Below are 144,179 nucleotides of genomic sequence, written 5' to 3'. Positions count from 1 at the left end.
TCCTCATGATCCTTTGGTCTCAGTATCTGAAGATGACGTGAGGGCTGATTTAAGAGGGAGAATCCAAGGAAAGCATCTGGTCCGGACAGAGTACCTAGCCAAGTACTGAAGAGCTGTGCTGACAAACTGGCTAGTCTATTCACGGATATCTACAACCTCTTGCACTGGCAGTGTGTGGTACCCACCTGCTTCAAGCGGGCTTCAATCATACCAGTGCCCCAGAAGAGCCTGGTAACCTGCCTCAATGACTATCACCCAGTGGCAAGTACATCCACGGGAATGAATTGCTTTGAGAGGCTGGTGTTGAAGCCTCTCAACTCTTGTCTGAGCGGCAACATGGATCTGCTCCAAATTGCCTACTGGAACAACAGGACCACAGCAGATACTATCTCATTGCCTCTTCGCACAACCCCAGAACACCTGGATAGCAAAGATGCAAATACCTACTTCAGGATGCTGTTTGTTGACTGTAGCTCAGTATTTAACACCAGTATTCCTACAGTCCTGATTGAAAAGCTACAGAAACCTGGGCCTCTGTACCTCCCTCTGCAACTGGATTCTCATCTTCCTAACCAGAAGATCACAATCTGAGGGGATTGGAAATAACATCTCCACCTCGCTGCCAATTAACATTAGCACTCCACAGGGATGTATGCTTAGCCCACTGTTCTACTCTCTCTACAAGCATGACAGTGTGGCTAAGCACAACTCAAACAGCATCTATAAGTTTGCTGATGATACAACTATTGTTGGCAGAATTTCAGATGTTGACAAAAGGTCATGCAGGAGTGAGCTATACCAATTAGTTGAATGGTATCGCAGCAACAACCTTGCACTCAACATCAGCAAGACCGAAGAGCTGATTGTGGACTTCAGAAAGGGTAAGATGAGGGAACATGAACCAATCCTCATAGAGGGATCAGAACTGGAGAGAGTGAGCAGTTTCAAGCTCCTGGGTGTCAATATCTCTGTAGGCCTAACCTGGATGTAACATATTAATGCAGCAATAAAGAAGGCAAGACAGTGGACATATGTAATTTGGAGTTTGAGGAGATTTAGTTTGTCAACTAAAACACTCAAAAACATCTATAAAAGTACAGTAGAGAACATTCTGACTGGCTGCATCACTGCCTGGTGGGGATGGCGGGGGGGTGGGGGGGAAGGTGGGGTGGTGGCTACTGCACAAGATGGAAGTAAGTTGCAGAAACTTTTAAAATTATTTAGCGTCATCATGGGCACTAGCCTCTGTAGTATCCAAGACATCTTCAAGCAGCGGTGCCTCTAGAAGGTGATGTCTACCATTAAGGATCCCCACCCAGGACATGCTCTCTTCACACTGCTACCATTGGGAAGGAGGTACAGAAGCTGAAGGCACACAATCAGCAATTCAGGAACAGATTCTTTCCCTCTGTCATTCAATTCCTAAACGGACATTGAACCCATGGACACTACCTCACTACTTCTTTATTTCCGGAATTTTGAACTACTTATTTTAACTTAACTATTTAATAGACATATACTGTATATACTTAATGTAACTCAGTTTTTTTCTCTATATTTATTTATCATGTATTTCATTGTATTGTTGCCGTAAAGTTAACAAATTTTGCAACAAGTACCGGTGACATTCAAACTGATTCTGATTCTGCATACATCAGGATGCTCTTTATTGACTGCAGCTCAGCACTTAATACCATTATCCCCTCAAAACTAATCGGTAAACACCAAGACCTCAATACCCCCTTGTGCAATTGGATGCTGGATTTCTTTATTTGCAGACGTCAGTCAGTTCAGATTGGCAAAAACATCTCCTTCACAATTTCCATCAGCAGAGGTGCACCACGGGGCTGTGTGCTTAGCTCCCTGCTCTACTCACTTGATCTTATGACTATGTGACTACATACAGCTCCAATGCCCATATTCAACTTTGCTGATGACACCACTGTTGTGGGCTGTATCGAAGGTGCTCATGAATCAGCATACAGGAGGGAGATTGAATATTTGGCTGAGTGGTGTCATGACAATGACATCTCACTCAATGTCAGGAAGACTGAGGAACTGATTGTTGACTTCAGGAGGGGAAAGCCAGAGGTCCCTGAACCAGTACTCATCAGAGGATCAGAGTTGGAGATGGTCAGTAACTTCAGATTCCTGGGTATCACTATCTCAGAAGATCTGTCCTGGACACATCATATAAATATAATTGCAAAGAAAACACAACAGCACCTTTACTTCAGGGCTTGACATCTAAAACTTCAACAAACTTCTATAGATGTGCAGTGTAAAGTGCATTGACTGGCTGCATTGTGGCCTGGTATGGGAATACTAATGCCTTTGAGCAGAAAATCCTACACAAAGTCGTGGATTTAGCCCGGGTAACACCCTCCCAATCACTGAGCACATCTATATGAAATGCTACCATAGGAAGGTAGAATCCATCATCAAAGATCCTCACCGCCAAGGCTATGCTCTTTTCTCACTGCTGTTATCAGGTAGAAGGTACAAGTGCCTCAGGACACACAGCACCTGTCACAACCACCGATTTGGCAGCACAGCAGATTCGGCACTTGTGCTTGTGAATGTGTACATGTCTGCTAATTATTATTTCATTGTGATGGTATTTAACTCCATTCATTCCGTCATAGTAATTGTCGAGACTTGGACACAGCTATGCTTGGCTGCCTGCTTGCATTCCGCCTTGCCTGAGAAATTGGACTGTTGAGTCAACTGACTCTGAAGACTAACGATATTTGTTTTATTCTTAGTTGTTCTTTTCAGCTGCAGTGTCGACTTTGTTTTCCATTTGCGAGTTTTAGTTAACGGCCCTGTTTGGCCTAGCATTTATTGTTTTCTTTTCCCTTTACCACTGTTTGCATTAAAGTCTGTGAACTATCGACCTGCTTCAATGATCTCTCACTCCAGACTTGGGCCAAAACCACAGCGGGTGACAGCACCAAGTTCAAGAGTAGTTACTACCCCTCAATCATCAGGCTCTTGAACAAAAGAGGATAGTTACACTCATTTATTGAGATGTTCCCACAACCAATGATCCCATTTTAAGGACTCTTTATCTTGTTATTTCATGCTGTCTTTATTTATTGCTATTTATTTATATTGCATTTGCACAGCTTGTTGTCATCTTTGCTCTACTTTCTCTTTCATAGATCCTGTTACTATTCTATAGATTATATAGTTACTATTCTATAGATTTGCTGAGTATGCCTGCAGGAAAAAGAATCTCAGGGTTGTATGTGGTGACATGTATGTAGTCTGATAATAAATTTTACTTTACTTTGAACAATTGGAAAAATATGAATAGTTGATCCAAATAAAGCTCTCATTAAAAATACATCCCTTAATCGTTATTGGGCTTTTATAACACTGCAGAAGTAATATCAGAGTAAATATCTAAAAAAAAGAGTATTTTAGATATGTTAAGTGTAAGAGGAAGACAAGGGTAGGCATCAGACACAAGAAACTGATGCTGGAGAAGTAGTAATGGGGAACAAAGAAGTAGTGGAGGAACTGAATCGCATTTTGTGTCAGTCTTTATGGTGTAAAAATAACTTGCCAGAAATCCAAGTAAGTCAGGGGCAGAGGTGAGAGTAGTGGCCATTATTATGGATTAGATGATGTGAAAGTTGAAAAGCCTGAAGATGGAAAAGTCATCTGGACAAGAAAGACTATACTTCAGAGTTCTAAAAGAGGTAGCTGAAGAGATTGCAGAAATATTTGTAATCTTTCGAGAATCACTAGAGTCAGGGAGGGTCCCGGAGGACAGGAAGATAATAAATATAACATTCCTGTTTAACAAAGGATGAAGAGTAAGCCTGGCCTCAGTGGTTGGTAAGATATTAGTGCCCATTAGTGAGGGTGAAATTGCAGAATAATTCAAAGTGAATGATCAAATAGGACAAAGTCAGCACAGTTTTGTTAAGTGGCGATTTTGCCTAACAAATCTGTTAGTATTCTTTGAGGAATTAACAAGTAGATTAGACAAAAGAGAATCAGTGGATATTATTTGATTAGATTTTCAGAAGGCCTTTAAAAATCATACCACACATGAGGCTGCTAAACAAAATAGGAGACCATGGTATTACGGGAAAGGTGCTAGCATGGATAGAAGATTGACTGACTGGTAGAATGCAGCAAGTGGAGATAAAGGGGTAATTTTCAGAATGTCTGCCGGTAACCAGTGGAGTTCTACGTGAGCCAGTATTAGGACCACAACTTTTCACTATGAAGGAACTGATGGCAGTCTGACCAAGCTGTAGACAATACAAATATAGGTGGAAGGATGGGTAAAGTGACAAAGGCAGGGAGTCTGCAGCAGGAATTGGGTAGGTTACAAGAATGGGTAAAAAAGTGGTAGATACAAATTAGTGAAATAAAATGTGGTGTTATGCACTTTGGTAGACAGAATAAAAGTGTAGACTATCTTTTAAATGAGGAGAGAATTCAGGAATTGAAGGCGGAGAGAGCTTGGGAATCCTATTCAGGATTCTCTTAAAGTTAACTTGCAGGCTAATTTGGTAGTAAGGAAGGCGAATGCAATGCAACAATTTATTTTGAGAGTACTAGATACACTGCGCAGAGTTTTATAAGGCAATGGTCAGATCAGATTTGAAATACTGTGAGCAGATTTGGGTGGCGTATCTAAGAAAAGATTTTTGGCTTTAGAGAAGTTCCAGAGGAAGTTGACAAAAATGATCCCGGGAATGGAAGGCTTTACATATGGGGAATGTTTGATGTCTCTGGAACTGTAAAGAAATGGAATTCAGAAGGATGAGGGGCGATTTCATTGGAACCGTGGACCGCTGACAGCAGCTTGCTGAAGTCCATTGTCCTGGTCCAGTCTTTCAAGTTATCTCAACCGTAGCCCATCTTCTCCTTCCTCTCCTAAGGATAAGGTCTTTAGTGCTTCTGTTGGCATTTCTGTACTTAGTGTGCATTATGCAGCTGTTGTTTAGGACAGCAATGAAGGTCCTCCATCTCCATCATCATATCAGTAGCTTCCTCGATTTTCACTACTGTCAATCATGCAGGTCCCAGGTGGAGATTCAGGAACACCGTCATACTCAGATGTTGAAGGATTCTTCTTTGCTGTTTCCATAACAATTTTGTTTTACCAGTCAGGGTTGCTAAACCCCTGAACCTGGAGGACCAGTGGACCACTTAGTCTCTCCTCTATCCTTTGACCTGTTCAGCATGGGTAACTCTACCAAGAGGTAAAGCATAAAGCCCTGACTCCAACCAACCCATAGTTCACTGGATTATTGAGGCATGTAAGCCTCCAAACCATGACAAGGTTGTGGTCTTCTTGGAGGAGCATTTCTGTAGCACTAGGTTTTTATGGGATGGGGTTGCTATCCCCATGCCTAGGCACCCTTCTTTTGAAGCCAAGCTTGGGATCATCCATAGCAGAGTGGCAATAGAAATGATTGGTGGATATTTTTACTGACTAAGCCTCAATAAATTGCTGGTGGTCACCATTCTGACCAAAACACATGGTTAAGTGGTAGATGGCTGACAGACTGTTAATTTCAGATGGCAGTAAGTCATTGCCTGGACCTAGGGGAATACTCCCTGGCACCAAGCTCCATGAGTAAATAGCAACATAAAAATTATATATCTTGATGAAAGGTTGTCATCCCCAAAAGAACTTGCTCACTCTTTCCAGAGATACTTCAACATTTTTGGTTTTATTTCAGGATTTCTGCATTTGCAGGATTTTCCTTTGAGAAATTATGATGTCATTGAGCATATACAATACACACACAGGCAGCCAATTGACACAGATCAGACACTATTCCCTCAGCAGGGAAGGGAGGTGTTATGTTTTGTAACTTCAAAACGTTAAACTAGTTCAAAGGAAAAGACAGGGAGTCAGGGAATACAGGTGTAACTTTGTCTTTACTTTAAGTGATGCACGCACATATCACTGGTAACATGAAGACATATTCAATTCCCATATGTATACCTATAACCCATAATTAATGTTTTAACTAAATAGGAAAGCTTAATCATATATATTCAAGATTACTCAAATATAACTGAAATATAAAATACACAACACTCCCTGCTTAGCTATAAACTCCAACTCAATAGAGAATGCATCTCAACAATATACACAGTGTATGATATGATACAACAGTTATATACAAGCATTCACAGTATACTAAATTTTAAATTGTCCCATTCAGACGTAAACATTTAATCGCTGTGGAGGATTTCTTACCCTTACAGGATAACATCTTTCCTGACAAGGGGGATCGCTCTGCTTGGCAGGTGAGACTTGTGGCTGTGAAACAATTTCAGGTTCCAGAGCCTCCTCCGTGGTAGTTGTAGGAGTTGCCTCTAAGACAGCAGGGATCAGTTCTGATAGCGGCAGCCAACCTTCCTCTCTATCTATTGACTCTGCTCTCCTCAACTGATTGAAGTGCCGCCTCCAGATGAGATCAGAAGCAATCTCCACTGTGTAGGAGAGTTGTCCAGTTCTGTCCTTAATCTCTCTGAGTATCCACTCTGTAAGCCCCCACCAGGACTGCTTGTCCAGGAGTGAACCATCAAACCTCCCTGCTTGAGGAGCCTTCAATTTGTCTCAGCTGTTTGTCCTCATATTCCTTCTGAGATCGGATTTGAGAAGATCCAAGCGTGTATGCAAGGGATGAACCAGAAACAGTATAGCAGGTGAGTTGTTGGTTGTGGAGTGTGTTGCGTTATAATATGCAAGAGGAAATTTGCAAGCATCTGCTTCAGTGTTAGTGTAATATATTCTGCCGACACTGCTCACAGAGCATTCTTTAGACTCTGGACAAACGTTTCCACCAAGCCATTTGTAGCTGAGTGGTACGCTGCAGATGTAACATGTCTTATTCATTCATTCATTATTAGGAATGATAGAAACCTATTCCCTCACAAATTGTGCCCATGATAGGTTCGGCAAAATCCACAGGAATCCTCTGCCAGGATGATGCAGGCCATTTCCAGGGTTAGAAAGGCCCTGTTCTTGGCATCTTCTGGACATCTTGGCATTTCATATAGTGCATGGTAAGCTGCTTGTCCTGTTGATCTATCCCAGGCCACCAGACAAAGATTTGAGCCAATGCTTTTATTTTAATCATGCCTAGACGACCACCATTTAGCTCCTCCAACACTTTAGCCCTCAGCTTGGATGGTACCTCAGCTCTCAATCCCCACATAAGGCAACATTCAACAAGGGCAAATTCATTTCAGTGCTGGTGAAAATGGGGAAACTGGAGTTTCTGTTGTAATTCCTGTTATTTGGGTGCCCATGTAGACCTGAGACAGTGAGAGATCTTTTTTGGTTTCTCTTTGGATCATCTCTGTCGCTATAGGGAGACTTTCGACTTGTGTTAGATAGAATATGTCAAGAGGTGTGTCTTTTTAACTAAATTTTTCTGGCACTTCCTTTTCCAAGGGTAAACAGGACAATTCATCAGCATTTCCATGATTGGTTGTTCTCTTAAATTCCATCTTGTAATTGTGTCCTCCAAGAAACAGAGCCTATCTCTGCATTCTTGCTGCTGCTGTGAGCGGAGCAGCCTTCTGTGGATTGAAAATGGGCACTAATGGTTTATAATCAGTAATGAGGATAATCTCTCTGCCATGCAAATACTGGTTGAAATGTTTTACACCCCAAACCAGACTCCAGGCCCCTCTGTCAATCTGTGCATGATGTATGGTATATGTGAGCCCATGCCACAACAGTAACACAATTTGTTTCACCAGGCTGGGCTTTGTTCAGATGCTGCAATTTTGTTCATGCTCACTTCATTCCTGGCTGTTGTAAATCTAGTTAAGAAGAAAAGAAAAGCTTACAAAAGGTTCAGAGAGCTAGGTAATGTTAGAGATCTAGAAGATTATAAGGCTAACAGGAAGAAGCTTAAGAAGGAAATTAGGACAATAGACAATAGGTGCAGGAGTAGGCCATTTGGCCCTTTGAGCCAGCACCGCCATTCACTGTGATCATGGCTGATCATCCACAATCAGACCCCATTCCTGCCTTCTCCCCATATCCCTTGACTCCACTATCTTTAAGAGCTCTATCTAACTCTTTCTTGAAAACATCCAGAGAATTGGCCTCCACTGCCTTCTGAGGCAGAGCATTCCACAGATCCACAGCTCTCTGGGTGAAAAAGTTTTTCCTCAACTCCGTTCTAAATGACCTACCCCTTATTCTTATTCTCTGGTTCTGGACACGCCCAACATCGGGAACATGTTTCCTGCCTCTAGCGTGTCCAATCCCTTAATAATCTTATATGTTTCAGTCAGATCCCCTCTCATCCTTCTAAATTCCAGTGTCTACAAGCCCAGTTGCTCCAATCTTTCAACATATGACAGTCCCGCCATCCTGGGAATTAACCTTGTGAATCTACGCTGCACTCCCTCAATAGCAAGAATGTCTTTCCTCAAATTTGAAGACCAAAACTGCACACAATACTCCAGGTGTGGTCTCACCAGGGCCCTGTACAGCTGCAGAAGGACCTCTTTGCTCCTATACTCAACTCCCCTTGTTATGAAGGCCAACATGCCATTAGCTTGCTTCACTGCCTGCTGTACCTGCAGTGACTGATGAACAAGGACACCTAGATCTCGTTGTACTTCCCCTTTTCCTAACTTGACACCATTCAGATAGTAATCTGCCTACCTGTTCTTTCCACCAAAGTGGATAACCTCACATTTATCCACATTAAACTGCATCTGCCATGCATCTGCCCACTCACCCAACCTGTCCAAGTCACCCTGCATTCTCATAACATCCTCCTCACATTTCACACTGTCACCCAGCTTTATGTCATCTACAAAGATGCTAATGTTACTTTTAATCCTTTCATCTAAATCATTAATGTATATTGTAAATAGCTGCGGTCCCAGCACCGAGCCTTGCGGTACCCCACTAGTCACTGCCTGCCATTCTGAAAAGAACCCGTTAATCCCTCCTCTTTGTTTCCTGTCTGCCAACCAATTTTCTATCCATGTCAGTACCCTGCCCCCAATACCAGGAGAGCCAGAAGGGGCCATGAGAAGGCCTTGGCGGGCAGGATTAAGGAAAACCCCAAGGCATTCTACAAGTATGTGAACAGCAAGAGGATTAGACTTGAAAGGATAGGACCTATCAAGTGTGATAGTGGGAAAGTGTGTATGGAACTGGAGGAAATAGCAGAGGTACTTAATGAATACTTTACTTCCGTATTCACTATGGAAAAGGATCTTGGTGATTGTAGTGATGACTTGCAGTGGACTGAAAAGCTTGAGCATGTAGATATTAAGAAAGAGGATGTGCTGGAGCTTTTGGAAAGCATTAAGCTGGATAAGTCGCCAGGACCAGATGAGATGTACCCCAGGCTACTGTGGGAGGTGAGGGAGGAGATTGCTGAGCCTCTGGCGATGATCTTTGCATCATCAAAGGGGACAGGAGAGGTTCCAGAGGATTGGAGGGTTGAGGGTGTTGTTCCCTTATTCAAGAAAGGGAGTAGAGATAGCCCAGGAAATTATAGAGCAGTGAATCTTACTTCAGTGGTTGGTAAGTTGATGAAGAAGATCCTGAGAAGGAGGATTTATGAACATTTGGAGAGGTATAATATGATTAGTAATAGTCAGCATGGCTTTGTCAAGAGCAGATCGTGCCTTACGAGCCTGATTGAATTTTTTAAGGATGTGGCAAAACACATTGATGAAGGAAGAGCAGTAGATGTGGTGTATATGGATTTCAGCAAGGCATTTGATAAGGTACCCCATGTAAGGCTTATTGAGAAAGTAAGGAGGCATGTGATCCAAGGGGACATTGCTTTGTGGATCCAGAACTGGCTTACCCACAGAAGGCAAAGGGTGTTTGTAGATGCAACACACATCAAAGTTGCTGGTGAACGCAGCAGGCCAGGCAGCATCTCTAGGAAGAGGTACAGTTGACGTTTCAGGCCGAGACCCTTCGTCAGGACTGTACCTCTTCCTAGAGATGCTGCCTGGCCTGCTGTGTTCACCAGCAACTTTGATGTGTGTTGCTTGAATTTCCAGCATCTGCAGAATTCCTGTTGTTAGTGTTTGTAGATGGGTCATTTTCTGCATGGAGGCTTGTGACCAGTGGTGTTCCTCAGGGATCTGTACTGGGAACCTTACTCTTCGTGATTTTTATAAATGACCTGGATGAGGAAGTGGAGGGATGGGTTAGTAAATTTGCTGATCACACAAAGGTTGGAGGTGTTGTGGACAGTGTGGAGTAGTCAGAGGTTACAGCAGGATATTGATAGGATGCCAAACTGGGCTGAGAAGTGGCAGATGGAGTTCAACCCAGGTAAGTGTGAAGTGGTTCATTTTGGTAGGTCAAATATGATGGCAGAATATAGTATTAATGGTAAGACTCTTGGCAGTGTGGAGGATCAGAGGGATCTTGGGGTGTGAGTCCATAGGACGCTCAAAGCAACTGCACAGATTGGCTCTGTGGTTAAGAAGGCATACGGTTTATTGGCCTTCATCAATCATGGAATTGAATTTAGGAGCTGAGAGGTAATGTTGCAGCTATGTAGGACCCTGATCAGACCCCACTTGAGGTACTGTGCTCAGTTCTGGTCGCCTCACTACAGGAAGGATGTGGAAACCATAGAAAGGGTGCAGAGGAGATTTACAAGGATGTTGCCTGGATTGGGGAGCATGCCTTATGAAAACAGGTTGAGTGAACTCGGCCTTTTCTCCTTGGAGTGACGGAGGATGAGAGGTGACCTGATATAGGTGTATAAGATGATGAGAGGCATTGATCGTGTGGATAGTCAGAGGCTTTTTCCCAGGGCTGAAATGGCTGCCACAAGAGGGAACAGGTTTAAGGTGCTTGGGAGTAGGTACAGAGGAGATGTCAGGGATAAATTTTTTTTACGCAGAGGTTGGTGAGTGCATGGAATGGGCTGACAGCAACGGTGGTGGAGGCAGATACAATAGGGTCTTTTAAGAGACTTTTGGATAGGTGCATGGAGCTTAGAAAAATTACTGGGTAATTTCTATGGTAAGGACATGTTCGGTGCAACTTTGTGAGCCGAAGGGCCTGTATTGTGCTGTAGGTTTTCTATGTTTCTATGTATGTATCTTGGGGCCCAGGTACCCACTCCCAGAAAGTGACAGGGTGATAATGAGAACTTGAGGCATACCAGTTTCAATGGTCAAGGCACTGGATATAAAATTCAGCAAGTCATATTGCAGCTGTACAAATATTTGGTTTGGAATATAGTGTGTGTTTCTGTTTGTCCCATTTTGAGAAGGATGTGGACGCTTTAGAGAGAGTGCAGAAGAAGTTCACCATCGATTGGAGGGTATTTGTTATAAGGAGAGGTTGGATACACTTGGATTGCTTTCTCTGAAGTGTCAGAGACTGAGGAGATACTTGATAGAGGTGTATGAAAGCATGAGAAGCATAATTAGGGTAGATAGTCAGAGGCTTTTCCTCAGGGCAGAAATGTCAGATATCAAATGCTGGTGGACATAGCTCGAAGGTGAAAGGCACAAAGTTCAAAGGAGATATGTAGGGTATGGTTTTACATAAAGATCGCTAGATGCCTGGAACACACGACCAAGGATGGTGGTGATAGCTGACGTGACAGTGGTATGTAATAAACATTTAGACAGGCACATGTACATACAGGAAATGGACGGATATGAACCACGTGCTGGCTGATAGGTTTAGTTTCATTCATCACCTTGTACAGCACAGTTACATGTGGTGAAGGCCTGTTCCTTTGTTGTAATGTTCTATGTTCTTTCATGATTTAAGTATGCTTTCACTGGCAAATAAAGTATGACATAATTTATGTAAATAGATCTTGAAAGCAAATTGATTCTTTGTACACTTAGCAGTCCATGATTCCTGTCCAAAATCAGAAGACTTAAGTTGGGAAACTCGTGAGGACTGCATATACTCCACTTAGACAACTTGAGTGGTTATTTTGATAGTTTAAAAAGTATGTTAAAAACTCCCACCTCATGCATGAACCGGTGTAAAATAGGTGAAAATGATCTCAACAAATAATTTTCATTGGAAGTAAAATTTCCTAGAGTATGAAATATGTTGCAATTTGTTATCACCAGTTTTATACCATCAGGCTGAGACAAAATTCCCTCCTATATATGACTACTGAATCACAGATATGATGTGTTAGTGTATATCAGAAATCTGAATGAACAATCTTACACACATTTATTTAAAGGCAACAATAAGTGATTTGAAATTAGCATATGTATGTTTTGTTCTTCAGCTATAAACTTAGTGAAATATTAAGTTCATTAGTAAACATGATGGAACATTAAATGTTAAATACATTGAACTAACACATTGTATTCTTTATAATTGTTGATCATGGGAATATTTTAAAATTGGTTTTCCTAGAAATCTGTAGGTATTACTTGATGATATTTACAGAAAAAATAGACAAGAAGCAAGATGGTAGTTATTGCATGTTGTGCAGCTTTAGGCAGCCTGCTTAGAAATACGTTTTGACTTACTCATTTTTGTGATGTAGACCTCACTATTTATTTTACATCCCTACCCTGTTGGGAAGATGATAGTGAATCACCTCTTGAACAATGACACCCTGGAAGGAACATCCACAATCCTATTAGGTAAAGAAATGAAGAGTTTTGTTCTCCCAGTAATGAAGGAGGGGAAATAAGGTTCTGAGTCAGGACAACATAATTCTTTCTGTGGGGTGGTTGCAGATGTTCCTACGTGCCTGATGCTTACATTTTTCCAAGCAGTGGAAATTTCAGGCTCAGTAGATCCAACAAGGGACAGTTGCTCCAGTGTATTTTGTAAATAGTATAAAAAACAATCATAATTCATTTCTGGCAGTGACTGGATGATAAAGGTGATAAATGGAATCCCAGTCAAGCAGGGTCCATCCTGTATTTTGCCGGCCAGCTAATGGTCAATCATATTACTAGTGTCTCAATTAACATATTGTCTGGCCTACACAGGCAGGCACCTCCCAGTATCCACCTATTCATGCTAACAGGCGTCACCTGCCACTGGGTTCCTATTCATCACTTGCAGTCTATTTAAAGCCAGCTGACTGGAGATCTGATAGGGGTGTATAAGATTATGAGAGGCATATATAGAGTAGACAGACATCTATTTTTTTCAAGGTTGAAATGGCTAATACCAAAGGACATGCATTTAAGGTGAGAAGGGGTAAGTTCAAAGGAGATGTAAGGGGTAAGTTTTTACACAGAGAGTGGTAGGTGCCCAGAATGTATTGCCTGGGCTGGTGGTAGAGGCAAATACATTAGAGACTTTTAAGAGATGTTTAAATAGGAACATGAATGTGAGAGAAATTGAAGAATGTGGACATTATGTAGGCAGAAAGGATTAGTTTAGTGCATTTGATTACTAATTTAATTGGTTTAGCACAACATTGTGTGTTGAAGGGACTGTTCCTGTGTTGTTTTGTTCTTTGTTCTAATAGAAACACATACGTAGCTTGTTTAATTTTCAGTCTTATTTTTAAAAGTGTATGACATAATGAAATTGATAATGACCTAATGACGCAACTTCTTAAATATTTAACACAATAATCTTTTCATATTTTTAGATAGGTATTCCTAGAAACTACAGTTCCTCCTCTAGGTGCTTGTCATTGGAATCCCCCAATTGCCTAAGACTCTCAAACATTATTTCCATTAATTGATTCCATCCTCTTTGAGTGACAAAGTGTCTGCTTTTCTTCATAATTATTAAATCACAAAGTAACCATGGGAATAAGTGGTTTTGAAACTTGTGATTACTGAGATACAATTTTCTTTTAAGTGCAGTAGTTATCATGAGGAGACATGGCCATTTTTTTCATTAAAATTAGATTTTCATATCAATTAAGTGATAATCAATTATCTTCCAGTGCAATGTCAGGAAGTGGAATGACTCACAATGTAATCACTAGTTTTTGTCACTGGACAAACTCTTCACGGAATAATTAAGATTCATGACAAAGTTCAATAAAAATACAATGTGTTGGGATACCCTGCTCCACAGTAACACCCATCTAAAGAATCTTGCTTTGTTTGTAGGAATTATTTTTTCTTCTCCCCAGTCAGATCTTTGCAAACCAAATTAGAAAATTGTGAATTTGGTAACTAATATGAGAAGATCCTTTGACATTTTATGTATTTTAATACAAATTGATTAATCTTGTAGAGCTCCTTGATCACTGGGAATTGATTTCTTGATATTGAATCATGATTTTCAAAAAAACAAACTTTGAAATTCTACAGCTTGTTAAGCAATTGAATTTTATGAAAAGACATTTGCAAGAGCACTTCTAAAAATTATAGCTGGTCCTTTATGTGCATGTCTCTCATACACACTAAAGTCATTGTCAAGCACAGCAATGTCAAATGGATGTTTTGACACAAAATATTTCAACACATAGGAGGCACACTTCTGCTGATCAACTGGCTGTGTGATGAGATCTTTAACGTGGTATCCACCTGCTTCAAGCAGGCTTCAATTATACTGGTGCCTAAGAAGAGCATGGTGACCTGCCACAATGCTTATTGCCTAATAGGATTTAGTTCCACAGTAACAAAGTGTTTTGGGACGTTGCTGATGAAACATATCATTTCCTGTCCGAGAAGTGACTTAGATCCACTGCAATTTGCCTAACAGAGCAACAAATCCACAGCAGTTGCCATCTCATTGGCTCTCCCCTCAACCCTGGAACATCTGGACAGCAAAGATGCACACATCAGAATGCTCTTTATTGACTACAGCTCTGCATTCAATACCATCATCCCCCCAAAAGTAACAAGATCTTGGCCTCAATACCTCCTTATGCAATTGGATACTCAATTTCCTCACACAGACCCCAGTCAGTTCAGATTGGCAATAACATCTCTTCCACGAACTCCCTCAGCACAGGTGCACCACAGGGTGTCTGCTTAACCCCTGCTCTACTCTTTACGACTGTGTCACAGCTCCAATGCCATTTTTATGGATACTAATGACACCACTGTTGTAGATTTAATCAAAGGTGGTGACAAATCAGCATATAGAACATAGAACAGTACAGCACAGTACAGGCCCTTCGGCCCACAATGTTGTGCCTCCCCTCAAACCCTGCCTCCCATATAAGCCCCCACCTTAAATTCCTCCATATACCTGTCAGTATAGTAGTCTCTTAAACTTCACTAGTGTATCTGCCTCCACCACTGACTCAGGCAGTGTATTCCACGCACCAACCACTCTCTGAGTGAAAAACCTTCCTCTAGTATCCCCCTTGAACTTCCCACCCCTTACCTTAAAGCCATGTCCTCTTGTATTGAGCAGTGGTGCCCTGGGGAAGAGGTGCTGGCTATCCACTCTATCTATTCCTCTTATTATCTTGTACACCTCTATCATGTCTCCTCTCATCCTCCTTCTCTCCAAAGAGTAAAGCCCTAGCTCCCTTAATCTCTGATCATAATGCATACTTTCTAAACCAGGCAGCATCCTGGTAAATCTCCTTTGTACCCTTTCCAATGCTTCCACATCCTTCCTATAGTGAGGTGACCAGAACTGGACACAGTACTCCAAGCGTGGCTGAACCAGAGATTTATAGAGCTGCATCATTACATCACGACTCTTAAACTCTATCCCTCGACTTATGAAAGCTAACACCCCATAAGCTTTCTTAACTGTCCTATCCATCTGTGAGGCAACTTTCATGTACCCCAAAATCCCTCTGCTCCTCCACACCACCAAGTATCCTGCCATTTACTTTGTACTCTGCCTTGGAGTTTGTCCTTCCAAAGTGCACCACCTCACACTTCTCCGGGTTGAACTCCATCTGCCACTTCTCAGCCCACTTCTGCATCCTATCAATATCTCTCTGCAATCTTTGACAATCCTCTACACTATCTACAACACCACCAACCTTTATGTCATCTGCAAACTTACCAACCCACCCTTCTACCCCCACATCCAGGTCGTTAATAAAAATCACGAAAAGTAGAGGTCCCAGAACAGATCCTTGTGGGAAACCACTAGTCACAATCCTCCAATCTGAATGTATTCCCTCCACCACCACCCTCTGCCTTCTGCAGGCAAGCCAATTCTGAATCCACCTGGCCAAACTTCCCCGGATCCCATGCCTTCTAACTTTCTGAATAAGCCTACAGTGTGGAACTTTGTCAAATGCCTTACTAAAATCCATATAGATCACATCCACTGCATTACCCTCATCTATATGTCTGGTCCCCTCCTCAAAGAACTCTATCAGGCTTGTTAGACATGATCTGCCCTTCACAAATCCCTGATCAGACCATGATTCTCTAAATGCCTATAGATCCTATCTCTAAGAATCTTTTCCAACAGCTTTCCCACCACAGACGTAAGGCTCACTGGTCTATAATTACCCAGACTATGCCTGCTACCTTTTTTGAACAAGGGGACAACATTCACCTCCCTCCAATCCTCCGGTACCATTCCCGTGGACAACGAGGACATAAAGATCCTAGCCAGAGGCTCAGCAATCTCTTCTCTCGCCTCGTGGAGCAGCCTGGGGAATATTCCATTAGGCCCCAGGGACTTATCTGTCCTAATGTGTTTTAACAACTCCAACACCTCCTCTCCCTTAATATCAACATCAACCTCACTCATATATAGGAGGGAGATTGAAAATCTGGCTGAGTGGTGCCATAACAACAACTTTTTACTCAATGTCAGCAAGACAAAGGGGCTGATTATTGAACTCAGGAGGAGGAAACCAGTGGTCCATCAGCCAGTCCTTCTTGGGATAATCAAAGGCTGAGAGGGTCAGCAACTTTAAATTCCTCAGTGTTACCAGTTCGGAGGACCTGTTCTGGGCCCAGCAGATAAGTGCAATTACAAAGAAAGCATGCCAATCCCTCTACTTCCTTAGGAGCTTGGGAAGATTCGGCATAACATCTAAAACTTTGACAAACTTCTATAGCTGTGTAGAGGAGAGTATATTGACTGGCTGCACCACAGACTGGTATGATAAATCAATGCCCTTGAGCAGAAGATCACACAAAAAGTAGTGGATACAGCCCAGTCCATCACAGGTAAAGACCTTTCAACCATTGAGTACATCTACACAAAGTGCTGGCACAGGAAAGCAGCATCCATTACCCAGGACCTCACCACCCAGGACATGCTCTCTTCTCACTGCTGTCATCAGGAAGAAGGTACAGGACTTTCAGGAGTCATACTACCAAGTTCAGAAACAGTTATCAACCTTCAAGCAACAGACTCTTGAAACAACAGGGATAATTCACTGCCCCATCACTGAAATGTTCACACAACAAATGGACTCACTTTCAAGGACTCTGGTGTTCTTGATATTTATTGCTTACTTATTTGTTATTATAGTTTCTTTCTTTTTGCATTTGCACAGTTTGTTGTCTTCTGCACTCAGGTTGAAGGCCCAAGTTGGGTGGTCTTTCATCGATTCTGGTATGGTTATTATTCTATCGATTTATTGAGTATGGCTGCAAAAAATGAATCTCAGGGATGTATATGGTGACATACATGTACATCACTAACAAACTTACTTTGAACTTTAAACTTTAATGAGCCCTCACACACTGAATAAAATTTTGAGAGAAAGTCTGAGAGATCCTTAAGAATTATTTAAAGGCAGCAGATCTGACCTGATAACACAGATAAAAAAGTGCTGGTGAACGCAGCAGGCCAGGCAGCATCCATAGGAAGAAGCACAGTCGACATTTCGGGCTGAGACCCTTCGTCAGGACTAACTGAAAGAAGAGATAGTAAGAGATTTGAAAGTGGGAGGGGGAGGGGGAGATCCAAAATGATAGGAGAAGACAGGAGGGGGAGGGATGGAGCCAAGAGCTGGACAGGTGATTGGCAAAAGGGGATATGAGAGGATCATAGGACAGGAGGCCTAGGAAGAAAGAAAAGTGGGGGGGGACCCCAGAGGATGGGCAAGGGGTATAGTGAGAGGGACAGAGGGAGAAAAAGGAGAGAGAAGAAAAAAATATTAATAATAATAAATAAATAAAGAACAGATGGGGTACAAAGGGGAGGTGGGGCATTAACAGAAGTTAGAGAAGTCAATATTCGTGCCATCAGGTTGGAGACTACCCAGACGGAATACAAGGTGTTGTTCCTCCAACCTGAGTGTAGCTTCATCTTGACAGTAGAGGAGGCTATGGATAGACATATCAAAATGGGAATGGGACGTGGAATTAAAATGTGTGGCCACTGGGAGATCTTGTTTTCTCTGGCAGACAGAGTGTAGGTGTTCAGTGAAATGGTCTCCCAGCCTGCATCGGGTCTGGCCAATATATAGAAGGCCACACCGGGAGCACCAGACGCAGTATATCACCCCAGCTGACTCACAGGTGAAGTGTCGCCTCACCTGGAAGGACTGTCTGGGGCACTGAATGGTGGCGAGGGAGGAAGTGTAAGGGCATGTGTAGCACTTGTTCCGCTAACAAGGATAAGTGCCGGGAGGAGACCGATGGGAAGGGATGGGGGGGAAGAATGGACAAGGGAGTCGCATAGGGAGCGATCCCTGCGGAAAGCAAAAGGGGGGGGAGGGAAAGATGTGCTTAGTGATGGGATCCTGTTGGAGGTGGCGGAAGTTACGGAGAATAATATGTTGGATCTGGAGGCTGGTGGGGTGGTAGTTGAGGACAAGGGGAACCCTATTCCTAGTGGGGTGGCAGGAGGATGGGGTGAGAGCAGATGTGCGTGAAATGGGAGAGATGCGTGGGAGAGATGCGTTTGAGAGCAGAGTTGATAGTGGAGGAAGGGAAGCCCCTTTCTTTGAAAAAGGAGGACATCTCCTTCGCCCCGGAATGAAAAGCCTCATCCTGAGAGCAGATGCGGCAGAGATGGAGGAATTGCGAGAAGGGGATGGCATTTTTGCAAGAGACAGGGTGAGAAAAGGAATAGTCCAGATAACTGTGAAAGTCAGTAGGCTTATAGTAGACATCAGTAGATAAGCTGTCTCCAGAGATAGAGACAGAAAGATCAAGAAAGGGGAGGGAGTTATCAGAAACAGACCAGGTAAACTTGAGGGCAGGGTGAAAGTTGGAGGCAAAGTTAATGAAGTCAACGAGCTTAGCATGCGTGCAGGAAGCAGCACCAATGCAGTCAGCGATGTAGCGAAGGAAAAGTGGGAGTATAGGCTTGGAACATGGATTGTTCCACAAAGCCAACAAAAAGGCGGGCATAGCTGGGACGCATATGGGTGCCCATGGCTACACCTTTAGTTTGGAGGAAGTGGGAGGAACCAAAGGAGAAATTATTAAGGTCTTCTGCTAGACAGTGCCAGGTATTTGATATCTTCCAGGTGATTTTCTTGGAGTTTGCTTCTTCTGTACCTCATTGTTAATGACCTCAGCGACCCCAAGTAGTTCACCACTCTTGGTCCAATCATTTTTGTGTTTTAGAACAGCACAACTTGAGAGAATTCAACATCTGAACTATTTGCGTTCTCATCAAGGGTCTTAAATATACAATGTTAATTCTGTTTATCTTTCACAGATCTTACCTGATGTCGAATATATGCTATACTTTCTTATTTCATGTCACCTTTTTAACTGACTTCTGATCACCTCTCTCCCTATCTCATGATCATCTCATCATTTGACTTCAATCCAATGGCCCAATCTCTGTCGATATCTGAGTTGAATACGTCTGATGGCTTGAAAACACGGTCCTCTGACCTTAGCCCAAAAGAGCCTCTACCCTTTGCCATCTCATTGCAGAAACAGTGGATGAAAGGACTATTGCACCTCAATACCTTAGAGCTCATGTACCTGACTGGTGCCTACATATCAGCACCTGAATTTTTGGATTTTTTTTTCTACTTCCAACCCTTGAACCTTCCATCTCAAGTGAGTTCCACTTGATAGGACTACGCAAACGTGCAGTTGTGGTTTTTGAACCTATCTTTATTGAGTCTCTCTTCATCTGCCTGATTTAACGAGTTCAGGCTGCCAAACAGTGCTAGGTCACTTCTTTGTAATCAATGAAACAAACACAAGGTTTATGGATACAGGCCTTGTCTAGAAATTTAAAAGCAAGACATTAGTTACATTTTTAGATCTTTTTCCGGTCTTGTTTTTTTGGGCACAATATGATGGAATTTTTTTCCCATTGTAAAACATAGAATTAGACAGAACAATACAGTACAGGCCCTTCAGCCAACGATGTTGTACTTACCTTTTAGACAACTCCAAGATCAATTTAACCCTTCATTCTCCCATAGCCATCTCTTTCATCCATTTGCCTTATCTATTTGTCTATTAAATATACCGAATGTACCTGCCTCTTCCACCACCCTGCCAGTGAGTTCCACAAACTTACCACTCTGTGCAATAACCTTCCTCTGACTTCCCCTCCACCCCCAAACTTACCTCCAAGTTAAAATTTTAATCTTAAAATTCTGCCCTCTCATATTAGCCATTGCCAGGCTGAGTAAAAGGCGACAGCTGTCCACTTGATCAATCCCTCTTATCATCATAGACACTTCTATTAAATTACTTATCATTCTCCTTCACTCCAAAGAGAAAAGCTCTAGCTCAGTCAAACTCGTCTCATTAGACATGCTCTCTAACTCAGACAGGTTCCTGCTAAATCTCCTCTGCATTATCTCTAAATCTTCCACATTCTTCCTACTATGAGGCAACCAGAAATGAACACAATACTCCAAGTGCAGTCTAACCAGAGTTTTATAGAACTGCATCATTAACTTGTGGTCTTGAACTCAATCCCCTTTCTAAAGAAGACCACACAACAAACACCTTCATAGTCACCCCATCAACTTGTGCTGCAATTTTGAGGGATCAATGACCTTCGACTGCAAGATCCCTCTGTTTCTGCACACTACTAAGAATCTATTCATAGAAACATAGAAAACCTACAGCACAATACAGGCCCTTCGGCCCATGAGGCTGTGCCAAACATGTCCCTACCTTAGAAATACCTAGGCTTTACCCACAACTCTCTATTTTCCTAAGCTCCATGTACCCATCCAGGAGTCTCTTAAAAGACCCTATCATTTCCACCTCCACCACTGCCGCCGGCAGCCTATTCCACACACTCACCACTCTCTGAGTAAAAAACTTACCCCTGATATCTCCTCTCTACTTACTTCCAATCCCCTTAAAACTATGCCCTCTCATGCTAGCCATTTCAGCCCTGGGGAAAAGCCTCTGACAATCCACACAATCAATGCCTCTCATTATCTTGTACTCCTCTATCAGGTCACCTCTCATCCTCTGTTGCTCCAAGGAGAAAAGGCTGAGTTCGCTCAACCTTTTCTCATAAGGCATGCTCCCCAATCCAGGCAACATCATTGTAAGTCTCCTCTGCACCCTTTCTATGGTTTCCGTGTCCTGCCTGTAGTGAAGTGACCAGAATTGATCACAGTACTTCAAGTGGGGTCTGACCAAGGTCCTATATAGCTGCAACATTACCTCTTGGCTCTTAAGATCAATCCCACGACTGATGAAGGCCAATGCACCGTATGCCTTCTTAACCACAGAGTCAACCTATGTAGCAGCTTTGAGTGTCCTATGGACTCAGACCCCAAGATCCCTCTGATCCTCCACACTGCCAAGTGTCTTACCATTAATGCTATATTCTGCCATCATACTTGACTACCAAAATGAACCACCTCAAACTTATCTGGGTTGAACTTCATCTGCCATTAACTTTATACTTGGCCTTCAAGTTCAACCTTCCAAAGTGTATCATTTCATATTTCTCTGTCCACCTCTACATCCGATCAATGTTCCATTGAAACCTATGACAACCTTCCAATCTATGCACAACACCACCAATCTTCTTGTCACCTGCAAGCTTAATAACCCACCCTTCCACTTCTTCATCTAAGTCATTTATGAAAATCATAAAGATCAGGGGTCCTAGAACAGCTTCTTGCAGAACACCACTAGTCACAAAGCAGAATACACTCCATCTATTATCCCATTCTGCCTTCTGTGGACAACCCAATTCTAAATCCATAGCAAAGTCTCCTTGCCTCCTGACTTTCTAAATGAGCCTACCAGGGGAAATCTTGTCGAATCTCTTACTAAAATCCATATACATACTGTACACCACATCTCTACCTTCATTAATCTGCTTTGTCATTTCTTCGAAGAATTCAGTCAGGCTTGCACAACCTGCCCCTCACAAAGCCATGCTGATTATCCCTTATCAGATTATCCTCATAAATTCTGTCCCTAAGATCCTCTCTAATAGTTTGTCCAGCACTAATGTAAGATTCAGTGGTCCATAATTTGATATTGTGAAATCAGTACCTTTTTATTAAACAAGCAATAGAAATTGCAGGGTTTTAAAATAGAAAAGCTTAAAATTATAGAGTCATTGAGTCATAAAAAAGTACAGCACAGAATCCGGGCCTTCAGCCCATCTAGTCTGTGCTGAGCTATTTAAACTGCCTACTCTCATCAACCTGCACCAGGGCCATAGCTCTCCATATCCCTAACATCTATGTACCTATCCAAGCTTTGCTTAAACATTGAAATTGAGCTCGCATGCACCACTTGCGCTAGCAGCTTGTTCCACACTCTCGTGACCCTCTGAGTGAAGAAGATACCCCCATATTCCCCTTAGACTTTTCACCTTTTGCCCTTAACCCATGATCTTTAGTTGTAGTCCCACCCAACCTCAGTGGAAAAAGCCTGCTTGCTTTTACCTTATATATACCCCTCATAATTTCGTATACTTCTCTCATATCTCCTCTCAATCTTCTACGTTCCGGTGGAATAAAGTCCTAACCTATTCAGTCTTTCCATATAACTCAGGTCCTCCAGACCCTGCAACATCCTTGTAAATTTTCTCTGTACACTTTCAACCTTATTTGCATCTTTCGTATAGGTAGGTGACAAAACTGCACACAAAGCTACAATTTTGGCCTCGCCAATATTTTATACAACTTCAACATAACAACCCATCTCCTGTACTTAATACTTTGATTTATGAAAGCCAATATGCCAAAAGCTTTCTTTACGACCCTATCAACCTGTGACACCACTTTCAATGGATTATAGACCTGCATTCACAGATATCTTTGTTCTACCACACTCCTCCTAGAAGATGGGATACTGCAGACAAGCAAACTTTATAGCAGTTGAGACATCTAGAACAAGGGGCCATTGATGCAATATTAATGTCTGCATTATTTAGAAATGAGAGGAAAACAACATGTTCAGTTTGAGAAATTCACTTCAAAGGTTTGAAGGGAATCAAACACAAATGCTTTGAGTTTCCAAAAGCTGTAATACTCTAATACTGCAATTTTGCATGTTATGTGAAATCCCCTCCACTTATGCAAAAGTTTCACACAAATCTGGACAGCAAAATGGGAGCATCTCAAATGATATTCTTAACTGTTGTAAATACTCGGGATTAGATGAGATAGGCGGGAAAAGGATAAGGGACAATTTTGACAATCCATTTGACCTTAAGTGGAACTTCTGACCACAACATATTGCATCACTAAGTCTCATCTATTACCACCTCTGTTACAGCTGTTGCATGCCCTCACCTCTTATCCACGTGCTTGCTCTCTAGACTTTGAACACTTATAACCTGTCAGTAAACCACCCCAATACTTCTATCCCTTTCTTTAAGATACTTAGCTGATCAATTTCTTTGACCACCAATCCTAATTTTGAATACATAATATGTGTGAGGAAACTGCAATCCTAATCTGTCTACTCACGAATTGTGGTGAATAATTAAACCATTAATGGTCAAAGGATGCACCATCCGCAGTTCCACCCTCTATGGCAGGTGAACCCGGCACATAACAGGTGTGGTTCGCTGCCTGAGCACTCCAGCAGTCCAGGTTCAATATTCTGGCTGGAAGTTTATTGCTCTATTAATTCCTCACGAAATTAAAATGCAGTTGTGCTCGGTAAGTATAAGTAAATGCAATGGGAATGGTGAAGACTTGTGCTCCAGAAATAGCCTTTAGCTTTTAATCACAAGCCAAGATGTTTCACCATAACTGCAGCACTGATATTTATCTGAATAAATGGAAAATAGCCCATTTAGATCCAGTTCATATAAAGGCAAACAAACCCAAAATTGCCAGCTTGTACTTCTTCCACTCCCCCCACCTTCTCATTCTGGCCTTTGACCCCTTCCCTTCCAGTCCTGTTGAAGGGTCTTGGCCCAAAATGTTGACTGTTTATTCCTCCCCATAGGCACTGCCATACTTGTTGAGTTCCTCCAGCATTTTGTGTGTGTTGCTCAAGATTACCGGCAATTGCCGAATCTCTTGTGTTTATACTCAATCCTGACAATTATCGGTTCATTTAAGTCATCAAAGAAGTTACGCATGCTATGACAAACAATACTAACAAGTAACACCTATCTGTCCATAACTTGTTCCCTGATGTTCCATTTGAGCTTTGTCTTGATCATTGGACTCCATTCCTCAGTATGGGTTAAAACATACACAAATTCCAGAGCTGAGTTGTGAGTAACAGTAGTAGATTTAGCCTAACAAAGCATCATTTGATTGAGCATGGCAACAAGGAACCCTCAGAAGGTTTAGTTCAATAAAATTTATTGAAATCTGAATAAATGGAATCCCATACTTAGCACAAATATTGCCATTGTTGAAGATAATTATCACAATCCCAGGTTCATTGCTGTAGGACATTGGCCAAGGACCAACTATCTTTAAACACTTCCTTCACAAATTCTCCCCAACATTAGCTCAGATGGTAATCTTGGTCAGCATGGACCAGTTGGTCTGAGGGGGTTGCTTCTGTGCTGTTTGACTCTATGACTCTCTTAGATCCAATGTGGAAAATTCCCTGATGATTGAATGGTGTTCATTTCCACGTAGGCTAGGATTAAATTGGGGGATTGCTGGGTGCTGTGGCTTGAAGGGCCAGCAGTACCTACTCCACACTGCACATCAATAAATAAATAAACGTCTTAACCCTCTTATCCCCAGGATCATACTCACAACCCTCTGGACCTTCTCCAATGCAAAACACATCCTTCTTTAGATAAGGGGCCCAAAACTGCTCCTCGTAGTCTAAATGTGGTCTGACCATTCTAGTCTTCTCAAGATGAGTGCCAACATTGCATTTGGCCTCCTTACTCAACCTGCCAGTTAACCCTTAGGGAATTATGCACTAGGGAACAGCGATTACACTCACTTCTGCCTCTGATTCTCTCAAATTTCTGGCATGTAGCTGGTGACCACAGTGAAGATTAACACAGAACACTTAATCAGTTCATCTGCTATTCATTTGTTCCCTACTACAATCTCTCCAGCATCATTTTCCAATTGTTCAATGTCCAGTCTTGTCTCTCTTTTACTCTTCATGTATCTGAAAGATCTTTTGGTATCTCCTGTTATATTATTGGCTGGCTTACCTTCATTTTTTCTCTCCTTATTCCGTTCTTAGCTGCCTTCTATTAGTTTTTAAAAGCTTCCTGGTCCTCTAACTTCCTACTAAATTTTGCTAGATTAAATGCCCTTTCTTTTGCTTTTACCGGTTGTCATTGACTTCCCTAGTCTGCCATGGTTGCCTCATCCTCCATTTAGAATACTTCTTATTTGGGATGTATCTATCCGGCACCTTCCAAGTTGCTCCCAGATACTCCAGCCATTGGTGTTCTGCCATACTCTCCGCTATGATCCCCTTCCAATCAACCTTTGATCAGCTTCTCTCTTCTACCTCTGTAGTTTCCTTTACTCAACTGTAACATTGATACCTCTGTTTTTAGCTTCTCTGTCTCAAAATGCAGGGTGAATTTTATCACAATTTATGATCACTGCCTCCTAAGGGTTCCTTTACATTAAGCTTCTTCATCAAATCTGGCTTATTACGCAACATAAATCCATAATTGTCTTTTCCCTAGTGAACTTGACCAGAAGCTGCTCAAAAAGGTTATCTCATGGGAATTCTACAATTTTCTTCCCTTGAAATCCCAGCCTTATCTTCCCAGTTTGTATGCAGTTTGAAGTCCCCCATGACTACTGTAACAGAGAAATAGCAATTAAAATTGTTGTCACTTAAAATTATCTGTGCAACTGAAGAAACATCCGACAGCAGTTCAGGAAACTAAGAACACCCTTTTGAGCCCACCTTTTAACTTGCTGGCTGTAAGCAAATAATGATGGGCAATCTCATAATGAGTGCATAGTGACTGTTGTAGAGAAATCTAGCACGGCAGGAGTCCATTTGGCTCATTGTGCCTGTACCAGCTCTACATGAGACCAGGCTAACAGATCTCCTTCCTCTGCTATCTCCCCTTAGGCCTGAAAGGTCTTTCCTTTCAGATACATACTTAAAGTGCTACAATTACATCTGCTTTCATTTCCGCTTAGCCATGCATTCCAGATAGCGACACATTGCTCTTGGCAGTTTTTGTTCTCTGGCTCATCATTTTCATTCTCTCTTGACCCCTTTGGCATTAGGAGTAGCTTCTCTCTATTTTTCAATACCTTTCCGGATTTTAAATAGCTCTGCCATTCCCCCTTACAATATTCCATTCCAAGAAAGCCAGTCTAAGCTTCTCCAATCTATTGATATGACTAGAATATTCTCAGTAAACCTCGTCTGCTCCTTCTCCCTAATCTTCACATCTTTCCTAAAGAATGACACTCAGAAATTGATGCAATATTCTAGTTGTAATGATAAACTATTCATTTTACAGAGGTTCAACGGGGTTTTATTGCTTCTGTGCCATGTACCATTATACTTAAAGTCCAGCATCTTACTTAAGTTGCTTTCACAAGCTGCTCTGCCATCTTCAACAAATTATGTGCATTTATCCACAGATCTTTTCTTTTGCATCTCTTAAAGAATTAAGCTTATTACTTTATGTTAGACTGAACTTCCTGTAAAAAGAAATAATTTTCTACAGAAGTGGTTCTATATTTTGCCTGATATTCCACTCATTTAGAATGTAAAATGCACTACAGTGCTTGCATCTAGCATGATATTTTAAACTAAACAGAGCTGATCTGCTGACTCACTTTCCTCATTGGAGGGAGAGTAAAAGAACAGATTCTACCAATTGAACCCAGGGCTCAGATTAGAGAGGGAATATTGCGTTATTAATCTTTGCTTTCAATTTCTTGTTCCACTCCTGTGAACCTCTTGGGTATGGAAAGCTGCAGTCTCACAGAGAACATGGACGTCAGCCAGTTAGAACAGCCAGAAGAGTTTAAAAGGAGACAGCTTTATAGAGCTGGCGTCAGAGGAGCGGGTGACGGAGTAGAGGGAGACGGTGTAGAAGGGCTTTGGCTCAACGTGGCTTAAGCAATAGCAGGTCGGGGCGAGGTAGTTTGCCTGTGTAGAATACGGACAGGAAGTATGTGAGTGAGGCCGGTGTTCTGTGCTCGGCGTCAGATGTGGGAAGTCCCGGAGTCTCCCAGCCTCCCGGACGGCCATATCTGCACCCGGTGTGTCGTGCTGCAGCTCCTAAGGGACCGTGTTAGAGAAATTGAGATACAGCTCAATGACCTTCGTCTGGTCAGGGAGAGTGAGGAGGTGATAGAGAGGAGCTATAGGCAGGTAGTCACACCGGGGCCTCGAGAGACAGATAAGTGAGTAAAGTTCAGGAGAAGGAAGGGCAAAAGACAGATGCTAGAGTGTGTCCCTGTGGCTGTCTCCCTTAACAATAAGTACTCCTGTTTGAGTACTGTTGGGGGGGGGGTGGTGACCTACCTGGGGGAAGCAACAGTGGCCACACCTCTGGCACACAGTCTGGCCCTGTGGCTCAGAAAGGTAGGGAAAGGAAGAGGATGGCAGCAGTGATAGGGGACTCTATAGTTAGGGGTCAGACAGGCGATTCTGTGGACGCAGGAAAGAAACTTGGATGGTAGTTTGCCTCCCTGGTGCCAGGGTCTGGGATGTTTCTGATTGCATTCACGATATCCTGAAGTGGGAAGGACAGCAACCAGAGGTCATGGTACATATTGGTACCAATGACGTAGGTGGGAAAAGGGAGGAGGTCCTAAAAACAGACTACAAGGAGGTTGGAAGGAAGTTCAGAAGCAGGACCTCAAAGGTAGTAATCTCGGAATTACTGCCTGTGCCATGTGACAGTGAGTATAAGAATAGAATGAGGTGGAGAATAAATGTTTGGCAGAGGGATTGGAGCAGGGGACAGGGATTCAGCTTTCTGGATCATTGGGACCTCTTTTCGGGCAGGTGTACAAAAAGGACAGGTAGTACTTGAATCTCTGGGGGACCAATATCCTGGCGGGGAGGTTTGCTAAGGTTATTGGGGAGAGTTTAAACTAGAATTGCTGGGGGTGGGAACAGAACTGAAGAGATGAAGGAAGAGGCGGTTGGCTCACAACTAGAGAAATCTTGTAAACAGTGTGAGAGGGAGGATAGGTAGGTGATAGAGAAGGGACGCGATCAGACCAATGGTTTGAAATATGTCTATTTTAATGCAAGGGGTATTATGAACAAAGCGGATGAGCTTAGTGCGCTGATCAGTACTTGGAGCTATGATGTTGTGGCTGTTATAGAGACTTGGATGGCTCAGGGGCAGGAATGGTTACTTCGAGTGCTAGGCTTTAGTTGTTTCAGAAAGGACAGGAAGGGAGGCAAAAGAGGTGGGGGCATGGCACTGTTGATCAGTGATAGTGTCACGGCTGCAAAAAAGGAGGAAGTCACGGAAGGATTGTCTACGGAGTCTCTGTGAGTGGAAGTTAGGAACAGGAAGGGGTCAATAACTCTACTGGGTGTTTATTATAGACTTCCCAATAGTAACAGGAACATCAAAGAGCAGATCGGGAGACAGATTCTGGAAAGGCGTAATAATAACTGGGTTGTCGTGGTGGGAGATTTTAATTTCCCAAATATTGATTGGCAACTCCCTAGAGCAAGGGGTTTAGATGGGGTGGAGTTTGTTAGGTGTGTTCAGGAAGGTTTCTTGACACAATATGTGGATATGCCTACAAGAGGAGAGGCTGTACTTGATCTGGTATTGGGAAATGAACCTGGTCAGGTGTCAGGTCTCTCAGTGGGAGAGCATTTTGGAGATAGTGATCACAATGCTATCTCCTTTACCATAACATTGGAGAGGGATAAGAACAGACAAGTTAGGAAAGAATTTAATTGGAGTAAGGGGAAATATGAGGCTATCAGGCAGGAACTTGGAAGCATAAATTGGGAACAGATGTTCTCAGGGAAATGTACAGAAGAAATGTGGCAAATGTTCAGGGGATATTTGCATGGAGTTCTGCATAGGTACGTTCCAATGAGTCAGAGAAAGAATAGTAGGGTACAGGAACCATGGTGTACAAAGGCTGTTGTAAATCTAGTCAAGAAGAAAAGAAAAGCTTTCAAAAGGTTCAAAACACTAGGTAATGATAGAGATCTAGAAGATTATAAGGCTAGCAGGAAGGAGCTTAAGGATGAAATTAGGAGAGCCAGTAGGGGCCATGAGAAGGCCTCAACAGACAGGATTAAGGAAAACCCTAAGGCATTCTACAAGTACTCAAAGCTGCTGTGTAGGTTGATTCTGTGGTTAAGAAGGCATACAGTGCATTGGCCTTCATAATCATGGGATTGTGTTTAGGAGTTGAGAGGTAATGTTGCATCTATATAGGACCCTGGTCAGACCCCACTTGGAGTACTGTGCTCATTTCTGGTCAGCTTACTACAGAAAGGATGTGGAAACCATAGAAATGATGCAGAGGAGATTTACAAGGATGTTTCCTGGATTGGGGAGCATGCTTTGTGAGGATAAGTTGAGTGAACTTATCTCCTTGGAGTGACGGAGTATGAGAGGTGACCAGATAGAGGTGTATAATATGATGAGAGGCATGGACCGTGTGGATAGTTAGAAGCTTTTTCCCAGGGTTGAAATGGCTAGCACAAGAGGGCACAGTTTTAAGGTGCTTGGAAGCAGGTACAGAGGAGATGTCAGGGGTAAGGTTTTTACGCAGAATGATGAGTGTGTGGATTGCCAGCAATGGTGGTGGAGGCGGATATGATAGGGTCCTTTAAGAGAGTCCTGGACAGCTACATGGAGCTTAGAAAAATAGAGGGCTATGGGTAACCCTAGATAATTTCTAAGGTAGGGACACGTTTGCACGGCTTTTTGGGCCGAAGGGCCTGTATTGTGCTGCAGATTTTCTATGTTTCTATGTATAGCACAAGAACAGGCCCTTCAGCTGAAAATGCTGTGCCAAAGTAATTAAATTAGTAATCAAATACCCAAATAAACTAATCCCGACACAATGTCCGTATCGTTCCATTTCCTACACATTTATGTGCCTATCTAATAGCCTGTTGAACATCTCTGTTGTATTTCCCTCCACCACTACCTCGGGCAACCCTGGCACCCACACACTTCATGTAAAATAACAACTTCTTCTTTGAACTTACACCTTATATGCATGCCCTCTGATATTAGACATCCTGACCCTAGGAAAAAGATTCTGTCTGTCTACTTCATCTATGTCTCCCATAATCTTACAAACCTCTGTCAGATCTCTGTTCAGCCTCTGCTGCTCCAGAGGAAACAATCCAGGTTTATCCAACTGCTCCTTGTAGTACATGCCCTCCAATCCAGACAGCACCCTGGTAAACCTCTTCTGTAACCTCTTGAAACCCTCCACATCCTTCCTGTAATGGGGCAAACAGAAATACATACAATACTCCAATTCTTGCGCTCAGTTCCTCAACTAATAAAGGTAAACATACCATCTGCTTTTAACCACCCCGTCAACCTTGGTAGCACCCTCAGAGAGTTATGGACATTCCCTCTGGGCATCAAAATACTAAGGGTCTTGCAATTAACAGTGTACTGTTCATTTACATTTGATCTCCCAAAGTGCAACAGTTCATAGTTATCTGGGTTACACTCCATCTACCATTCTCTGCCCATACCTACAACTGATCTGTATCCCACTATCTACTTGGGTAGTCTTCTATAGTGTCCACAGAACAACCAATCTTCATAACATCTGAAAACCTACTAACCTGCCCCTCAATGCTTTCAGCCGGGTCATTTATATATTTATATCAAAGTTCAAAGTGCAGGTCGATGGTAGTAGACGGTTTAAAATGTTTGGCGCAGACTAGATGGGCTGAAGGGCTTGTTTCTTTGCTGTACTCATCTATTCCTCTATGACTTTAAATTCATGATCAAACTATATGTATGTCACCATATACTACCCCGAGATTCATTTTTGTGCAGGCAATCGCCAGAGAAGTACAATAGAATCAATGAAAAAATACACACAACGACTGACAAATGTGAAAAAAGAAGACAAGCCTGGACAAATAATAAAAATATGAGTATGCAAATAAATAATATTGAGAACATGAGTCGCAGAATCCTGGAAGATGAGTCCATAGGATGTGGAGTGAGTTCAGAGTTGAGGTGAGTGAAGTTATATGTGCTGGTTCAGGAGCCTGATGGTTGAAGGGTAATAATAGTTCCTGAACCTTACAAATCATATATGTATTTATATATTATACAACATTGTATTATATATTATGTACAGTATTTATAAATATATATATTTCAAACACCAAAGGTCCTAGTTCAGATTGCTGTAGAAGACCACTACTAACGGACCTCCAGCCGGAAGTCCCATCAACTACTACCCCTTCCTTCTATGAGCAAGCCAATTCTGAATCCAAATGACCAATTCACCATGGATCTCATGCATCTTAACCCTTTGAATCAATTCCCATGAGGGACCTTGTCAAACATTTTACTAAAATCCATGTAGACAATACCTTCTTCGGTCACCTTTGTCATCTCCTCAAAAATCTCAATCAAGTTAGTAAGCCACTTGCCCAACACAAGGCCCAGCATCCGCATCACTCAATAACCTGGGGTATATCCCATTAGGCCCTGGTGATATCCACCTTAATATTCTTTAAGGGAACAAACATTACCCCTTTCTTTATTTTGTAATGCCCTAGCAAATTAGTATGATCCACATGGATCTGTCTATTGGTCACATCCTTCTCTTTGGTAAATACAGATGCAAAGTATTCATTTAGGAACAACAGGAATTCTGCAGATGCTGGAAATTCAAGCAACACACATCAAAATTACTGGTAAACGCAGCAGGTCAGGCAGCATCTCTAGGAGGAGGTACAGTCGACGTTTCAGTGACGAAGGGTCTCGGCCTGAAACGTCGACTGTACCTCCTCCTAGAGATGCTGCCTGGCCTGCTGCGTTCACCAGCAACTTTGATGTGTGTTGCTATTCATTTAGGACCTTGTCTATATTCTCCTTCCTTTATTCTTGGTTTAAACACATGCTCCCTCCTTTATCCTTAGGTGGACCTACCCACTCCCTAGTTATCCTCATGCTTTTGATGTATGTATGGAATGCATTCTCACTGTCGGATGGTTTGGATTCAATCCTGATCTCCAGTGCAACCCCTGTGGAGTTTGACTGTGTGAGTTGCCTACAGGTGTTCAGGGTTTTTTTTCCCACTTTCCAAGCAATTATGGATCAATAGTTTATTGGCTGTTAAATTGCCCTTAGGGTAAGTAGGAGGGTAGTAGAACCTGAGGGAATTGATGTAAATGTGAAGAGAATAAAGTTAGTATTTGATGCTCACAAAGCATGCTGGAAATCTAGAGTAACACACACAAAATGCTGGAGGAAGAGCAGGTCAGGCAGTACCTGAGGAGACCCTTCATCGGGACTGGAAAGGCTGGTTTCTTCTCCCTTTCTTTCCAGTCCTGATGAAGAGTTTTAACCTAAAAGGTCAACTCTTTATTATTTTCCATTGATGCTGCCTAACCTGCCTGCTGAGGTTCTCTACTAGTATTTTATGCGTGGACTTGATGCTCATCGCTGTGGTTAAGTGAAGCCTGTTTCTGTTCTGTAAAACTCCATTATTTTACGTGTGACCGTGACCTAAAGTATACCAACTAGCGACAGACAGCCTCCGGTGCAGAGCCTCACGCTCCCAGAATGCAGATTTTTTAAAAAAACATAATTAGGTGCATTTTCCAGAATTTTAGTGAATTTATTTCTCTGCTTGCTCTTCAGCGACGCTAGCTTTCTATCATGCCTTGATTTCACAACTCTTACCGTTTCAAAATGCACGGCTGGAAGGATAGGGAGATGAAGGCAGGTACGTCGATAAGAAAACAAGACAAGGCAGAAACAAGATAAGCAGAAAGAGAGAACGTATATTAAAGATAATCTTAATTCTAGATAAGATCCTAAACATATCCAATAAATTAATGAGCAATTCGGATTTGCCTATTGATGCGTTAAGACTCGGAAGAATTGGTGGCATTAATATGTACTGATCCCACAGTTCACTTTGATTGGTAGATGTTGACAAGAAATGAAATCTAATAGGTCAGGCACCATCTGTGCAGGGAAAATCGGATCCCTGTAACTCCGTTTCTCTTTCCATGGATGCTAACTGATCTACTGAGTACAGAATTTCGTGTTTTCTTTTAGATTCCCAACTTCCTTGTTTTTGATTTGGATAAGAAAAGACTTACCTGGTCATGGTGAGAGAGGGAAAATGGAAGGCGTATATAATAAACCTGTTGGGCTTTATTGCATGTTTGTGTACATTACAATGTTAACGCCTGGTAGAAGAGCCCTGCGCACAGTGCACGTTTCTGATCAAATAATAAACCATGAAAATCTGCTGTAATACGCTGATGATTAGAATGGTTTTGGTGTTTTGCGGAGAACAGCCGGTGATTTAGGTGAGGCAGCTATTTTGCTTCCCAATACTCCAGTTCCATTCAGCATTAATAACGACCAATGATCAAAAGGCGCTGCCAGGCAACCGGTCGGCAGCACCTTGTCTCTGTATTTTTTGATATGAGATTTCTAAATCCAAACAAATAGCAATTCCTCTGTTGGAGGCGCTGGCCATTGGTCACTGAGAACTTCAATCTGATTAACCCCTAATTAACTGATTTAAAAGAAAAATAAAATGCATCCTTCCCGGCCTCCTGTACAATGCCGCGTTCATTTCCACACTACCGTTTTACGCCAGAATGTGTTTAGAAATAAAATATTGATAAATCATTATTGATTGATCGCCCAGCTGTTGCAATATTGACATATAGCTGAGGCTCGAATAGGTAATGTGTTCACTGGGCAGATACGGAAAGGCTCCTTGGGTATGTACCGTGATGTTGTTCGATTCTGCTGAAGACTAAGGGGAGGTGGGAGGAACAGCTTTCTCTGGATATGGCGAATTCGCAGGCAATAACGCTCTCTCTTGTCCGATTTCTCCATCGACGCATTATTGCCGGACGATCTAGCTTTCCCGTGGTGCCGTCGCCACTCTAAAATATTTTCTTTAAAAAAGGAAAGATACCTTTCGGAAGTGGTACCCCGTGTTCATTGACACAGACGGGTAAACGTAAAGAAAAATCCGTAAGCTTAAGCCAATTCATGTAGTGAGCGCTTTCGCCGAGTAATACAGTGTCGACCAAACCAGAGGTGAGTGCAGAATTAGACTCCTTTTTCCTGAACTATTTTTGGCATCGTTTATTGTATGAACTTCTATTAATTTTTAATATTTAAGAAACTGCTACCAATAATATAGGATCTGCCAGTGATTTTGTATTTCATGGTTTATACAATGTTAGGTCTGACTCGTTATTTGATTTGATATTTGTTTGCTGTTCTATATGGGATTGCAACTCTTATGATGTTAACTTTATAGCATGAATTGTGCGTATATTTTCTTATTAATGGGGAAAAAAAGAGTCATACACAGACTGACACAATAGACAGCAGGTTAGTATATTGGCTAGAGGGTCCCAGGCTAGGCTTTGCGGTATCTTGCAACAGCGGACAGCGGTGGGGGAGGTGGGGGAGGGTTCCATCTCGGCCAACTCAAGAAAGAGAAGTGTGTTATTTGTGTTTCTAGTTATTTTTATTCCGCCAAGGGAACATCCGGTTATTTAAGGTTCATTATTTTTGTCATGGCAAGCGCCTTCGGAGTCCCCCTCATCGTCCATTTTAAGACTGCCAAGTGCTCACCTTCTCTCTGATGCCGTGAACCACTTGCCTCTAATTTCAATTACAAGTCCTCTGTATCTGGTAGTACTGTCATGATTTCTCAGTTTCGATTTGACAAATGAATGAAAGGATGTCATCAAATTAAAAATCCTGCAGTAAAAGGCAGACACCAGGCGCCTGCTCTGTTTTGTGTCATGCTGCGGAGCTCTCGGTAGAAAATGGCAGGGAGGATCCAGTGAAGCAGTTATTTTGATTTTGGGGAGGAAGCAACATAAAACAAAACGTGACAATAGAACGGGATCTCGCCGCACAAACCAAACTGTGCGATAGGTTTCGGCTGTTACCAGGTTCTAAATATAAATAATCACAATTTATTCGATTCTGTCCACAGTTAAGCATCTCCCCTTAGACAGCTGTTTAAATATGAACAGATCGTTTAATAATAAACAAGGCTCTTCGTTTTCAAATACAGTTGGTCTTTGAGATTCAATGCATGTTTGTTTATGCTTGTGTGAAAGTTGATTTCGTCTGACAATAGATCGGGAAGAACTTGATGAAAATTGCTGCTTCAAGTTTCCACATAGCGCCTGAGTTCAAAATATCTGCACTGACATCTCAAAGATGCATTGTACACTGTTGGGAATCTAAGGAGAATTGGGCATAACTTAAGAGAGATGCAATGTGCGGCTTCCAGGAGCATGTCACGGGGAGCCCACTACTGCGAGGATCCCCGAGTGCAGTTGGAGCAATGTGTATTGGGCGCTATGGCATTCACGGTTCATTTGTCATTTTATTCCCTGACTCGATAGCCGGTTTTACAGAGAGCCAGTTAGGTTTGCGGAAACATTCCGTGTTTTAGTTTACAAGCTGTGGCTTGCATTGCCACAACAAGCAAAAAATGTGTGAAGAAGGAAGAAATAAAATCTCGAAATCGGATTTTGGACCATAAGGGGATTTTTACCGTAAAATCCCAGCGTTTTTATCAGTAACCAGCCGCACGCATGCGCAGGCGTTGCCAGTGAGCGGCCCTGGGTGAGGATCCCACTGGAATCGGCTGGGAGGGTGGTGGAGATCGTGTGCGGCTCACCAGATTGATGCTCAGACCGTAAGTACCTCCTGCACTGCCCGCACACACCACACAAACCGGGGATACCACTAAAAGCCGCGCCTTGTATATCTGAAGATTGAGTGTGAGGGGAGGAGAGGGTGGGGACCGCGCGGAATCCTTTTCGACTCTGGGCTCCCCTGGACGCTGCCCAGCCTGGGAGGAGGACGAGGCAACGGGGCAGCATTTCTCTCTCTCTCTCTGTCCATATTACGACGGAGGGGGGCACGGAGACGAAGTCTGTGCCGTTCCCTTGTCTTTGGGGACCCCCTGAGTTCAGGCATCAGTGGGGTGTAGTCTACAGCGTGGGGCTCCCACACTGCATGTGGCACCGCTGAACTTGGTGAAAGATGATCCCCAGTTTTATTGATGCTGATCCTGATGCTTGTTAACGAATGTGTGCTCAACTGGGAATATTGGAGTCACTCAGGCGGGGTTTTTCCTTGTTGCATTGGAGGGAAAGCCCCCTTTTAGAGCATCTGTCCACCAAGTAATATCAATGGTCTCTCCAGCCTTGGGTGGCCAGCAGCAATTTCCCTTTTTAGGGAGAAAAAAACGAGGCGCAGTTTCCTCGGATCTGTGAATTCAAGTGGTTACATCATCTCAACCCTGTCCCCCTCCTCTCCTGCTGCAATATTACAAGTATTCTAAACGCTCTCTTGCATTAGCTACTTTACACTTGCGGAGGGGAAGCGTATCTGTGGGAAACGGGGGAACACTGATATCCCCTGTTCTTCGGTTAGCGCACCTTGCCGAATAGAGCAATTGTATCATTTCGGACGTAGCTTAACTTCTCATTTAATTGTAGTTGCGGCCAATTCGTACAGGGAATCTGCACCCACCGAAAATGTAACTTCAATTGCGGTAAAAATCCCAGCAGTTTATACCGGGGGAGGAGTATTTTGTGATTGCTCATGCGAGCCTTCGTATAGCCCATTCATTATAACATTGTTATGTGTCCAGTGTGCGCATTTAAAGCATTTGATTCGAGTGCTGAAATGGCATGATGTAACGCAGAACAAAACGTTACATGTGGCTCTTGCATTTAGTCCCTCGAAGTAATCTGGAGATTGTGTACAATGCTAAAGTCACACGCCGTGAAACCGGGGCTGAGACATGACGGGCAACTTTCCGAGGATTGGGAGGCCGTTGTCAGGTAGAATTGTAGCCTGTAGTTTAGAAAGGTTATGGTATCTTTTCGGCCACACTAGAATATTGGAAAAGACGAAACAATCCTATTATCATTTCTTCTTTGACATAATTAAAACTAGAACATTGGTAAATTAGCACAACAGACAAAATTAAACAATGAACAAGAGAAAATCCAAGCAACAGACTGAATCCATGTATGTAGGAATGTATAAATGTGCCTTTTCTCCCAAAATTGAAGTTTTCTTTGTACTTTAGCGCCTATACATAAATCGGTTTCCAAATGTGTTGCCACAGTAATCAGTAAGCTAAAACAGTAAGTAGAATCGGTTGAAACATAGAATTGCTTTGACCATCAGAAAGGGTTATGGATTTTGTGGAAGAGATTATTGCACAAGGTAATACCGTGCTGCCTATAATTCCCTCACTCAGGGGTTGGAAAATATTTTCTTTTAATTAACTCTATCGAACGATAAAATAAAATTCATAAGAATTGTAATTTTTAAATTATAATTGAATAACAATTTTACTAATGAACTCATTTTAATCTGGCCCATTTAGTACCTCATTCTAAAGCAGTCAACTATCGCTAAAGTATCAAGGGAAATGGGGATTATGTAATTAATATGCTGTGAATTTTACAATATATTCATGCCCTGTAGGCTACAAGAGCATTCATATAATCATAACCTAATAAATAATGAATTGTACTTCACCCATTTGACATTATATTTATAAATGTAGGTGAAATATATTATTAATTTTAAAGGTGTGACTGATGAAGAAGAACAGCCATCTTCACACCATTTTTTGTTTGCCTGTTTCATTTTCAGAGATCTCTGGCCCATTGATCTTTGTCAGCAGAATACTAAGAGAGTGCATTTTTAGATAACCAGTTTAATGTGTTGGGTTGGGATAATTTTTTTTAATTAAAGAAAATAAGGTAAGATAAAGTTGCTGTTACAGATGGATGTAACAGAAAGGCAGAAAATGCTGGAAAGATGCAACTGGTCAGGCAGCTCCTGTGGGAAAAGGAGCAGAGTTAACATTTCAGGTTGATGAAGTGTCTTTGAACTGAAATGCTAACTACTTTTCCTTTTCTACAGCAGTTGCCATCAAAAGTGTTTCCATCATTTTCTGCTTTTATTTCACATTTTCATCACTTGTGGCTATTTGATTTTCTAGAAAGGCAATTAGTTTGGTAGGTGAAAAATATACATATTATTAGCTACCATGTTACCATGTTTTGAACCACTGTTGACTTTGCCACATATTTAATATCAAATTGGCATTTACAGACTAATCTACCTGCTGCACAGTTAAAAGGACAGTGAAATTACAGTGCAATTGCAATTAAAAAGTCTCGGAGATAAATTATTGACATTCTGCAATATTGATTATAGGCTATAGCAATCTTTAGCCTAATCGGCTAAGTGAGGTGCCTATTCAGCTATGCGCATCTTACACTGTGAGTAAAATTAGGCGATCACTTTCAGCAGTGGTGAGAATAAAAGGACTGACTTGCTGCCTCAGGGAGGAGAAGGTGTCAGCTTTATTGAATATGATAGTGGAAAGCTCTCAACAAATGAAATGTACTGACAGGGTGGTGAAAGAATGTATTAAGTGGGAGGGAAATTGGGGAGAAACTGCAGGGAAAAAACATGAAGGGACTAGTCAAAAGTGGATGGAGGGTTCAAAGTTCTGTGAATGTGAGATAAGATTTGTGAGATATAAAAATGATGAGAGAAATTAAACGATGGCTTGAGGATAGATAAAGGCAAGAAAGTCCGGGGTTTGAAATCAGAGCTGCTGCCAGCAGAAAGACTGGACATGCCACCTTCACAGTTGTTTTTTGGTAGACTTTTAATTACATTGGTAACTGTACTTGGGGAAATCATATCAATGTAGAAAGATAGAAAATAACTGAAGGATTCAGGCTCTTACATAACAGCTTAAACCACCTCCAGGAAAATGGTTTATTTATTTTCCTCACTTCATACTTAATAGATAGAATGTCAGTGCTGGCAGTGTGTTTTGAATTTTCATTATTTCATTATCTAATGGAAGTAATGATGCTCAGTTAAGCTGCAAAGCTTCTGGACACGGATCTCTTTAAGATTTGGAATTGTTTTGCTTCATTCTGTTGTTAGACGGTTACTTTGAACATTGCACCTTATTTGAATGGATTCTTCTGGCAGTCTCAATTAGATCTATCAGCAAATTGAAGAATCTGGTCATTTCCACACAAACAACTATAACACTAATAATTAGTGAGGGAAAAGGTCCCAATGGGTGTACGAGGTTTCGTCGACTTGGAAGAAATGGCGATGGTGAAGCTCTGTGTGGAAAGGTCAGCGATCTGAGAGAACAGTCGCTTTTCACAGATGCTGAGAGCACAGGCAATGGTGCAGGAAAGAGTGTGGAAGAATTTTAACACACAAATTAGTTAGCAATTTTCAAAAGTACTCACGCAGGCATCAGAAAGCAAATCTTGATGACTGAAAACAGCAGGCTCGTCAGAAAATCTTGAAGGCACGCAAAATAGGCAGAATAAATTCTCAAAACATGGATCAGGTAGAAAGAGTTCAGAAGATTGGAAACAAAGTTATTTTTCAAGATAATTATGGTGGCGTGTTCTACTCCAATTATTTGAATATTGAAATATAATTAGTTATCTGAAAAAATTTGAATTTCTCGGTAGATCATTATTCAGATTGTTTTCTAGTAATGTGCTATTCGTGATTTAAGTAAATCTGGTTCATCATTGTTCCCGTATCTTTGTAATAAATTCAGACAGAAAATACATTGCAGTTTCCTTTTATCTGAGTGATGTAAATTGCATGGTGCAGAAATGGATTCTTGTGCCGTAGCTCTTGCTAATGGATTGTGATAAATCCATTTCTTCCATTGAACTATACAGTCATATACACTACAGTACAGAAACAGGATCTGCAACCCATCTAGTCCATGCTGGACTAATAATCTGCTGAGACCCATCGACCTGCAGCCTGACCATAGCCCTCCACAGCTCTCCCATCCATGTACCTATCTAAATTTCTCTTAACTGTTGAAATCCAACCAACAACCATCCCTTCCACACTCTCATCACCCTCTGAGTGAAGAAGTTTCCCCATCATGTTTCCCTTAAGCATTTCACCTTTTACCCTTAACCTATGATCTCTAGTTCTCGTCTCAGCCAACCTCACTGGAGAATGCCTGCTTGCATTTACCCTATCTATACCAAGCTACCTTCAGATGAAATACAGTAAACAGCAAACATAAATGACTGCTGAAAAGAAAATGGACAGTTCAGTCTTTTAGGTTGTTTCCTGTTACCCAGAAGGGGCAATCTTTATGTAAAAAAATTTATGAAGATTGTTATTCAAGTGTAAATTATTATCTAAGCTGTATATTCTTGATTGCTTGACCTTCTATAACGTAAATCCATGTGCCCACTGCACTTACAAAAGTGTTATATTCTACGTAGCATTTTGAAAACCTGGAACCTCATTCATTTTCCCAACAGATTGTTTCAATACATTTGCTTTATCCCCCCACTATTTCAGAATCAGAATCAGGTTTAATATCACTGGCATATGTCATGAATTTTGTTAACTTTGTGGCAGCAGTGCAGTGCAGTACATATTCACAGAGAGAAAAATTGGTGAATTACAGTAAGTATACAGTATATATAAAATATTAAATAGTTAAATAAGTAGTGCGAAGATAGGAATAAAAAAGTAGTGAGGTGGTGTTCATAGGTTCAATGTCCATTCAGAAATCAGATGCAGAGAAGAAGAAACTATTCCTGAATTGCTGAGTGTGTCCCTTCAGGATTATGAACGTCCTTCCTGAGGGTAGCAATGAGAAGAGGGCATGTCCTGGGTGGTGGGGGGTCCTTAATGATGAATGCCGCCTTTCTGAGAAACCGCACCTTAAAGATGCAAACAAGAGAAAATCTGCAGATGCTGGAAATCTAAGCAACACACACAAAAAGCTGGAGGAACTCAACAGGCCAGGCAGCATCTATGGAAAAAAGTACAGTCAAAGTTTCAGGCCAAGACCCTTCGGCAGGTCTGGAGAAAAAAAGATGAGTACATTTTAAAAGTGGGGGAGGGGAGAGGGAAACGCAAGGTGATAGGTGAAACCGGGATGAAGTGAAGAGATGGGAAATTGATTGGTGAAAGAGATACAAGGCTGGAGAAGGGAAAGTCTGATTGATGGGAGAGGACAGAAGGCTATAGAAGAAAGAAAAGTGGGGGGAAGAGCACAAGAGGGAGGCAATGGGGAGGCAGGAGATCAGGATTTCGGCCTGAAACATCGGAAGTACTTTTTTCCATAGATGCTTGAATTTCCAGCATCTGCAGAACTCCTCGTGTTTACGTTTTTATCCCTTTTGCCAATCACCTGTTCAGCTCTTGGCTCCATCCTTCCCCCTCCTGTCTTCTCCTATCATTTTGGATCTCCCCCTCCCCCTCCCACTTTCAAATCTCTTACTAGCTCTTTCTTCAGTTAGTCCTGACGAAGAGTCTCGGCCCGAAACGTGGACTGTACCTCTTCCTAGAGATGCTGCCTGGCCTGCTGTATTCACCAGCAACTTTGTTGTGTGTTGCTTGAATTTCCAGCATCTGCAGAATTGCTCGTGTTTATGTTTTTCCATGGATGCTGCCTGGCCTGCTGAGTTCCTCCAGCATTTTGTGTGTGTTGCTCCTTGAAAATGTCCTGGATTCTATGGCGGCCAGTGCCCATGATGGGGCTGACCAAGTTTACAACTCTTTGCGGCTTCCTTCAGTCCTGTGCAGTATCCCCCACCCTCATGCCAGACAGTGTGCAGCCAGTTAGAAGGCTCTCCAAGGTACATGTGTAGAAATTTGTGGGTGTTTTTGGTAAATACTAAATCTCCTCAAGCTCCAGATAAAATATAGCAGTTTTCTTGCTTTCTTTATAGCTGCATCGATATGCAGCATCTGGTTCAACTATTTTTTTAAAAAATACACAGCCATAATATTGTTATGGATGTCGTAACTTAGTAACTTTCATCTTATGTATCACATTTCTGGCATTCAGCAACTTTTATCCCTCTTCACTACTACTTCTGATTTTCTCTCTCATTCCATTTACCATCTCCTCCGTTACCACTTTCTTTCAGGGGGCACCTCCACCACTCTTATCCCCGTCGTCCCTATCTTCCACATGATCACAAACCTTCACATATAGGGGGAAAAGACCTGCTGAGTGTTTCCAACTTCTACTGTTTTTAAATGTTCAGCCCTATCCAACATCCAACAGCATATTGCCAGGTTAGAAGTTGTAAATAAGCTCAGCAGGTTGACAGGAAAGCATATTTATAAAACAGTGTCCATCATTTGAGATATTTTGTGAGGCGGTAAATGGAAAAATCCTGTTGCTCAAGGAGGAATCATCTCATAGAAATGCCTAGACTTCAATCATTAGGAAATGAAAGAAATCAATAATCTGGAGCAAATAGCTGTAGGAAACACCCTAATTGACAGTCATAAATAAAGGATGAAATACTTGGCAGCTTTGACAGCATCTGTGGAGATAGAAACAGAGCTAATGTTCAGATTGATGAGCAGAAAACCAGGCAGCTGACTTGGATTCTGACTAATTTTACTGGCCATTGTTCAAGAAAGAACGTAGAAATAGGAGCAACAGTAGGCCATCCGGTCCATCGAGCCTGCCCTGCCATTCAATAAGATCATGGCTGATCTGTCCATAAACTCAGCTCCGTCTACCTGTCTTTCCCCCATAACCCGAAGGGTCTCGGCCTGAAACATTGACTATACCTCTTCCTAGAGCTGCTGCCTGGCCTGCTACGTTCACCAGCAACGTTGATGTCTGTTGCTTGAATTTCCAGCGTCTGCAGTATTCCTGTTGTTTGTGTAACTGTTTCTTAAATATATTTAGTGAAGAAGCCTCAACTGCTTCTCTGGGCAGGGAATTCCACAGATTCATCACTCTCTGGGAAAAACTGTTTTTTCTCATCTCTGTCTTAAATCTTCTCCCCTGAACCTTGAGGCAATGTTCCCTAGTTCTAGTCTCACCTACCAATGGAATCAACTTTCCTACTTCTATCTTATCTATCCCTTTCAAAATTTTGTATGTTTCTATAAGATCCCCTCTCATTCTTCTGAACTCCAGAGAGTGTAGTCCCAGGCGACTCAATCGCTCCTCATAGGTTAACCCCTTCATCCCTGGAATCAACCTGGTGAACCTCCTCTGCACTGCCTCCAAAGCCAGTATATCCTTCCTCGAGTATGGAGACCAGAACTGCACACAGTACTCCAGGTGTGGCCTCACCAGTACCCTGTATAGTTGCAGCATGACCTCCCTGGTCTTGAATTCAATCCCTCTAGCAATGAAGGCTAACATTCCGTTTGCCTCCTTAATAATCTGTTGTACCTGCAAGCCAACTTTTTGCAATTCATGCACAAGCACTCGCAAGTGCCTCTGCACGACAGCATGCTGCAATCTTTCACCATTTAAATAATAATCTGCTCTTCTATTATTCCTTCCAAAGTGGATGATCTCGCATTTATCAAAGTTGTATTCCATCTGCCGGACCTTGGCCCACTCACTTAACCTATATATATCCCTCTGCAAACTCTCCACATCCACTGTACAATTTGCTTTTCAACTCATTTTAGTGTCATCAGCAAATTTTGCTACACTACACTCAGTCCCCTCTTCCAAATCATCAATGTAAATGGTAAACAGCTGCGGGCCCAGCACCGACCCCTGCGGCACCCCACTCACCACCGACTGCCAACCGGAGAAACACCCATTTATACCAACCCTCTGCCTTCTATCAGTTAACCAATCCACTATCCATGCCAATACACATCCACCGACTCTCTGCATCCGTATCTTGTAAGTATATTGTGTGGCACCTTATTGAATGGCTTCTGGAAATCCAAGTATACGACATCCACCTGTTCCCGTCTATCCACTGCAACATTTAAATTGATTCCTGGAAGACATGCGACAAAATATTCTTATGAATTTCAAAAAGTTTTCATTGAAATCCACACAATCCTGTTGAAGGGCCTGAAACATCAACTGTTTATTCCTCTCCATGGATGCTGCCTGATCTGCTGAGGTCCTCCAGCATTTTATGTGTGTTACCAACAAAGGTGAGCCATTGAATGACTGGTAGAAAGAAATGAGTCAGAAAACAGTTGCTAGTGGATTCAGATTGAACTGAATCAAGTGAATGAATGGTGTGGCTCCTCATCATTTTTTTCTTAATCCACTTATTTATTTGGGATTTGCTTGATATATTTGCAGATGGTGCAAATCCATAATGAACTTTAATCTCAGAGGTATCTCAGTAATAAATCAAATCATTCATATTTCATCCTTGTAACAATAAGAGTGTGTGGACTCGAAGTTTTCCCATGTCAATGTACATTAAGTATGATTAGTATAATTCTGGATCAAGTCCTCATATGATCATAACATCTTGATAAGGATTTGTAAATAGTGGGTGAGACCCAGTGAATCTGATTAAATTATTTTTTTAAATGAATAGATGAATTTAATTAGGTGCCAAGCAAATGAATTTCTGAAAGGTATTCACTAACATCCCCAAGAACAGATTTTTAACAATGCAGTTAAAGTTAAAGAAACCACAGGTTAATTATTTGCCTCTCTAAAAATTTTTATCAGTTGTAGGATTGAGAAGATACAGATATTAATTGTGAGTTCTCTAAATAACAGGAGGTGATACATTAAGACATACCACAGAGATCTGTTTGGGGATTTCAATCATTCACTGGAGTTATTAACAACTTGGATATCAAAATGAAGAGCTATTGCTTATAAATTTGCTGATAGGTGTCATTGTTAAGGTGTGATTAGATCACTGTTTTCAAGATTTTAAGGGGAACTGATAAGTCAGTCTTCTTATTAGTTGACAAATCTGGAATAAAAGTTTATAACCTACAAATTAGAACCAAGCTTCTCAGGGAAAGAAATTGAAAAAGACATCCACATGAAGGTTGGCAGTTGGATCATTTTAATTTTATAATTGGTAGTTTTCTTTTTATGAAAGATATAATGGGAAGGAAAGGAAGGGATGGTGTACAGATCAGTCATAATCCTATTGAAGGACAAGAATGAGGAGCACTGTATCTAAATTCCTATTGTCCTGGTTAGAAATAATTATGAGGAAAATGGAAAATGAGCTGGCCAGAGTTTACTTATGTATCCAAATAATATGAGCCAGTTATAAATAAAACAAACACAGTGGACTGCATTTCCAGATGATATAATCCAAGTTTTTACAGTGCTCTGCTAAGATCCCAACTCAATTATAGTCAGGTTCTGGATACAGTGGCATGCATAAGGGAACAATAAGATCTTCATGTTGATATAGGAGAGAGTAATATGTCTGACCTGTGAAAAATATGCAGTAAATAGGCTCTCCAGTGTTAAAAGTAGATATTTTGGGAAGAATTTAATAGGGTATGTATTACAGAGCTATGAAATTTTTAAAGAAATTGCTTTTTTAAAAATTGTTTCTGGTTTGGTTAATTGTTGCCTACTTTAAACCAAGAGATTAGTCTATTTTTATACTTTTATACTTTACACCTTATTGTCGCCAAACAATTGATACTGGAGCGTACAATCATCACAGCGATGTTTGATTCTGCTCTTCATGTTCCCTGGAGTACAAATGGATAGTAAATATCAAAAATTTAAATCATAAATCATAAATAGAAAATAGAAAAGGGAAAGTAAGGTAGTGCAAAAAAACTGAGAGGCAGGATACTTGGAGGATATGGCCCAGATCCGTGTCAGGATTTGTTCAGCAGTCTTATCACAGTTGGAAAGAAGCTGTTCCCAAATCTGGCCGTACGAGTCTTGAAGCTCCTGAGCCTTCTCCTGAAGGGAAGAGGGATGAAAAGTGTGTTGGCTGGGTGGGTCATGTCCTTGAAATAATTTTGGTGGATAATGTAATCATGCTTTTTTAATTAATTCTTTATTTGGCATGAGTAGCAGCCATCTAATTGTACATCTTTACATCTTGTACAGTATATCTTTTAATGTACATCTCTGATTATGTTTGTGAAAGAGCTCATGAGCTACCTTTTGGAGTTCTTGTATCACTACTGGTAAATGTGTTCCCTCATGACCAATGGACAAGGAGTTCCAAGATTTAGGTTCAGTGGTGATGAAAGAACAGCAATATATAGTTATTTTGGATTTGTGTGACTTGTTGAGATCTGATGACAGTCTAAAGCATGTCGCTGTCATCCTGATTAATTCGGAAGGTGCTGTCGGGGTAGCATAGATATGTTACTGCTATATATTTTGTAGAATGGTGCACTGTAGCCATGGCATGTTACAAATGGAGTAATAAATGTTGAGTGGTATAAATGGAGTATCAATTAATCAGGCTGCTTTGTCCTGGCTAATGTTCAGTGTCTTGAGTGTTGTTGGGGCAGGCGAGTGGAGAGAATTCTCGTAGAATCATGACGTTGGTTGGATATCGAGCCTTTTAATTTATCTTTTGAGAAGCAATTTAATTTCCTAGCAGAAACAGGAATGCAGTTTTTTATAGTTGCAGGAAGAAGAAAACTTTTCAGTTAGTAATCAGCAGGTTATGGTGGAAGGACAATGACTATATGGTCTAATTCCATTCCTATGTCTTATGGTCTTATTGACTAAGTTTATAATGTGATCCTTAATAAATTATATCGGGGAATGTTATATTTATTTTTGATTAATTCTAAATGGATAGTATTCCTAGTAAACTCCATATTAAAACAAAAGATTGCTCACTGGACCATCATTATCTGTGAATAGGTTTTAGAATTTTGGGCTTTTTTATGTAAATATCTTGAAGGAAAATAAGTGAATTATTGCAACCAAAATATCTTAGAGCAAATTCTCAGCCTCTGGCTTATCTCAGCATGATCATGCATTTTTAATAGGTGATGATCCATTCTGATCACTTATAATAGCATTATTCTCAATATTTGCCAATTCTGTTGAGATCAGAATAGAGTTCAGTAATATTAACTGCCTTCATGAGAAGGGCTTCAGTGTCTATTTTATGTGACACGAACACTTTCTTTTCTTTTTTGTTGCTTTTAGCAGATCATTATCATCTGTCAATATTAAGTTGTATGAGCTAACACATGACTTAAAATTCTGAATGATCATAGTTATCTTCCATAAATAGTTAAAGCTAGAGTCTTGTTTTGCCATAACGAATGTATCAGGCATATGACTTAGAAGTCAGTGCAAGTGAAATAGGCAAACAACAGGAATCCTGCAGATGCTGGAAATTCAAGCAACACACATCAAAGTTGCTGGTGAACACAGCAGGCCAGGCAGCATCTCGGACGAAGGGTCTCGGCCTGAAACGTCGACTGTACCTCTTCCTAGAGATGCTGCCTGGCCTGCTGCATTCACCAGCAACTTTGATGTGTGTTGCAAGTGAAATAGGAATAGTCTTGCCCATCCCTTGATCATTCTGCTGACAGAATCACTCTTAGCTGTCCCCATCATCATCGCTGTTCCAATCCCAGTTTCCAAGTCTGATGTCCTATAATTTACCGGTGCTTTCAGCCTTCGAGCCTTTTGGTCTGCTGATGCCACTCTTCTGCAGTCTCCAAGTCCGTGCTTGCTTGTAACTCTCTCCACTACAACCCCTAATATGTGCCTCCATCCCACCTTCCCTCCTGATTTCAGTGACAATGTCCTTCCTCCCATCCTTATCCCTTTATATTTTCCAACTGATCTCACTGTGACCTCCTGTTCATCTTCCACCATCTCCTCTTGCCAAGCAATAGCATATCAACAATAAAGTCCTGCCAGAGATTCTAGTTCATTCAGATCTCTTCATCCTCAAGCTTTCCTGGTGCCTGTTGTACCAAATGCCACCAATCACATCGTCCCATTCTCTCTCCCCTGAATTTCACTAGGTTACAGAAACATGAAGTAGTGAAGGTGTCAATGGAACAGGTCTCGTCCTGACGAAGGGTCTTGGTCCGAAACATTGACTGTACCTCTTCCTAAAGATGCTGCCTGGCCTGCTGCATTCACCAGCAACTTTGATGTGTGTCAATGGAACTGCTGCTGACTTTCACAGGGTCCTTGGCTTTTACACTTTGGTTCTCCTGATGAAATGTGTTGTGTATGATTATTTCAGTGAGAAGTGCAATCTTTATTGTAATTTGTACTACTCTGATGACACATATTGACAATTATTCAGTCAATTGCATGCTGCAGAATAAGTCCAATATAATTCAGTTTCAGAAAGCAATTTCCTGTGCTGATGCTTTGGTAAAAGTGAATATCAAATACAAACTTAATGGGAAACAAGCAATAAATTATATTGTTGTTTAATAAAGTGGTACAAATATGGAATGCATCAATCCCTCGGCACACCAGAGACTCTTTTTTACTCATTGCCATATCATATTTAGACTTGTTGTTCTGCCAAACTTCATGGCAAAGGCTTTTTATTTGGTATTACTTAATTGTTCTGTGGGAATACTACAGCCCATTATTATCTATATGGAAAAATTCAATAATAATTTACCTGAATGAAGTTACATTCAGCAGCATATGAAATTTTTCCTTCATGTAAAATTACCCTTGGAAGTAAAAAAAAATGTCGCAGTGAGATGATAGTTATACATGAAATCAATTTATCAAGTACAGTTTTATTGCACCTCAAATTCACCTGTGTTCCTGGGAGATCAATTTATTGAAATACAAAACAGAACTTCATGTATGTATATTTATATTCAATTTTGGCTAACATAATTAAATCTTTATCAAGTATTATTTACTGATAATAAATAATTTTCTGACACTATAAAACATACATGCTTGATTAGTATTCTACTTAATTTGTTAAATTTTTAAAATGAAATTAAAATCAACTACTGCTAGACTGAGGAAGTGGATATTTGAAACCTGAAAAATCACAATTTTCGTGCTTTTTAAGAGATAAAAGTAGTTTGAAAAAATACAGGTATTTTGGGTAGTAAATCTGAGGCATAATTCCATGAGTAAATGTCATGACTAGGAAAATTAAGGACTTAATTAAAGACAAATGATCATTGGAAAAATATTCTTAGAAAGGTTGTTAATTTGAATTGTAAGCAAGAGGTTTCAATAGGTACATTTAATATCAGAGAAATGTATACAATATACATCCTGAAATTCTTTTTCTTCGCAAACATCCATGAAAACAGAGGAATGCCCAAAGAATGAATGACAGTTAAATGTTAGAACCCCAAATGCACCCCCCAGCTCTCCCCTCCCTCGTACAAGCAGCAGCAAGGCAATAATCCCCCCTCCCCACCAGCAAAAAAGTATCAATGCCCCCCACTGAGCACTCAAGCGTGCAGCAAAACATCAATAAAGACACAGACTTGCAGTACCCCAAAAACTATTCGTTCACCCGGTAATTTGATATACCACAGGCTCTCTCTTTCTCTCTCCCTAATAAGGTGTTCCCGTTTAGACCATAAGACAAAGGAGCAGAAGTCGACCATTTGGCCAATCGAGTCTGCTCCACCATTTTATCATGAGCTAATCCATTCTCCCATTTAGTCCCGCTCCCCTGCCTTCTCACCGTAACCTTTGATAGCGATAGGGGAGACATAACAAAAAACTCACTGACTTTTGATGTTAAAAGTCTGTTGCGTCGCTCTTTCTGAGCTCTGTGCCCAGAGAGTAGGCCCCAAGGCTCAGGTCTCTGGACACACAGCCCACGGCAGCTAACTCGCTGACCCCGATATTCCATGTTCTCCCAAGACGCCTCAGTCAGGGGCACCGGCCTTGAATCAGCCCGTCTCCAGAGCCATGAAAATCTAGCACCCTGAAGGCGTGTTAGTCTTCCAGGCTGCATCCTTGGGATATCAAAAAGCTGCTGGTTGTGAGGCCCTGCGAGCGGGTCCCATTCCCACAAGGAGCTGAAGTCAGAGTGTAACTCCAGGTCAGGGTCTTCAAAAGAACCTTGAAAAGGGAAAAAAGAGATATCAAAGATAGAAACTGAGCCGTTTCCAGAGATGCAAACAAAGGAGTCACTGTTTAGCACTATCATCACTTCGCTCTGCCCCTCTGATATAAAATAATAAAAGAGGCCTGTTTCCAAATAAGAAGTTTAGATTTTAAAAAAACACTGAAAATCTCTGGTTCAAAGCAAAGCCACTGCTATGCACCCATTGGACAGCAAGGAAATCAACAAGACAATACATTTAGCACACTTCAGTATTGATTGATCTCTGTCTATTTGTGGTCCCACTGGATTTCCAATCATATTTGGGATTGATGACGAGAGATGCCATCAAAAGAAAAGGTTTCACTGGGACAGACAAAGGTGGTGGGACATACTACTCTCCAAATGCAAACGCTCTTAAGGACAGCTGGTACCCGGTATCCTGTGGTTTGACGAGTTCCATTGTAGTTGCTGCATAGTTGATTGAATGGGACAATTGGTAATAATTATGTCAGTTCTTCAGTTTGGAGGAAGAAAACTCCAGGAGAGAAATGCCAGGCATGCTAGGCTGTCTATTAGCTGTTCTGTACCTTCCTAATGGGATCCACAAATCCACATTTGTAAACTGAAATAATATAACCTTGATTGAAAAACAAGTGGAGGCTTTATATATCAAGAAAACTGCAGATGCTTGAAATCCAAAATAACACAGAAAATATTGAAAATTCTTAGCAGGCCCCACCTTAACTACATTTTACAGGAGCACCATTGAGATCTACCTGACAAATTAAATCTCTGTCTGGTATGGGAACAGCTAAGCATTGGACCGGAAGTCTGTGCAAAGGACTTTGAGAATGGCTGAGAGGATCATAGGGGTCTCCCTTACCATCCATCGGGGAAATTTATCAGGAGCGTTGCGTACGCAGGGCCCTTGGCACTATTAAGGACCCTACCCATCCATCCAGCAACCTCTTTGACTTTTTAACATCAGGCAGGAGACTCCGATGCAGGAACAGTCAGGATGGAAAACAATTTCTTTGCTCAGGCCATTAGGCTTCTGACCTCCCTGTCGCATCACATTCAGAATGTCACTGATTAATCTGTACTGTACTTTACCGTATTTAATTTATGCACTTTAGGTTGTTTACTTATGTGTAATCCATCTGTAGATTTCATCCTTACTTTCATAAGTTATTATGTGTTATGTATAATATAGTGCTTTACACCCTGGTTCAGAGAAGCATCTTGTTTGATGGTATACATGTATATAATTAAATGACAATAAACTTCACTTGACTTGTGCTATGTGGGAAGAAAAACAGACTTAATGTTCCAGATTGAAGACCCTTCATCAGCGGAGGTTGTTCTAATCAAAGGTGCTATGACAAAAACTCCTGAATGTGTTTTAGATTTAGTGAAAATCTCAGTACCTATCACATATATTATCATACTGTATACTATATATGATATCAGAGTACCTATCATATTTAGAACATTTCAGAAGCACCCTGGCCCTTTTATATCATGGGTTAAGTGGTGGTGCATGTGAACGATATGTTTAGAGGTCAGTTTTGTCAGATTAACCATATACAGCAGGATTTCACTTTTGGTTACTTCAGACAATGCTATTACCATTTGTCTTCTTGAGATTTGAATGAACAGGGAAGCAGGTGAACAGCTGTGCCATTGTCAGAAAGCTTATCTGCAGCTCCATGCAGTAAAAGTCAGCAGAAAGTTGAAAGTCTCCTTTCAATTGTCTACATTCTAAAGAATATAGTTCTAATATATTCCATCTTTCCATATAACTCAGGTCATCCAGACCCGGCAACATCCTTGTGAATTTTCTCTGTACTCATTCAACCTTAATGGCATCTTTCCTGGAAGGAGGTGACAACAGCTGCACACAATACTCCAAAGCAGGCCCCATCAACGTCATATACAACTTCAACATAACATCCCATCTCCTGTACTCAGTACATTGATTTATGAAGGCCAAAGTGCTAAAAGCTTTCTTTATGACCCTATCTAGCTGTGACGCCACGGTCAACAATTATGGATCTGTGTTCCCAGATCTCTTTGTTCTACCACACTCCTCAGTGCCCTGCTGTACCCTGGTTGGTCCTAATGAAGTGTAAAACCAATACACTTACCCGCATTAAATTTCACCTGCCATTTTTCAGCCCATTTTCCAACTGATGCAGATCCCTCTGCAAGCCATGATAGCATACCTCACTTTCCACTACACCCGCAATCTTGGTGTCATCTGCAAATTTCCTGATCCAGTTTACCACATTATCATCCAGATTATTAATATAGATGACAAACAAGAAAGGACCCAGCACTGATCCCTGCAGCACTCCACTAGTCACAGTCCTCCAGTCAGAGAGGCAACCCTCTACCACAAAACCAATGTCTAATCTAATTTACTACATCATCCTGAGTGCCGAGTGACTGAACCTCCTTGACCAGCCTCCTGTGCAGGACCTTGTCAAAGAGCATACTTAGCATCCATGTCGACAGCAGATATTGCCTTGCCTTCATCAAATTTCCTGGTAACTTCCTTGAAAAACTCTATATGTGGTTAGATATGACCTATCACGCATGACTGTCCTTAATCAGTCACGTCTATCCAAATACTTACATATTCGGTCCTTTTACCTTCCCATAACTTTCCCACAACTGACAACAGACTCACTGGCCCATAATTTACTGGTTTATGTTTAGAGCCTTTTTTAAACAGTGGAACAACAATGACTGTCCTCCAATCCTCTGGTACCTCCCCCTGATGACTGCAATTTTGCCCTATCAACAGCCTCTCCTCACTGCACATTGCCTCTGTTTGTAAACCAGCTACCTCTTCTTCTGCTGTATTATCTGTCTTTTCTACACTACTTCTTTCATTGAAATACACGCAGCTCAGGACACAAGTTGCACCATGCTCAACCTTTTGATTTCTAAATTTGTCTGAGGCCTTACGAACATCTGCCTCCACAACCTCTCCACTGACTATTCTGGCACTCGGGTTCCCACCCCACTGAAACTCTAGTTTAAACCTCACCGTGCAGCATTGACAAACCTTCTTGCTAGGATATTAGTCCCCTTCCAGTTCAGGTACAAACTGTCCTTTCTGTACAGGTCCCATCTTCCCTCAGAGAGAGTCCAATGATACAAAAATCTTATGCCCTTCCTCGTACACCAACTCCTTAGCCATACATTGAACTTTATCATCTTCCTAGTTCTAGCCTCGCCAGTACTTGACATGTGTAGCAATCCTGAGATCACAACCCTGGAGGTCTTTCCCTTTAACTTAGCATCTAAGGGAGCTAGGGCTTTACTCTTTGGAGAGAAGGAGGATGAGAGGGGACATGATAGAGGTGTACAAGATAATAAGAGGAATAGATAGAGTGGATAGCCAGCGCCTCTTCCCCAGGGCACCACTGCTCAGAGCAAGAGGACATGGCTTTAAGGTAAGGGGTGGGAGGTTTAAGGGGGATATTAGAGGAAGGTTTTTTACTCAGAGAGTAGTTGGTGCGTGGAATGCACTGCCTGAGTCAGTGGTGGAGGCAGATACACTATTGAAGTTTAAGAGACTACTAGACAGGTATACGGAGGAATTTAAGGTGGGGGCTTATATGGGAGGCAGGGTTTGAGGGTCAGCAGAACATTGTGGGCCGAAGGTCCTGTACTGTGCTGTACTATTCAATGTTCTATGTTCTAATTCCCTGAACTCCCTGTGCAGAACTTCCTCACTCATCCTACCCGTGTCATTGTTACATATATGGACCATGACTTCTGACTGCTCCTCCTCCCACTTAAAAATGCTGAGGACTCGAACTGAGATACCCTGGACCCTGGCACCATACCATCTAGGAATCTCGTACTCGCCCACAGAGCCTTCTGTCCATCCCCCTAACTAATGAATCCCCTATCATCACAGCGTGCCTCTTCTCCACTCTTCCCTTCTGAGTCTCAGAGGCAGACTGAGTGCCAGACAGCCAACCACTGTGACTCTCCTCTGTTAGGTCATCCCCCTTGACAGTACACTTTCGTTGAGGGGGATGGCCACAGGGGTACTCTGCACTAGCTAGTCCACCCTCTATGAATTCAAATCTCAGTCAATTCAAAACAAATTGTTGGAGAAACACAGGTCAACATGATTTATCAATTATTTTCCCCTTTCAGATGCCACTTGTTGAGTTAATTCAACATTGTTTTTTTCTGTAGACTCTAGCATCTGCAAACTTGTTTCTCAGTCTATTAAAATTAACTTCGTCCCAATTTAGAACAATTATACCTTGTCTATTTCAATGTTTTTCATAACCATGTTAGATCAAACTAAATTATGATTAGAACCAGAGGCACCAACACACTTGACCACTGTTATACTTTCATCAAGAACACTTAATATGACATCCCGCACCCACACTTTGGGAAGTCCAGTCACCTGGCTGTGCTTCAACTCCCGGTGTACAGGCAGAGACTGAAGATTGCAGCAGCAGTGGTGAGGACCCAGAAGATATGGTCAAGGGAGGCAGAGGAGCACCCCCCCCCGCCCTAAGATTGCTTTAAGTCGGTGGACTGGACAATATTCAGGGATTCATCTTAAAATCTGAATGAATTAACCATAGTTGTCATTGACTTCAAGATCTGTGTGGATGAGTATGTGCCTTCAAGAACACACCAGACATAACCAAACCAGAAGCCGTGGATGAACCAGGAGAGTTAAAGTCTGCTGAGGGCTAGATCTGTCGCATTCCAGACTGGTGATCCAGACCTATTCAACAAGTTCAGGTATGACCTACGTAAGGGTATTTTAAGATTGAAAAGATAATTCCGATTGAAGCTAGAGACAGAATCAGGTGCATATTTGCTCTGGCAGGGTTTGCAAGCCATTACTTCCTACAAGGTGAAACCTAACATCATGAATGGCTGTGATGATTCACTCCCAGATGAGCTCAATGCCTTTTATGCAGTTTGAAAGGCAGAACTGTATATAATAGAACTAATATACAGACATCCGTAGCATACTAAATTTTAAATCATCCCATTCAGATCTAAAGATTTAGTTGCTGTGGAGGCTTTCTTACTCTTGTGCAATAATGTATTTCCTGACAAGGAGAATCACTTGGCTTGGCAGGTGGGATTTGTGGCTGTGGAACACTCACAGTATCTGGAGCCGGCTCCATGGTGGTAGGAGTTGACTCTGGGAGTGCAGGAAGTGATTCTGACACCTCTGGACACCTTTCTTCTCTAACAATTGACTCTTCGCTCCTCAACTGAACAACGTGTCATCTGCAGATGATATCAGACGCAACCTTGACTGTGTAGGGACCGAGACTGATACTGAATACTCACCGGGGCTCCTTGAGTCCTCAATATGTCTCAGCTGTTTGTTTTCCTTCTGAGAATGGGTTTGAGAAGATGCAAGCTTGAATGCAAAGGATGACCCAGGAACATCATGGCTGGAAAGTTGTTGGTTGTGGAGTGTGCTGCATTGCAATATGCAAGGAGGAAATTGGTGAGATTCTGATTCAGTGCCAGTGCCGTGTGTTCTGTTGACATTACTCGCAGTGCAGTCTTTAGATTCTGAGCAAACCTTTCCACCAAGCCATCTGTAACTGGGTGGTACGGTGCAGACGTAATATATCTTATTCCATTCATTTTCAGGAGTGACTGAAATTATTTCACAACAAACCGTAGTCCATTGTCACTGACTAAGGCTGCGTCCACACTAGACCGGATAATTTTGAAAACGTCAGTTTTGCATAAAAATGATAGGCGTCCACACCAGGCGTTTTTAAAAATATCTCCGTCCACATTAGAATGGATATTTGGGCAAATTTCCTCCTACTGGGCATGCGCAGGACACACAGAAAACAAGTGAAGAGGAAACGGTATACTTGGTGCGCGTTTGTCCAGTTACAGACTAGAAAAACTTAAAAGGAATTGCTGTTGGCTCTCACACAGGAGGACTTAAACCTTAAAAAAAACAAATGTTGGAGCGTATGGAGGCAACCGACAGGGAGTTCATGGACAGTATGACCCGGCTGACGACGTACATTGAAAAACTGACTAACTCTGTTGCATTAATAAAGCACCTTGTTAAATGTATAAAACATGTCTGCATCAGTGTTATCTTGTATTTCCATACAATGTTACATTAGGCTGTTACACATCTATTGTCAGAGAAGTACTTGCATAAATAGGTAAACCACCTTCATACAAGCAAGGACAGAAAAAAGGGCAAAGTGAGTATACTTATTTATTCAGTAAGCTATGGGTCAAAGTATTTAGTGAGTACATTTCTAACTTCTGGCTTCAGTCTCGTTGCTGTCTGTTCTGAAATTGTTAGGTTGTGTGGGGGGTTGCGTTCAAGAAAACAATGAAATGCCGCGTTGCCGCCATCTGTTCCGGTACGTCATGACAGCGTTTTAAAAAATATCCATTTACCCCATCCACACTGCTCTGCACAATCGGCGTTTTCAAATTTACACACTCTGGAGGGCATTTTAGAAAATCTCTGTTTTCGAGGGAGGAAAGCGCTGTTTCTGTGCAGACAGAGGGTCAAAATAAAGAGAAAAAACTTCGGTTACGGATTTATTTGGTCTAGTGTGAACGTAGCCTAAGTGTTCTTGAACACCAGTGCTTGCAAAGAAGCTTCTCTACACAGCAACCATGTGTGAGGCTGTTGTGGGGGCTATTAGGAACACTTCTGGCCACTTTGTAGCTGCATCCACTACTAACAAGAAATATGTACACATGAATGGTCCGGCAAAATCACATGAATCCTCTGCCAGAGCAATGCAGGCCATTCCCAGGGATGGAGAGGCACTGCTCTTGGCATCTTCTGGATATGTTGGCATCCTAAACAGTGCTTTGCAAACTCTTCGATCTGCTGATCTATCCCACCACCAGACAAACCTTCAAGCCAGCTCTTTCAATTTGGCCATGCTTAGATGACAGGCATGTAGCTCCTTTAACACTTTAGCTCTCAGCTTGGATGGTGTAACATCTCTCAATCCCCATATAAAGCAATTCAAGGGCAAGTTCATCGCGACAGTGGTAAGAATGGGGGAACCGGAATTTCTGCTGCACATTCCAGTCATTTTGAGCTGCCATGTAGACCTACGACAGTATGGGGTCTTTTCTGATTTCCCTTTGGTTCATCTCTGCCACAATAAGGAAACTTTCAATTTGCATTAGGGAGAATACGTCCAGAGGGATGTCCTCTTTTGTAAATGTTTTGGGTACTTTCTATTCCAAGGAAAAATGGAACAATCCATCAGCATTTCCATGATTAGCCGTCCTTGTGAATTCAATCTTGTTATTGTGTCCTTCAAGAAAAAGAGCCATCTCTTCATTCGTGCTGCTGCTGTTAGTGGGGTACCCTTCTATGGATTGAAAATGGACACTAGTGGTTGATAAGGGTAAACTGTCTTCCGTACAAGTACTGGTTGAAATATTTTACACCTCAAACCTGCAACTGTAACGAAAACCAATTTCCCCCAGGATCAATAAAGTATGACTATGACTATAAACCAGACTCGAGGCCCCTCTATCAATCTGTGCATGATTTTTCTCAGCAGCGGCAAGGGAACTTGATGCTAAGGCATTCAATTCCATCACTCATAACGTGACATGAGTGTACCTATACCATAAAGTGAGGCATCGCAGTGAAGCTTCACTGGACAATGTGAATCATAATGTGTGAATACAGTGTCTGCCATCACCATTTCCTTTAGCTTTTTCAAAGCCACCTCACACTGTTCTATCCATTGCCATTTCTTCCCAATCTGTAGTAATGAGTACAAGGGATGGAGCACAGTAGCCAGGTTTGGCAGGACCATGTTATAGTAATTGACAAATCTTAAGAATTACCACAACTGTGACATGTCCTTTGGTCCTGGGGCATCTACCATTGTTCAAATTTTCTCTGCACACTTGTGTCATGCTTGTGCATCAATGGTGTGATACTTCGTTTAAATAATCCATACTCCTTTCATACTCTAAACTCATAATCTTCTAATCTTTTTAAGACTGTTTTGAGATTTTGGAGATGTTCCTTGTCATCCTCACCAGTAACAATGATGTCATTCAGGTAACACTGAGTGCCTGGACAGTCTTTTAGCACCTGGTCCATAACTTTCTGCCAGAGTGCATGTGCAGATGCTACACCAAAAAATGAGCCTATTATAGTGTAAGACCCTTTGTGAGTATTTATGGTGAGAAACACTTTGAACTCTTCTACCACCTCCATTTGTATGTATGCCTCAGCCAAGTCCACTTTGCTGAAGTGCTTTCCTGCAGAAAGGTTTGCAAAGATATCCTCTATCTTGGGCAGAAGGTATTGATCTGTTCAGTATTGGGTTGATGGTTACGTCGAAATCACCACAAATCCTGACAAACCCATTCTTCTTGGCTACTGGAACCATGGGGTGGACTCAAACTTGGACAGAATTCCTTCAGCCTCCATGCGATCCAGCTCACTGGCTAATTTATCACAGATGATATAAGGAAACAAATGGGCTTTGTAAAACTTGATTGTAGCATTTTCATTAAACACTATTTTACCCATGATATGTTTGACTTTTCCAGTGCCATCCTTGAACACTACTGTGGCATCAAACAGTACCTTTCTTAATTTGCTTTCAGTTAACTCTGTTGCAGGGGATGTGGCATGGAAATGGTCTCCAATCAAGTTGTATTTGTCTCAGTCAATCATGACTGCACAATATTAGCCCTCCTGTTTTTACCACATACAAGCCTAATCTGGCTTGTTGGTTGTTGTATTTCATTGTTACAAATGTTATTCCCACAGGAGTTATCTTTTCTTCAATGTAAGTTCTTAGTTGTGTGACCCTCAGGCTCGCCCAGCTTGTGTTCGTCAAGGGGAAAACAGCCTCTGGCCCCGCCAGACTGAGAAATCACTTTTGTGTGGATGCTGTATAATGTACTGCCCAGTTACAAACCCACAATGCAAAATATCAGACAGAACACCATGTACAATTAAATGATTGAACTTTATGAATCTTAATCTGAAACTAGGGTTAGTAATGAAATTTTAAAAAGGGCCCAGTTCAAGGAAAAGTCAAAAGTACACATTGGAGCTCACTCAGTAGTCATTCTTCCATCATCGGTCTCCTCTGAGCATCGCCGACCTTTGGCCCCTCAGATCCCAGTCCACTCCGTCCGGTGGTCTACCAGCTCTCTCCACACGTGTCTTCCCTCTTCATCTCTCCTTGACCAAAGAGCGTGAAAAATATCCTTCCAGATTCACAAGACAGAGCAACAATCTCTGACTGGCTAACATGCGTACCACAGTCCTGTTATCTCCAGCCATAACCCAGACACTGCTGCTACAGAGAAACCCTTACCTCAGCAGTGAACTTTACAGAAAAGTCATTACATTAGCCTTAGCAGTGAAACATTACAAAGAAGCCATTACATTAGCAGTAAATCCTTACAGCGCATTACGATTGGATACCTATAGGCTTCAGTTAAGTAAAATTGAAATACTGTTCAAACTCATTTTGTGGAATAACAAACTGCTGAGCCAGTGTCCAATTCCATTTTAATTAATTTGCTGTTCACTTGTGGTGTAAGCCTAATTGCTTGCCTCTTGTTAGTTTTTAAATTGTAAATCTCAAGGCAAAAGAGTCCTGTGTCACTCTCATCACTACATGATTGTCCATCAACAGCATGTTGATTACTGCTCATCTGTTTTCTGCCATTTTTTGTTAACTCGCCCGTCTCTGTCCCTTACTGAAGAAGTACGTGCTGTGCTGTTTTTTAGTTGCCTGTGCTCACTGTGCTTTTTTTTAACTTGAACATCTCACTACACTTCAACAGTCAGGTAGTCATATTTGTTAGTTTAAAACTTCCTCATTGCTATCGTTATGTTTTGTAACTCCAAAACACAAAACTAATTGAAAGCAAAAACACAGGACTGGGAATGCACGTCAGCATCGGACTCAACATGTGCTGCTTAGCAGTATGCTAATCGTGAAATAAGCAAAGATCTATCACGACAAACTGAAATTTGAAGATAATTGTGAATATTCAGCAGGTTGATTGCAGAAGTTTAAGAAAAGGCATGGCATTCCATTTTTAAGCATTTTCGATGACCATAAGATATATGAGTAGAATTAGGCCATTTGGCCCATTGAGTCTGCTCTGCCATTTCATTATGGCTGATCCAATTTTCCTCTCAGCCCCAATCTCCTTCCTTCTCCTCTTATGTCTTCATGCCCTGACCAATCAAGAATCCATCAGCCTCTGCAGACGTGGCCTCCACAGTTGCCTGTGGCAAAGAATTCCACAGATTCCCCAGATTCCCCACCCTCTGGCTAAAGAAATTCCTCCTCATCTCTGTTCTAAAAGGATACCCCTCTATTCTGAGGCTGTATCCTCTGGTCTTAGACTCCCCCACCATAGGAAACATCCTCTCCACATCCACTCTATCAAGTCCTTTCACCATTCAATAGGTTTCAATGAGGTCACCCCTCATTCTTCTGAATTCTAGTCAAGGCAGGTCCAGAGCCATTAGGTGCTCTTCAGATGACAAGCCATTCAATCCTGGAATCATTTACATGAACATCCTTTGAACCCTTTCCAGATTCAGCATATCCTTTCCAAGATAAGCAGCCCAAACTGCTCAGAAAACTCCAAGTGAGGTCTCACCAGTGCTTTATAAAGTTTCAACATTACATTGTTGCTTTTATATTCTAGTCCTCGTGAAATAAATGCTAACGTTGCATTTGCCTTTCTCAACACAGACTCAACCTGCAAATTTACCTTTAAGGAATCCTGCACAAGGACTCCCAAGTCCCTTTGTGTCTCAGTTTTTTGTATTTTCTCTCCATTTAGAAAATAGTCATCCTTTCATTTCTTAGAATGTAGAACATAGCAAACCTACAGCACAATACAGGCCCTTCGGCTCACAAAGTTGTGCCGAACATGTCCCTGCCTTAGAAATTACTAAGTTTACCTATAGCCCTCTATTTTACTAAGCTCCATGTACCTACCTAAATGTTTCTTAAAAGACCCTATCATATCCGCCTCCACCATCGTTGCCGGCAGCCCATTTCACGCACTCACCATTCTCTGAGTAAAAAACTTACCCCTGACATCTCTGTACCTACTCCCCAGCACGTTAAACCTGTGTCCTCTTGTGGCAACCATTTCAGCCCTGGCAAAAAGCTTCTGACTATCCACATGATCAATGCCTCTCATCATCTTATCTCTTATACGAAAGTGCATGACCATATGCTTCCCAACACTGTATTTCTTTGCCCATTCTTCGTCTGTCTAAATCCAAATCATTGACATTTAAGGTAAAAAGAATCAGTCCCAATACAGACCCCTGTGGAACACCATTAGTCACCGGCAGCCAGTCAGAAAAGGCTCCCTTTATTCCCACTCTTTGTCTCCTGCCAATCAGCCAAAGAAAGCAAAGCTAGAATCTTTCCTGTACAAATATCTAGCACCAGAACAAAGCCACTGCACCCTCTCTACCCAGCTTTCTGTACTTTCGATACAATGTGTGCACTTCGATTTTAAGCTCCCTGCTGTGATTTCTTTCACTATGAAGAAATTTACCTGCATCCAAATGTTCCTTGTTATGAGACTGTGACTCAGTTTGTGAACTCCCCAGGTAAAGGAAACGTTCTTCCTGCATCATACTTGTCAGGCATATCCAAATTTTGTAACTTTCATAAAGATTTCCTCTTACTTTTTTCCTAAACTTTAGCTAATCCTGGCTTGGTCTTCTCAATCACTCTGCATTTGTAAAACCCACTGTCTTGGAATCTTTGTCACATTTCCTTATGGGCAAATGCATTGTTTTTAAGGTAAGGAGACCAAAACTCTACACAATACTGCAAGAGAAGTCTCATTAGGACATTAATTAAATTGCTGTAAAATATCCTTATTCCTCTTTTCAAATCCTCTTGCACAAAAGACAAGCATACCATTTGCTTGGCGAACTCTAGTTATTTGTGTAGATGTACATCTAGGTAACCTTGAACTTCAGCACTGCCCAAATTGATGTCAGTCTCAGGGTTTACTGTACCATGTTCTTACCCACTTACTTAGTCTGTCTACACTTGATATCTTTGTCTCCTTATAATTCTTGCTAAAATGCAAAATAAAGAAACCTGCACTGAAACCCCTTAGTTCTGGCCAAAAGAGCAGATTAAAAGGCAGGAGTGGCTCGCAGCAGCGTAATAGAGGTTTGACCAGCTTTCGGGATTGATTAGTAAGAGCAAATTAAAGGAAGGCAGAGGCAAGCGCAGCAGCCGTCGTCTGGGAGGTCATAGTCAGAATGGTGATCTTAAGGCTTCAGTGAAGAGAGGCTTCAATCAGAGAAAGCAAAGAAAGCAAAGTTTTCAAGTTTTTATTCCTTCTCTTCTTTATACCTGCTCAGCTAGGATGGTAGCTATGTCAGACAGGATAGTGAAATGCTCCTCTTGCAGGATGTGAGAGAGACCTCCAGGGTCCCTGACAACTACAATTGCGAGAGTACATCCAGCTGCAGCTTCTAACAATCCACGTTAAGGAGTTGGAGCTGGAACTGGATGAACTTTGGATCATTTGGCAGGCTGAAGGGGTGATAGATAGGACATATAGAGAGGTAGTTACACCCAAGGTGCAGAACACAGGAAACTGTGACAGTCAGGAAGGGGAAAGGGATTAAGGAGCCAGTACAGAGTACCCCTGTGGCCATCTCCCTCAACAACAGGTGTATCACTTTGGATACTGTCAGTGGGAATGTCCTTACAGAGGAAAGTCTCAGTGGCTGGGTCTCTGGCACTTGAGTTTGGCTCTGTGACTAAGAAGGAAAGGGGGAGAAGAGGCAAGCTGAGGTGATAGGGATTTGTCAGTTAGGAGAAATGGACAGGAGGTTCTGCGGGCAATAATGAGATTCCCAGATGGAATGTTGCCTCCCAGGTGCCAGGTTCCAGGAGAGGCTGTGGAGGCAGATGTTGGTAAGGCCTCAGACAAAGTTAAGAATCAAAAGGTTGAGCATGCCTGCAGTTAGGAAAGAATCACTCTCTTGAATTTTAAAGGTAAATATTCTTGGCTTTGCAATATTTTGGGTGTTGGACCATCTGCTTATTACAACAAATAAAACTTAATCCAAGTTCCAGGCACAAATCTAGAAATCATTGGCTGAATGACATTGGAAAGATTGAGGCTTAGAAAATGCAGAATCCTCTTTGTTCAGCATTAAGTCAGTGCTGTGGGTCATCCTAGTAAAGTTTTCCTGTCCGATAGCAGCTGAAGATAACATTGTTACTTATAGGATAACGTTTCCTAATGAAATGTGGCATTGTATAAGATAGACGCAAACAACAGGAATTCTGCAGATGCTGGAAATTCAAGCAACACACATCAAAGTTGCTGGTGAACGCAGCAGGCCAGGCAGCATCTGTAGGAAGAGGTGCAGTCGACGTTTCAGGCCGAGACCCTTCGTCAGGACTAACTGAAGGAAGAGTGAGTAAGGGATTTGAAAGTTGGAGGGGGAGGGGGAGATCCAAAATGTTAGGAGAAGACAGGAGGGGGAGGGATGGAGCCAAGAGCTGGACAGGTGATTGGCAAAAGGGGATACGAGAGGATCATGGGACAGGAGGTCCGGGAAGAAAGACGGGGGGGGGGGGAAGAAAGACAGGGGGGGGACCCAGAGGATGGGCAAGGGGTATATTCAGAGGGACAGAGGGAGAAAAAGGAGAGTGAGAGAAAGAATGTGTGCATAAAAATAAGTAACAGATGGGGTACGAGGGGGAGGTGGGGCCTTAGCGGAAGTTAGAGAAGTCGATGTTCATGCCATCAGGTTGGAGGCTACCCAGACGGAATGTAAGGTGTTGTTCCTCCAACCTGAGTGTGGCTTCATCTTTACAGTAGAGGAGGCCGTGGATAGACATGTCATAATGGGAATGGGATGTGGAATTAAAATGTGTGGCCACTGGGAGATCCTGCTTTCTCTGGCGGACAGAGCGTAGGTGTTCAGCAAAGCGGTCTCCCAGTCTGCGTCGGGTCTCACCAATATATAAAAGGCCACATCGGGAGCACCGGACGCAGTATATCACCCCAGTCGACTCACAGGTGAAGTGTTGCCTCACCTGGAAGGACTGTTTGGGGCCCTGAATGGTGGTAAGGGAGGAAGTGTAAGGGCATGTGTAGCACTTGTTCCGCTTACGCGGATAAGTGCCAGGAGGGAGATCAGTGGGGAGGGATGGTGGGGATGAATGGACAAGGGAGTTGCGTAGGGAGCGATCCCTGCGGAATGCAGAGAGGTGGGGAGGGAAAGATGTGCTTAGTGGTGGGATCCCGTTGGAGGTGGCGGAAGTTATGGAGAATAATATGTTGGACCCGGAGGCTGGTGGGGTGGTAGGTGAGGACCAGGGGAACCCTATTCCTAGTGGGGTGGCGGGAGGATGGAGTGAGAGCAGATGTACTTGAAATGGGGGAGATGCGTTTAAGAGCAGAGTTGATAGTGGAGGAAGGGAAGCCCCTTTCTTTAAAAAAGGAAGACATCTCCCTCGTCCTAGAATGAAAAGCCTCATCCTGAGAGCAGATGCAGCGGAGACGGAGGAATTGCGAGAAGGGGATGGCGTTTTTGCAAGGGACAGGGTGAGAAGAGGAATAGTCCAGATAGCTGTGAGAGTCAGTAGGCTTATTGTATAAGATAGCATATGTGATCTTTGCAACCAGTCTTAAAGGAAAATACCATACTCAAAGGCCATTTTATTAGGTACCCCCTTTTTGAAATAAGGTGGCCACAGAGTCTCACTTAGATCACATTTCTTCCCCATTCTAATGTTTTGTCTGAGCAACAACTGAACATCTTGACCATGTCTGCATGCTTTTATGCAATGAGTTGTTGCCACATGCTATAATTGACTGAAGAGGAGGTGTATAGGTATACCTAATAAAGTGGTCACAGAGTGTACAAACAATACCGTCCAGCTATTGAAGACTATTGCCACTGATGAATTACTCAGTGGTAAGTAATTGGGGGTTGGGTCATTGAGAGAGTTTATTCCAGTGGGTCAGGAGGATCTGGACAAGATAATGAAGAACAGCCCTCACAAGAGACACATTTTTTGCTCAGGGACTCATTGAGATATATACACAAAAATTTGCTTCTATAATGGGTGTTTAATGAAATTCTCTGTAACACGAGTGCAATTCAGAAAGCATGTTATGTGGGCCTTCTCGCATTCAGTATCGAGTTTAGTGACCTTCCTAATGCAGCAGAAATCAGCACACTGAGATGTGGTAGAGATTAGCAAGAGTGGCCCGAAGTAATTCTGAGGCTAAGAAATTGAGAGTCAAGGTGCACATGAGATTATGCTTGAGTTTAAGGGTGATCACAGATCTCAGTGAGAATAAACAACGAGAAGCTAAAGACAAAATTTAAGCTAAATATTGGGAACATGGAGTCTCGTAATTCATACACATGCCAAATAACTTATAATTTTGGAATTTGCTTTAAACTTTGAACTTTAGTATGAAGAGAATAATTTAGAGATGGTAACTACAGGAAAGAGAATGGAGATTGCTGGGTTTGCTTTGTGAGTTTCAACAGGTTTAAATGTGCATATTAATGAACAAAACAAAGACAGAGTCTTAAGCAGAGAGATCTTAAACCTCTGCATTATGAAATTATTACTGTATTACTTAAGCAAATAAAGGTTGATTTTTAAAATTTCGTGTAGAAATATTGCAAAATTCAGCTGGAGGCACTTGTAAGAGGAAGTATTCCATTAAAGATATACCACAATTCTCCGGTTTATTTTTCCAGTGATGTATGTTGGCCATTTTCATTTTCAACAAGTAACACTAAATGAACCACAGCCATAAATCCAGACTAAATGTTTATTTGGAGTCTTCCCCATAAGCGGCAATTATGAAGAAAGCACGGCAGCACCTCTGCTTCCTGAGGAACTTGTGAAGATATGGCATGACATCTAAAACTTTGACAAACTTCTATAGATGCGTAGCAGAAAGTATATTGACTGGCTGCATCACAGCCTGGTATGGAAACATCAACACCCTTGAATGGAAAATCCTACAAAAAGTAGAGGAAACAACCTAGCCCATCACAGGTAAAGCCCTCCTCCCCATTGAGCACATCTACATGAAGTGTTGTTGCAGGAGAGCAGTATCCATCACCAGAGCACCACCACCACCCAGAACGCGCTCTCTTCTCACTGCTGCCATCAAGAAGAAGGTCCAGAAGCCTCAGGACACCCACCATCAAGCTGTTGAACCAAACGGGATAACTTCATAACTTCACTTGCCTCATCATTGAAATTCTCCCACAACTTATGGACTCACTTTCAAGAATTCTTCATCTTTGATTCTCTATATTATTGCTTATTCATTTATTACTATTATTTCTTCTTTTTATATTTGCATAGTTTGTTATGTTCTGCACACTGATTGAATATCCTAGTTGGTTGCTCTTTCATTGATTCTGATATGGTTACTATTCCATAGATTTATTGAGTATGTCCGCAGGAAAATGAGCCCCAGGGTTGTATATGGTGACATATATGTACTTTGATAATATATTTACTTTAGAAACATAGAAAACCTACAGCACAATACAGGCCCTTCGGCCCACAAAGCTGTGCTGAACATGTCCTTACCTTAGAAATTACCTAGGGTTACCCATAGCCCTCTATTTCTCTGAGCTCCATGTACCTGTCCAGGATCATCACCAGCAGTCCATTCCACACACTCGCCACTCTCTGCATAAAAAAATCAACTTACCCCTGACATCTCCTCTGTACCTACTTCAAATCACCTTAAAACTGTGCCCTCTCATGCTAGCCATTCCAGCCCTGGGAAAAAGCCTTTGACTATCCGCATGATCAATGCCTCTCATCATCTTATAGACCCCTATCAGGTCACCTCTCATCCTCCGTCGCTCCAAGGAGAAAAGGCCGAGTTCACTCAACCTATTCTCATAAGGCTTGCTCCCCAATCCAGGCAACTTCCTTGTAAATCTCCTCTGCACCCTTTCTATAGTTTCCACATCCTTCCTGTAGTGAGGCAACCAGAACTGAGCACAGTACTCCAAGTGGGGTCTGACCAGGGTCCCATATATCTGCAACATTACCTCTCGGCTCTTAAACTCAATCACACGATTGATGAAGGCCAATGCACCGTATGCTTTCTTAACCACAGAGTCAACCTGCGCAGCACTTTGAGTGTCCTGTGGACTTGGACCCCAAGATCCCTCTGATCCTCCATACTGCCAAGAGTCTTAACATTAATGCTATACTCTGCCATCATATTTGACCTACCAAAATGAACCACCTGATACTTATCTGGGTTGAAATCCATTTGCCACTTCTCAGCCCAGTTTTGCATCCTATCAATGTCCCGCTATAACCTCTGACTGCCCTTCACACTATCCACAACACCCCCAACCTTTGTGTCATCAGCAAATTTACAAACCCTTCATTCCACTTCTTCATCCAGGTCATTTATAAAAATCACGAGGAGCAGGGGTCCCAGAACAGATCCCTGAGGCACACCACTGGTGACCAACCTCCATGTCGAATATGACCCATCTACAACCACTCTTTGCCTTTTGTGGGCAAGCCGGTTCTGGATCCACAAAGCAATATCCCCTTGGATCACATGCCTCCTTACTTTCTCAATAAAGCTTGCATGGGGTACCTTGTCAAATGCCTTGCTGAAATCCATATACACTACACTACTTTACTTCGAACTTTCCTGATATCCTTATAGCTCTGCTTCTTTACCAAACCAACTTAAATTTGATACTTAACTTCCCAAATCTGCACTGGAACCAGCTTGGAAACAATTACATAATTGATTGGTTCACCCACCAGAGTTCATTCATCTTTTGATCCACCTCAGGTTTTGTCACCAGCTTCAACAAATTATCTCTTGATCCACAAAACTTTAATATAGTTCCTGTCTCCTACTCCCATCTCCTGGTAAGTGAGTTAAGAACATAATGCACTGATTTCAATTGAAAGTGCATTAATTCTGATTAATATTACATCGATATTTTTTACCCAACTGCTTTTGCTCAATTCTAGAAGCCAAATATAATTTAATTAGGCACAAGAATATTTCAAATCTGTTGCTCTGTACATCAGTAAGAAGTTATCCAAACAATATATTCTCAGGAGTTCAGTGCAACATCATGTGCTGTACTTTTCCATATTCTATATACTCGATAAACAATGTCTCATGTCAGGCATTGTATCCCTGTAAGGTTTGTTTCTTGAAAGTGCCTTTAACTATTTTGACTGACTTCTCAGCTGCTACGTTTGAAGGATATGATGGATAGAATATGTTTGTTACCATTCCATTTCATAAAGTTGGCAAACAGAGTAGATCAAAATTGAAAGCCATTGTAAAAAACAAATTCTTCAAGTCGCTCATGACAAGAACAAAAAGACCTCAACTTATCTATGCATAGTTGTGGTCCACGTGTTTCTCTTCAATCCACTGTCGGTGACTATTGATCAGTAACAGGAAGTTGTAATTCCCTTTATTACAGAGGTCTATATGTACTTGCTAGTAGGCCGTAACCATGAATGCAAGGGAGTTTTTGATGGCTTGTTCCTGTACTGTTAGCAAATATTATATTTGTTACTGATGATTCAAGGTCACTGAACAGACAAGACCAGTAAACAAAAAGCTTCTTATAATTGGTTTCAGGGTCATGTGTTTTTGTAGCAAGGAAGAGCAGTAACTACTTTGACCCCATTTGATACATTTGCTCACATGACACCTCACTCTAAGAATTATACTCTGGTCAAATTCTGTCAGTTTTTTGAACATCTGTAAATAGGCCATTTTCTGCATGAGTCTCTCCGTGTCTTTGATTTCTGACTCAATCACTGGACTGCTATCATCCTGTATTTAATGTGAAATGCATTTTACCTTCCAATATCATATTTCTTGTGCAGAAGCCAAGACAGGATGTTCTTAGTGACATCCTGTGTGGAAGCTTGCACTCAGTTTTGCAAAATTTGCAATGTTGATGTCACCAGGGAAGATATTGGATGGCACGACAGCATAGTGGTTAGCACAACATTGAACAGTATGGGTTTATTTCCTGTCACTGCCTGTAAGGAATTTGTACCTTCTCCTCATGACCATGTGGGTTTCCTCCAGTGTCCGGTTTCCTCCCACATTCCAAAGACATAACAGTTGGTAGGATGATTGGTCAATGTAAATTGTCACATGATTAGGATAGAGTTAAATTGGGGGTTGCTGGATAGTACAGCTTGAAGGACTGGAAGGGCCAATTCTGTGCTGTACACCAATAAATAAATAAATATCACAGACTTGAGACCACTAGTACTTTATAACTCTAAACCTACCACTAGCAGATTTACACTCATAGAGCATTACAGCATGGATACATGTCCTTCCGCCCAATGAGTTCATGCCAACCATGGTGCCCACCCAGCTAGTCCCAATTTCCTGTATTTGGCTCATATCTCCAGGCACCACCCCTGCATGAACCTATTCCAAGTGCTTCTTAAATTATATTATTGTACCTGCCTCAACTACTTGGTCTGAGAGCTCATAATATACAGTATACTCTACTCAGGTTCCTTTTAAACCTTTCCGCTCTCACTCTAAATCTATGCCTCCTAGTTTTGGTGTCTACTACTAAAGATTTATCTAACTAAAAACTGATTCAAAACAGTATTTTAACTTTTTCCTTCTCAATTTGTGCACAGCTGCACTTACACCAATGCAAGTGACTGCCTCTTCCTCTTTGCCTATCATCTGGCCTAGTACTGCACCAGCACCAGCACCAGCACATGCTAATTTTTGAGAGTGATTTTTGGTTTTATCACATTTATAGTAAACAAACGACTTTGGCCACCAGTCTTCAGGTCTGAGTGGATTTAATTTGGAGTGCAGCTCCGAGCAATGAGTTCCTAAAAGCTGTGAATCCCAGACCAGACAATGATGGTTAAAATTCACTTGGGTGTCTGTGGCATGGGTGCAAATCAGGAGGTGTGAGGTTTGTGTGTAGTTTCAAAGAAAACATTGTTGATGCATTGTAAATATGGAATAATCCTTTGGTGTTTAGCACATAAATATCGAGCCCCATGTTGGGCCAGCCAGATTTTTTGACTGAAAACATCTCCATATGATGCCTGCTATACCATGTTTTGTTGAATAAAGAAGCTGCTTTGTATCTACCAGTACTTTCCTCCAGTGACTTCATTCATGCAACAACACTGATGTCCGCTCATGTGTGTTATTGCAATGCTGAAGGAGATCTTCACTTACAAATATTTTTGTGTATTTATCATATCCATTTTGTTAATTGGTTAAGTGACTGGTTTATTAGAAGCCTTGGGTTCTTCAGGCAACTGTCATATTTGACTGTGCTAAACTGAATGGGTTGTTGAGTGTGATGGTATTTACAACAAAGTCAATGGATTGAACTGTTTAAAAATGCAAGAGCTTCTGCAGATGCTGAAAATCTGGAGCAAGACACACAAATTTCTGGAGGAACTCATCTGGTCAGGCAACCTCCATGGAGAGGAATAAGCAGACAACGTTACAGGCTAAGAAGTCCTGAGGAAAGGTCTCTGCCTGAAACATTCACTGTTTATTTTTCTTCATAGACTCTGCCTGATCTGCTAAGTTCCTACAGCATTTCGTGCTGATTGATCTGTTTTTAGCAGTATGATCAGCATTGGTTTTGCAGCCTGGTTCTTTGCTATGGCTCCCTGACTATGGATCCAGTTGTACTGGTGGCTGGTCATGAAGGATGCTCTCTAGCTTTCTTGAATTCCATTTTGTTCAATGCATCGTCCAACAATATTATTGAAATTGCAAGTGTCATAAAACACAGAGAATAGAAGGACTATACTTAAAGATACACTACATCTTCAGTTTAAGGTGTATGTGTGTATGTTGATGTCTGATAGATGTAAGAGTTGCAATGAAGGCATTGTGTGTGACGTGCAGTTCCCTTCATCCTCAACATGGGTGCTTCCCAGGGCTGTGTGCTGAGTCCTTTACTGTACACTGCTCACACATGATTGCACGTCTAAATACCTGAACAATCACATCGTCAAGTTCACTGATGACTTGGTCAGTGCTGCAGCTCATCACCAACAACGATGAGATGGTCTACAGAGAGGAGGAGGAAGAACTCTAGGTCTGGTGCCAGGCAGATTGATTTCAGGAGAACTCACATCACTCACACCATCCTTTACATCAGTGGGAAATGCGAGAAGTTTTAAGCTCCTTGCATGGTGGCATGGTGCGAAGACAATAACCTATCCCTTAACGTCAGCAAGACGAAGGAATTGGTTGTTGACTTCAGAAGGAGTAGTGCACCGCACGACCCAATTTATATCGGTGGTGCGCAAGTGGAACAGGTCAAAAGCTTTAAGTTCCTCTGGGGTCAATATCACAAATGACCTGACTTGGTCCAACCAAGCAGAGTTCACTGCCAAGAAGGCCCATCAGCGCCTTTACTTACTGAGAAAACTAAAGAAATTTAGCTTCTCCTCTAAAACCCTCACTAATTTTTGTAGATGAACCGTAGAAAGCATTCTTCTAGGGTGCATCACAACCTGGTATGGAAGTTGTCCTGTCCAAGACCGAAAGAAGCTTCAGAAGATCGTGAACACGGCTCAGCACATCACACAAACCAATCTTACGTCCGTGGACTCACTTTACACCACACGCTGTCGAAGCTGTGCTGCCAGGATAATCAAGGACACGACCCACCCAGCCAACAGACTTTTCGTCCCTCTTCCCTCCGGGAGAAGGTTCAGAAGCTTGAAGACTCGTATGGCCAGATTTGGGAACAGCTTCTTTCTAACTGTGATAAGACTGCTGAACGGATCCTCACCCAGATCTGGGCCATACCCTCCAAATATCCGGACCTGCCTCTCGGTTATTTTGCACTACCTTACTTCCCATTTTTCTATTTTATGATTTATAATTTAGATTTTTAATATTTACTAATTTTAACTATTTTTATTATCTTTAATATTTAATATTTGTAATCCAGGGAGTGTGAAGCACAGAATCAAATATCGCTGTGATGATTGTACGTTCTGGTACCAATTGTTTGGCGACAATAAATAAAGTAAAGTATAACTCCTGGGTGTGCACATCACACACTTATCTCTTATGGTCCCAGAACACTTCCTTTATAGTTAAGGAAAGCCACCCATGCCTCTACTTTCTGAGGAGGCTGAGAGAGTTGGGCTTTGCACATCAATACTCACATCATTCTACAGAATGTGCAGTACAGAGCATCCTAACAAGCTACATCAGTGCTTGTTTTTGAGACTGCACTGCAACAGACAGGAAAGCTCTGTACCAGGTGGTCAAATTGGGCAACGTATCACTGGCACCTGCTTACCCACCATTAAGGACATATATACAGAAATGTGCTAGAAAAGAGCCAGTAACATCATGAAGGATCCCACACACCCTGCTCGGGGACTGTTTGTCCCACTCCCATCAGGGAGGAGGCTATGTAGCATTCACACCAGGACCACAAGACTCAAAATCAGTTACCTTTTCCAAGCAGTAAGGCTGATCAAAACCTCCACCCATTAATTCAACCTCTATCATTTCCTGTCAGTCACCTTATGTACAGACAACCTAGCATCATTTTATGGACAGACATCAAATTTATATATAAACTATCTTATGTATTTATATTTATTGTAACACACACAAAATACTGGAGGAATTCAGCAGGGCAGGCAGCATCTATGGTAATAAATAGTTTAATTTTCAGGCCAAGACCCTTAATCAGGGATGGATTTTCAGCATCTGCAGAATCTTATGTTTTTATATTTATTATTTTTTTCATGCTTGCAATCTTTATCTTTTGTGTTTTTTGTGTTGTATCAAATCCAGAGTTACAATTATTTCATTCTCCTTTATGCTTGTGCATAGGAAATATCATTAAACAATCTTGAATCTTGAGAACTTACACCTTGATATATCTTGTCAGGTCATGAATTTATTAAGCATTACTTTCAGCTTTAGGGGAATTCATTCCAGAAGGGAACTCCAGTTACTTGCTCTGACCACCTAATGAGTGATCTGGATAGTTTCCTGACATTCCTGATGTGAAAATCATACTGCTTCACAAGGATATTGTGGTTATGATCTTTGAAAGTGGGGAACATCCAGAGTCTCTCTTGTAGCTACTAGTATTGGAAAAAATAACTGGAAAACAACATTTTCAGCAGTGTTTATTTTAGTGGTGTATACCTTTTATGAGCTTAGGTACTTGTGCCAATTAATGCAAATAATCTGACTAATGCATTGATCTGGAATGGTTATTGGCAGAACCTAGAGACTCCAAATGAACCTGTTTATTTTCATGTTATATATCAATGATCTACATGGTGGATTTGGTGGTTTTGTGGTCAAATTTGCAGACGGTACAAAGATAAGTGGAGAGGGAGACAGTGTTGAGTAAACAGGAAGTCTGCAAAGAAATGAGACAGATTTGGAGAATGAACAAAGAAGTAGCAGATGGAATACAATGTAGAAAATTGTAAGATAGGTGGAGGGGCAGGTCGTGCTGTGGAAGGAGGGAGTCTGCTGAATTGTGGAGATGTGTATCATTATGCACTTTGGTAGAAGGAACAAAGGTTTAGACTATTTCTGAATTGGGAGCAAATTCAGAAATCAGAGGTGCAACAGTACTTGTGAGTTGCGGTGCAGGATTCCCTTAAAGGTTTACTTGCAGGCTGAGTCATTAGTAAGGAAAGCGATCACAATGTTAGCATTCATTTCACAAGAACTCTAAATAACCTGTTTATTTTCATGGGTATTATATTCCAAGATGCAGCAGTATAAATAGATTCGCAATAACTATGCCGTCCAAGATTAGTAATGAAAATCAGGAACTATCTGATGTCTTGACAAAGGTTTCCAATTTAGTCTCAATTAGGAAATTAGACTAAAATTGCTTGTGAAGTTATATTGGTTAGATTAGAGATCAAGTTTCAGTAAAATATAATTTGATATCTACAGATGCAACATTATTCACATTCAAGAATGTTTTAGAGACAGAATTGTTTGTTTTCCCATTAAAGAATATTCCTTTTCATATCTGAGAATGACAACCTGATATAGTTTTATTAGTGCATCCGGAAGTGAGTCAATCTCATAAAATAAACACCTTAATGAATATTTTTCCTCCTCTTCTCAGTCACCTAATTTTAAATCACTGAAAATCCTATTTAAAATATCAGTTCTGAATTTATATCTGCAGTCTAGTAAGCATTTTGTAAAAGGTGTATAAAATGCTTGTAAAAGTGTTCAGCCACCAATACTTTGTTCACATTATTGAGTATTACAAGCAGGGATTTTGATCAATTTAACTGAGAATTTTTGTTTCTGAATCACATGCTCCTTTTTTTTCACAGTAGAGCCCAAAAAGTAGGGAAAATTGTAAAGCATGAAAACTAAAAATTCAAAAACTGAAAAGTCAGCAGTTCAAAAATATTCACCCCCTCTCCGCCCCCCCCCCTTTGCTCAGTATTTAGTTGAACCACCTCTTACAGCTATTATAGCCAGCTGTCTTTTTGGATACATCTCCTTGAACTTCGCACAAGGCGACTGAGCAAGATTTGCCCATTCCTCCTTGCAAAATTGCTCAAGCTAATGCCAGGTTAGTTGGGGAGCGGCAGTGGACAGCAATCTTGAGGTCTTGCCAGAGATGTTTGATCAGGTTAAGGCCAGGAATCTGACTGGGCCACCCAAGGGTATCAATTTTCTTCATTTGAAACCATTCCATGATTGCTCTGGCAGTGTGTGTTGGGTCATTGTTCTGCTGAAAGATGACGTTCCTCCCAGTTTAAGCTTTCTGGCAGAGGCTAGCAGATTTTTATCCAGGATCTCTCTGTAGTTAAAAACATTCATCTTCCCATCAATCCTGACCAGGTTTCCAGTCCTTGCTGTGGAGAATCATCCCCATAGCATGATGCTACCTCCACCATACTTTGCAGTAGGGATGGTGTTACTTGGCTGATGTGCACTATTAGATATACGCCACATGCACCACTTAGTGTTGAGGCCAGAAATTCCCACTTCAGTCTCATCTGACCGCAAGACCTTCTTCCACATCTTTACAGCATCTTCTAAGTGATGTTTTGTGAAGTCTTTACTGGCAGGGTATTTTTTTTTAAGCCAGGGCTTCTTCCTTGCCACTCTTTCATATATACCCTTTTTGTGCAAGGCCTTAGAGATTGTGGAGCCATGAAGTTCATCGCTCGTTGTAGCCACTGATTTCTGCAGCTCATTCAGAGTGACTGTTGGTGTCACAGTAGCCTGTCTTTGTAGTACCAATCTTGTTCAGCAACTAAGTTTAGAGGGGCGGCTGGACCTAGGCAGTATGGCTGTGGTTTCCTATTTCACTGGACGGCCAATTTTTTCAGAAGTGTTTCTTCCTCAGATTTTTTGTGGTTTTGGTGTACCGCTTGAAGCTGAAAACAAATGTAATTTCAGACTACTTGTATCTCAAAGGAATTTAGAGAAACAATAAATTAACTTTTATTGTATATAATGCATTTAATTACATAACAGTGCTGATGCTTTGCAATAGTTTAATAAGCTAAGAAAGTTTTGTTGATGATTTTCATTTGTACGCAGTGTCTGAGGCTTCTTGCTTAAGTGTCCAACAATAATCAACCAGCATTTATGGATTTCTGTTGCCCTGAGACCGTTTCTCCATGACTGCAATGTCCTGGTGAAACCTTTCACCATGCTTGTCAGTGACAGCACTAAGATTTGCAGGGAAGAAGTTTAAATGGAATGTAGAAAATGAATCTTTAGTGACATGTTGCACTTCATGGTTATGTATGCTTGAAGCATGTTGTCAACCAGCTGCATGTAGTTTGGTGCTCTGTAGTTGACAAAAAAGTTTTCAGCAACATCCTTGAATGCCTTCCATGTGATTTTCTCCGGTCCCACTAGAAGTTCTGTGAATTGCCTGTCATTGATGACTTGTTTGATTTGTGGACCAACAAAAATGCCTTCCTTAATCTTGGCATCAGTTAATTTGGGAAACGTGGCTCAAATATTGCAAAGTTTCTTGGAATTTTTTTTGCGTGGTAACAGCAGATTCCATCTTGAACCCAGTAATTCTGCTCATAGGCTTACTTAATAAGAGGAGATATGCTCTGTCTTTGAGGTTTAAGTGTATACTTGCCACAAATATAACAGAAAGTATCGTGGCTGTTGCAACATTGGCCAGACATTTTGTTATCACAAATTCTCCTGAAAATACAATTACTTTATGAGTGCACACAATATGCGATGCACGTAGAGCACGTGCATCAACATGATCACAAACCGATATACATGTAAATGCAATGCATAGAACAGTGTGTGTGTGTGTGATGTTTTTATACAACCTGTCCTGCCATGCAGTATCCGCTGTGCCTAAGCATGGCCAGGCATATCTGGACGAGATAGAAAACTGTTCAACTTACATTGTGGGGAACATTGTAATTGATTTGAATTATGAATTGAAATAAAAAATACAGACAATTTCAAATAAATGGTGTGTGATATGGAAATTTTGTGGTGATTTTCATGATCAGCAGCCCAAAATCCATAAGATACAACCAAAGGTATTCAGGAAGCAAAATTTTTGTTGGTCAGTGCTTTTTATTATGGACTGCTTTGAGTTCTGAGGTACTGTTTGTTCAGTGGCTTTGAGATGATACTGTACCCTTCTCCAGATTTGTACACCTCTATGATCATTGCCCAGCCTTGCCGTAAATGCTCTTTTGTCTTCATTTTGATTTAGTCTGTCAAAAATCTACCATACTGTTGGACCTTACAGAGAGAGGGGGTACATATTCAGATAATCCTCCAATTTTCTACATCAATAAATTGGGTGAGTTGGTAAAGTAATTTACAGGATTGTACCTGAGGGAAGTTAGCGTAGTAATTACAAAGGGGACGAATGCTTTTTCAGCCTCACAATTTTGATTTTTAATTTTTAGTAAATTGTTGACAGGTTTAGGAAAGTTTCTTCTGATTTGACATGATGCAATATGTTTTGAAGATTGCTCAAAAAAACCTACTTCAATATATTTTAAATTGAGAAAATAAGACCATAAAATGTGAAAGTAGTTGTGGGGACTGAATACTTTTTCAAAGCACTGTACCATTTGTACCATTTTGCTTTGCAGGATATAAAATGTTTCTAATATTTTTTGTGGTTTTGTCAAAGAAAAAGTTGCTTTTAGAGATTTGGATCCCTAAATCTCTTCATTATTCTCACTCTTCTATACATGTGGTGTATATTTATATTTATTGTTTTTCATCCAAAATTTACTGCCTCACATCTATGGCTTTAAATTGTATAGGCTACTTATTTATTATCTTCCTTTTTTTTTAGTATCTTCTGTGATTTTTGTCAAGGTTGTATTTCTATTACAAACAGGATCAATCAAAATACAAGCCAGCACTGACATCAAGATGCACCTCCTTATGTATCAGAGCTAATAGACTTATCCATAAAGACTACTGGCTGTAATAACTGTGAGAGGTGGTTCAACCAAGTACTGAGAAAAGGGGGATGAATACTTTTGAATTGCTGACTTTTCAGTTTTTTCCATTTTTAGTTTCTCATGCTTTACAATTTTCCATGTTTTTTTTTGGCTCTGCTATGGAAAAAAGAGCATGTGATTCACAAATAAAAGTTCTTAGTTAAATTAATCAAAATCCCTGGTTGTAAAACTCACTTATGTGAACAAAGTGTTTGGGGCTGAATATTTTTACAACACACTGAATGCTGTATTAAACACACAATTTTAGCATAAGAAGTATCGGAAGGTAATGAAACCAAGAAAAAAAACTAAAGCAGCAACCAAAAGCTTGGTGAAGGTGGATTTTAAACTGCAGCTTGAAGTAGGTGCAGGAAATAGATTGATGTCTGTAGGAGATGATACTGTAACTCAGTGGACCTCGGAGATCCTGTGTTCAGACTTTCTTCAAGGAAAGAGATATATCCGATTGCAATTGGATATGCTAGTTCCAGATGTAAACTCCAAAATGAGTACAGGAAGCAGAATTGATCATTATACTGTACATGGTCTTTTTTCGCCACAGACTAATTCTACCAATCAGGATTGTCTATGGAGCACCTTTCTCAAATTTTGCCTCCTCAAAGAATTTGTCTACAGTTTACATCTGCATCATCTTGGCAGCCAAACCATGATTTTAACTAATCCGTAACAGACTCAATCTCAATGCAGATTAGTGTCAGCTAATCAGGGACGTCATTATGCTTACAATTTTCCTCAATTTTTTCTTCCCCGAGTGCTATACCTCACCTAATGAAACTCCCTGTCGGAGCAGAGGAAACTGCAGGAGCTGAAAAGGGAAACATTTCAACCTGTATCACTCCTCTCTATTTAAATTGTGGAAGAGACTTCAATTACATACTGTCATGGTTCTTTCTAGAAATGCTTCAAAACTTAAGTAGTCACTAGTTATTCCAATGGAATTCACTTACCTTCTACTAAATCTCTCTTTGCCCTATCCTGCTAAATTCCACCCTCTGCTCTTTCACACTCTCCATGTCTTATTTTAATAAATCCCTCTCTACCTGAGGCCACTGTTGGTCAGAGTTGACCATGGATATTGTGTCCTAGCTGTCTAGATACACGAGCCTGGGCAGTACGATATGGAGAGCAAGCTGTCGCCCATGTAGCAAGCTCCCCCTCTCCATGCATCTGATGAACCCAAAGGAATGGCAGAGACTAATACAGTTCGGTACTAACAGCATCGCAGGAGTTACCAGGCAACATTGAACTCATTGTAGGACTGCTGTAGGGACTTCAACTTGGGATTGTTCCCTCGGGGTTTACTCCTGAAGCTTTCCCCATGTGTGGGTATAGCTGCAAGGCAGCGGAGGTTTGAGATCAGAGTTGTCCTTCTCCTAGATGAGCCGCCAAACACAGCTGACAAGCCCCATCTGTCTGAAGTGACTGGTTTTAAGGTGCCAGTAACCCACCTTTGCCCCTCCTCCAGTCAGTAAAAACTGTTATGCCGGGCTTAGTAGCTAAGCCACACGTGAAGACTAGGATCTGGACTTGGTTGTCAGGTGCACACCATTGGGAGCATTTAATAGGTAGTGGGAGCTTTTCCCCATTACCACCCCGCACTATAACAACCTTAAGGAAATCCCTCTCTAAGATCATCCATTATCCCCAAAGGATGGCGCCGAGAACTGAATACATTACTCCAGCTGAAAGGGAACCAGTGATTTGTAAAGATTTGACTTGAGATTCTGGAGATGCTGGAAATCTTGAGCAGCACACAATGATTGCTGAAGGAACTCAACAGGTCAGACAGCATCTATAGATGGGAATTAACGTTTTAGGCCGAGACCCTCCATCAGGATAAAGAGACCTGACGAAGGCTGTCAGCTTGAAACGTCTGTTTATTTCTCTCTATAGATGGTGCCTGAGCTGTCGAGTTCCTCCAGCATTTTATGTGTGTTTATAAATGTTTACCATACTTCCTTTGCCCTTTCTGTTTCTATTTAGAAATCTAAGGCCATTGCATACATTTTAGTTAGTCTGTCAGCTTATCCTTTTACCTTCAAAAAATCATATGCAAGAAATCCAGGTGTCCTTGTCGCGTGCCCTATTTGAAATGGTAATTCCTTAGTTTTACTTTCTGAAATTCATTCCTTCACTCTTTTCTATATGAAGTTACTTCAGGTATTTAGCTGATGCACTGGTCTAAGACTGCAGTAGTCTAAAACACTACTTATTTTATTCCCATGTTTTACATCAGCTGTAAATCTTGAATTTAAGTCCTTGGACTTACTTTAGGTGATGACTATCCTGTATTTCAAATGAACAATGGTCCCAATGCTGTGTGTTGGAGGGCACAGTTATATACTGCTGTCTAGAATGAAAAGTCAATTCTCTGTCCCCGTTGAAACTATTCCTTTGCTCCTGCTGGGCTCAGTTTTATCAGTTTGTCATTTGTGTAGCACTTTATAAAATTTTGAGGAAGTAGCAAACCAACTTAATGAAGATAGAGTATAGGATATGGTGTAGCTAGATTTTAGTGAGTTGTCTGATAAGGCTCCCCATTCAGAAGGTCAGGAGACGCAGGATCCAGGGAAACTTGGCTACATGAATTCAGAATTGGCTTGCTTACAGAAGGCAGAGTAATAGTGGACGGGAGCATATTCCGTCTGGAGATCTGTGATTAGTGGTGTTCCACAAGGATCTGTTCTACAACCCCTGCTCTGCGTGACTTAGATGAGGAAATGGGAGGGAAAGTCTGCAGATGGCATAGAGGTTACTGCTGGTGTAGGTAGTGTAGAAAATTCTCATAGGTTACAACAGGACTTTTGCAGAGAAGGGATGAGAAGTGACAGCTGGAATTCAACCCAGAGAAGGGTATACTTTGTAACGTAGAACTTGATGGTAGAGTACAAAGTTAATGGCAGGATTCTCAGCAGTATGGAGGAACACAGGGATCTTGAGTCAAGGTCCATAGATCCCTCAAAGTTGTCACATAAGTTGATAGGATGGTTGAGAAGGCATATAGTGAGCAGGACTTTGTTAGTCGAGGGATTGAGTTCAAGAGCCATGAGGTAATGTTGCAGCTCTATAAAACATTTAGAGTATTGTGTTCCGTTATGGTTGTCTCTTTATAGGAAGGATGTGGAAGCTTTAGTGAGAATTTAGAGGAGGTTTAACAAGATATTAGCTGTAATAGAGACTATGTCTAGTGGAGATTGGTGAGCAAACTAGGGCTTTTCTATTTGGAGTGAAGGAAGATGAAGGGAGACTTAATAGAGCTGTATATTGTGATAAGAGACTTTTTTCTTAGGTGGCAATGGCTAATATGAAAGGACATACTTTAAGGTAGTTGGAGGAAAGTATAGAGGAGGTGTCTGAGGTAGACTTTTTACCCAGTGAGTGGTGGGTTGATGGAATGTCCTTCCAGAGTGGTAGAGGCTGATACTTTGGGACATTTAAGAGACGCTTAGATAGACACATGAGTGGAAGAAAAATAGAGGACTAAGCAGGAGCGAAGGGTTAAATTCATCTTGGAGTAGGTTAAAAGGTCACACAACATCGTGGGCCAAAGAGCCCGTACTATGTTGTACTTTTCTATGTTCTATGTCTTTTGAAAGCCTGTGTAGCTAATGGAAGGTTTTCAACCAGCAAAGTCCAAGCTGGCCTCGTACAACAGTATCAAGCATTTGCAATGTTTTTCTTCTCTTTTGGTGTTCAGTATTTTACCTCCATTCAGTTAAATCACCTTGAATCATGATGCCTTTGGCAGTCATAGATCACACAAATACAGCCTAAGCCTGTGTACAGAAATGCAGCCCGTAACTAAGTGCTTTGCAAAATCAAATTGTCATCAGTAGGTCAAAAGATGCTGCTTGTCTTTATCCCATGGCACTTTACGATTGTTGGAAAAAGCAATCAGCTTATCTCATGGATAAGCTTTGCAGAATCATATTCTGATAATGCTTAATGGTTCTCCATCATATCAAACAATAACAGGAGGCCTGTGTGGGGAGATTTTTATAGTGGAAAAACTGTTGCACTGAGGCCTTAACACCCTCTCAACCTCAGAGCTCCGTGCCCAGTGGTATGAGCAGTAGTCACAGATTGTGACTTCTTTGGTTGCATTGCATGTCTGTGCGCTTTCTGTACCTTGTCATGCTCTTCGCTCTGCACAAAGCATTGCAGAGCCGTCTTCCTCGTCATTGGATCTCACTGTTGATCTCATCCACCCAGTCCGCCAGAGCTAACTTCACATGCTACAGCAGGCATGACCTAGCTCTCTGGGGTATGAGACCCGCCAGCTACCCTCACTTGGTTTAGCCCACCTGTTGAAGTGGTGTAGTTAGGTGTGGCTGCTGTTGCATGCTGCTTGGAGCGACAGGTGAGAACTGAGAGTACGTTTGGACCCAAAGGTGAGTGCGCTGCCCCAGAATGGACACAAGAAGCCCTCCTCACTGGAGGTGCTACCCATCCCTGGAAACCTCATACACCTCTGATAAACCTTATGATAGAAGCAAATATAGTAATTTTTTTCAGATTCTGTGCATGCATATGCACTTCATATTAAAAGCAGTACTTCACCACCCCTTAGCAGTTCTCACACTGTCAATCATTTTCTTGGCTTGTTTCAACGAGATTCTGCAGATGACGCCAATTTTCTCAGCAATCTTGTCTGAGATGCTTGAATAAGACTTCTTCAGGGAAGTGACTCAAAATGAATTGTTCTCGTTTCCCACATGGTTTATCAGACCAACCCTTGGCAGCTCTTACTTAGCCTGTTATTTTATTTCTATTCGATTGCACATTGAAGTGACACACTTGGCTGCTTTTACCTGTGCGGATTTAAATGCCTGTTTAAGTATTTGAAGATGTTTAATGTTCGATAATCCTAACAATGAGTTGGTTAGTCCCAGTAAAAAGATGGCAAAATTCCAAATATTACCCATATTTTACTGTAGCCAGTGATTAACTGGCACCATAGTTTCTTAGATTTCCCTGAGCTTAATATATGTATGAATGTATTTCCTCAAAATACTAATTATTGCAAAAGAAAAACATGATTGTGACATGAAGATAAGAAAATACAGAAAAATACTTCTCTCAGTCCTGGTCTTTCCTGCAGGTTATGTAAACTTTTACTCTATTGACTTCGCAGAATGTTTCCATAAAACTTGTAGATTTTTTAAATAATAGCTTACAAATCTAACATAGCAATCTATAATATTCTGCTTAGACAATTCCCTAGTTTTAACTGCAGCAAAAATTCTTCTGTCAAGCAGATTATTTTATTAACTAATCCTTTCAACCTTTGGTGCCCACTAATCGCATTCTCAAATAGTTCAATGTTTAACAAGCAACACACACAAAATGCTGGTGGAACGCAGCAGGCCAGGCAGCATCTATAGGAAGAGGTACAGTCGACGTTTCAGGCCTGACGAAGGGTCTCGGCCCGAAACGTCGACTTTACCTCTTCCTATAGATGCTACCTGGCCTGCAGCGTTCCACCAGCATTTTGTGTGTGTTGCTTGGATTTCCAGAATCTGCAGATATCCTCGTGTCAATGTTTAACAAGTCAGTTTACTGGCAAGCAATGCCTCCTGCTGATTACTGTATTCTGTGACGTTAAGCATTAGAATAAAATAATTTTCATTAAATAAACATGCCTCATATATAAGAGCCTGAGGCAAAGGTATCCTTCATTAAAAGCTATGGTCTGTAATTATTCTTTACAAAAAATATTTGATTGGAAAACATCTGTAAAACAGCCTTTAAATATTTTGTTTTGAATCTCTTCTGTTTCATAATTGGAATAATGAATAATAATTAGACCTGATCAGGAAAGGTCTTCAAAGACTGAATTGAGTGTACTTCCCTTCTGCATGTATATTAGGGATAATAAATAGATATATGGTCCCTAATGAACTGTCATTCTCTTGCTGCTCATGATGTACACAGAGAACCACTGATGTTTTAATCTTGGTTGTTTTATATTGGATACAAATATCAACAATGTTTGACATCAATATTATTCTTATTCCCCTCCCAAAAAAAATTAAAGAAGAACATCTCTTGCTGAATCACTGTTAGTTGGTGTGTTTGGTGATATTTTATATTAACTTTGCCCATTGGTCATTGATCATTTTACAATGGGATCTTTGACTGTAATATTGGATTAATAATATATTGTATAGATTTATGTGAATCATGTGTGGCATTTAGCCTTATGAAAAACAAAAATAATGTTTTATTTCCCCTAAACGTTCTAATTAGTGAAGCATTTGCCTTTTAACCTTTTTGATAAATGTGTGCAGTTTTTGCTTTGCAATTTAGAAAGAAAATGGGTATATTTTATCCATGAGAGAAAACTGAGAATATCAGCATTTCAGCATTTGAATCTTTGCAAAAGAAGTAAGAGATTATCAAATCAATTCAATCAAATGAAAATGATAGCTGTAAATAATAGATACAAATCAAAATTTCGATGTTGCCATAAGGCAGTCCTGTAGCTTGGTACCAATGGGTAGATACCATCAAAAGTATGATTTGTTTCCTTGTCTTTCGTAGCAGGCTGAAATATTCAAATTAATCAAAATCTCACTTTCAATGTAACCTAATATAACCTGAATTCTGGCAGCTAGTGTTAACTCAAGCTGGAGTCTTTTATTCTTAGAGTATCCAAAACACCTTGACATTATTACCAAAACTAAACTTTAATATTAAATAATTATTGTCTTTCTCCTCCTCAACTAACAGAGTTTTTTTTCCATTAAGGATTTAAGAAATTCTACTTTTAAGAGTCATTTGATTTTAAAGATTAGCTTTATTTGTCACATATACGTTGAAGCATACAGTGAACCGCATCGTTTGCATTTATTTACTGTTTGATTTTTATCACAGAGTGAACTTGAGTTAGGTGTACAGTCCTGAAGGAAGATCCCAGGCTGAAATGCTGATTTTTTTCCATAGCTGCTGCCTGACCTGCTGAGTTCCTCCAGCATTTTGTGTGTGTTGCTTTGTACCTTTTAAGTTCACACAGGTTTATTTATTTTGTCTCAAGGCTTTGCTAATTAACTACAGGACAGGAAAACACGCAAAGTTCAAAGTAAATTTATTGTCAAAGTACATACATGTCACCTTATACAAACCTGAGATTCATTTCTTTGAAGGCATACTCAGTAAATTCAATAACTATAATAGAATGAATAAGAGGCCGCATCAACGGGGCGGACAGCCGGTGTGCAAAAGACAACAAACTGCAAATACAAAAAGGGAGAAAAAAATAAACAATAATAAATAAATAAGCAATAAATATTGAGAATATGAACTGAAGAGTCCTTGAAAGTGAGTCCATAGGTTGAGGGAACAGTTCAGTGATGGGGCAAGTGAAGTTGAGTGAAGTAATCCAATCTGGTTCAACAGCTTGATGGTTGAGTGATATTAAATGTTGCTGAACCTATTGGTGTGACTCCTGAGGTTCCTGTACCTTCTTCCTGATGGCAGCAGTGAAAAGAGCTTCACAGTTTAAGAATTAAAAGATGGAGAGCGGCAGAATGCCTGTTTGAACCTGTTCTGCCTCTCTGTCAGATCATTGCTAAAACCTGACCTATATGGCCCCAGTTCCCTTCATCATCATCATCAGGTGCCATGCCCAGTTTGAGCTTTGACTGCCACGGCCCACACACTCCTGTTTCGGGTCAAGTGGATCAGTTCATTGGTATTCATTTCCAGTTCTCTGGCTGCTGTCCCCATCATCATTTGTCTTTGTCTTCCTCTTGCTTTCTTCCCTTCAATTTTCCCCATAATTACCATGCATTCTAACTCCTTTCCTAATCATATGTCCAATGAAGTTACGTTGCCTTTTCATGATCTCATACATTATTTCTCTTTTTGTGTTTGCTCTGTTCATGACATCCTTGTTAGATATTCGTTTCGTCCATGATCTTCTTTGCATCCTCCTCAAAAACCACATCTCTGTTGCTTCAATTCGTTTCCTCATGTTACTAGATATTGTCCAACATTCTGAGCCATATAACATAACTGGATAAACGTAACATTTCAGTGCTCTGAGGCAGGTTGTCATGCCTAGTTTAGTGTTGGTCAGTATACTCTTCATTCTCGTAAAGATGTCTTTTGCCATCCCCATTCTTCTTTTGATGTCCATGTTGCACCCGCCATCTGATCTCACCCAGCTTCCCAAGTAGCAAAAGTCTGTACTTGTTTTATGTCTTTCCCATTTATTCTCAGCCTGCAGAAAGGATTCTCCTTCTTTTTGGATATCACCATTCATTCTGTCTTTTTGCAATTGATAGATAGACCCATTTTTGCACTTTCTTCAACAACTATGTCAATTAAGTTTTGTAGTTCTTCCTCCGTACTTGCAATTAACACAGTGTCATCTGCATATCTGAAATTATTGATGTTTTCACCGCCAACGTTGTTACCCAAGATGTCTCTTATTTTTTGTAATATTGTTTCACTGTACACATTAAACAAATTTAGGGGAGAAAACACACCCTTGTCTAACGCCTCTCTTGATTTTCATAAACTGACTCACTTCTCCATCTATTCTTACAGCGGCAGTTTGTTCCCAGTGCAGATTTCTGATTAGGCGGAGGTCTTTCGCATCTAGATCTAGAGTTTCCTGTAATATTTCAAATAACTTATTGTGTTTCACTTTAGCAAATTCTTTTGTGTAGTCGATAAAACAAACAAACAAATCTTTTTGCACTTGACTAGCTCGTTCTGATAGTATCCTTAACATCAATATCATGTTTCTTGTACCTTTGTCTTTCACAAACCCACATTGTTCTTTGCCTATTTCAGCTTGTATCTTACTTTTAGCTCTTGTCATCAAAATTCTTAGAAGTATCTTAGTGATATGACTCATTAAACTTATGGTCCTATGTAATTCACATTCTATTGCTTCAGGTTTCTTAGGAAGAGTGATAAATACTGTATTGTTCATCTCTTCTGGTATTATTCCAGGCTCATAAATGTCATTGATTAAATCAGTAAGTTTTTCAATTCCATAATCTTCAAGGGCGATAATTTGTTCTGTTACTAATTCATCAGGACCTGCTGCCTTTCCTTTCTTCATCTTATTTATTGCGTTATGAACATTAGATTTTAAAATACTTGGACCTTCAATGTTCTTCTTAATTTCTGGTTTTTCGCCTTGATCGTCTTCAAATGATTCCTGAATATACTGAATCCATCTGTTCATAATCTCATCTTTTTCCATGATGATGGTACCGTCCTTTGCTTTCAAACATCTGCCTGAAGAACAGGGGAGCTTTTTACCAGTGATATTCTTGAACTGTTGGTGTAACCTTTTTGGATCAGTAATAGGGATTCTTTCTAGTTGCTCACATTCCTGGTTTAACCATTCTTCTTTGGCTTTTTGAAATAATCTTTTAACTTTTTTTAATCTAAGGACTTGTTTTCTATAGCATTTGCTTTCTTCCGTCTCCTTTCTTTCATTAGATTTTTGATTTCATCTGTCATCCATTTATTCTTTGTGCTTTTTTCTTTCTTAGGAATCACTGACTTCACTGATTCTACCAAGGCATCCTTTAGATAGTTAAACTTCATTTCTACATGATTGCTATCATTTTCAACAGATTCTATTTCTAGACTTTGAAATCTATTCCTTACTTCAATTGTAAAGTTTTGTCTTAAGTTTTCTTCTTTAATTAATTGCAAGTAGTCAAGGGATTGTTCAGGTTTTTGCTTCTTTAGTTTTTTAAGTTTTACTTTTACTTGACATATTACTGGGTTATGGTCACTATTACAGTCTGCACCTGGATATGTTTTGCATTGAGTCACTGAGTTTCTAAATCTTTGGTTTATAGTAATAAAGTCAATTTGATTTCTGGTGTTATCACCTGGACTTTTCCAGGTCCATAAGCATCTTGAATGGTTTTTAAAGTAGGTATTCATAATGACCTGATTATTCATCTTGCACCATTCTACCCATTTCTCATCTCTTTCATTTCTTTCCCCAGTCCAAATTTTCCTATGGTATTTCCATCAGCACCTTGTCCTACTTTAGCATTTAGATCTCCCATGACAATAACAATATCTTGAGATTTGCATCCATTCTTTGCTTGTTCAAGCTCTTCATAGAATGTATATCCTCATTTGTTCCATCTGTTCCACCTGTGTAATTGCTAAATCAAATGGTTGTCCCCTGAATCTAACAAGGAGCACTCTTTCTGATATTGCCCAATGTCCTAAAACACATTTTGCCATGTTTTCATCCATAAGAATTCCTACTCCATTAGTATGGGATGCTCCACAAGAATAAACTAGTGTTTTATTTCTAATCTGACATGTTCCAGCACCTATCCAACGAACTTCGCCAATTACCATGATGTTAATCTTGTAGTCTTTCCATTTCAGTTATCACATTGTCCAATCTTCCTGCTTGATATAGGGTTTTACATTCCAAGTGGAAATTATTTTCTTTTGTGTTACTTGAATTTTATGAGCAGTAGCTTTATGACGATCGGGGATCCCCCGCTGACCAGAATCAACCCTACCGAGCGAAGCATCTTCAGAATTGTCTTGAAGATCCTCTTGACGTTGTTGTTGTACAATACATTTTGTGAGTTTGACCATGGTTTTCTTAACAAATAGATTCTAGGAAACTTAGTATCTAGCAACGGTGGTTTGCTAATGCCTTCCATTGGGCGAACTAAAGAAGTTGCCATTTCTCTTCCCAAGTGTTCATCCGCCTGTACTATAGCCATCGACATTTGAGGTCCTAGCTCATCCACCTTCTCCGTCATAAGTTCAGTTACTGAACCTGCCAGATCTGCCGTTGGCCTTCGCTCGTATCCTGAGCAGGAACCCTTGCAGGTGCTACCATTCCGGGTCAGAGCGTCCCTGGGAGCAATGAATGACTAAGGGGTAGCTCTACTTTCCTCAAAGTTTTGAAAGTCCCCAATCAGAGCCTCATCACCGGTTTCAGTTCAGAGTCATACCCAGGACTTCCAGTTCCCTTACCACCCAAAAATATAAAAAGCTCATTCTTAGACCTTGATGGTTGCAAGGCCACTACCCATTGGAGGTGGAGAAGTGCAGTTTCTTAACCTTTACTGAAAAACCTTTCTAGCTAACTTTCTTTCTTAGAATGTGGGTTTCCCCATTTCTGGTGCACTAAACCTGTGTTGCATTTGGTGTTTTGCTCACTTGTTTGGAAGTTGAGGAACAATGTAAGAATGGCCTCTATAGAGACAACAGCCCAGGGCAAATGTCTTTCCAGACTATCTTGCGCATCACTATGACTTTCCAGAGGCCTGAGACCATGAAACTATTACTCATCCAATGTAAAGTATGGTATGTCTGAAAAGGCTGCAGGGTTAATTTGCCACTGTAAATAACCCACATTTTATCGGTGGGAGGGAGAATCTGAAGCAAATTGATGGAGATATTAAGATAAGCATAGGATTGGTGTAAATATGTTCTTGATTAGTTAACATAGACTCAGTGGGCTGTAGAGACTGTTTCTATGCTCTATGATTCCATGACAATGACTTTTTGAGACTAGGCTAGTTATACCTGGGCAGCCCTCTGCCTTTTATAGCATGGACCCCAGTCTACCTTGCCTGGTCATCATCTGCAGAAGTGATGGAGTGTTGCCAGCAAATGGAGGTCCAGGTTCCTAAGTACTGGAGAAAACATCCATTATTAATTATAGCTGAATAGGTGGCCTTTGGAAGTTCCTTGAGCATTCTGAAATCAGTTCTGAAGTTACGAGGAGAAAGTATTTGTATCTGCAAATGTCCCTTTAATTATCAATAAATGTAACAAACTAGTTTGGTGTACAGTTGTACCAGATTGACAGTTGCATCTTTTCAGCCTCAATTTATGTCAGTAAGGGAGGCATTACACAGTCGGTGATGTTCAATCTCCCTCCTGTATGCTGATATGTCACCACCTTTGATTTGAACAACAACAATGGTGTCGTCAGGAATCTTAAATAAGGCATTGGAGCTGGTCTTTGCCTCACAGTCACAGGCATAAACTGAGTAAATCAGGAGGCTTGTGGTGCAACTGTGCTGATGGAGACTGTGGAGGAGATGGTTTTGCCAATCTGAACTGGTTGAGGTCTCCTACTGAGGTAATCAAGAACCTAATTGCACAAGGGGATATTAAGGCGAAGATCTTGATGCTTATCGATGAGTTTTAAGGATTAGTTATTCCTATTGTTCCAATAAAAGTGAATCACCTAAATTTCCCTGCCTTATACTCTTTGCCTGTATACGTATAGTTATTTTGTAAAATTCTATATTTCTTTTTTCCTGTAAGTGCCTGAATCTCAAGGTAGATAGTACCAGTTAGTTTAGAACTAAATAACAAGAGCCAAAGAGATTACAATGCAGAGGAACTCTGTACTGGTGTGCTGCAGATAACTTTGATATGCTGTTTGTCTAAAGCGTGCTCTGTTCACATTTTGCCTCCCCTGCAGCCCATGGGATCGGAGCGGATGGAGATGCGTAAGCGGCAGACGTCGGTGCAGCAGGAGATGCCGGGTTCTGCACAGCCACAGCAGGGTGCTGGGAACCGGGGCTCCAATGCCTGCTGTTTCTGCTGGTGTTGCTGCTGTAGCTGCTCATGGTACGTTTTTCTGTCTAATTTCCCCCAGCTCCGGAGAGTGATGGAAAGTAAATAACACTATATTCCCATTACTATAGGCAGCAGCTGATAGACTCCCACGAAACATCTGCATAAACAAAATAGGCATAATCAGTCCTTTAATCAAAATGCATTTTGCATTTCTTTAGTCTAAGTGGAAAAGAAAAGCAGAATCGAGTTCAGCACAGTCCTGATGGATAACCGCGACAGACAACATTAGAATTGCTCAGGACTCAAAATTCAATAGGCATCATATTTATTTGTTTCCAAAAGCCATGACTCTAATTTTCTGAGCTAATTTTTCCCATTCCACCCAAAGACAGAATTATGGCACTGTCTGTTCTTTTCACGGTGCTGGCCACATGACCAAGTGAACACAAATATTAGAAGGACTGAGGAAGGGCAGAATGCAAACTAGCTCTTCATGATGAAGGCACAGCATTACATACCCAACCCAACACTTCAGTCCCAGCTTTAAATTAATTGACAAAGAAGTAAGGTAAGTCTCCAAGTACAAACTAAAAAATTGTTCAATCAATACTGTGCTCCTCATGCAGACATCTGACTCAGGAACCTTACTACTTTGTAGGGTGGGTCTGATTATAGGTAACCTGATGTGCATGTTGCACTGAAACTTACACCCACCCTGTACAAAAGAAACTTTGAACTTTGCAGAAATGTCAAACTGAATGAGAAAAAAATCACTGTTTACTGTCAGTAAATCACATTTAATAATTAATGATACCATTAGCAAACCTACCACAAAGGGACAGATTTCCTCTAAGTACTCTAGGCCAGAGACTGTCAATCAGCCAGGGCCCTCCTTTCCAAAACAAGAAAGATTTTGCTCACCCCAAAGGCTGACTCTGTCTCTGGGCTTCCCCATTGAAAATGGACATTGGGCTTCACCAATGAGAATGAAAACTGGACTTCCCCAATGAGAATGAACATTGGACTTCCCCAATGAGAATAGACAGTGGGCTTCCCCAAAGAGAATGGGCATTGGGCTTCCCCAGTCAGAACCACAACAAAATAAATGGCTGCCCTCTCCCACTAAATCTACTATCTCAGACAAGATTAATAGAAAGCCAATACATTACATCATAACTGTAATCCCCTCAGCCTCGAGAAAGCTACATACTTTTATGATTTGAGTAGATCCTGAGCTTCCCTCCAAACTAGTATGGTAAGTTATTCTTAAGTGTCCCTACCTCAGGCAAGTCTGTTAATTCCTCATTGACCCTCTCTCCCTTTCTTGGGGAGCAGTCCCACCTTCCCCACAATGTGTAATATTGGTGAAGACACTCAGAATGAGAAAGGCTTAGCTTTTAAAGGAATGCAAAGGATCTTAAACACAAGCTCATTCATCACAAATCCACCGCAGTTTCTTAACCCCTATCCCACCAAATACACCAATTTATCTGTTGGCCAATGATGACAACAACCATGAAGCAGAATATAGATCAAGAACCAACCTGATGCACTATTGTCAGGACGAAGGGTCTTGGCCTGAAACGTCGACTGTACCTCTTCCTAGAGATGCTGCCTGGCCTGCTGCTTTCACCAGCAACTTTGATGTGTGTTGCTAGAATTTCCAGCATCTGCAGAATTCCTGTTGTCTGATGCACTATTTAATTAGATTATGGCTAATTTGATTGACCCTGCGTCTTTATCTAATCCCCGTTACTGCCGATTTCCCTAACAGCCAAAAATCCATCTGAGTTTTGAATATTATTAATAACTCTACATAAGACCATAAGATATAGGAGCAGAAGTAGGCCATTTGGCCCATTGAGTCTGCTCCGCCATTCAATCATAGGCTGATCCAATTCTTCCAGTTATCCCCACTCCCCTGCTTTCACCCCATATCCTTTAATGCCCTGGCTAATCAAGAACCTATCTATCTCTGCCTTAAATACACACAATGACTTGACCTCAACAGCCGCTCGTGGCAACAAATTCCACAGATTTACCGCCCTCTGACTAAAGTAATTTCTCCGCACCTCTGTTCTAAATGGACATCCATCAATCCTGAAGTCGTGTCCTCTTGTCCTAGACTCCAGTACCATGGGAAACTTAATTATATTTAATTTGTTCAGGCCTTTTAACATTCAGAATGTTTCTGTGAGATCACCGCTCATTCTCCTGAACTCCAGGGAATACAGTCCAAGAGCTGTCAGACATTCTTCATACAGTAACCCGCTCATTCCTGGAATCATTCTACTGAATCTTCTCTGAACCCTCTTCAATGTCAGAATATCCTTTCTAAAATAAGGAGCCCAAAACTGCACACAATACTCCAAGTGTGGTCTCACGAGTGCCTTATAGAGCCTCAACATCACATCTCTGCTCTTATATTCTATACCTCTGGAAATGAATGCCAACATTGCATTCGCCTTCTTCACCACTGACTCAACCTGGAGGTTCACCTTTAGGGTATCTTGCACAAGAACTCCCAAGTCCCTTTGCATCTCTACATTTTGAATTTTTTTCCCCATCTAAATAATAGTCTGCCCATTTATTTCTTCCACCAAAGTGCATTACCATACACTTTCCAACATTGCATTTCACCTCTTTGCCCATTCCCCTAAACTAACTAAGTCTCTCTACAGGCTCCCTGTTTCCTGAACACTACCCACTCCTCCACCTATCTTTGTATCATCAGCAAATTTAGCCACAAATCCATTAATCCCATAGTCCAAATCATTGACATACATCGTAAAAAGCAGTGGTCCCAACACCGACCCCTGTGGAACTCCACTGGTAACCGGCAGCCAGTCAGAATAGGATCTCTTTATTCCCACTCTCTGTTTTCTGCCGATCAGCCAATGCTCCACCCATGCTAGTAACTTCCCTGTAATTCCATGGGCTCTTATCTTGCTAAGCAACCTCACATGCAGCACCCTGTCAAAGGTCTTCTGAAAGTACACCACATGCACCGCATCTGCTTTGTCTAACCTGCTTGTAATTTCCTCAAAAAATTGCAGTAGGTTAGTCAGGCAGGATTTTCCTTTCAGTAAACTATGCTGGCTTTGGCCATTTTGTCATGTGCCTCCAGGTGCTCTGTAATCTCATCCCTAACAATTGATTCCAAAAACTTCCCAACCACTGATAGTTTCCTTTCTGCTGCCTCTCACCCTTCTTAAATAGCGGAGTAACATTTGCAATTCTCCAGTCATCCAGTAGAATGCCAGAATCTACTGATTCTTGAAAGGTCATTGTTAATGCCTCTGCAATCTCTCCAAGCTTTCTGGACAGAGGATTTCAAAGATCAATGATTTTTAGATTTAATGTTCTTCCTTATCTCAGTTTTAAATTTCTTATCTCTAACCTGAAACCATACCTCCTATACTAATGCAAAAAAAAATTGCTGGAGGATCTCAGTGGGTCTTCCCCTAAAATGTCAACTGTCCATTTCTAGTAGACAATTGATACAGAGTATGTAAGTATGTGGCAAGAGCATCAGCAGAAACAATAGTGGAAATGAAGGGTCATGACCCAGAAAGTCAGATGTCCGTTGGCTGCTGGGATTATGCATGTGAACGTTGCGTGCTGTCCTCCTTCTCTGCTCCCGCATGTTGAAAAAAAGCTACAGAAACTGAAGCTAGGCAATTAATGCCATTAATAAGAATGATATAGAAAGGAACATAGGGATTAAGAGTCAAACTCTGGGGATTAGCTTCAGTTTTAGCATTACACTTCCTTGTTCTGGATTCAACCAATGGAGACAACATTTTCCTCTGTCAAGTCCCCTAAATAATTTTTAAAACTTTGATTAGTTCACCATGAAGAAACTATTCTGATTTGTCATTCTCAGATCAAAAGGGGTTAACCTCATAATTCCCTGTATTAATCACCATATGCCTTACTGTTGCTGATTCACTCAGTGGAAATCTGTCCATTTGAAACTTCCTGCTCCCATCTACTTGCCATATCTCTACATTTATTTGATTAGGATTTCAAACTAGGAGTAGTCTCTTTTCCCCTTCAAACGTATTCTACCGTTTAGTAAGATCATGGCTGATCTTACAGTCATAGTCATAGTCATACTTTATTGATCTTGAGGAAAATTGGTTTTCATTACAGTTGCACCATAAATAATTAAATAGTAATAAAACCATAAATAATTAGATAGTAATATGTAAATTATGCCAGGAAATAAATCCAGAACCAGCCTATCAGCTCAGGGTGTCTGACCCTCCAAGGGAGGAGTTGTAAAGTTTGATGGCCACAGGCAGGAATGACTTCCTATGACGCTCCGTGTTGCATCTCGGTGGAATGAGTCTCTGGCTGAATGTACTCCTGTGCCCAACCAGTACATTATGTAGTGGATGGGAGACACCTGAGTGTAACCTTAACTCCGAATTCTCATTTATCCATGGTTTCCTTTCTTCCATTTGCTTATCAAGCATCTATCTGTCCTTGCTTTACAAATTTCAAATGCTTTTTTGAGGAAGAGAGTTGACTCTCCGAAACAAAACATTCACTCTTACAGTAAATATATCTGCATTGAAAGGATTTCAGTGGTGATGCCTGGTTTTAAACTCTTTAGGAAGCATCCTTACAAACATCCACTCTTAGGATTCAATCAAGTCTCCTCTAATTCGTGTAAACTTCACCTGGTACAAGCCTTATCTATTCTGCATTTCTCAATAAGATAACGTACCCATGCAAGATATTAGTCTTGTAAGCATTCTCTGAAATAAATTGAACATTTTAAAACGCTTCCTTAAATAAAGACATATTGTTGGACACATTAGTCTAGGTGTGGTCTCATCTGGGTCATTAAAATATATCTTATAAACAGGTTAGGCTGCAGTTCAGCTACTTAGGGGACACCAGTTTTCATTTCCTCCATATCAGAGATGTAATTATTCTTGTGCATCTTTAATTGCTCAATTATTGACTCTTTCACAAGGTTACTTGCTCTGCACTCTCACCTCTCTTACTAATCCTTAACGTAGAGCCAATACTTATTGGCACAGATTTATATGCAATTTTTGTAATCTGTTGCACTAATTTAGATTAGATTAGATTTTCTAATTCCATTATTGGAATAGAATCATAGAGCAATAGTGTACTGCAGCACATAAATAGGCACTTCAGCCCACCTAATCTGTGTCAAACTGTTTTCTGCCTAATCTCATTGACCCATAACTGCATCATAGCCCTCCATACTCTTCCCGTCCATGTGTGTATCCAATTTTCTCTTAAATGTTGGAATCAAACCCACATCCAACACTTCCTCTAGCAACTCGTTCCACAATCTTTGAGGTAGCACCGTTAGCATTTACCATGCCACCAATCGGGTCCAATTCCTGCCACTGCCTGTAAAGTGTTTCTAAGTTCGCCCCATGACTGCATCTGGTTTGCTCCTCTGTTCCAAAGATGTATGGATTAGTCATTTAATTGGTCACAAGGGTGTAATTGTGCTTGTTGGGCATGTTACCATGCTGTAGCAGGGCCAATAAATAAAATAAACACTCGCACCACCCCTCTAAGTGAAGAAGTTCCCCCTCAGGTTTCCATTAAATATCTCCCCTTTCACCCTTAACCTATAAACCCTAGTTCTAGTTTCAACCAACCTCAGTGGAAAAAATCTGCTTGAATTAATTCTATCTATACTCCGCAAAATTTTGTATACATCTGTCAAACCTCCCCTCATTCTTCTATGCTCCAGGGAATAAAATCCATCCCTATAATTCAGGTCCTTAAGTCCTGGCAACATGTGTGAAAATTTTCTCTGTGCTCTTTCAATCTTATTGTTTCTTTCCTGTAGGTAGATGTCCAGAATCTCAAAATCTCCTGTACTTAAATTCATGAAGGCCAACGTGCCGAAAGCTCTCTTTACGACACTATCTACTTGTGATGCCACTTAAATGAATTATTGATCTGAGCTCCAAGATGCCTCTGTTCTGCCATTTCTTCAGTGCCTGACCATTCACTGTGCAAGTCCTATCTTGGTTGGTCCTCCCACAGTGCAACATCTCACACTTGTCTGCATTAATTCCATTTACCATTTTTCAGCCCATTTCCCCTGCTGGTCCAAAAAATGCTGCAAGCTTTGATAGCCTTTCTCGCTGTCCACTGTGCCCCAGTCTTGGTGTCAGCTACAAATTTGCTGACCCAGTGTACCACATTGTCATCCAGATCATTAATATTAATAACAAACAACAACAGAACCAACACTGATCCCTACGTCCTAGGCCTCCATCTACTACCACGTTGACTTCTCCTGTGAAGCCAACTATCAAATGCAATTTACTATCTCATCCTGAATGCCAAATGACTAAACCTCTTGACCAGCCTACCATGTGGCTCTTTGGCAAAAGCCTTGCAAAAGTCCATTTAGACAACATCCGTTGACTTTTCTTCATCAACTTTCCTGGTAACCTTCTTGAAAAAACTTTATAAGATTATTTCAGAATCAGGTTGAATATCACTGACATGTGTCATGAAATTTGTTGTTTTAAAGCAGCAATACATTGCAATGCATAATAATAAAAAAACTATAAATTATAGTAAGTATATATAAAATTTTAAATTAAGTAAGGAGTGCAAAAAGAGAGTAAAAAAAAGAGAGGAAAAAATAGTGAGGTAGTGTGCATGGGTTCATTATCTATTCAGAAATCTGATGGCGGAGGGGAAGAAACTGTTCCTGAAATTTGAGTTTGTGTCTTCAGAGTCCTGTACCTCCTCTTTGATGGTAGCAGTGAGAAGAGAAGATGTCCAGGATGATAGTTAGCTATAACATGCTTTTCAAAAATTCATGCACTTTCTTTGATCAATTGTTTTAGTCCAAATCATTTGGTGCTACCCCCAGGATTGATGTGAAACCAACCGATCAGTATATACCTGATTTTCTTCTCACATCCTTCTTAAATGATAGTGATAGTTCTAACTTCCTAACCAAAAAAAGAAATCCTGCATCTTAGGGGCTTTGAAAAATTAGGATAATTAATGTATTTGTAATATCCCTGCCATCCTGGGATCATGTTTCAGATTTTGAAGTGTTAAATCTCATTATTTTCATCATTTTTCTTACTGCTGTCATTGCATTTTCCCATAAGCACTGTGTAATTAAAATGTATATCAGCTTTGTAAGTTAATTTTGTGAACTTTTCAATAAAAAGCACTCCTGGCAAATGAAAGTAAATTGGCATTTTATCTACTTCACAAAATTATCTCCTTGATTGCAAAATTGGTTGATCAAGGTATCTGAAATGGATACTCACATACTAAGATATGCGGGTGAAATTAGACAATAACGTTTGTATATTTGGCTCCAAAATCACAAAGCAATTCAACATCAACGGTTACACTCGGATTCTATCTACTCACGATCTCTATTGGTCATCATATGAGGTTTATCTGAACTACCCATCAGTCCAACACATGCTGTGTGCTCTGCTATGGTGACTAGATTGTCCCTTTTGATTCTATTTGTAATAAACTGATAATTCTAGTTTAGGTAGATGATCTCCTTTCTGCAGGCAATACAATCTCACTGCAATTGTATTTCCACCAGATAAAGGAATATACCTAATGTATGAGCCAACATTGTTCTTCCAGGCTTCTGAAAGTCCCATGCTGAAGGAAGTCCTGATGTGGAGATTTTGCCCTATCATAATTTCTTTCTCCATGGCTTGGGGTCAAAGTCCCTGTCCAAGGCAAAGCCATTTGGAAACTGGTAGGGAGGACCTCAGCTTGGTTTGCAACACTGTGAAGAAACTGAGTTGGGTTCATACTAGAATTTTAGGCCCAGTAGATACTTTTCATTATTAGCTTTATGAAGTTGGCTGAAGGACAGATAAATCTTGAAAAGATGGAAAAGAGCATTCATGTGCTTGGGTCCAGAGTTCACTTGGAAGGTAAATAACATGGAATAGTTGTGCCATTTTCACATTGTAAGTTCTATGTAATACTGTGCAACTAAAGTTTATAAAATAACATCTATCTCCTGTTCATTTCATTCAGCCTAACTCATTCTGTTGCAAACTAGGAAGGCACACTATTGCTTCATAACAACAACAGCTGCTATCCGCTCATTGCTGTGGTGTAGAGAACTCCCTACATTTTTAATGACAGTGCTTCCCATGAATCTTCTTCACAACCCATGTAACAGGAAATACTGCTGTTCACAAGCTCCTTTTCATGTTTCTGCCTTGGGGTTTACATTGCATTGTGCTTTGCATACATTTATTTTTATTATATAAAACTTATAAGAACTTTTGCACCAACTTAAAATTAGTTTTCTTCACATTGCTTGAATGAATGAATGATTCTTAATTTGAACTCAGAAACTGAATGCGTTCGCCATCCTTGAGTCAATGTGCTTAAGGAGAATGCTAATGAGTGGTAGAGATAAGGTATACTGCAGGGAAAACTCTCGCAGTAAAAAGTCAGGAGGATTACACATATTAGAGGTCAACAAGTCAGTAGGATGACACCTGTTTGAGAAATGGTGGAAGAAATTCAAGAGGAATACGGGAGGCATCGTTTTCACCCAAAGGGTGGTAAGGTGGTAAAAACATCACTAAAAATACCTTTTCTGAGAAAAATTGTGTTAAATTATTGCCACAAACAGTGAAGAAGCAAGCGATGATGAGGCTAGCTCGGGGGATGAATTGATGCAGATGGAGGTCTGATGCTGGTACAGCTGGCCTGGAGATGAGGTTGGATTGGTCTGGGTGCCGAAAGAATTCGGGGCCCAGGCAGACAAGTTCTGATGCTTGTTCAACTGGCCTGGGTGCGAGGTTGGATCACTCTGGGCGCTGAGCTGATTTGAAGAGCTTGAGCACGGCTTCAGGCTGGGTGACGAAATCTGGGCCTGGAGCGAGTCGCTGGGCAGTGTGATCTGGGCCTAGGATCTTTCACAGCAGCGGTGCCTGGACCTAGTGCAAGGTGCCTTTCGCAGAAGTGGTGCCCAGGTCCTCGTGGAGGTACAATGCACTGTTTAGACAAGTTAAACGCTGCCCCAGATCGAAGACAAAAGTTGACTTAGCCCACTCTCTGCGATCTTCACTCCTCTCTCTAGGGCACCGAAGCCTTTTGTTGTTCTGTTGTTGGGTCAATTTAAACGCCAGCCCAGATAGACTGAAAGGATGTGTGTCGGTCGGGATGAATGCTGATTTCACTCGTTCTACTCAATGGCACTGAGGCTATAAGGACTGCCCCGGCTGCTGTGCTCCGTGCCTGCTAATATGGTGAATTGATAAGCGAAGCTTTGGCCCTACTCTGGGCTGCTCCGAGGTTCAGATCTGAGGACACACTTTTGGTTCAGAATGCTGTTGTTTGCTTCAATTGTTTGCATGATTTGTTTTCTTTTTCTTTCTCTTGCACATCAAATGTTGGTCTTTTATTTTTTTTAATTGGGTTCTTTTGGGTTTCTTGCTTTATGGCTACCGGTGAGCAAGCAAATCTCAAGGTTGTATAATACATATATTCTTTGATAATAAAGGCACTTGAACTTGAAGTACTTGGAGTTCACTGCCCAGAAGAGGGGTTAAAGAAGGATACAACGTCTCTAGTTAAGCACTTTAAGTGCTTAGGCACATGAGCCGAGTTCTGGGGAATGTGACTGGTGCAGACTGTTGCCCAGTGGTTGGTGTGAATGTGGTGGGCCATATGGTCAATGGCTATGCTTTACGTCTCTATGACTCCATAACTTTAATCACTTGAACTTCCAGACTCAGAGATTTGCAGATCTTCTTATGACCATTACAATTTTCAATGTAAAAGCATAGAAAAGGCTTGGAACATTAGAAGGTTCTGAACGTAAAGAGGGGTAAAGGTATGAGACGTGAATTAGCTAAGATAGACTGGCAAATGACACTTAAAGGATTGACGGTGCATATGCAATGGCAAGCATTTAAAGGTTGCATGGATGAACTACAACAATTGTTCATCCCAGTTTGGCAAAAGAATAAATCAAGGAAGGTAGTGCACCCGTGGCTGACAAGAGAAATTAGGGATAGTATCAATTCCAAAGAAGCAGCATACAAATTAGCCGGAGAAAGTGGCTCACCTGAGGACTGGGAGAAATTCGGAGTTCAGCAGAGGAGGACAAAGGGCTTAATTAGGAAGGGGAAAAAAGATTATGAGAGAAAACTGGCAGGGAACATAAAAACTGACTGTAAAAGCTTTTATAGGTATGTAAAAAGGAAAAGACTGGTAAAGACAAATGTAGGTCCCCTACAGACAGAAACAGGTGAACTGATTATGGGGAGCAAAGACATGGCAGACCAATTGAATAATTACTTTGGTTCTGTCTTCACTAAGGAGGACATAAATAATCTTCCAGAAATAGTAGGAGACAGAGGGTCCAGTGAGATGGAGGAACTGAGCGAAATACTTGTTAGTAGGGAAGTGGTGTTAGGTAAATTGAAGGGATTGAAGGCAGATAAATCCCCAGGGCCAGATGGTCTGCATCCTAGAGTGCTTAAGGAAGTAGCCCAAGAAATAGTGGATGCATTAGTGATAATTTTTCAAAACTCGTTAGATTCTGGACTAGTTCCTGAGGATTGGAGGGTGGCTAATGTAACCTCACTTTTTAAAAAAGGAGGGAGAGAGAAACCGGGGAATTATAGACCGGTTAGCCTAACGTCGGTGGTGGGGAAACTGCTGGAGTCAGTTATCAAAGATGTGATAACAACACATTTGGAAAGCGGTGAAATCATCGGACAAAGTCAGCATGGATTTGTGAAGGGAAAATCATGTCTGACGAATCTCATTGAATTTTTTGAGGATGTAACTAGTAGAGTGGATAGGGGAGAACCAGTAGATGTGGTATATTTGGATTTTCAAAAGGCTTTTGACAAGGTCCCACACAGGAGATTAGAGTGCAAACTTAAAGCACATGGTATTGGGGGTAAGGTATTGATGTGGATAGAGAATTGGTTAGCAGACATGAAGCAAAGAGTGGGAATAAATGGGACCTTTTCAGAATGGCAGGCGGTGACTAGTGGGGTACCGCAAGACTCAGTGCTGGGACCCCAGTTGTTTACAATATATATTAATGACTTGGATGAGGGAATTAAATGCAGCATCTCCAAGTTTGCGGATGACACGAAGCTGGGTGGCAGTGTTAGCTGTGAGGAGGATGCTAAGAGGATGCAGAGTGACTTGGATAGGTTGGGTGAGTGGGCAAATTCATGGCAGATGCAATTTAATGTGGATAAATGTGAAGTTATCCACTTTGGTAGCAAAAATAGGAAAACAGATTATTATCTGAATGGTGGCCGATTAGGAAAAGGGGAGGTGCAACGAGACCTGGGTGTCATTATACACCAGTCATTGAAAGTGGGCATGCAGGTACAGCAGGCGGTGAAAAAGGCGAATGGTATGCTGGCATTTATAGCGAGAGGATTCGAGTACAGGAGCAGGGAGGTACTACTGCAGTTGTACAAGGCCTTGGTGAGACCACACCTGGAGTATTGTGTGCAGTTTTGGTCCCCTAATCTGAGGAAAGACATCCTTGCCATAGAGTGAGTACAAAGAAGGTTCACCAGATTGATTCCTGGGATGGCAGGACTTTCATATGAAGAAAGACTGGATGAACTGGGCTTGTACTGGTTGGAATTTAGAAGATTGAGGGGGGATCTGATTGAAACGTATAAAATCCTAAAGGGACTGGACAGGCTAGATGCAGGAAGATTGCTCCCGATGTTGGGGAAGTCCAGAACAAGGGGTCACAGTTTGAGGATAAAGGGGAAGCCTTTTAGGACCGAGATTAGGAAAAACTTCTTCACTCAGAGAGTGGTGAATCTGTGGAATTCTCTGCCACAGGAAGCAGTTGAGGCCAGTTCATTGGCTATATTTAAGAGGGAGTTAGATATGGCCCTTGTGGCTACGGGGATCAGGGGGTATGGAGGGAAGGCTGGGGCGGGGTTCTGAGTTGGATGATCAGCCATGATCATAATAAATGGCGGTGCAGGCTCGAAGGGCCAAATGGCCTACTCCTGCACCTATTTTCTATGTTTCTATGTTTCTATGTTTAATGCTTCCTAAAGAAACCTTCCTCCCACATTCCAAAGGTGTACTGGTTAGTAGGTTAATTGTTCATTGTAAATTGTCCTGTGATTAAGCTAGGGGTAAACAGCTGGGTTGCTGGGTGATGTGGCTCATTAGGCCGGAACGGCATGCTCTGTGCTGTATCTCTAAATAAATAACTGCTACTTGTCTTGTGTAGCATGAATGAAAAGTCCTACTGCTTGCTTTTCCAATTTGTAATATTAAATAGAGCGAAAAATCAAACTTGCTCAAAGTCACACGGTTGTAAATGTGCAAGTTATGCTAACTATATTAATAGAAATATATCTTTATGCTTATCTATTTTTAGTGGCTGCAGTCTAAATGTTTTTTGAAAAATCTAAAAATTTTTAATACACCTACTAGAGTGAAAAATCAAGGTTTACCGTTTTGGACTGCAAGGAATAGGTAAATGCAGTTCCATCACAGTAGTGAGAAGGCCTTATTTCTTGTTTTCTACTAGTTCCATAATATTTGTCAGTATTTTGTTGGACATTGTTTTCAGTTAAATACTTTGATTTATATTTTGTTATTACTATTTGAAAATTGATTGTAGAGGGAGATTGCTGCACATAAAGTGAACAGGACATGTCAGGCCTGAAATAAATTTGATGAAGTCTGGAGTAAAAGAAGCAAAACTGAGAGTAAAAGGAAGAAAGGTACTGCACAACATTATAACAAAACAAACGAAGCTTTGCCATAATCTCTAAAGAAACTGGCAGGATTGATAGCTCACTCCCATGTGGGTGTTAAATAGCGAGAATCATCAATAGTTCTGTCTTCTATTTTCTAAAAGATGCCTAAAAGCCACCCAAGGATAAAATACATACCTAAACAAATTCTGTTAAGTTCCGTGCACTGTACTCTGATGAATGGATGCCATATGCAGTTGGAAATTCCAAATATCATATCTTAACAATATTTCAACCAACAAACTATTCTGTGGCAGTAAATTTAGAAGGAATTGTTAAGTTTTTCTATCCAGTTTTTCCATTTCAGCTTGCTCCCTGTATATTGGAATCAAGCCACCATAGTGGGTCGAAGGTTAGTATTACTTAGGAGAAATGTATCTAAGTATAATATCCATAAATTTCATTACTAAATGCTAAACCAAAGAAAATAACTGCAATAAAAAGTGAATATACTCTTGTACACCTTGTGCCTTTAAAGTAATGTATATAAATAGAATAGAATTGTAAATATATTATTATTAAATTTCTGCTAATAATAACAATGCTAGATATATATAGAAATATATTAAAATATATATAGAACTAACAAGATTGGGAAAAGGAACTCAATTTGACTTTTATGACGGAGGATTGGATGTGGATTCTGAAGCTGGTTAACTCTTCTTCGATCTGTGCTAGTCATTCACTGATTCAATTTTGCTTACTTCGATGTACTCGTGTTATTTTTTGAATAATAATAATAATAAAAAGATTTGAAAAGATATATATATATAGAAATATAGAAACATAGAAAACCTACAGCACAATATAGGCCCTTTGGCCCACAAAGTTGTGCCGAACATGTCCCTACCTTAGAAATTACTAGGCTTACCCATAGCCCTCTATTTTTCTAAGCTCCACATACCTATCCAAAAGTCTCTTAAACGACCCTATCGTATCCACCTCCACCACCATTGCCGGCAGCCCATTCCACGCACTCACCACTCTCTGTGTAAAAAACTTACCCCTGACATCTCCTCTGTACCTACTCCCCAGCACCTTAAACCTGTGTCCTCTTGTGGCAACCATTTCAGCCCTGGGAAAAAGCCTCTGACTATCCACACGATCAATGCCTCTCATCATCTTATACACCTCTATCAGGTCACCTCTTATCCTCCTCCGCTCCAAGGAGAAAAGGCCGAGTTCAGTCAACCTGTTTTCATAAGGCATGCTTCCCAAACCAGGCAACATCCTTGTAAATCTCCTCTGCATCCTTTCTATGGCTTCCATATCCTTCCTGTAGTGAGGCGACCAGAACTGAACACAGTACTCCAAGTGGGGTCTGACCAGGGTCCTATATAGCTGCAACATTACCTCTCAGCTCTTAAACTCAGTCCACGATTGATGAAGGCCAATGCACCGTATGCCTTCTTAACCACGGAGTCAACCTGCGCAGCTGTTTTCAGTGTCCTGTGGTCTTGGATCCCAAGATCCCTCTGATCCTCCACACTGCCAAGAGTCTTACCATTAATCCTACAGTGGTATGCAAATGTTTGGGCACCCCTGGACAAAACTTCTGTTACTGTGAATAGCTAAGCAAGTAAAAGATGAACTGATTTCCAAAAGGCATAAAGTTAAAGATGACACATTTCTTTAATATTTTAAGCAAAAAACTTTTTTTTATTTCCATCTTTTACAGTTTCAAAATAAAAAAGGAAAAGAGCCCGAAGCAAAAGTTTGGGCACTCTGCATGGCAGTACTTAGTAACACCCCCTTTGGCAAGTATCACAGCTTGTAAATGCTTTTTGTAGCCAGCTAAAAGTCTTTCAATTCTTGTTTGGGGGATTTTTGCCCATTCGTCCTTGCAAAAGGCTTCACGTTCTGTGAGATTCTTGGCCGTCTTGCATGCACTGCTCTTTTGAGGTCTATCCACAGATTCTCAATGATGTTTAGGTCGGGGGACTGTGAGGGCTGTGGCAAAACCTCCAGCTTGCACCTCTTGAGGTAGTCCATTGTGGATTTTGAGGTGTGCTTCGGATCATTATCCTGTTGTAGAAGCCATCCTTTTTTCATCTTCGGCTTTTTTACAGACAGTGTGATGTTTGCTTCCAGGATTTGCTGGTATTTAATTGAATTCATTCTTCCCTCTACCAGTAAATGTTCCCCGTGTTCATACCTTTGCCCAAAGCATGATTGATCCACCCCTGTGCTTAACAGTTGGAGAGGTGTTCGTTTCATGAAATTCTGCACCTTTTTTCCTCCAAATATACCTTTGCTCATTGCGGCCAAAAAGTTCTATTCAAAAAGTTCAAAGGAACATATCAACAAGCCTGATGCATTTTGGAAACAAGTCCTGTGGACTGATGAAGTTAAAATAGAACTTTTTGGCCACAATGAGCAAAGGTATGTTTGGAGAAAAAAGGGTAAGTAGATGATTGGAAGGGAGGTTTCCACCAGAAATAGCGAAATGTTAATCGGCTGAAGCATCATTTGTGTTCAGTCCACCAACAAAACTTCTCTATCTGCCCAGTGGAAGTTTCTGCCGACAAAGATTTTGAAAGATGGAGAGCATCCCAGGCTAATGCTTGCTGTGTGTTAGCATTCTTCAAGGAAACAGTGTCTGCAACCGTGGCACTACTTGCAGTTCAGCGGGTCTCCTTTCTTCCTGCTACAATAAGTTTTAGCTTCACTTTCACTAGTAAGCACTTACCATACCCTTTTCCCTGTTGATTAGATATGCATTTGGAATATTCATTCCCAAATTACCCGCATATTTCTTCTGGAGATATTAACTGTAACCATTTAACTTAAAATACTTTAAAATGTAATGACAGTAGTATCGGGGGGTAATTCAGAAGGTATAGGATCATTTCATCCCAAAAAAGGAGAAGCATTCTAAGGGAGGATTAGACGTGGTTGACAAAGAAGGCAGGTTAAAAGCAGAAGAGAAGGCATACAATATTGCAAAAATTATCAGGCAGCTAGAGGATTGGGAAGCTTTTAAAATCCGATTGAAGACAATTAGTAAGGTGATAAAAGAGGAAACATTAAAGTAAGAAAGCCAATAGGATAAAAAGGGATACTAAAAGTGTTTTCAGTTATGGAAGATATAAAGAGAGGCAAGGGTGCTGGAAGCAGAATGGTAAGGAACCAAAAACATTGGCTGATAAACTACATGAATATGCTGCATCAGTTTTCACTATTCAAGAGGGACAGGGCAGAAATGAGTGTAATTGTTTTTCTAAGGAGAAGGGGGTTGGAAAACTAAAAGGTCTTCAGGTAGGTAAGTCACCTTGACTGGATGGACTACACCCCAGGGTTCTGATAGTTGAGGCATTGTTTAAAGAATCATTAGAACCTGGAATAGTTCCGGGAGACTGGAAAATGACAAATGTCACTCCGCTCTTTAGGGAGAGAGGGAGGCAAAAGACAGGAAATAATAGGCCAGCTCAATTGACTTCAGTGGTTGGTAAGATATTCGGGTCAACTATTGATGATGGGGTTTTGGGGTACTTGAAGCCATATGATAAATGTATTCCTTAAGAAAAATTTTTTTCTGACAAATCTGTTGGAATTCATTGAGGAATTAATAGGTAGAATAGACTGAGAGTCAGTGGGTGTTTTCTTACATGGATTTTCAGAAGGCCTTTGACAAGATGCCTCACATGAGGCTGCTAAGCAATATAAGAGTCCATGGTTTTACAGGAAAGATACTGGCATGTATAGAAGATTGGCTGACTGGCAGGAGCAAAGAGTGAGAATAAAGGGAACCTTTTCTGATTGGCTGCTGGTGACTAGTGGTGTTCCACAGGGGTTGGTGTTGGAACCGCTTCTTTTCATGTTATACGTCAATCGTTTGGATTACAGAATTGATGGCTTTGGGACCAAGTTTGCAGATGATACAAAAATAGATGGAGGATTGGGTAGTGTTGAGGAAGCAAAGAGTCTGCAGAAGAAGTTAGACAGATTAGAAGAATGAGCAAAGAGCGGCAGATCAAATATAATGTAGGGAAGTATATGGCCATGCACTTTGGTAGATGCAATAACAGTGTAGACTATTTTCTAAATGGGAAGAAAATTCAGAAGTTAGAGGTGCAAGGGGACTTGAGAGATTTCGTACAGAATTCCCTAAAGTTTAATTTGCAGGTTGAATTGGTGGTAAGAAAGGCAATTACAATGTTAGCATTCATTTCAAGAGGATTAGAATATAAAAGCAAGGATGTAATGCTGAGCCTTTACATTCACAAGAATGATCCCAGGAATGCACGAATTAATATGTGAGAAGTGTTTGGTGGCTCAGGGCCTATACTTATTGGAGTTTAGAAGAATCTCATTGAAACCTATCAAATAGTGAAAGGCCTAGATGTGAAGAGCATGTTTCCTATGGTCTAGGACCAGAGGGCACAACCTCAAAATACAAGGACATCCCTTTAGAACAGATATGAGGAAGAACTTCTTTAGCCGAGGGTGGTGAATCTGTGCCACAGACAGCTGTGTGGGTATATGTATAGTGGAGATTGATAGGTTCTTGATTAGTAAGGGCATCAAAGGTTAACAAAAGAAGGCAGGAGAATGGAGTTAAGAGGAATAATAAATCAGCCATGATGAAATGGTGGAGCAGACCCAGTAGGCATGGCCTAATGGTTTTCTGGTCTTTAACAGAGTTCCAGAGAAAACAATCAGATTGCAAAATGTAAACAATACAGTGATGGAATATAGAAGTAATGAGTGAGAAAGTGTTATGTATTGAAAGAATGGAGCAAGCAAATGGATACTCAAACCAAGGGAATTCCTTTGTAATCTTGTGCAGAGGAGAGCAGGAAGGAGGTATGAGAGTTGTCATCCCAATGGTTTATGATTACCTGGGTTGAATATTTACCAAACATCCATGTGACACGCACACCCATATGTTTTCGACATTTTCCTCATAGCAGTTACACATTTAAAGACATAACCAGCTGTGTACTCCACAATTCCTCCTTTGTCAGCATAAATTGAGCTTTTGGATGCAACCACTCACAATTCATCCAGAAGTACAATGTGCAATCTTACTGCATTTCGTAGAAGACGTACTTATCCTCAAGTGACGTGACTGGACACCCGCAGAAGGGTCTGCAACTATTCAATCCTTTCCAAAGTCCATACAGTGCATTCAGACTTCAAGGCTGGGTTTCATTTTCAGTATTTACCTGCTAGTGCACTTGTTCAGTGGGTGCCTCAGTGATGACACTGCTGGTGAAGCTTATTACAGGAGGTACCACTATTTCAATGACTGAGAATGCCTGGTGGTTTGGAAATAACAGGAAGGAGGCCAACACAGGATCTTCAGAGGCACTGTGGCTGTAAGGGCCAATGCCCTTCCCAGACAAATGTGCAGCTTCAATAAATTGAGCCTGATCCCACTGGAAGCCATACAGATTCTATTCTAGCTCTTGGTTCGAAGAGCAAACCATCATACTACTGTTTCTATCAAAACTAAGATTATTTCTAAACTGATGGAGATCAATATTTGACCGTCACATTATATGCAATACCACTAGCACACCAAAACAAAAGATGAATTTCTACATCTGGGGCTTGGGCCTTGAGATGATGAAAACGTGATCACAGTTAAAAAAAAACACAAGAAGCAGGTTGAAACCAGTCAAATCTGTGAAAGTGGAAGGAATCGTCTGTTATAGAAGTAGATAGTGTGGAAGGAGCCAAAGGCAGTTAATGCACTTCTTAGCGGTTAATTATATCAAGACCATAAGGGCAAAGAAGCTGACAATCTAATGAAGATAGCTTCAGCTTTGTGGATATTTAGTTTCTCACTGGTTTTGTATATTGCCAACTACATATTTCAACTCTAAAAATTTAATCAAATTAATTAAAAATCAGAGCTTATTTGTCTTTTAGGTATCTTCCATAGTTACTGAGGTACATCAGTATAAAAAATAATTTGGGTATCCATTGTTGCTAAAGGTAAACAGTAAAATCAAGTAACACTAAAATGGGTAAACATACAAGCTATTGCAATGTGGGCTTTAATCATGTTCTCAGATAATCCACTGAATTTGAACATCGTAAGTAAATTAGGACCATTTTATTCTCATTATCTACTGTCGGTGATCTCTTTCTGGAATTCTCGGGATTCACTCAGGTACAACCTGTCAACAAACTGTGTTGAAACTGTAGGAGCAACTACTGCCATAGCATAAGGCAAGATCCAAAGATTGGGGTTATTACATAATACAGTGGTCTCTGTACAATATGAAAACTGAAAACTCACATACACTCCACAGGGGGAGCCAAAGATTGGATCAGCATTTCCTTAACAGAGTATTATTTAGTTAAGATACCAAGGTTAGTTTAAATGGACGAAGGGTCTCGGCCTGAAATGTCGACTGTACCTCTTCCTAGAGATGCTGCCTGGCCTGCTGCATTCACCAGCAACTTTGATGTGTGTTGCTTAGTTTAAATGGGTTTGTTTTAGATTCTCCCATTGATAATTAACATAGCACTGTGGTGGCATCTTTTCCATTGTGTAACACTGATGAATTTGAATGATGAATCTGTCTCTGTTTCAAATTAATATTGACAATATACTAATTATCTAACCACAATGAATAGCTTGAAATTTAGTGTATTATAAAAATGAATTTAATGATGCTTGATAAATTATAAATTTAATGCAGGATAAAAATTCATATTGACGAAATCCAATATACCTGAGATCTATTTCCCATTATAGTTGATTGATTATTTAATTTCAAAGTTCAAAGTACACTTATTATCAAAGTACGTATACTTTATTCAACCTTGAGATTTGTTTTCGTACAGGCAGCTACAAAACAAAGAAACCCAATAGAACTTATTTAAAAAAGACCGTCAAACACCCAATGTGCAGAAAAAAAAGCATCAAACAACAGAAGTAAGCAAGTAGCATTCAGAACGGAAGTTCACAAAAGTGAATCCACGCTGTGATGGTGGCAGGCCACAGCCCCAGTTTGGTGCAGACATGAGTAAACCTCACAGAGCAATGAGTTGAAGTCCAGTGCAGAGTCGAGTAAAACTAGCGGAGCAGCAATTGAACCAGCCCATCCCTCACCTCCAGCCCGGAAACCTTGACCTTTTTCAATCTGGGCTGGCACTTAAATCCTTCAAACGTCAGGTCATTCCTTGCACTCAGACCCAGGCCTTGCTGCTTTGATGTGCTCTCAGTCTGGTGCCCTGCCACCTCAGTTCAGCCGAATTCTGGATGAAGTTTGTACTTTGTAAAGAGAACATAAAGCAGGCAGTGAATAATGTGAGGAAAGAAAGAACTAATTTACGTAGTGTTTTCTCAAGTTGTCAGATGTTTTAATGGTAATAATCAGCGTGTTTTTGCTTTACTGAATTTTTGTCAGTGTTGAACAAGCAAACAAGGTAGCAAACTTATACACTGCAGGTTTCCAAAAATGGTACTTTAAAGTATGTGAGAAGTTTATCTGTTCATAGAAATCTGATCGAAGATCGAATGTTGGCCACAACACTGGGCAAATTCCCTGTTCTTCATGAAATAATCTTGTAGAATCAAATCACTTCCTGGTTTTATATTAATAGCAGTAGTGTTGTGGAATCTCTTCCAAGCTGGCCGTCTGAGGGCTTGGTCTTCTGTTTCATCTGAAAATCAATGCGTTAAGAAATTCATTCTACATTGAAATATGCAAAAAATGGCATCGTAAAGGAAACTTACGCCAGTTTCTAACTGTGCCAGTGGCATAGGATTTTCCTATAAGGATGTGTCTGATTTAATGACATCAGTCATAGTCATTTCCACATTAATGCAGTATACCAGCTGACACTAACCTGTGCCAGTGGACCTAGGGGATCACTTAATGCAACTCTGCTAGAAGTAATTGTGTAGTTTAGAGTATTATTTAGAAGAATGGCAAGACTAACATGGAAATGAATATCCTGCTCCAGTCTCTCGCCCCAATGATCTTGCTGGTAAACATGGACTCCCATATATGGGCCCAGGGAGTCTTCAGATTGGAGGATATTCCTTGTGGCCAGTACAATGGCTTTAGATGGTAGTCCCAGTGTTGCAAGGAATTGAATCACCTTATACATCAATTTAAGCAACAACAAAGCCATCACCAGCAAATGCAGAACTGCCCTTATACTTTACACCTTGCATTACACCCACTTCATAAACCTAACAATCACTAAGTATTCATATGCCCCCTACGTACATGAGAATGGGTTGAGGGAGCTAGACCTTTCTCTTTGGAGCAAAGGAGGATGAGGGCTGGCTTGATAAAGTTGTACCAGATGATAAGTGGATAGTCAGAGACGTTTTTTTCCCAGGGCAAAAATATGATGGGGCATAACTTTAAGAGGATTGGAGGAAAGTATGGGGGGGCGGGGGGAGGTTACAGTTAAGTTTTTTTTACATAGAGTGGTGGGTGCATGGAACTCTGCCAGGGTTTATGGTAGAGGCAGATGCGCGGACATTTATTAAACTCTTCGACAGGCAAATGGATGATAGAAACATGGAGAGCTATGTAGAAAGGAAGGGTTGATTGTAGAGTAGGTCCTAAGTTTGGCACAATATCGTAGCCTGTACAGTTTTATGTTCTATATACTCATACACTACTTCAACATTCAAGCACCCATCTGACACTTTACATATATCTTCAACTATTCAACTAACAGATACATCACAAAAACAGATTGTAATACACTCTCACTCTTTCCTTTCCCTTGCTAAAGGCGGCACGCAATCTGCTTAAGGAACAAACTGGAGAGGGTCCTTACTGATTAATTTGCTTTGAAGAGAAGATAGTCACCATCATGGGCTAGTGGTCACAGAGCTTATGACTAAAATCAGTGAGGATGTCGACATGCTCAGTTCTAATCCTCTTTGTTTACACCACCACTTCCTTCTCATCCTACACACTCTTCAGCTTCATAAGATTCAGATGGTTTATTGGTGCTCTCTTACCTGCCCCTGAATCATACCACCATGGCATTGTGCCACTCTCAATTTAAAGACTGCCAAGAAGTACAATTCAATCCACCCTTACCTGACAAGTTGCCAGGGACTCAGAAAGACGATGCTATGCTTCTGCATCTGACACTCCCACCCATCCGCTCAGAACTTGGCTTTGTATGGATGAGGGAGTCATTTAGACTCAGGACACGGTAGCACTGAGTCACTATACATGAGTAGCCAATGCCAAAACTGGGGGGAGGGATTACCTTACACACCAGTTAGCTGCAAGGCCAAGTCACACACCAATTCTGCTCCACAGTACTGAAATGATGATATCCATTTGGCCACCTGTTGACAGGATACCTGATGCTTATCCAGGCAGAGTTGCTTGGGGTTCTATCCTTCTTCCTGGAAAGCCTGCATGAAATGGTTAGGAGATTGGAGAGCCCAGTTCCAGGTATACACCAGGATGGCTGTGGACCTTGAAGCCCAATCTTTTCAATATGAAACGGTTGGGCTTAGCTCCATGGAAAAACTTACAACGTTAGTGGTCTGAAGAAGGAAATCTCAGTTTCTATTGTAGCTGTTATTCAGACTATAATGCTACACTGGAATTTCTGACTTCACCACCAAAGTTCAGTCAGTTGTGACTATGCCTCTGGATTTCATTGATGGAAGAAGCTTTGAGGGAGCTGTGGTACTCTTGAGTCTCCACGTCCTGAGGAGATTGAGGTGAGCAAGACTTCCCTGCTCCCACTGTGTTCTAACCAGTTTTTACAGGATCTCCAATGAGAGTGTCCTGATCAGCTACATCACCATCTGGTATGGGAATTGCAAGGCGTCTGCCCTCAAGACCCTACAAAGGATTACGAGGGACTTCTGAGAGGATCACTGGGGCCTCTTTTCCACCCATCTGAGATTTTATCAGGAGCGGTGCACATGCAAGCCCCTTAGCATTATCAAGAAACCCTTCCATCTGTCCCTCAATCTCTTTGAAGCTCTACCATCAGGCTAGGGGTACCGTAGCATTAAAACAAGGATCGTGAGGGTGGGAAATAGCTTCTTCCCCCATGCTGTGAGACTATTGAACTCCCTTCCACCACCCAAGTCTCATCACATATGAAATGCCAGTAGCATTATACTGTTTATTTTTCAACTTGTGCTAAATGTCAATCTTTATTTACTTCTTATTTTATTTGGAGATACAGCACAGAAAAGGCCCTTCTAGCCCTTCGAACCATGCCACCAGCAACTCCTGATTAACCCTGTCCCAATTACAGGACAATTTACAATGAGCAGTTGACCTACTAACTGTGGGAGGAAACTGGAGCACCTGGAGAAATTCCACATATTCCACAGGGAGGGCATACAAACTCCTCACAGAAGATGTCAGAACTGAACTCTGAACTCTGACACCCCAAGCTGTAATGGCATCACACAAACTGTGGCACTTCTGAAATATATTTTATTGTATGTTCATTTATTTGTGGTAATATTACTTTATGTGTTGTATGTGAGTTCTATGTACTGTGTTGTGCACCTTGGTCCAGAGGAACATTGTTTCATTTAAGACCATACAGTGTTTCCAAACTTGCCTCTCTCAATACAAGGGCACTGGTGCTGCTACAATGCCTTTCCTTTCATACCCTTGGCTTTGCCCATCAGTCTGAAAGCCCAGACTACTGGCACCAATCATGAGATGGTGCAGTCTGCAGACTGGCCATTCGGCTTTAAAATTGCTTCTGGTTAAACTTTCATTGATGTCTGCCACCATTTACACTTACTGCTTCACCACCAGGAGATCAGGAGGTGTTCCAGGGCTAAGGGAGCAAAACATCAATGAATGGTGGTCCCTCACTGATGACCCTGCAGCTGACCAAACTGTTGAAGGTGTTTTCAGGCAGCAATACCAAGCAGGGAACATCTTCCTGTAAGTCTCATCAAAAGTGAGCAATCATTCACCAGTTTGTCTGGACCTCCTGAGCAAACAATTCTTATAAATAAAAGAAAATAGTGTGCAGAAGACACACACAAAGGAAGGGTACTAGATGGATTTTGGAGAGATAATGTGTATAAAGTTGATTTGTTTGATCTAACTCATGAAGTTATTGAATCTTTGTGATTGAGAGGACACTCAGCCTCACAGGTACAGGCAGCTCTCTGCAAAGCCATCTAGTCAGTCCCATGCCCCTGCTGTTTCCCAAGAATCCCTCAAAATATTTTTAATCAGTCTTAAAATTCAGTTTCTCTCACTTCTGCTGATTTTAGGTCAGTGCTCTGCTTTCAGATCGGGCTGATATTCACAAATAGTTCCAACACCCCTCCCTGCAACCTGGTTTAGCTTGGGTTAAGCACTTTCTACGTGTATACCCAACACATATGTGCAGGCAAAGAAACATGAGTGGCCACATTTTTAAACAATATCCTATTCTAGAGAAAAAATATTTCCCTCTTATATGATGAAGGGGCTCAGCCCAAAACGTCAACTGTTCGTAGATGCTTCCTGACCTGCTGAGTTCCTCCAGCATTTTACTTCTGTTTTTTTGGACTTCCAGCATCTGCCGAACCTCTTGAGTTCGTAATTTGCCTGTTATGGTTTTTTTTTTCCAGATTGAATCTTACCTACAAGCCACCTGGTAACTGATATTAATGAATAGCTGATTCAGTGCACACAGGCAACTTAGTTTAATTTACAGACAAAAAGGCAAAATATCAAATTTGGTGATTTTTTAAAATGTTTCTACACATTTCTAATGTCAGTGCCCATGTCTTTGTTGAGGTCATGCTGAGTGACAAGGTTTCGATCCTGACTTTCAGTACTGTCAGTGTGGAGTTTGCATGTTGTCCCAATGGCCATGAAGGTTATCCTGGGTGCTGCAGCATTCCAGTGTGCTGGCTGGTAGGTTAGGTGGGTACTTTAGATTACTCCAGCTGTACAATAAGGAGGAGAAATTGAACATCTGAAGGCAATAGGTCAGAGAAAAGAAATGACTCTAAGAACTGGCATATACTTGATAGACCAAATGGCTCTTTCCATGTAATAAGAAAATTTGAAAATAGCTACATCCACTTGATTTGCTGTAGTGATCATTAAAACCTGGAAATTGGAATACATTGTTCATTTTGTATGAGTAGCATATAGAAGCAATTTTGAGCATATTTTAAGTGTTTACACCCATATCCTGTTAAAGTGCCAACTTTTTGGAAATTACATTGGTGGACTTCCTCTCACAATTCACTGTAACCACCGTCATTTCCTCTTTGCCTTTCCTGTACATGATAACACTGCCAATATGTAAATGCTTATTAATTATTTAATGTGAGAAATTGTATCATAAGGAAGTGAGTTTGCCCTTCATAATTAATTGCAAGATCTCTCAGTCCTGAACCATCCCTCTGTTTCCTCAGATGCTGTCTGACTAGCTAAGTTTCTCCAGCAGTATGATTTTTTTTGCTCCAGATTACAGAATCTACAATCTCTTAACACTCAATATCTCCTGTAGTGCTGTACAGTTTTGTATTGCAACAAAGTGTAACTCCCATTTAGCAGCACCAAAGATTGGGTGTGAACCAGTGTCTCTGCATGCATTGAACAGCCTGTGGTTAATGAAGAGCTGTAATGCAAGATTATATTGGATTTGGAGTTGTGTATGTAGAATTAATTTATTTTATAAATTTTATCTTCATAAAGTTCCATGGTCCTCTTACCCCACTGGATCTAATTACTTATTATAGTCTTATAGTCTTATGCTCTCCTTGCTTCACACTCTTTCTGCAGTGTCTTCTGAAATGTCACATTTTGTCTACCCTCCTGTTCTGCAACTCTTAAAGAGCTTGTCCCTGATTGTCTGCTTTTCTTACTTTTCATTCTCTTAATGAGATCTTTGTTTATTGTTCATTACGCCATGAAGCACTCTGCCTGAGTTTCTTTACATGAGCGTTTCCAAGGACATGCTGTCTATCCCTACGCAATGTCGGTGAAGTAGCAAGTGCATAAAAGTTATTTAACTGGGTTAGCAGTGAGGTACTGAACAAAACTGCAGAATAGGTCACAGTGGTTATCTTACTTATGGTTTTCTTCAATCTTGGGTGACAATTGCCTTGAAAAGTCTTAGGAGCAGAAATGCAGATGTATTTGATAGGATGTTGGAAAATTTAACAAATCAGAAAGTAATGGAAAATATAATTTAAATTTGGAATTGAAATATTGTGGAAGTTCAGGATGGAGCAAAAAATATCAGTTCACCAAAATTCAGCTGTAAATTCACCAGAAATGTAAATTAAGCTACAAACACTTGGTGAAACAAATGTAAACTTTGTTAAACTGCCATAGTTATACATATCCAGTACGAATGCCTGTTGAGCAGGACCATGCATAACCAGTGATTGGGTGAGATATCATACGCTCACTCCTCCCTTCAATGATCAAACACATTAAGAATGCCTGTACATGTGTACATTACACATAAATGTAAAGTTCACCTCTATATGCAGTCAGTTTTGATTTCCTGTGCACACCCTGGTCATGTGAATAGTCCAGTTTGTTTCTGTGAGTGAACTGCAGAGTTAAATCAGCAGCTTCAGAAAAGGTTCCTTGAAAACATAAAAGAAGTTAAAAAATGAAGAAAATAAAAAGTAAAACGTTCACTAGTGTCAAATTCCAATTCCTGTCATTGGTTCGCTAAAGCAAACTGCTTTTAGTTCTAAAACTGGACAATTAGCAAGATGCTAAAAATGCTGCTGACCTGTGACCTTGAAAAGGACCCCAGGACAAATCAACCAGCTTTCTGGTTATACACATCTTCAATCTGCCAAGAAAATTTGCAGGTTTATCACTCCACACCGCTATTACTCTATATAACTTGAAATATCACTTGGCTACCATTTATAATAACCAGTGGTTGGTATGCACCTGGAATACTATGTACGTATATTTTTGGATACATCCACATTCCCACTTCTGGCTTCATAGGAAAAATAATTACATACTTACTTTGGTAAAGAGATTATTAATGGAAATCCCACAGCTTAAGAATGCTGTGTATATCAAGTCTGGCTTCCAATAAGATGGCCAATGAGCCAGTAATTGAAGGACACAAACTTAAACCTTGCAACAACAACAATAAAAAAGGAGAGTTTAACTTATAAGGAGGTTGTTGGGAAATGAAATATTTTGCAATTCTATATAATTACAAATTACACCAATTCTTTACAATTCTCTTTAAACAGACAGATAAAGACAGGCTTAACAATAAAATAGAAATGACAAGAGTAGGGTATAATGTAAATATATACATTATATGAAGAAAAGATAACAATAGAGAGTAAATCAGTCACAAAGAATTAAGAAGGTGGGACATAAGAAAAGGTATAATTTGACAAGTAGGGAAGATATATTAATCTACTTCTAATTGTTTTTGCCATGAAAGATAAGCATACATTACAAATTACAAAAAAATGGCTAGTTTAGTACTCTTATGCCTGGTGATAAATGTAACTTAAGGTTTTTCTTGTATCATCTAAGCTGGGTAATATTGACAATAACTGTTAATGATTTTAGTGACCACTGGAGAAAATATTTTGGAGGTTCCTCTCTATCCTTATTTTCAGTAATCAAAAAGATTACTGCTCATCAGTCTAGATTTCTTTTGTGAATAACACACCATTGCCATTTACTTTTGTACCCAGATAAAATGATTTTATTTACTACCTTGCAGTCTTACTGTTAGGAATGAAGATGAAGAACGAGCAAGAAGAATGTCTCAGGAAGCTAGAGGAGAAAGCCTGCCAAACTGTGAAGAAAGGTATGTTATTCCTTAACCGATATACAGTATACCTGCCATTGAAACAATTGCTATTGTTAACATGTTAGCAGTGATTTTGTTGCTGAAGTGGGGAGTTGTAATTGAAAGCAGTGGGTAGGGTTTAACTTAGGTCCTGGTAGAAATCAGGTGGTTGAGACCTGATCAATATATACACTTCTCATCTGAAATTCCTCTCCATTAGTTTTGAGAGATGGTAAACAGAAATACTACCCCATCCTTCTTGTAATGTGAACAAAAAATATAGAAAAATACAGCATCATGAAAAAGTAAAGAGATGATTAGTTTGCTAACTTATTTTCATCAAAAAATTATTTTCGGTCTTTTTTCCCAGCTGGAGTTCTCTGTTATGGTGCAACCCTCCTCCCTTAGTAACACCAAAGTTAATTGAATGTTCCACGGCAACTCTTTTGTTAAACAACTAAGCTCAGAGCAACAGGGATGTCCACTGGATTTGTTTTCGTACTAGCAATTTGTAATTGATCATGTATTTTATTACTTTGCTAATCTTTCTAACCACAGTGAGGCTATTTGTTGCGGACTTTAGAGGAGAGACCATTATAAGAATATCTTTATTGTCATTGTTGTGGAGCAATGAAACACAGTTTAGCAGCTCAACGTTTTGCAGCATGACAAAGAATATATACATAAAATAAACTCTAAAACCTCAGGAGTGCAGTCCAAAATTAATAATATATGGATGGGGGGGGTAGGACTATTGCACACCTGCCATTCCTGGAAGTGTGATGCATTTAGCTGCCGCCATCTTAGGAGAGGGGCAGGAGAAGGGAAGGGAGTGTTATACATTTCACTGCTTGTGGGTAGAAGCTGTTAAGGAGTCTCTTTGTTTTTGTCCTTAATGCTCTGTATCTCTTCCCAGAAGGTAGAGGGGAAAACAGGTGATGTCCAGGATGAGTGGGATTGCATGAGTGGGATTTAAGATTGCATCTTAAACTAGGTGAGGCAGTGGTGTGAACTATGGTCAGTTTTAACTTACAGTGTTGGAGAATAAAAAGGCTCTTCCAACCATCCTTTATCAGCCATTTTCTGTTAACAGCAATCGTTAAAATTGGTCTTAAAGGTAAAGAAAATTTTACACAATGAGGAGTGGGGGTTAGAGGGGATGAGGAATGTTAAGTAGGAGAGGAAGATTAAATAATAGGCAGTTGTTACATAACTTCCAATGTCTACGCTTGCGGAAGCTAAACTGTGATTGGTATCGTAATAAATGATTATTGTCATAAACAGCAAAAAATAATAAGGCATTCATATCAACACACACAGTAAGCCATTCATATTCCATTTTTCTGTATGCATTTGAGTACTGAGGTAAAAAGTCACCTTGCCTTGTTTTCCTTATCATTATGAAAGACCAATCAAAAATGCTTACTGAGCAGAACAGTTACCATCTAATGTCAGACACAAATTAAGTTAATATTCAGTCTGAAATTATGTTGATTTGAAAAATCCCTGATTTTTAATTAGTGAAAGTTTCCAATAAAAGGAGAGAATAAAAATCTTAACTTAAATCATTGGTAAAATATTATCTCAGTAAAATCTCATGTAAACATCTTCTGTTAAAAAATTTCATCTCAGTCAAACCTACTGATTTATTTATATGGATGAACTTATTTACTTTGATAAAATGTATTTACTTTTCACCAACTTCCTCAATAAACCTTGTATTCAGATACACAAGTTTATTTTATTGATGCTGTGGGGAAGCTGCTGTTTCCAGGACATCACTAAATAACCAATACAAATAAGGCATTAGATAAATGGGTTACTGTATTCAGGATATTGAAATTTTGAAATATTTTGATGAGGTAAGTAATCTACATTCCATGTACTGAATAGAAGAGAGAAGGATTCAATTATATTTTTTGCATTCTGTGTTTCAAGAATATTTTTTGGCTTAAATAGCATTCTGCTCATAATGGTCCAGGATAATTAGTGGTTCCTGAACAAAGGTTAATGAAGAGGCGTGTGTGGAAAGTCAACACTACTATATGGAATGACACATAGAGAGATAATTTTCTTTTCCTTTCTAACTTCACTGTCAAATGTACTCTGTGGAACCTAGAAAGAAATCTGTGGAATCCATATCAGGGTATGATTATATTCTGGCCAGTTGGCTTTAATGATGAATGATTGCCTGGAACTTCAATCATGCGGCACTGTTTCTTTTTCAGCACTTGTATATGAAAATAAGTTCGTCTTAAAGTGGCACATTGTTGTGATGGTTTCCGAGTCAATATGGGCCTCTCCCAAGACCTTGCCCGGGCATTTTCTATCATGAGTCATCCTTACATTGATGTGTTTAATGATATTCATGCTCACTGAGAGCCGTGCTGGGAGAAATTAACTTGTGGGATTCCAAAACATACCCACAGAAGAACACTGTCAGCTGAATAATGGTAGCACTGCCTCAGTATAATTTAGTGAGGAATTCCTGAGGAAATTCCAGCCCATGAAAGGGACACTGATTCAGGTGCTTCCTTTAAATTACTTAAGTACCTGCCTCCTCCATAGTACTAACCACCCCCGCCACCCCCTGCCACTCCCCAACAAGCTCAGAAACCTGCTGATCTTTCACAACCATGAATTCTCATTCCTCAAGCCCTAATCATTAAAACTTCTAGAACCGAGTTTCTTAACCCAACCTCCAAATGTCAACTGAAAACCCCTACCAAGATCATAATCCCATACCCAGTAAAGTGAATTTCTTGCTCTCCTCCACACTGAAACTCCGATTAAGTGGTACGAAAGCATCTGCAAAGCAGTTATATCCATGCCCAAATATACTTCCACACTCTTCTTTCTGCCATTTAGTAACACCCCAGCTATGCAATCTCTGTGTAGGTCCAAACTTCTTCCTCCTTTACCAGGGAAAGTAATTTCCTTGCATGCTCTTGCTGCAACCATCATGACACCCAAGAATTATCAGTAAATCTGGGATTATCCTCGGCAGATCTACTCTCCACTTCCTTCATGCTGCACGGTAGGCAATGTCAAAGAGCGTAAAGTCTTATACTTTCAAAGTCAATTTACATAAGCGTTGTGAAATTACCTTCTGCAGTGCTTTTTCATTGCTCTGCTGAATTGAATGAAAAAAAACACAACTAATGATCTGGATGTGCTGTAAGAAAACCCAAGTCTTCCACCCACCATTGTCTGTCCCACCTTCAATCTCTTCTGCACCTGCAAGCAGTCTATCTCTTCCTAATGTCACCGGTTTCCTATTTGCGCTATCTCCCATTCCTCACCAAGTTTCCTGTGCATTTCTAGAGTTTCTAATAAATCAGAAATCTTAGGAAATCTAGTTAGAACATTTCTCACTGGAAACGTAAATTTAGAAAAAAATAGGTTTGGGTCTTTTCAATGTAGCTGTTAACCAATTTGCTAGCACATAGGTAACATTTTAGTTATTTTTCATAATCAATCTACCAAAATATTGGTTTCAATTTTTTTTTATGGTTTCTGTTTTATGTTGCTTCAATTGCTCATGTTTTATCTGTTGAGCACAAAAATAAAATCTCATCCTACACAATCTTTTAAATGTTTTGTCTGAATACTCTAGAATAATGACTGTGAAATTTATTTTTTTTAATGTTCATTAACCTGTCTAGGAGCTTTATTTCATTGATATTGAAGGCATTAACTATTGTTGATTTTTTAATAATTGATCTGAGCACATTGGTTTAGTATTCACCACTGAATACTTGGAGAAAATGAGCTTCCAAGGGATCATTTGCATATCTCTATTTTAATCCTCTGGGGAATCCAAGCAGAAAAATCCTCAGTTGTGTGCATTGGAATGTTTTGCTCCATTAAAGGGATGGTATAAACAAAAGTGATATTCCGAGTGTTAAGAACATGTGCAATATGCTTACTTTGTACCTTCATTAGTGGTTAATTTTAAATTCTCATATAAACACCTGAACTTATGATTTAGACTAAAATGAACAACTAAACTAATTAGCGATATCTCTCTTAGGAATTGGATAGGAGTGAAGATTTCAAGGGAGTTGGGTAGATAGAAACTACTTTCATTAGCTGAGCAGTCTATGTTTGGAGGACAGTCTAAAAATTAGAGCCAGTCCTTTAAAGGAATAAATTAGGAAATACAGCTAGCTGTTAAGGTTTGTAGAAGTTTGAAACTTACTACTCCAAATAAGAATCAATTCCAGGTGAGTCGTTAATATGTTTGATGGATTTTTATTAACCAGTGGTTTTAAAGAAAATGGAGCAAAGACAGATATATGAAGTTAGATCACAAATCATCCACAAATTTATCTAATTGTAAAACCTCAGAACAAAATTTTGCAGGAGAGGCTGACTTTTAAGAAGGAATGACTCCTACCTCAGCTAGATTGCTGCTGTATTCTTCTTTCACTACATCCTTTGTAAACTGAACTGTACCAATACATTCCAGCCTTTGTCCCTTTGTACTACTGCCCATAATCATCCAAATTTCTGATGTTCATGCCCTGACTCACACAGTCCCGTCACCATTAAGATAGTGGCACTGTGTTGATTTGTGATTCGACAATGCCTAGATTTTAAATTTTTCACGTTTTAAAAAATCCTTCCATGACCACATGCTCACCCCTGTGACCTTCTCCAGCTCTACAGTGCCTTAGTATGTTTGTTTTCCTCCATTTCTGCTCATCCCTGAATTTAATTGCTCTGCTATCAGCTGTCAATATTTCAGTTGCCCTGATGTCTGGAATTCCCTCCTTAAATCTTTCCACAACTTTTTCCCAGTTTGACTCTCCTTAAAATCCATCTCCTTGAACAATTTTTTTCAGGTGTCTAACAACTCTTCAGTTTTCATTCTCTCCTCATTGATCATTATTCCTTCAAAACTCAAAAGTCCTAAACTCTGGAATTAGACTGAGCCTTAATAGCACCTTAGTCAACTCAGTGAGAAATTTTGTTTAATAATGCACCAGGAGCAAATTTAAACCTTTTACTATATTACAAGTACTGGAGAAATTGATGTTCTTGGATGATACTAACCACTGAAGTTTGTAATTACATATGTTGTGACAAATTTCACAACCAAGTATAAGGATAAGCAAGGCACTGCATACAGGGATGCCAGTGCAACATTTGTGGACATCGGTTTGATGAATTAAGCAAAGTTCATCTTCTAATACTGAATGAAAACTACTTTGTTAAACAGTAGTGCATTGAGTCTTTATCATGACCTATTTCTTTCCTGGCATAATTATCATCTAATTGTATTTATTTTTCAAACATATCAGCTATTATTTTTGTACCTAATCTGACTTAGAGTATTTATACTCTGTGTTCACTCAAGATATTTCTGTTGAATGCATTTTCTTTCATTTCAATCTATTACATTGATTAAACATCCCTTGATATTTATACAGTGTCTTTAATACAGTAAAAGATCCCAAGGTGCTTCACAGACCATTATCAATCAAACCTAACACCGAGCCACATAGTTATTAGGGCAGATTGTTGGGATCTTCTTATAGGATGAAAGAGAAGCAGAGAGGTTTAGGAATAGAATTCCAGAGTTTAGGACTTGGGTTCTGAAGGCACATCCACCAATGAGAATAGAATTAAACCTGAGACCTGCCAGACCAGCAAAACAGGAAGAATTCTGACATTTCAGCAGGTTCTAAGATAAGAAGAAATTAGTGAATTGGACCCAATTCAGAATATTCCTTCTGTGTGAATTTAATAAACTGCAATTTGGTAAGCTACTTATGAAATCAACTATGTAGATCTAAAACGCAAACACGAGGAGATCTGCAGATGCTGGAAATTCAAGCAACACACACAAAATGCTGGTGGAACGCAGAAGGGTCTTGGCCCGAATTGTTGACTGTGCTTCTTCCTATGGATGCTGTCTGGCCTGCTGCATTCCACCAGCATTTTGTGTGTGTTCTGCATAGATCTAAAAGGTATTTTTCCATGTTTTCATTTAAAATGCTGTCTTTGAATTTCAGGTTGTTTCCTGGAATGTTCATACAAAAGTTTCCTTGAATTAACAATTGCTTCCTTTTTTATGACTTTGCTAATACAGTCCAAAGCCAACACTTGAAGAAGTGCAATCCTGGGGACAGTCTTTTGACAAGTTAATGAAAAGTCCTGCAGGAAGAAATGCATTCCGAGAATTTTTACGAACAGAGTACAGTGAGGAGAATATGTTATTTTGGCTGGCCTGTGAGGACCTTAAGAAAGAAGTCAACAAAAATATTGTGGAAGAGAAAGCAAGGTTAATATATGAGGATTATATATCCATCCTTTCACTTAAAGAGGTGAGTTCATGTTACATTAATCATTTTGGGAGTTTTTAAGTAAAATATACTAACATGGAAACCAAATGCTCATCAGAATACTTTATAAATGCACATAATTACACTAGTGAAATTTAAGAGACTACTAGACGGGTATATGGAGGAATTTAAGGTGGGCGGTTATACAAGAGGCAGGGTTTAAGGGTCAGCTCAACATTGTGGGCCGAAGGGCCTGTACTGTGCTGTACTGTTCTATGTTCTATGTTCTAAATAATCCAAAAATGTACTTTTGTGATTTGGCAGATTAATGATATAATCTAAATGCTGAGAAGAGGTGTAGAAATAATGATGTAATGGTTTAGAAGGGGTAAATATAATTTTCTCCAATTAGTGAATGGCCCCAGGATCATAGAACGTTGATTCAAAATGATGAAGAAGTACACAGGAGAGATGATGAAAGTATTTGTTTTAGACAGAAAATGTTTAACCCCAGGGAGCTCACTGCCTGCCATGCCTTAATAAGTAGCGTTAATAAGTCTTTTGAAAGGAATTAGGAAAACATTTGGAAGAATAATAATCTGGAAAACATTGGGGGAAAAGTACAGGCAGATGCAAATGAATGCAAAAGATGGGCTGCATGTCCTCTTCTTATGTCACAACAATTCAATAGGAAGGAGAAGTAATTCAGTCCATTTGCACTTACTTTAACATGCAGATCTGCTTAAAATGTGCACACATTAGTTTATGCTGATGATCATCTCTGAGTCAGTCAGAGACCACCAGAACACTGGCCTACACATTTTGGGCACAATCAATGGGAGGGCCTACTGTCAGATGGGAATCTGTCACAAACTCTGTAATTTTGTATTTGTACATAAGGGTGAAAGCTGTTCTAATGATTTTTTGGGCATGTGGTTCTTTTTCTTTTATCCAATTTCCTATTTATTTAAAATCACAGCATTTGTTAGTGCCAAAAAGATGACCTCCAGTTTTTGGGCAGATTTTACTTCTTGGAGGGAGTAGGTGCATCACAACTACAAATGCCTGGAAAAATAAATGGTCAGTAAATAGGTTTTAACCGTAGCTGAGAAAATAACTGAACCAAATTCAAACCGGTCAAGCTATATACCTCAACTGAAAAAATATGTGGGTGCGAGGGAGTAAAGATGAGGATTCTTATAATCACCACTTACTATTCCTTTGAAAGCTGTTTCTATATAAAATGTTGCCACAGATTATCTACACAGATTACCCCCTGTCATTGTTTAAAACACATTGCTCCAGAAAACCATCTATCTGAAAAATATTATTTTTAATTCACATGGTTCTAATATATTCAAAAATGTCTATCTATTCTAACAGTCTGAGGAGAAGTAGGTAAATTCCAGTTTTTCAGATAAAATTTGTGTGGTATTGACATATTCAGATATGGTTAAAATAGCTTGGTTACTGTTTTTGACCTAGAGAAAAGATGTGAAAGTACGTCATAGGCTGATTTCCTTCTGTACTTGCACAGCTGTTAAGAAAATACTGAATTGAATTGACTTTATTAGTTACATCCTTTAAATACATGAGGAGTAAAAATCTTTACGTTACGTCTCCTTTCAAATGTGCAATGTGCAATTTTAGGAATTCATAATTAATATTATGTACAACAAGATAGTCAGTGTAACATAGAAATATAGTAGCATCAGCATGAACTAATCAGTCTGATGGCCTGGTGGAAGAATCTGTCCCGGAGCCTGTTGGTCCTGTTATACATACAGTAAAGGAGGGGACTTAGTACACAGCCCTGAGGGGCACCTGTGTTGAGAGTCAGAGGGGCAGAGGTGAGGAACCCACTCTTACCACCTGCCGGCAATTTGATAGGAACTCCAGGATCTAGCTACACTCGACAGGGTGCAGGCTGAGGTCTCTGATCTTCTTGTCAAGTCTGGAGGAAATTATGGTGTTGAATGCTGAGCTGCAGTCCAAGAACAGCATTCTCACATAAGCATCCCTCCTCTCCAGATGTGTAAGGATGGTGTGTAGAACTGTGGCTATTGCATTGTCTGTCGATTGATTGTGTCAGCAGGCAAATTATAGGGGTCCAGTGTGGGTGGTAGCATGCTGCAGATATAGTCCTTGACCAGCCACTCAAAGCATCTGCTTGTTATTGAGACAAGTGCGACAGGATGCCAGTCGTCCAGACATGTTACCTTGGTCTTTTTAGATACAGGGAATAAATCTATTGATCTTTTAAAATAATATTACCAGAAGCAATGACACTACACAAACTAATGCTAAATTATAAAATTAAAAATGCTTCTTTTTATCTATAGATCATGAAGATGTGATCCATAATAAATCCTAGCAAATATGGCTAGCATATGCACAGCTGTACCCACTTAATTAGAAGATTATTCCTATTTCCCATTATATGCAATGTAAGCATAAAATAAAACTAGAATTCCTTAAGTTATATTCAGATGCTTCACAAATCTCCTCTAGAGGGCTCTGGAGGAGATCTAATATATAAAGACTCTCAGCGACAGTAAACACGGACTTACAGTATGAATATTCTATGGGTATCTATAAGCAGTTGTTCATTATTGACTGCAAAATTTGGATCATAACATTTAATATGTAGTAGTGTTATTTGTTATATTCCTAATGGTTTCAATTGCAAAAGAACCACAAGATAGTTTGCAAGCTTAAGGTTTCAGGTTGTTTATTCTTAGTAGTTTAGTAGGAGTGAATGCAAGCACCATATAAGATATAACCAACCTATCTCTATATGGTGTGAAAGCTTTAGTCACAATATATTTAATTCTTCAGTTACTGCTGCAAAAAAAAATCTGTAGTAATATGGTGTAGATGATTAGCCTTCAAAATCTAATTTTCAAGCTTTATCAAAATACTTAATGTGTCTTCTGCTACATTTGCATCAATGATCTATATTGAATTCTTGTGCATTTCCCTGTCCCATGTCTATAATACTTCTCACCTTCTTATGCCTACAGTCACCATGACTCCTAATTCTACTCCCAGTCACAATGTTACTACTACAGTAATTTTCTGTGCATCACTGCTGCCTATCAGAATTCTCGTTTTGACTCCCATTATTGTGGTGGAGTTTGCAACATCATTAAATATGTCCATACACTTTCTGGTCACCTACTTCTCCAATTTAATTTCTATCACAATCCTATTCCTGAAAAATAATCCTATTTTTTCATTCAATTTTTCTTTCTTTCTTGTTGCAGGTTTAGAGCAGAGGTATGCCAGGCAGGATAGTGGAATGCTCCTCTTGCGGAATGTGGGAAGGCAGGGAGACCTCCATTGTCCCTGACGTCTACCCCTGCAAGAAATGCATCCAGCCACAGCTTCTTTCAGACCATGTTAAGGAACTGGAGCTGGACCTGGATGAACTCGAATCATTCAGGAGGCTGAAGGTTAATTAACAGGACATACAGAGAGGTAGCTACTGTACATGTAAGGTGCAGGGCACATGTTAACTAGGTGACTGTCAGGAGGAGAAAAGGGGATGGGCAGCCAGTGCAGAGTATCCCTGTGGCCATGGCCGTTCACCTCAACATCAGGTATACCATTTTGGATACTGTTTTGGGGGTGTGGGTGAGGTGATGAGCTAGAAGAAGAAAGCTCTATTTGATCAGTTCTCTGGCCAGGCACGATAGTGAAATGCTCCTCCTGCACAATGCGAGAAGGGACCGAGTCTGTGACTCAAATGGGGACGAGGGAGAGGAGGAGTGCAATATTGATAGGGGATTCCATGGTTAGAGAAGCAGACAGGAGATTCTGTGGATGTGAAAGAGTCTCCTAGGTGCCAGGGTCAGGAGTGTCTCAGATCAGGCCCATGGCATTCTAAATGGAGAGAGTGAGCGGCTGGAAGTTGCAGTACATATTGGTAAACAAAACAAGTAGGTGAAAAGGGAGGAGGTCCTAAAGAGAGAATATAGGGAGTTAGGTAGAAAGCTAAAAAGCAAGACATCTACGGTAATAATCTCTGGATTACTACCTGTGCCATATGCCAGTGAGAGTATGAATAGGATGATTTGGCAGATGAATACTGTATGTGTTTGAAGATTTAGTGCAGGGGCATTGTTTCAGATCTCTGCGATCGCTTATGGGGAAGGTATGACCTGTACTAAAAGACGGGTTACTCATTGAATCTGATAGGAACCAATATCCTTGCAGGGTGGTTTGCTAGAGTTGTTGGGGAGAGTTTAAACTAATTTGGAGAGAAGGATAGAGCAGTTGCCATACAAGTAGGTGCAGCGTGTAGTGGGACTGTGAGGAAGAACAGGCAGATGATAAGGCAAAGTAGCAGTCAGTGGGTTGAGTTGAAGTATAACACAGGGACAGAATCAAAAAGGGTGCTGAATACAGGACGGAAGGTGTTATATTTGAATGCACATAGTATACGGAATAAGGTAGATTATCTTGTAGTGCAGTTAGAGACTGGCAGGTATGCAGCTGTGTGCATCACTGAATTGTGGCTGAAAAAAGATCATTGTTGGGAACTTAACATCCAAGGATACACACAAGGACAGACAAGTAGGCAGAGAGGGTGAGGTAGCTCTGTTGGTGAAAACAAAACAAAATCATATCCTCAGAAAGAGGTGACATAGAATCGGAATAAGGAGAATTCTTGTGGGTAGATTTAAGAAACTGCAAGGGTAAAAAGGCATGATGGTAGTTATATACAGACTGCTAAGCAACGGCCAGGATGTGGGGTACAAATTAAAATGGGTGATAGGAAAGGTATTGCATGTAAAAAGGGCAATGTTGCAATAATGATAGGGGATTTCAATATGCAGGTACACTGGGAAAATCCTAAGGAAAAGGCCAGTGGAAAGCGGCCAGTGCGTGAGTGGGCCAGTGAAGGAGTGGAGCTTTGAGGCTTTGACTCGAGAGATTCTGGCAGTTTTGGCAGTTGGTCTGTGCAATCAAGTCAATCAAGATTTGAATAGATCAGCAGGAAGCTGTTGATTAGACAATCAAGATTTGAATAGCGCAGACTCAGCAGAAAGCAGTTGATTGGGCAGTCGAGGTCAGGTGACCAAACATTTTGAAAAGCTCAAACAGATAAATAGAGGGATAGCTCAAGCGAAGCGGCCAGTGCGTGAGTGGGCCAGTGAAGGAGTGGAGCTTTGAGGCTTTGACTCGAGAGGCTTCGATGAGAAGAGGCGGAGGACAAGCTAGCTCGCAGTTAGTTTTTACAATGTCTCCTGAGACGGTGATGTGCCTCTCATGTGAGATGTGGCAGTCTTGGGGGAACTCCCCTCTCCTGCAGAGTCACATCTGCCAGAAGTGCATACGGCTGGGCGATCTGGAAGACCGTGTAAGGAATCTGGAGCAGCAGCTGGATGACCTTCCACTCATAGGGGAGAATGAGGCAGTCATAGATGAGAGCTACAGGGAGTTAGTCACACCTAGGCTGTCGGAAGCAGGTCGTTGGGTGACAGTCAGAGGGGGGAAAGCGAAGGTGAGCAGACAGGTAGTGCAGAGCACCCCTGTAGCTATTCCCCCGAATAATAAGTTTACCGTTCTGGATACTGTTGGCGGGGACGGCCGACCAGGTGTGAGCCACGGTGGCAGGGCCTCCGGCGCTGAGTCTGACCCTGTGGTGCAGAAGGGTGGGACGGAGAAGAGGAGAGCTGTCGTCATTGGAGACTCTATAGTCAGGGGAGCAGACAGGAGATTTTGTGGACGTGAGAAGGACACCCGCATGGTTTGTTGCCTTCCAGGTGCCAGGGTCCAGGATGTCTCTGACCGGGTGCATGACGTCCTGGTACGAGAGGGAAAGCAACCAGAAGTCGTGATACATTTTGGTACCAATGACGTAGGCAGGAAGAGGGATGAAGTCCTGAAGTGTGAGTTTCGGGAACTAGGCAGAAGGCTGAAGAACAGGACCTCAAGGGTGGCGTTCTCAGGATTGCTGCCGGTGCTACGTGACAATGATGGTAAGAATTGGAGGAGATGGCAGTTGAATGTGTGGCTGAGGAGTTGGTGCAGAGGGCAGGGTTTTAGATTTTTGGATCATTGGGATCTCTTCTGGGGAAGGTGAGATCTGTACAGATTGGATGGGTTGCACCTGAACTCGAGGGGGAGCAATATCCTTGCAGGTAGGTTTGCTAGCATGGTTCGGGAGAGTTTAAACTAATTTGCGAGGGGGATGGGACGCAGAGTGATAGAGCAGTGAAAGAAGTGAATGGAGTAAAGCCAGATCTAACATACAAAGAGGCTTTGAGGAAAGAGAAGCAGAATAAATTGTGTAAAGACAGTAAGGTAGAAGGGCTGAAATGTGTGTACCTCAATGCAGGAAGCATCAGGAACAAAGGTGATGAACTGAGAGCTTGGATACATACATGGAATTATGATGTAGTGGCCATTACAGAGACTTGGCTGGCACCAGGGCAGGAATGGATTCTCAATATTCCTGGATTTCAGTGCTTTAAAAGGGATAGAGAGGGTGGAAAAAGGGGAGGAGGGGTAGCATTACTGATCAGGGATACTATTACAGCTACAGAAAGGGTGGGTAATGTAGCCGGATCCTCTTTTGAGTCAATATGGGTGGAAGTCAGGAACAGGAAGGGAGCAGTTACACTATTGGGGGTATTCTACAGGCCCCCTGGTAGCCGCAGAGATACAGAGGAGCAGATTGGGAGGCAGATTTTGGAAAGGTGCAAAGATAACAGGGTTGTTATCATGGGTGACTTTAACTTCCCTAATATTGATTGACACCTGATTAGTTCCAAGGGTTTAGATGGGGCAGAGTTTGTTAAGTGTGTCCAGGACGGATTCCTGTCACAGTATGTGGACAGGCCGACCAGGGGGAATGCATACTAGATCTAGTACTAGGTAATGAACCAGGTCAGGTCACAGATCTCTCAGTGGGTGAGCATCTGGGGGACAGTGACCACCGCTCCCTGGCCTTTAGCATTATCATGGAAAAGGATAGAATCAGAGAGGACAGGAAAATTTTTAATTGGGGAAGGGCAAATTATGAGGCTATAAGGCTAGAACTTGCGGGTGTGAATTGGGATGATGTTTTTGCAGGGAAATGTACTATGGACACGTGGTCGATGTTTAGAGATCTCTTGCAGGATGTTAGGGATAACTTTGTCCCGGTGAGGAAGATAAAGTATGGTAGGGTGAAGGAACCATGGGTGACAAGTGAGGTGGAAAATCTAGTCAGGTGGAAGAAGGCAGCATTCATGAGGTTTAGGAAGCAAAGCAAAAGGGGGCAAGAGAAGGCCTTGGCGAATAGGGTAAAGGAAAACCCCAGGCATTCTTCAATTATGTGAAGAAAAAAAGGATGACAGCAGTGAAGGTAGGACCGATTGGAGATAAAGGTGGGAAGATGTGCCTGGAGGCTGTGGAAGTGAGCAAGGTCCTCAACGAATACTTCTCTTCGGTATTCACCAATGAGAAGGAACTTGATGATGGTGAGGGCAATATGAATGAGGTTGATGTTCTGGAGCATGTTGATATTAAGGGAGAGGAGATGTTGGAGTTGTTAAAATACATTAGGACTGATAAGTCCCCGGGACCTGATGGAATATTCCCCAGGCTGCTCCACGAAGCGAGAGATGAGATTGCTGAGCCTCTGGCTAGGACCTTTATGTCCTCGTTGTCCACGGGAATGGTACCGGCGGATTGGAGGGAGGCGAATGTTGTCCCCTTGTTCAAAAAAGGTAGTAAGGATAGTCCGGGTAATTATAGACCAGTGAGCCTTACGTCTGTGGTGGGAAAGCTGTTGGAAAAGATTCTTAGAGATAGGATCTATAGGCATTTAGAGAATCATGGTCTGATCAGGGACAGTCAGCATGGCTTTGTGAAGGGCAGATCATGTCTAACAAGCCTGATAGAGTTCTTTGAGGAGGTGACCAGGCATATAGATGAGGGTAGTGTAGTGGATGTGATCTATATGGATTTTAGTAAGGCATTTGACAAGGTTCCACGTGGTAGGCTTATTCAGAAAGTTAGAAGGCATGGGATCCAGGGAAGTTTGGCCAGGTGGATTCAGAATTGGCTTGCCTGCAGAAGGCAGAGGCTGGTGGTGGAGGGAGTACATTCAGATTGGAAGATTGTGACTAGTGGTGTCCCTCAAGGATCTGTTCTGGGACCTCTACTTTTCGTGATTTTTATTAACGACCTGGATGTGGGGGTAGGAGGGTGGGTTGGCAAGTTTGCAGACGACACAACGGTTAGTGGTGTTGTAGATAGTGTAGAGGATTGTGAAAGATTGCAGAGAGACATTGATAGGATGCAGAAGTTGGCTGAGAAGTGGCAGATGGAGTTCAACCCGGAGAAGTGTGAGGTGGTACACTTTGGAAGGACAAACTCCAAGGCAGAGTACAAAGGAGTACAAGGCACTACCAGGATACTTGGTAGTGTGGAGGAGCAGAGGGATCTCGGGGTACATGTCCACAGATCCCTGAAAGTTGCCTCACAGGTAGATAAGGTAGTTAAGAAAGCTCATGGGGTGTTAGCTTTCATAAGTGGAGGGATAGAGTTTAAGAGTCGCGATGTAATGATGCAGCTCTATAAAACTCTGGTTAGGCCACACTTGGAGTACTGTGTCCAGTTCTGGTCACCTCACTATAGGAAGGATGTGGAAGCGTTGGAAAGGGTACAGAGGAGATTTACCAGGATGCTGCCTGGTTTAGAAAGTATGCATTATGATCAGAGATTAAGGGAGCTAGGGCTTTACTCTCTGGGGAGAAGGAGGATGAGAGGAGACATGATAGAGTTGTACAAGATAATAAGAGGAATAGATAGAGTGGATAGCCAGCACCTCTTCCCCAGGGCACCACTGCTCAATACAAGAGGACATGGCTTTAAGGTAAGGGGTGGGAAGTTCAAGGGGGATATTATATTAGAGGAAGGTTTTTTACTCAGAGAGTGTTTGGTGCATGGAATGCACTGCCTGAGTCAGTGGTGGAGGCAGATACACTATTGAAGTTTAAGAGACTTCTAGACAGATATATGGAGGAATTTAAGGTGGGGGCTTATATGGGATGCAGGGTTTGAGGGTCGGCACAACATTGTGGGCCGAAGGACCTGTACTGTGCTGTACTATTCTATGTTCTATGCTTAAATCAGCTTGGTGTTGCATTCCAAGAGATGGAATTTGTAGAATGTCTATGAGATGCCTTTTTAGAGCACCTTGTTATTGAGCCCACTAGGGGTAAAGCAATTCTGGATTGGGTGTTGTGTAATGAACCAGATTTGATTTGGGTGCTTAAGATAACGCCTCCTTAGGAGGCAGTGATCATAACATGATAGAATTCACCCTGCTGTTTGAGAGCGAGAAGATAGTCAGATCAGTATTGCACTGGAGTAAAGGGCATTACATAGGCATGAGAGAGGAGCTGGGCCAGGTTTATTGGAAGAGTACACAAGCAATGATGAGGGCAGAACAGCGATGGCCTGAGTTTATGGGGGCAATTTGGAATGCGCAGTATAGATACAATACATCCCAAAGATGAAGAAGTATGCTGAAGAGAGGATAATGCAACAGTGGCTGACAAGGGAAGTCAAAGACACCATAAAAGCAAAAAAGAAAGGGCATATAATAGAGCAAAACTTAGAGGGAAATTAGACAATTGCGAAGGTTTCAAGAACCCATAGAAGGCAGCTAAAAAAGCCATAGGGAGTGAAAGGATGAAACAAGAAGGTAAGCTAACCAATAATGTAAGAGGATACCAAAAGACTTTTTCAGATATATTAGAGATAGAAGAGTTGGGAGTGGATATTGGACCACTGGAAAATGACACAGGAGAGGTAGTAATGTGGGTCAAAGAAATGGCAGACAAACTTAAAAGCATTCTGCATCATTCTTCACTGTGAAAGACATTAGCAATACGCCAGATACTAGAGAGTGTCAGCAGGCAGAAGTGAGTGCAATTGAAATTACTAAGAAGGTGTTTGGGAAGCTGAAAGGTCTGAAGATAGGTAAGTCACTTAGGTCAGATGGACTGTACCCCAGGATTCTGAAAGAGGTAGCTGAAAAGATTATGGAGGCATTAAAGTGATCTTTCAAGCATCACTGGTTTCTGGAATGCTTCCAGAGGACTGGAAAACTGCAAATGTCACTCCACTGTTTAAGAAGACAGAGGACTGGAAAACTGCAAATGTCACTCCACAGTTTAAGAAGAGAGGGAGGCAGAACAAAGGAAACTACACTGCCTTTAGTGGTTGTGAAGATGTTGGAATCCATTGTTAAGGATAAAGTTTTGTGGTACGTGGAGGTACATAATAAAATAGGAAAAGTCAGCATGGTCTCCTTAAGGGGTAATCTTGACTGACAAAACTGTTGGGAGTTCTTTGAGGGAATAACAAGCAAGATAGACAAAGGAGAGTCAGTGGATGATGTATGCTTGGATTTTCAGAAGGCTTTTGACAAGGTTCTTGGCTGCTTAACAAGATAAGAGCCAACTGTATTACAAGAAAGGTACTAGCATGGATGGAAAATTGGTTGACTGACAGGAGGCAAATGAGGGGGGTGTAAAGGGGGCCTTTCCTGGTTGGCTGCTGGTGACGAGTGGTGTTCCGCTGGCGTCAGTGTTGGGATGGCTTCTTTTCACATATGCTAATGATTTGGAATATGGAATTGATGGCTTTTTGGGCAAGTTTGCAGATGATACAAAAAGTGGCAGATGGAATAGAGTATAAGGAAGTGTATGGTCATGCACTTTGGTAGAAGGAATAAAGGAGTAGACTATTTTCTAAATGGGGAGAAAATTCAAAAATCAGAGGTTCAAAGGGAGTTGGGAGTCCTAGTGCAGGATTCCCTAAATGTTATCTTGCAGGTTAAGTCGATGGCATGGAAGGGAAATGCCGCAGGTTGGGCAACATCTGTGGAAATGATCAGTCAATGTTTCAGGCCGGAACCCTTCATCAGGACTGATCGTTTCCACGGCTGCTGCCTGACCTACTGAGTTCCTCCAGCGTGTTGTGAGTGTTGCTCTGCTCCTATGTCTTCTGGTCTTACACTATCCTTCCTTGTTCATTGTCCAATTGAAACATGTCTATTTTTATATTAATAATATATAATTACTAACTTGTGTTCTTATTGAGATTATACATGTGATTTTTAATTACCTGGAAGAATGCCACCAAGGCTGAATAGGTCTTGCCTACTGTTATAAAAGGTAAACAACATAAGAAATAACAGCAGGATTAACCATTTGGCCCTACCATTTGTTTTCATTTTCAGTAAGATCATGGCTGATCCTTTAACTAAGTGCTAGTTTTGAACCCAACCCCATATTTCTTAATATGAAACAATTAACAATTTTTGTCTCGAACATATTCAGCAACAAAACCTCCACCACCTTCTTGGTAAAGAATTCCAAAAATTCATATATACTTGATAAATAATGTTTTCCCCATCTCAGTCCTAAATAGTCAGCCTCTCGTTTAGAGACTGTGAACCTAGATCCAAGACACACCAGGAAACAAAATCCCTGCATAATCAGCAATTTTAAGTACTTCACTTTTTACAATGTTGTTACATAAAAACACCAGAAATGGTTCTGAGAATAGATAAACTAATCAGAGAACCTAAAACTTAGCAATACAGTCCGCCCTCCGTATCTGCGAGTTCCACATCCACAGATTCAACCAACCACGGATCGGGATCGAGAAAAAACGGAAGTTCTCTCTCCAGCACTCGTTGTTTGAGCATTGTACACCTCGCATCTCGTTCGGTCGCTACTTGTGTTGTGTCCATCCTTTGTTTCTGTGAAAAAATGGCTCCTAAAAAGCAATTAAGTGGTCAAAGCAATTCCTCAAAGGCTAAGAGGGAGCGTAAAGTACTGTAATCTAGAGATAATTAAAAGTATTACTCGTTGTTTGAGCATTGTTTGCCTCACGTCTCGTTCATTTGCTACTTGTATTGTGAGCAAGAGGAAGGCTAGTAAGGGATGGCTGGCTAGCTATGTAAAGTGCTACAGCCTCAAGAACTTAAAGATCACGGGAGAATCGGCATCGGCTGATACCGAGGCAGCATCAGCGTTCCCAGAAGAGCTACGATGGTTGTGTCTGTACTGAACATGTACAGACTTTTTTTTTCTTGTCATTATTCCCTAAGCAACACAGTATAACAACTATTTACATAGTATTTACATTGTATTAGGTATTATAAGTAATCTAGATATGATTTAAAGTATACAGGAGGATGTGTGTAGGTTATATGCAAACACTACGCCATTTTATATACGGGACGAGCATCCGCGGAATTTGATATCCGCGAGGGGTCCCGGAACCAAACCCCCGTGGATACAGAGGGCTGACTGTATATATGTGTGAATCCGTCCCAAAACAAACTTTTAAATAATTCTACTCTTAGTAGATTGTTCTATATGAAACAAACAGATGCATAGTTATACATTTTCTACTCAGATATTCCATTCTACCAGTAAATTTTCAGTAAATATGGTTTTACGGAAATGTGTTCTAAAAATTAGTTTTTCATTCGCTAATGTAAAAAGCAAATTATACTTGGAAGAGCTGGTCCTTATTTTGTATTATTCTAAATTTAGGTCAGCCTTGATTCCAGAGTCCGCGAGGTCATCAACAGAAACATGCTTGAACCTACCCCTCATACATTTGATGATGCACAGCTTCAGATTTACACATTAATGCACAGAGACTCTTATCCAAGATTTATGAACTCCGCTGTCTACAAAACCCTGCTTCAATCCTTAACTGATACATCGTCAGAACCTTAAGCCTTCCCAACGTTGTTTCTGAAAATAAAAGTTTGAAATGTCTGTGGGCAATTATTACTCACAGGGACACTGGAGCTATTTGATCTTCACCAGAAAGTAATACTCAGGCAAATTTTACTAAGGATTTTAATGTCTATCTGCAGAGGGCTCTGAACACAGGCCAAAACACAGCTTCAGATCAACACAGCAAGATTCTCCAAAGGATGACTGATGAAATGTTAGCCGTTTTAAAAGCCTGTAGTTGTATTTTTTACATGAAATACTAATAAGATGTACTCGAAGACAAGAGTTTGTTTGCGGAAGTGCCTTGATGTTCCTCTAATGACATCCTCACCTGAGGTACATGTACTACAGTATGGTTCAAAAGTCTCCTACCATTGCACATTATGATAATGATGCCACAGCCACATTGGGCGGTACTTCCACTTGTCTTGGAGTATATATACTTGATAAATGTAAACATAGTGCTGATGGATCAACTTAAAGTATCTAAGCCAATGGTTTGGAAAAATACTGAAATACTGCCTATAAAACATGGTTTGTTGTAAGACGTCTATTATTTTACTATCAGAGTTTTGCTTAAAATGCAATTTTTTTTAGTTATGATTTGTGAATATTTATAAAACTTGATTTCAAAGAATTTATCACTTGTTTTATTTTGCAAATGGAAAACGGACAAAGTGTGGGCATTTCAATTGTTTTAAAAAAAATAAAGCACAATAATTTTAATTTACAGTTGTTTCGTGATCTGTCACAACTAAATTAATGTACACAATGTGATGAAATCTTTTATAAAGTAATATTCTGGATATGTATTGTACCTGGTGTAATGCCCTTGTTCAATTGTACATCTAAACTATATCTTTCTTGGAAAGATAATCATATTCCTCTAATTTTGCAAGACACACTCCTCAATTTGGAATCTGAATGCAGTACTGTATTAAAGTAAATATTAGTGAAATGCATAACCAGGAACACTTTTCCTTCCCAGTTTCAGTGAGCTAAATAGAATCAAATAACCACATTATAACACAATGGTGGAAAATGTATGATCTACTCATTTACTTTACTCCTTCAAACTATGGTCTATTGGTGATTTTAAAGTTCCAATATGTATTATTAAAACCACATGATTACAAATATAGCACTTTAGTCATACAGACAAGAAAAATGCCAAAAATTAATTATTTTATTCCCAGTTGTTAAGTAATTACAAACAATGTGTAGGAAAATAAGATATACACAGAGTTAACAGATTTGCATACTAACAAACAAAAAAAATGAAGATAAATGCGCAACTAAATGGGTGGTGTTAAGGGATGCTTAGAGAAGAAAATCACTAAATAGATTATAAGGCCAAATATTAAGGAATAAGCTGTTCTGCACAAAAATGTTTTACATATGATTTACTACTAATGCTTAGCAACTATTTGCTATATGCATAATTAACACTAATGTGATTTCAAGCAGCGTCCTAATTAATTACTCCAGTTCTAAACAAAGTGTCCAATCTTCTTTTGTCCATTCTTGAGGTTTCCTGTAAGGGACTAGTAAAACTTAAATATGTCTTCAAACTTGTAACCTGTAAATATTATAAACACAAAAAATCTCATTTGCAATTAAAAATGTACGTGTTTGTTTTGTTCTTTATAAAAAGTTTACATTAACATTTGGGGGAAATTATTGTTGGTAATCTCATAATTCAGATTATTTTGGAATGCCAACTGACTTTATATGTTTAATTCTTCATGATGACTGCTGTTGGACTGGTTAGAGTATTGTCTCTCAAATGATCATTGTCTTTTATCTTTTCCCTGTAAGTGCAGAAGTCTGTCTCCAGATTGCACCACAATGCAGTACCTTCATTTGGATCAGGATTTGCAGTATTAACCCACAATCATAAAAGTAAAGAGATATGTATCAATGATACAGCATAAGACCAAAAATGCATAGCATCTTCAAATACTTAAATTATAATTTAAAGTATGTTCTTAATTTATGTTTCTTTTTGGCATGTATGGTATTGGTGCATGACTCACAAAATACTGATGAAGATTTTTAAAATACTGGTTGCATGCAACAATAATTTAAAAATTAATTTGCAACAAATATTTTTCTTTATGTTAATTTTTTTTCCTTCATAGACTTATTAACAATTCCATTTATCCGTTTCAGGAGTATATCACAAGAATTGCCTTCTCATTAGGAGGTTAACTTTCTGGCCAGCAATCCACTTCTCATGCCATTTATACAGTATTTGCACCATTTGGTAACTGCTCAGCTATTTTCACATGAAGGGGTTCAGTCAACTGCTCAATAACTTATACCTAAATATTTTCTTCATTTGTATTTATAAAGAATAAACATGTAAAGATTAAAACTCCTTCAAAACTAGATTAAGTAACTACTTTTCTTATATTGAGAAATATTAACATCACAATACAATACTCCTAGAGAAAATTATATGTATTCTTCAGTTGAAACAAAGGCTTGGAACCATTATGTCTGCTAACAAAATGAATTATTGTCCATTTGGATAAATGCAAATAATATTGCTTTGCTGGAAAGTAACCAAGTACCAGAAGCTGTATAAAGCCATGAAGTTGCCACATCAATTAAAGCATCCAATATTCCCTACTACTGTCTAATATTGTTGAAGACACTAATGTTGTCATCTGTTCACCAGGTGGTATACCATAGAAAGTTGATTTCAGCCATATTTGCCCTTTTGAACTGTTGCTGGATATGGCAATAGCAAATAATTTGGGGAACTCCACCAAAAAAAAGAATCAGAAAATTTACCTTTAAAAACTCAGGTGTTTTGTTTTACCTGATTACTGTGATAGAAAGTAATGGTTTGTTTCCATTTGCAGATTATACCTGTTGTGCCCATTGCACTGTGACCCGTAGTCTCATTATTCGGGCAGGAATTTCAGCAATTCACTACAGTTGTGAAATTTAAGGTTTGCAGTGAGCACTGCAAGGCCAAATAATTATTAAAAACTTTGGAATCTCAGTTCCTACAGATACCACATCATTTCTGTCTCAGGACTAATTCACATTTCCTAGCCAACTCCCGGAGAGGTTTTTTCCTTGGTTTATTAGGAGTTAAAGGTTGTAGGTTGTGTGTTATTGTTCCATTTCTATTAGTAAGGCAGAGATGAGTGGAATGAGCATTGATGGTGTTATCATATGCACAAGTAGCAGCAAGGAAAAAAACACTGTGTGAATCATGCTTAGACATGTCTGGCTCTGAGGCCAGTAATTTCACTGGATGTAAGAATCACCATATTAAAAAATAAAACAAAAATGATCTCGAATGCAAATTTCCGGCAAAACACAGGCAATAAATGCTCCACTTTCTAAGTTCATATATCCTTACAAGAAATAAAAACATGCCTCAATTTTGTTCAAGACATTCATTGCAGAGATGTTTTTACTTCAGAAATGTAACTAAGTAAAACATTGCAATTATGTCACTCCAGATGATATCTTGACAATGAAATCAAAATGATGGGTATTTTACAAATTACAAACTTTATTTGTCATAAAAGTTTTGGCTAAAAATGAGTATTATAATATGATCCAACATGATCCCTTAAAAAGCTTCTTTTGTAAAGCCTGCAATAGTTTCTTAATGGTCCATTAGAAAATAGAAATAACCACAAATGTAAAACTAAATACTATACTTCCATCTATCTGATGTTATGGTAACTCCCCCCTATTAAAACATTATAAGCAGTGGGATATATCCTAAGCTCTGTACAACATCATAAAGATTAGTATTATTTTATATTCTCCACTCTGCAGCAAATTGTGAAGCCAATGGTATTTCAGCTTTGTAATAGTTCTTGCAGCATGATCAGTATTAATGCTTGGATAAACGAGAGGAGATTTTAAGTAGAACATTTCATAGCCTCCTGATATTGATTAGTCATTGTGGTGTTGTTGAGACGTAGGCACTATGTGGGAAAAACAGCAACCAATTTTGGGCAGAAAAATATCACAGAAACAAGCAAGGGGAAATGTCTAGATAGGTTGCATTTCAATAATGTTAAATTAAAGTTTAATGTAGAGTTAAGAAACTGTAGAGGTAAAAAGACCCTGATGGGAGTTATGTACATGCCTCTGAACAGTACAACAGGAGATAGAAAGGCATGTAAAAGGGTAATGTTATAATGGTGATAGGGGATTTAAATATGCAGGTACATTGTGAAAATCAGGTTGATGCTGGATCCCAAGGGATAGAATTTGTAGTATGCCTATGAGAAGGCTTTTTAGAGCACCTTGTTGTTGAGCCCACTAGGAGAAAGGCAATTTTGGATTGGATGTTCAGTAATGAATCAGATTTGATAAAGCAGCTTAAGGTAAAGGAACCCTGTGAAGGCAGTGATCTTAATATAGAAAACATAGAAACATAGAAAACCTACCGCACAATACAGGCCTTTCGACCCACAAAGCTGTGCTGAACATGACCTTACCTGAGAAATTACCTAGGGTTACCCATAGCTGGTGGTAGACCTGAGGAGAGCTAAGGTACCGGTGACCCCTGTTTCCATCCAGGCGGTCAGTGTGGACATGGTGGAGGATTACAAATACCTGGGAATACGAATTGACAATAAACTGGACTGGTCAAAGAACACTGCGGCTGTCTACAAGAAGGGTCAGAGCCGTCTCTATCTCCTGAGGAGACTGAGGTCCTTTAACATCTGTCGGACGATGCTGAGGATGTTCTACGAGTCTGTGGTGGCTAGTGCGATCATGTTTGCTGTTGTGTGCTGGGGCAGCAGGTTGAGGGTAGCAGACACCAACAGAATCAACAAACTCATTTGTAAGGCCTGTGATGTTGTGGGGATGGAACTGGACTCTCTGACGGTGGAGTCTGAAAAGAGGATGCTGTCCAAGTTGCATGCCATCTTGGACAATGTCTCCCATCTACTACATAATGTACTGGTTGGGCACAGGAGTACATTCAGCCAGAGGCTCATTCCTCCGAGATGCAACACAGAGCGTCATAGGGAGTCATTCCTGCCTGTGGACATCAAACTTTACAACTCCTCCCTTGGAGGGTCGGACACCCTGAGCCAATAGGCTGGTCCTGGACTTATTTCCTGGCATAATTTACATATTACTATTTAACTATTTATGGTTTTATTACTATTTAATTATTTATGGTGTAACTGTAACGAAAACCAATTTCCCCCGGGATCAATAAAGTATGACTGTGACTATCCTTCTGAGCTCCATATACCCGTCCAGGAGTCTCTTAAAAGATCCTATCATATCCGCCTCCACCATTGCTGCCAGCAGCCCATTCCACACACTCACCACTCTCTGCATAAAAAACTTAACCCTGGTAACCCATTAACTTAACCCAGTGGGCATGCTGGTACAGCAGGCGGTGAAAAAGGCGAATGGTATGCTGGCATTTATAGCAAGAGGATTTGAGTACAGGAGCAGGGAGGTACTACTGCAGTCGTACAAGGCCTTGGTGAGACCACACCTGGAGTATTGTGTGCAGTTTTGGTCCCCTAATCTGGGGAAAGACATCCTTGCCATAGAGGGAGTACAAAGAAGGTTCACCAGATTGATTCCTGGGATGGCAGGATTTTCATATGAAGAAAGACTGGATGAACTGGGCTTGTACTGGTTGGAATTTAGAAGATTGAGGGGGGATCTGATTGAAACGTATAAAATCCTAAAGGGATTGGACAGGATAGATGCAGGAAGATTGTTCCCAATGTTGGAGAAGTCCAGAACAAGGGGTCACAGTTTGAGGATAAAGGGGAAGCCTTTTAGGACCGAGATTAGGAAAAACTTCTTCACTCAGAGAGTGGTGAATCTGTGGAATTCTCTGCCACAGGAAGCAGTTGAGGCCAGTACATTGGCTATATTTAAGAGGGAGTTAGATATGGCCCTTGTGGCTACGGGGGTCAGGGGGTATGGAGGGAAGGCTGGGGCGGGGTTCTGAGTTGGATGATCAGCCATGATCATAATAAATGGCGGTGCAGGCTTGAAGGGCCGAATGGCCTACTCCTGCACCTATTTTCTATGTTTCTGTGTTTCTATGTTTCCTCTGTATCTACTTCCAAGCACTTTAAAACTGTGCCCTCTCGTGCTAGCCATTTCAGCCCTGGGAAAAAGCCTCTGACTATCCACACGATCAATGCCTCTCATCATCTTATACACCTCTATCACGTCACCTCTCATCCTCCATCACTCCATGGAGAAAAGGCCAAGTTCACTCAACCTATTCTCATAAGGCATGCTCCCCAATACAGGCAACATTGTTCCTGTAGTGAGGTGACCAGAATTGAGCACAGTACTCTAAGTGGGGTCTGACCAGGGTCCTATAAAGCTGTAACATTACCTCTCAGCTCTTAAACTCAATCCCACAGTTGATGAAGGCCAATGCACCGTATGCCTTCTTATCCACAGAGTCAACCTGTGCAGCAGCTTTGAGTGTCCTATGGACTCGGACCCCAAGATCTCTCTGATCCTCCACACCGCCAAGAATCTTACCATTAATACTATATTCTGCCATCATATTTGACCTACCAAAATGAACCACTTCACACTTATCTGGGTTGAACTCCATCTGCCACTTCTCAGCCCAGTTTTGCATCCTATCAATGTCCTGCTGTAACCTCCGACAGCCCTCCACACTAGTAAAAGGATATACGTGGTATGTCAGTGTTGACATACTGAAGCCTGTAAGGCGATGTTGGAAATAAAAAATTTGATCCCAATCCCCTGAGGCTTTACAGGAAGCTTACTTTGTTGTATAGCTGACAATGTTCTAAGCACCGCAATCAATGCTGTTGTTTCAATATTCAGCAATGGAAACTGAAACATTTCTTGATTTCATAAGCCAAGCAGATAACTCCCCTCCTTATTTCTGGTGTCATTGAATTCAATTTTAATGCAGAACTTTAGGTACAAATTTTCTTATCACAATTCTGTACTGTCAATTTCAAAAATAGTGAAAATATGTGGGGACATGTGGAGGAAGGCTTGTAACTGAACTTTAGCAGCAATGAAACGACATACTTGATCTTTAAGCCAAATTATCGCCTCAAGCAGAACACAATTTTTTTACTCCAAGAAGTTTATTAATATGTTCTCACCTGCAAGTATTTGAAAATAGTAAAATCAGTTTCTTCTTCAATGCTGTCACAAGGTGATACACAGCTTTATGAAACACCAACAAAGGGACGTAAATAAATATGAAAATAAAAGGGAGTGTATCTCCATTTC

The 144,179-nt window shown here is 40.7% G+C and overlaps 1 protein-coding gene across 1 annotated transcript; it reads left to right on the top strand.

Moving 5' to 3' along the window:
• The first annotated feature begins 35,995 nt into the window (after nt 1-35,995).
• Nucleotides 35,996-136,922, top strand: rgs20 (regulator of G protein signaling 20). Its single transcript, XM_072243874.1, has 5 exons — nt 35,996-36,074; nt 90,256-90,404; nt 117,800-117,886; nt 123,966-124,200; nt 136,734-136,922. The coding sequence occupies exons 2-5, from the start codon at nt 90,259-90,261 to the stop codon at nt 136,920-136,922; spliced, it is 657 nt and encodes a 218-aa protein (XP_072099975.1). The 5' UTR covers nt 35,996-36,074; nt 90,256-90,258.
• Nucleotides 136,923-144,179: the final 7,257 nt, after the last annotated feature.

Source organism: Mobula birostris, chromosome 1 (genome assembly GCF_030028105.1).
Source record: "Mobula birostris isolate sMobBir1 chromosome 1, sMobBir1.hap1, whole genome shotgun sequence".
In the NCBI taxonomy this organism is placed as follows: Eukaryota; Metazoa; Chordata; class Chondrichthyes; order Myliobatiformes; family Myliobatidae; genus Mobula; species Mobula birostris.
The sequence above is the reverse complement of the archived record's forward strand: the minus strand, read 5'-3'. Positions and strand labels throughout refer to the sequence as shown.

Excerpts from the sequence above, each read along its gene's own strand:
- rgs20 (XM_072243874.1), top strand. The coding sequence starts at position 90,259 with ATGGGATCGGAGCGGATGGAGATGCGTAAGCGGCAGACGTCGGTGCAG. Across the intron at positions 90,405-117,799 it reads TGCTGCTGTAGCTGCTCATG|TCTTACTGTTAGGAATGAAG; the intron begins GTACGTTTTTCT and ends ACTACCTTGCAG. Across the intron at positions 124,201-136,733 it reads CCATCCTTTCACTTAAAGAG|GTCAGCCTTGATTCCAGAGT; the intron begins GTGAGTTCATGT and ends TTCTAAATTTAG.